The following is a 129,632-nucleotide window of genomic DNA, read 5'->3' as shown; positions in this document are numbered from 1 at the left end:
AATCCATTCCTTTCTTTGTATGATAGACTTACAGATCGATGTGAGAAATACCAGAGATTTACATTACAAAGCAGATAGAACTAAGTTCTGCTGAGTTTTAATGCAGGCATTCCCAAACATCAGTGAGCTCTGCAGTTTCTTCTCCTCTTTTTACAACTTTGACACTGACCTCAGCAGATGTTAATTTATCTAATTCTAATTTATGACTGTTGTTAAGACTTTTTTTTTCCTAGCTAGGCAGTGGTCTCTTCTGTTCCTTACTTAACTCTTTCCTGACTCATTTTCTGTGCTCCAGCTCCTAAAATCTATGAGACTGCAGGATAAAAAATGCTGTTTTCTTCCCTTTCATTGCTAAATTGTCATTTTAAATGACACCTGAGCAGTGGTGCTCATCCAATATTTGGGTATCCGAACTACCCAGATAATCTGAACTTTTTCCACTATCCGAACTTTGAATAGCAATTTGGATATTTTTTAAATCTGAATAGCACTATCTGAGCAAACTCGAATTTCCCATCTGAGAGAGAAAGGGGATTTTAAGTCCCCACATCATTAAAAAAACATGATGCTACATGCCTCATTTACCCTGAAAAACGTTTTAAAAGGCAATTTAAATAAGCCTTCTTCAGACTTTGTTCCCGTATACTGCCAATATGTTAGAGCACACCACCATATGTACATTCAGCATTCAAAAGAGATGCATAGATTTTTCAGCAATTATAAATAAATGTCATTCAGATGCTTTAAAGTGAAGCTGAACTCTTGCACAGGACAGAAGGAAAACAGAGAACTGTACCCTGTATGTATTTAGAGAGCCTGTCTAATTCCCCCTCCTCTGTGTCACAAGTTGTAATTTAATCTCTACACTGTGTCACCTGACTGCCAAAACAGCTAAGCTCATTTGAAAGCACAGGATGTTAAAAATATAAAAGCAGGAAGTAGACACACTGCAGATTTATTGCAGGATTTGTATCAGCTGTAACAAAGAAATGTTTTTATTTAAAGGTTATGTTGTTGCGTATCTTTTAGAGCAGAGAGGAAGTTCTGAGTTCAGGTCCACTCTAATTACAACAGAACAGCCAAAGTGGGTCCTGACAGGATGTTTGCTACTTACCTGTTCTCTGTTTTGGATGGGCTTCTCTCCATCGCACTGCCCTGCCACCTGTTTGTGGCTCTGACTGCAGCCAGTCGCACAGAGGACAAAGAAGCAGCGCATGCTCTGGTCACTCGCGCTCCCTGTCACCTGTCTGTGGCTCCAACTGCAGCCAGTTGCACAGAGGACAAAGAAGCAGCGCATGCTCTGGCCACTCGTGCTCCCTGTCACCTGTGTGTGGCTCTGACTGCAGCCAGTCGCACAGAGGACAAAGAAGCAGCGCATGCTCTGGTCACTCGCACTCCCTGTCACCTGTTTGTGGCTCTGACTGCAGCCAGTTGCACAGAGGACAAAGAAGCAGCGCATGCTCTGGCCACTCGTGCTCCCGGTCACCTGTCTGTGGCTCTGACTGCAGCCAGTTGCACAGAGGACAAAGAAGCAGCGCATGCTCTGGTCACTCGCGCTCCCTGTCACCTGTCTGTGGCTCCAACTGCAGCCAGTTGCACAGAGGACAAAGAAGCAGCGCATGCTCTGGCCACTCGTGCTCCCTGTCACCTGTGTGTGGCTCTGACTGCAGCCAGTCGCACAGAGGACAAAGAAGCAGCGCATGCTCTGGTCACTCGCACTCCCTGTCACCTGTTTGTGGCTCTGACTGCAGCCAGTTGCACAGAGGACAAAGAAGCAGCGCATGCTCTGGCCACTCGTGCTCCCTGTCACCTGTCTGTGGCTCTGACTGCAGCCAGTTGCACAGAGGACAAAGAAGCAGCGCATGCTCTGGCCACTCGTGCTCCCTGTCACCTGTGTGTGGCTCTGACTGCAGCCAGTCGCACAGAGGACAAAGAAGCAGCGCATGCTCTGGCCACTCGCACTCCTGTAATTTCTCGCTCCTGCCCAGATGTGCACAGCAACCGAGGCCGGTACAGTGTTATAATAATCTGAACATTTGCTATAGCGCTTTTCTCCTGTCGGACTCAAAGCGCTCATATGTATTCTTGACAAGTACCAGTCATACATCAGCGTCATTTCTCAAGTATGCATGTCCTGAACACTATCGGCTGCTGTGCACATTCGGACAGGAGCGCAAATTACAGGAATTATTTGTTGAATGGGGGGCAGAGCAGCACAACTGAAATGAGTCCATTGAAACCAATGACCGCTAGTCAGTGTTGGACAATTGTTTTGTAATTTTTTTTCGGGGGGGGGGGGGGGGGGGGGTTCGGGCGCTTGGTGACTGCAGGCCTAGGGCACTGGAAAGTACAAATCCGGCCCTGACCAGGAGCCATATGCAAATCACTTTTATCCTGAGTTTTCCCCTAGTGATATTTTCACACCTCATCAATAAAATGCCACTAATCGTGATGTCATGTGCAGAGTGCTCCAGGGTCAGTGCAGGCACAGTGAAGCCCGGCTCTGGCTACCGGAGGGACTTGGGTAAGAAAGGAGGGGGGAGAGGTGAACGGGGGGAGCGGTGGCCATCAGGACAGCTTCCCAGACATGCCTGCTCCCCTGTTTCTCATGTTTTTGCCTCTAGTGTCCTTTAAAGTGGACCTGAACTCTTGCACAGGACCGAAGAAAAAATATAGAGTAATACACCCTGTATGTATTCAGAGAGTTTAACCTGTCTAATTCTCCTTCCTCTGTGTCTAATCACAAGTTATAATCTGATCTCTCTTGTATCACCTGACTGCCACGGCAGATAAGCAGATAAGCTTATTTGAAAGCACAGGATGTTAACAATATGTCTGATTGTTCGCGTGCCAAAGCTTCCCCTCTGACTGGCCATGGTGATCTCTCGCTGTTGTTGAGGTTTTTTGCCTCGATAAAGTGCATATACCGACACCTCACCTGCTTATGATGTCAGGAAAGGCGGGCAGGTGCCACCGGTCGACTGTGGATGGGGATTCGGGAATGTGTGGATGACGAGGGTAGTGTGTGTGCCAGGAAGGTGGGCGGTAGGATGGAGAGGAGGCAGGCGCGAGGTGGCCTAAAACTGTTTGTCCAAACACCTCCCCCAGTGTTTGCTGACTGGATCATGTGATTCAGGTGGGCTTCATGGTAGGTCAGCCCCTGCTGTGCTGAGAGACAAATCAGTAAATCATTATACAGTAAAGTCCCGATAAATCCGGCACCAACGGGGATGGGCTGATGCTGGCATTGCTGGATAGGTGTGCTTCTTGTTTGCTTGAGACTGAATGTTAGAAGTAGGCATAGCTAATACAGTACTATACCCCGCTCTATATACAGTGGTGTGAAAAAACTATTTGCCCCCTTCCTGATTTCTTATTCTTTTGCATGTTTGTCACACTTAAATGTTTCTGCTCATCAAAAACCGTTAACTATTAGTCAAGGATAACATAATTGAACACAAAATGCAGTTTTAAATGATGGTTTTTATTATTTAGTGAGAAAAAAAACTCAAAACCTACATGGCCCTGTGTGAAAAAGAAATTGCCCCCTGAACCTAATAACTGGTTGGGCCACCCATAGCAGCAATAACTGCAATCAAGCGTTTGCGATAACTTGCAACGAGTCTTTTACAGTGCTCTGGAGGAATTTTGGCCCACCCATCTTTTGCAGAATTGTTGTAATTCAGCTTAATTTGAGAGTTTTCTAGCATGAACCACCTTTTTAAGGTCATGCCACAACATCTCAATAGGATTCAGGTCAGGACTTTGACTAGGCCACTCCAAAGTCTTCATTTTGTTTTTCTTCCACCATTCAGAGGTGGGATTTGCTGGTGTGTTTTGGTTATTGTCCTGCTGCAGCACCCAAGATCGCTTCAGCTTGAGTGAACAAACAGATGGCCGGACATTCTCCTTCAGGATTTTTTTGGTAGACAGTAGAATTCATGGGTCCATCTATCACAGCAAGCCTTCAGGTCCTGAAGCAGCAAAACAACCCCAGACCATCACACTACCGCCACCATATTTTACTGTTGGTATGATGTTCTTTTGCTGAAATGCTGTGTTACTTCTACGCCAGATGTAACGGCACACGCACCTTCCAAAAAGTTCAACTTTTGTCTCGTCGGTCCACAAGGTATTTTCTCAAAAGTCTTGGCAATCATTGAGATGTTTTTTAGCAAAATTGAGACAAGCCTTAATGTTCATTTTGCTTAAAAGTGGTTTGTGCCTTGGATATCTGCCATGCAGGCCGATTTTGCCCAGTCTCTTTCTTATGGTGGAGTCGTGAACACTGACCTTAATTGAGGCAAGTGAGGCCTGCAGTTCTTTAGATGTTGTCCTGGGGTCTTTTGTGGCCTCTCGGATGAGTTTTCTCTGCGCTCTTGGGGTAATTTTGGTCGGCCGGCCACTCCTGGGAAGGTTCATCACTGTTCCATGTTTTTGCCATTTCTGGATAATGGCTCTCACTGTGGTTTTCTGGAGTCCCAAAGCTTTAGAAATGGCTTTATAACCTTTACCAGACTGATAGATCTCAATTACAGTACTTTTGTTCTCATTTGTTCCTGAATTTCTTTGGATCATGGCATGATGTCTAGCGTTTGAGGTGCTTTTGGTCTACTTCTCTGTGTCAGATAGCTCCTATTTAAGTGATTTCTTTATTGAAACAGGTGTGGCAGTAATCAGGCCTGGGGGTAACTACAGAAATTGATCTCAGGTGTGATAAACCACAGTTAAGTACATTTTTTAACAAGGGGGCAATCACTTTTTCACACAGTGCCATGTAGATTTTGAGTTTTTTTTCTCACTAAATAATAAAAACCATAATTTGAAACTGCATTTTGTGTTCAACGATGTTATCTTTGACTAATAGTTAACGGTTTTTGATGAGCAGAAACATTTAAGTGTGACAAACATGCAAAAGAATAAGAAATCAGGAAGGGGGCAAATAGTTTTTCACACCACTGTACATACTGTGAACTCTGTGTTAAATGTTAACATACAGTAATTGAAAGTATACTAAACTTGAGAGAACCATGGAACTCAATCTTTCAGCACAGAAGAGCCTACAAAAAGCCTGTGAAGTCGGCCTTCAACACTGAATGCTGTCGATGATGGGTGATTGAGACTTCTGGTTAGTTAAGTTCCGGATAACTGAGACTCTACTGTGGTTACATTATTGACTAAATATCATTTTAGGACTGATATAATGCATTTATGTTTTGAATATACTCATCCTTTAAAATTCCCAGCATTCCTAGCAGGTAATACTAGATACTCATGAAGAAGATCATACTTCTGGTTCAGTTTAGTGTTATTAGAGATCAAATTCCCACCACTGATAACACCTGGAATCCAGTTAGCAATACTTACAGAGCCTTGGCGGGTTTCTGTGTGAAGATACGCAAGCAGAAGTCTCCATTTACATTAGGGTCATAAGTGGACGGGATGATGAGATAATCCCCAACTGGTAGTTTCATGCGCTTCGTGACCTCTCTTTTTCTGGGAAAGTCGTCTGTGTGGTCCATAGGGTCAGTGTTCTGGAAAAAGTCCTTGCCGAATTGAACATCTGTTTTGTCACGAAGCTGAAAGAGAAGATGACAAAGTCAGGGGCATCACTACAAACTATAGGACCCCCTGCAAAAATGTAATGGGAATCCCTCCCTAGGTTGTCACCCCCCATGTGAACAAGTGCAGTCCCCCACCAAATATGTGGTCATCACAAGCTCCTCCTCCCTTTACCCCAACACAGGGCCGGGCCGAGGCATAGGCTGGAGAGGCTCCAGCCTCAGGGCGCAGTGTAGGAGGGGGCGCACAATTCATTCAGCTGTCATTCCTAATTGTGTTTGAAGCAGAAAGAAATAAGAAAAGGGGATATATAGCAGTGACTGCAAGCCAGATAACTAGATATTAAGGTGTTGGGGAGGTTGTGGACCCTGTGGTGCCTCTTAGTCTAATAGCAATCAGTGTGTGACGGCTGGGGTGGGAGGGATGGAGGGGCGCACTTTGGTGTCTCAGCCTTGGGTGCTGGAGGACCTTGTCCCGCCTCTGCCCCAACAACACATGTGCTGCCAACATTTTTCTCCTTTCTCTATAACAGATGTGGCCAATATAACTCCTTCACCCACAAAACAAGTGTGGACTGTATAGCTTACTCCCCCCCCCCCCTCCCCTGTGGTCAGCATAAATAAACCGCTCCATGCTCCCTCCCCATTAGCACTTGTGACCTGTGTACCAAACTCCCTCTGCTACCATTCCCCCTGACCCCTCCCACAGCACTCCCTATCCATACTAGCCACACCTCTCCCCTCCATGCCCACCTTCCCCCTGATTTAGCAGAGTAGTACAGCGGAGCTGTACCTTCTCCCGCACTGGGTCACTCTGCTGCTCACTGTGCTGTACAGCATATCTCTGCTTGGCTCCCAATGCATGTCATGTGTAGAGGAGAAATGGGGAGAGAGGAGCAAGCCCCACCACTCAAAACAGTTGGGACTAAACTACTTTGCCCATGCCAGGTGAAGAAAAGATACATATACCTTAAAGAGAAAAAATAACTATTCTAAAGCTGGCCATACACTTACAAATTGCCACATTTATTTCTACTGATTATTCAGCATTGGTAAGGGTGAGGTCTTTTTCTACTGATTGTTCAGCACTGGTCAGGATGAGGTCTTTTTCTAAAGATTATTCAGCACTAGTCAAGGTGGGGTCTTTTTCTACTGATTGTTCAGCACTGGTCAGGGTGAGGTCTTTTTCTAATGATTATTTGGCACTGGTCAGGGTGAGGTCTTTTTCTAATGATTATTTGGCACTGGTCAGGGTGAGGTCTTTTTCTAATGATTATTTGGCACTGCTCAGGGTGAGGTATTTTTCTACTATTTGGCCCTAGTCACCAGATATTGCATGTAAGGAATAAAATTTGAGTTTCTAAATGTAATTGGCCCGGAGTAAATGCAGGTTAAATGGGATAAATAAAGGTAATGCCCAGTTTATCCATGGATTATATCTGTCTTCCACATGAAATCGGGAAAGACTTTTTTTGTCCTAAAAGTGTACCTAAACTATAAATGACAGTTTTCTTAAATGTAAGTTACCAAGATCTATTAAATCACACATAATAAAGTATGATTTCCTCAACCCCCCCCCCCCCCCCCCCCCCCCCCAGGTATATTCCACATATGGTCTTGAAATCCCTGCCCCCTGTCTGGAATCGGGTCAGGGCAATTATTTTTCTTTACTAGCCATGGTATATCCACTTTAAAAACCGGCACTACACTGTGTAATTATAGCTCAATGTTCTTTTACTTTTTTACTTTTACTTTTACTAGCCATGGGTGCAAAGGATGCTGGGGGATTGAAGTCATGAGTTCCCCCTCCCCATGTTCTGCTCCCAGCCAACATCCACTGGGAAAAGAGATGTAATCTAATTCAGGCAGACAGACATTTTATAGCAAACATAAGACTGTCTGCAGCTGTTCTGCTGTGTCCCCTCTCTCCTACACACTGTGAAAAGTGATGTAATTTGATTCAGGCAGGCAGAGAGCAGGGGAGGTAAGGGGCAGGGGAGGGCACCAGGCTGGAGGGGAGGACACAATGCTGAGAGTGTACTTGCAAGGTGTCAGCATAGGGGGAAAGAGGAGGTGTTACTACAGATATAAATGTGTGTCTTTTCTATCCTCTACGCTGTACCAGATGTAAGCTTTATATGTTCATCTAACTGTGTGCATAGACTACATATATGTATTGCCGTTCAAACTTCTTTGGGGCCGGAGGTAGTCTTTAAAGGGACACTTAAGTCAAACAAAAAAAATGAGTTTTACTCACCTGGGGCTACCAATAGCCCCCTGCAGCTGTCCGGTGCGCTCGCCGTCTCCCTCCGATCCTCCTGGCTCCGCCGGCAGCCACTTCCTGTTTCGGTGACAGGAGCTGACAGGCTGGGGACGCGAGTGATTCTTCGTGTTCCTGGCCACAATAGCGCCATATCATATACCATATAGCAGCATAGAGGGTGCTAATGTGTCTGGGAACACGAAGAATCACTCGCGTCCCCAGCCTGTCAGCTCCTGTCACCGAAACAGGAAGTGGCTGCCAGCGGGGCCAGGAGGATCGGAGGGAGACGGCGAGGGCACCGGACAGCTGCAGGGGGCTATTGGAAGCCCCAGGTGAGTAAAACTCATTTTTTTTGTTTGACTTAAGTGTCCCTTTAAAAGGACCCTGAGCAGTAGAAAAAATAGAAATCGTGACATACCTGGGGCTTCCTCCATTCCCTTGTAGCCCGCGAGGTCCCCCGACATCCTCTTGCTTCTTCTCCTAGTCCCTTTGGCAGCTCTGGTATTTTGGCGACTTCGGGTGTAGTCGCCCGTGCGCGCTTCTGCAGCTGTAAGAGTCCTGCGCATGCATGGTTCCCTAAGGCTGAACCGCACATTTGCAGGACTCTCACTAATGTTTGCTTATTGTTTTATTTTGTTATTATTCTGGTTGGACTTTACCAAAAAAAGTATGTAACTGTCAGGGAATGACTGAGCTTGCTAAAATTACTGTAAATGTGAACATAGATTTCCCATTTAAAAGATACCTCCTGTCACCAACCCCAATAAAAAAGTTAGATACTCACCCAAGAGGAGGGAAGAAAAACAAAAGTTTGCTTTCCTAAAACAGAAAGAATTTGCGATAATTCAGGTTGGAGTGAGCTCGAGATGTCTCCAAGGCACCACTGCTGAATATATGCAAATTAACCATTGTACCCTTAGAAGCTAAACACACCTCCAGAACCGCTGGAATGCAATAATGTGTCAGCTTGTTAATATGTACAGAGCCATAATAATCCAACAAGGCATACAGACTGTTTCTGATTGTTTGATCCTCATCAGTGCATGGCATGGATTAATTTGGCTCTATGGAGTAGGGCTTGTAAATCCGAGAGGCACAGACCAACCAGCACGCTCATGGTGACCCAGAACTCATTGGGGTGTGTAAGGGACTACAATAGTCCTAAAAGCCCCCTTACTAAGATGTTAAGAAAAACAAAAGTTTGCTTTCCTAAAACAGAAAGAATTTGCGATAATTCAGGTTGGAGTGAGCTCGAGATGTCTCCCAGGCACCACTGCTGAATATATGCAAATTAACCATTGTACCCTTAGAAGCTAAACACACCTCCAGAACCGCTGGAATGCAATGATGTGTCAGCTTGGAGGGAAGACTCTGTACCCTTTAAAACTCTCCCAGTCCTTTCTGCATCCCCTCGTTCCACTGCTGGGCCATCCCCCTTCCAGCCTCCGAATGTCGAAGAAGTACCCTGAGTAGTTCTGAAGATGTAGAGATGAGCGTAATGACCTAATTACGATTTTGCGAAATTTCGCGTAATTAGTGTAATTACGATTATGGCCGTAAGTACATAATCGTAATGAAGAAGGATTTCGCGAAATTTCGCGTAAGCGTAATTTTCGCGTAATTTTCGCATTACAGTCGTATCATGCCGTAATTTCGCATTAAACGCTACCGTAATTTCGCGTTAAACTTAAACCGTAACGCTCCGTATAATATAAAAAAGCCGCCGACTTTAAGGGTTAATAGCAAAGCCCCCTTAAATGCTAAGAGCCTCAAATTTGGAGAATATATTAAGGAGATCAGGAGGAATAAGAGGAAAAAAATTTTTTTCAAAAAGACCTTATAGTTTTTGAGAAAATCGATGTTAAAGTTTCAAAGGAAAAATGTAAACATTTAAAAACCCGCCGACTTTAACGGTTAATAGCAAAGCCTGCTTAAAGTTTAGGAACACCAAATTCCCAGGGTATATTAAGGGGATCAGTGGGAATAAGAGGAAAATTTTTTTTTTCAAAAAGACCTTATAGTTTTTGAGAAAATCGATTTTTAAGTTTCAAGGGCGAAAATGTCTTTTAAATGCGGAAAATGTCAGTTTTTTTTGCACAGGTAACAATAGTGTTTTATTTTCATAGATTCCCCCAAGTGGGAAGAGTTTTACTTACTTCGTTCTGAGTGTGGGAAATATAAAAAAAAAACGACGTGGGGTCCCCCCTCCCAAACCTCTTTAACCCCTTGTCCCCCATGCAGGCTGGGATAGCCAGAATGCGGAGCACCGGCCGCGTGGGGCTCCGCACCCTGACTATACCAGCCCGCATGGTCCATGGATTGGGGGGTCTCGGAAGGGGAGGGACAGCCAAGCTTTCCCCTCCCCCTCCGAGCCCTTGTCCAATCCAAGGACAAGGGGCTCTTCTCCACCTCCGATGGGCGGTGGAGGTGGAGGCCGCGATTTCCTGGGGGGGAGGTTCATAGTGGAATCTGGGAGTCCCCTTTAAAAAGGGGTCCCCCAGATGCCCACCCCCCCTCCCAGGAGAAATGAGTATAGAGGTACTTGTACCCCATACCCATTTCCTTTAAGAGTTAAAGTAAATAAACACACAGACACTTAGAAAAAGTATTTTAATTGAACAAAAAACATAACCACGAAAAAAGTCCTTTAATATTCTTAATTAACCATTAATACTTACCTGTCCCTTTAAATAAATGATCCCTCGCAATATCCTCGGAAATGTTCTATCAGTTACAATGTAACAAAGTTATTGCAATGTAACAACTTTGTTACATTGTAACTACGCCGCACCCGACGTCACTCACCACCGCCGCCGCCACCGCGTCTGCGCTGCAGGACCCGACAGAGCTCTGAGCTATAGCTCAGAGCTCTCGAAAGCATCTTTGTATTTGGGCTCCAAGGGCTCCAAGGAGCCCCATTGGTCCTTAGCAGACCAATGGGGTTCCTTCTGATTTGAAGGAACCCCATTGGTCTGCTAAGGACCAATGGGGCTCCTTGGAGCCCAAATACAAAGATGCTTTCGAGAGCTCTGAGCTATAGCTCAGAGCTCTGTCGGGTCCTGCAGCGCAGACGCGGTGGCGGCGGCGGCGGTGAGTGACGTCGGGTGCGGCATAGTTACAATGTAACAAAGTTGTTACATTGCAATAACTTTGTTACATTGTAACTGATAGAACATTTCCGAGGATATTGCGTGGGATCATTTATTTAAAGGGACAGGTAAGTATTAATGGTTAATTAAGAATATTAAAGGACTTTTTTCGTGGTTATGTTTTTTGTTCAATTAAAATACTTTTTCTATGTGTTTGTGTGTTTATTTACTTTTAACTCTTAAAGGAAATGGGTAAGGGGTACAAGTACCTCTATACTCATTTCTCCTGGGAGGGGGGGTGGGCATCTGGGGGACCCCTTTTTAAAGGGGACTCCCAGATTCCACCATGAACCCCCCACCCAGGAAATCGCGGCCTCCACCTCCACCGCCCATCGGAGGTGGAGAAGAGCCCCTTGTCCTTGGATTGGACAAGGGCTCGGAGGGGGAGGGGAAAGCTTGGCTGTCCCTCCCCTTCCGAGACCCCCCAATCCATGGACCATGCGGGCTGGTATAGTCAGGGTGCGGAGCCCCACGCGGCCGGTGCTCCGCATTCTGGCTATCCCAGCCTGCATGGGGGACAAGGGGTTAAAGAGGTCTGGGAGGGGGGACCCCACGTCGTTTTTTTTTTATATTTCCCACACTCAGAACGAAGTAAGTAAAACTCTTCCCACTTGGGGGAATCTATGAAAATAATACACTATTGTTACTTGTGCAAAAAAAACTGACATTTTCCGCATTTAAAAGACATTTTTGCCCTTGAAACTTAAAAATCGATTTTCTCAAAAACTATAAGGTCTTTTTGAAAAAAAATTTTTTCCTCTTATTCCCACTGATCCCCTTAATATACCCTAGGAATTTGGTGTTCCTAAACTTTAAGCAGGCTTTGCTATTAACCGTTAAAGTCGGCGGGTTTTTAAATGTATACATTTTTACTTTGAAACTTTAACATCGATTTTCTCCAAAACTATAAGGTCTTTTTTAAAAAAAAAATTTTTCCTCTTATTCCTCCTGATCTCCTTAATATATTCTCCAAATTTGAGGCTCTTAGCATTTAAGGGGGCTTTGCTATTAACCCTTAAAGTCGGCGGCTTTTTTATATTATACGGAGCTGTTACGGTTTAACGCGAAATTACGGTAGCGTTTAATGCGAAATTACGGCATGACCGAAACGCGAAATTTCGCGTTGAAAATTACGCTTACGGTATTTTCAATTACGATTTTAATGGCAATTTCGCTACGCTAATTTCGCATCGTAATCGCAAATTTCGCATGCGTAATTATAGTAATGCGAAATTACGAAAATTTCAGCTCAACTCTATAGAAGATGAGTCGGTCCGTAATGCGCACCCAAGTATTTCTAAAGAGATGTGAAGATGCAGCTATCGGGTATTTAAACGGGGAGCAGCAGTGGAATTAGGGAACGCAGGGAGTACTGGGAAGGCATTATGGTATCCAGAGTCTTACCTCTTCTTATGTGAGTTTCTAATTTTTGTTTTCTTGTAGAGGACTTGCAGCTGTCCTTTAAAGTGAACCTTAACGCTGCGGGGGAGTTTCACTTACCTGGGGCTTCCTGCAGCTGTCCTGTGCCCTCGCAGGTCGCAGCTCCTCGAGTGTCCTCTCAAGGAAGACAAGTGTACCGGAGGACACACGAGGAGCTGCGAGGGCACAGGATGGCTGCAGGGGCGAAGCCCAAGGTAAGTGAAACTTTTTTTTACCCCAGGGATAAGGTTCACTTTAAACAACACTAGCAGCCATTGTGTGTGTTTCAGTTTTCAGAGGATTAATGTGAATATGTATCATTTTTAACTGAACCCGTCCATGTAGCTGTTCTCGGAATTCAGCCTATTGACCACCCCTGGGCAATAAGAGCAGATCTGTTTGTCTCACCTGAAATGAACACAAACCATTGATTTGGGTGGTAGAAGTCACAGGCTGCCATGTAATGAGGATAACAGACTAAGCAGAAATGGAAGAATTATAACACAAGCCACCATCACCAACACATCTCTATGGCACACAAACACTGGGTCTGGCAGCGTCCCTGGCATAGAGTATAATCCAGCATACCTCTTGTGGAATCTGCAGAAAGAAAGTATACAGTTTAGTGAGATTCATCATGTACATCAGGAAATAAGTTATTAAAACTTCCACATCTATTGTCACAAAAGAAAATCCTTGTCTCACTGTTGTGGGAATCCGTTCTTCTAATATCTTCCCAGTTACTGACCCAGAACCAGAAATGGAACAAGATTAAATGGGATCCAGGACAAAGTACTAGCCTTCACTTCCTGGTAGGGTTGCCAGGTCGGCTGATGGAGAAAACCGGACAGGGGGTGGAGTTAGGGGTGGAGTTAGGGGCGGAGTCAGAAGCACACTTTTATGTAGAGTGGGGCTAAGCAATGGGCTTTTTTAAAAAAAAAATGTATAGTATTTATATCGCACTGACATCTTCTGCAGCACATTACAGAGTACATAGCCATGTCACTAACTGTCCTCACCAGTAGTACTCGTCCAGTGCACATAAGAGACAGTTTTTCACCAGTAACTGCACATAAGAGACAGCTTTTCACCAGTAAATGCACATTATAAGAGACACCTTTTCGCCAGTAAATGCACATAATAAGAGACAGCTTTTCCCCAGTAAATGCACAAGAGACAGCTTTTCACCAGTAAATGCACATAATAAGACACAGCTTTTCACCAGTAAATGCACATAATAAGAGACAGCTTTTCACCAGTAAATGCACAAAAGAGACAGCTTTTCACCACTAAATGCACATAATGACAAACAGCCAGTGTTCCCAGTATATGTAGCCAGGGATATATGTGCCCAGTATATGTAGCCAGGGGGTATATATGTCCCAGTATATGTAGGCAGGGGTGTAAATGTCCCAGTATACGTAGGCAGGGGTATATATGTCCCAGTATATGTAGCCAGGGGGTATATGTGCCCAGAATAGGTAGCCAGGGGGTATATGTGCCCAGAATAGGTAGCCAGGAGCTATATGTGCCCAGAATAGGTAGCCAGGGGCTATATGTGCCCAGAATAGGTAGCCAGGGGCTATATGTGCCCAGAATAGGGAGCCAGGGGCTATATGTGCCCGGAATAGGTAGCCAGGGGCTATATGTGCCCGGAATAGGTAGCCAGGGGCTATATGTGCCCGGAATAGGTAGCCAGGGGGTATATGTGCCCAGAATAGGTAGCCAGGGGCTATATGTGCCCAGAATAGGTAGCCAGGGGGTATATGTGCCCGGAATAGGTAGCCAGGGGCTATATGTGCCCAGAATAGGTAGCCAGGTGAGTCGAATCTCAGCGGCTGCGGGACCCTAACTTCCGGCGCTGGAGCGACACAGGTAAGTTCCGCCTGCAGCCACTCGCCAGCCTGCACATCATCCTGGAGGAGACAGCGGGGGAGAGAGAGCACCCTAAGGTGAGGGAAGGGGGGGGGGAGATTGCCCCCCTTCTCCACCGCTGCTCCCAGCTCTCTCTCTGCTGCGCTGTTCTCCTCCTGCGCTGCGGGGGGGGGGGGGGGGGCTCTAAACCGGACAACTTAATTGTCCGGTTTAGCATGCCTTTTTGCACCGGACACAGTGCACAAAAACCGGACTGTCCGGTGTAAAACCGGACACCTGGCAACCCTACTTCCTGGGTCGTTATAATAAGCTTAGGTGGTAGAAGGTGGCAGCTGGGCCCCTTGATGCCTAATAGGCCCCAGGCAGTTGCCTAGGTTGCCTTATGGATAATCCCTTTCTGCTCAGAACAAGCAAGGCCAATGAATATGACAATTTCTGATATTATAAACCTCTGATATAGTAAATGAATTGGCCCGGTATATAGTTTACGGTCAGAACCCGAATTCTGGGCATTTGGGGATCTGGCCGGCCAATATGCGAAGTGGATGGCTATTGTGGCGAATATGCAAAGAAACTGTGTGCAACTTAAATTTTTGGACTTGGGTCAGCCAGACTGTGCAATTGCAGGACTCGCCTGGCCACGTTCCGAAGAAAGCTTTCCTACAGTGGTGCAGAGGCGGTGTTCCAACATTTTAGCATACCCGACAGAATAGCATACAAATGCTACTGAGCATGTGCAAAGCCATGGGGGGGGCAAGTGGGGCAATCGCCCCAGGCCCCGCACCTGAAAAGGCCCCGCACCCTCTGCCAGACCTTATCCATCCGCGTCTGCCCTGCTTGAGATTGCTGCACAGCTGTATCTGGCAGCCGGGGATATAAGGAGGCAGAGGGAGGTGATGACGCTACAGGCTGTTTACAGACAGGGACGTCTATGCCTGCAACCTGTAGCTTCGAGTCCTCCCCCTCCTCTCCCCCTGTAACGAAGCTGTGTCCTGCAGCCACGCCCCCTTCCTCTCCAGGCTGCTCCTCAGGTCCTCACACACAGCTTCTGCCGGGAGATTCAAGAGAGCTCAGCTGCTATCAGTGGTACATATTGGAAGAAGCTTGCCTGTCACAGGCAAGTAATACACAAGATAAGCGTCAGATAGCTGCAATAAATATATGTCCACTAATGGGAGGGAAGGTGAATGGGGGTTCTGCTGATTGTTCACTTGTGTGTCCTTCCCTGCATGTCAGAGCACTTGCTCAGGCTGCAATCCTGGTAAGGATTAAGGAATGTCCCTTTCCCTCCTCTGTTTCCACTATCCTCACCATCACATTCTCTGTCAGGGGCGTAGCAATAGGCCCTGCAGCGCCTGCGCCCGCGGGGGGCCCGCTCGGGGCCGTTTTTTGGGGGCTGGAGGGGTGGCAGCATGAGGGGAAAGCCTTGCCCACAGTCGGCGGGGAGAGGGGAAGTTCCCCCCTCTCCCTCACCTCGGGGCTCTCCCCTCTGCGCTCCCCTCCAGCTAGTGAATGTGTGTGGGCAGCGGGCAGCGGCGGCAGGATACATACCTTCTTCCTTGCGTACCATCGCCGCCTTCTCGCTCTAGCGGCTGACGTCACTTCCGGAAGCGGAAGTGACGTCAGCAGCTAGAGCGAGAAGGCGGCGATGGAACGCAAGGAAGAAGGTATGTATCCCGCTGCTGCCCGCTGCCCGCTGCCCACACACATTGAAATTCTGCAGGGGGATTTTCAGGTGTCTGCTGCCCACATTATGATTTTCAGGTGTCTGCTGCCCACATTACGATTTTCAGGTGTCTGCTGCCCACATTACGATTTTCAGGTGTCTGCTGCCCACATTACGATTTTCAGGTGTCTGCTGCCCACATTACGATTTTCAGGTGTCTGCTGCCCACATTGCGATTTTCTGGTGTCTGCTGCCCACATTACGATTTTCTGGTGTATGCTGCCCACATTAGGATTTTCTGGTGACTGCTGCCCACATTGCGATTTTCTGGTGACTGTTGCCCACATTGCGATTTTCTGGTGACTGCTGCCCACATTGCGATTTTCTGGTGACTGCTGCCCACATAAGGATTTTCTGGTGACTGCTGCCCACATTAGGATTTTCTGGTGTGTGCTGCCCACATTATGATATTCTGGTGACTGACTGCTGCCCACATTAGGATTTTCAGGTGCCTGCTGCCCACATTACGATTTTCAGGTGTCTGCTGCCCACATTACGATTTTCTGGTTACTGCTGCCCACATTGCGATTTTCTGGTCACTGCTGCCCACATTACGATTTTCAGGTGTCTGCTGCCCACATTGCGATTTTCAGGTGCCTGCTGCCCACATTACGATTTTCAGGTGTCTGCTGCCCACATTACGATTTTCAGGTGCCTGCTGCCCACATTACGATTTTCAGGTGTCTGCTGCCCACAATACGATTTTCTGGTCACTGCTGCCCACATTGCGATTTTCTGGTCACTGCTGCCCACATTGCGATTTTCAGGTGTCTGCTGCCCACATTACGATTTTCAGGTGTCTGCTGCCCACATTACGATTTTCAGGTGTCTGCTGCCCACATTGCGATTTTCAGGTGTCTGCTGCCCACATTACGATTTTCAGGTGCCTGCTGCCCACATTACGATTTTCAGGTGTCTGCTGCCCACATTACGATTTTCAGGTGTCTGCTGCCCACATTACGATTTTCTGGTGTCTGCTGCCCACATTACGATTTTCAGGTGTCTGCTGCCCACATTGCGATTTTCTGGTGTCTGCTGCCCACATTACGATTTTCTGGTGTATGCTGCCCACATTAGGATTTTCTGGTGACTGCTGCCCACATTGCGATTTTCTGGTGACTGTTGCCCACATTGCGATTTTCTGGTGACTGCTGCCCACATTGCGATTTTCTGGTGACTGCTGCCCACATAAGGATTTTCTGGTGACTGCTGCCCACATTAGGATTTTCTGGTGTGTGCTGCCCACATTATGATATTCTGGTGACTGACTGCTGCCCACATTAGGATTTTCTGGTGACTGCTGCCCACATTACGATATTCTGGTGACTGCTGCCCACATTAGGATTTTCTGGTGACTGATGCCCACATTGCGATTTTCTGGTGACTGCTGCCCACATGGCGATTTTCTGGTGACTGCTGCCCACATTGCGATTTTCTGGTGAACTCTGCCCACATTACGATTTTCTGTCCCACATTACGATATTCTGGTGAACGCTGCCCACATTACGATTGTCTGGTGAATGCTGTCCACGTTACAATTTTCTGGTGACTGCTGCTCACGTTACGATTTTCTGGTGAACTCTGCCCACATTATGATTTTCTGGTGAACGCTGCCCACATTACGATTGTCTGGTGAATGCTGTCCACGTTACAATTTTCTGGTGACTGGTGCCCACATTACGATTTTCTGGTGAACTCTGCCCACATTATGATTTTTTAAAGGCCCACATTACGATTTTCTGGTGAACTCTGCCCACATTACGATTTTCTGGCCCACATTACGATTGTCTGGTAAAATGCTGCCCACTTTACAATTAATTTACAGTGAAACGCTGCCCCATTACGATTATTTGGCACCTATGGGGGGGGGGGGGGGCCCATCCAAATATTCGCAGGGGGGCCCAGTGATTTCTAGTTACGCCCCTGTTCTCTGTATTTTCCTCTCTTTATCTAGTGCTCTCTTTTCTATCCTATCTTACATCCTGTACCCCCCTCTCTCACACATGTTCTGCAGCACATTACAGAGTCAATCATGGCTGTCTTCCGAGGTCTCGCAATCTAATCCCACCATAGTCATAGTCTAATGTCCTACCATATTATTCTTATGTGTTTATATAGCACTGACATCTTCTGTAGCACATTACAGAGCACATAGTCATGTCGCTGACTGTCCCTAGAGAAACTCACAATCCAATCCTTCCATAGTCATAGTCTAATGTCCTACCATATTATTATTATTATTATTATTATTATGCATTTATATAGCACTGACATCTTCTGCAGCACTTTACAGAGCCATGTTACTGACTGTCCTCAGAGGAGCTCACACTCTAATCATACCAAAAAGTCAGCCTAATGTCCTACCATATTATTATTATGTATTTATATAGTACTGACATCTTCTGCAGCGCTTTACAGAGTACATAATCATGTCACGGACTGTCCTCTGAGGAGCTCACAATCTAATCCTACCATAGCCATAGTCTAATGTCCTACCATATTATTATTATTATGTATTTATATAGCACTGGCATCTTCTGCAGCACAGTACAGAGTACATAGTCATGTCACTGACTGTCCTCAGAGGAGCTCACAATCTAATCCTACCATAGTAATAGTATAATGTCTCTACCATATTATTATTATGTATTTATATAGCACTGGCATCTTCTGCAGCACAGTACAGAGTACATAGTCAAGTCACTGACTGTCCTTAGAGGAGATCACATTCTAACCCTATCATTCATAACCGTAGTGCCTGGAGGAAACCCACACAGACACGGGGAGAACATACAAACTCCTTGCTGATGTTGACCTGGCTGGGCTTCAAACTGGGGACCCAGCGCTGCAAGACGAGAGTGTTAACCACTAGGCGTCTATCTATCTATCTGTCTGTCTGTCTGTCTGTCTGTCTGTCTGTCTGTCTGTCTGTCTGTCTATCTATCTATCTATCTATCTATCTATCTATCTATCTATCTATCTATCCAGTGTGTGTGTGTGTGTGTCTGTCTGTCTACAGTATCTAGTGTCTGTGTGTCTGTCTGTCTGTCTGTCTAGAGAGTGTGTGTGTGCGTGTGCGTGTAACATATCTGTGTCTCTAGGCCCTGCATATGACACTCGCCCCAGGCCCCGCATACTTTAAGGCCACCTCTGAGTGGTGGCAAAAGGAGCCAGGTGAAAAATACCTGAAGACCAAGTCCAGAAGGAGCGTTGTGGTAAACGGACAGAGTTGAAATCCAGAGCATTTAGAGCAGGAGGGGACATCAGGCCCAGTTTGGACCAAACCGAACAGAGTGCAAGTGGGTAACAGAGGACATGGAGCAAAGGAGGTGAAGACTGGAAGGGAACAGAGATGAAAAGAACACAGAGAGTGCAGAGGGGAGGACAGAGGTACATGAATCCCAACATTGTCTCCCAGCAACATGGCTTCTGCATCCTGTCACCAGCTCGCTGAACCAAGCTTGCTGCTACCTCTGCAGAAAAGCTTCTTCAGGACTTGGCTGGCCGGGTCCTGGCATTTTGTGTTCTGGCCGGCCAAAGTCCAAAATGTAGCCATAAGTTCGTTTGCACATTGGCCGCAGAAACTGGCAATTTTGCATATGGGCCAGTCAGATTCCAAGTTGGCCAACTTCAGGATCTGGAACATTTACAGTAATCAAGGTGTAGGATTCAACCTTAACAATGATCCCAATAAACAGCCATGAACTATGAATTCTGGGTACCGGAACAATGAATTGACAACTAACCTTATACAATGTAAAGCCAATACTCAGCAAATACTGTCCAAGCTTCCGCTTATTCCTACGATTCTTCTGCATGAGACCCACCACGATGGTGCAGTAGGGATCATCGGGGGGTGCATCTTCATCTGGCTTCTCCAGATTTACGTAGTATTGAGGGTTTGTCCAGAATGTTTCTGTCAGTGACAGAAAAGATAATTTTTTAAGGAGATGAAAAGTTCGTTAAAGGGTACTTTGCATAAGTCATGTCACTAACTGTCCCTTACTCAAGCTAGATTTCGGTACACATCACTGTAATATAAGTATATATAACTAGTAATCAATTTTTTTTTGCCTTGATGAAGGGGTATACTGTAATTCTGAAACAAGGTATAAACGGATGAGCCAAACATTGCTTTAAAGGAGGGCTGGTGCTTAAATCCATCCCTGATCTGCATATTTGATAGTGGCACCATCTACAATTTCAGACATGCACCTGCTATTATTTGCAGGCGGCCCTAAACTTAAGTGACCTGAGTAATTGGTTGCTTTGGGTGTCGGTAAAAATGGGAAAGCCTTTGCCATGGTGATATGTGTGGCAGCAGGAATTTCCCTTCACTTCCTGTCAAGGACAGAGACACAACAGGAAGTGAGAAAGGATCTCCCTTTATAAACGCAAAGCCACATATCTGAGGGCTGGAGTATAAATATAGGCAACTGGGCTTTTGGCCATGGACTTAGATCATTCAAGGCTCCCCAAGTATTCCAAGACAAACAAAGGCTACCCTAACTCTGTTATGGGTGGTAGTGGTGGTAGTGGTGGTGGTGGTGGGGTGGGGGTAAAAGGCTACCCTAATACTGCTATATGGGGGGGAGGGGGGGCGGGCAACTATAATACTACTTTATGAGGGGTGGAGTAAGCAAGGCTACCCTAATTCTGGTATGCGGGTGAGTGGGGACAAAGCTGCACCCACTGCTGCAATTTGGGAGGAGTCAAAGGTCATTTAATGCTGCTATGGGATGGGGACAAAGGCCACCTAATACTGGTGTATTCTACTTAAAAATGGCCCTGTACACAAATAGGGAGGAGGCGCTCCAAAGGTTGTATGCAATCATTTCTGACTGGATAATGAAACAGACTTATCCAGAAAGGACAATGTGTTTCCTGGGACCTGCCCGCTTCTTCAGGTCCATAATACAGTGTCTTAATGCACATTGGAGTTGGAAATCAATTCAGTTTTAAAATAATCATTATGTGTATTTATAATATTTAAGAAAAATTTCGTGTAAACGAAATTTGCCCATTACCAAAAAGTTTCCATGGTCTTGATCGTTTGTGGTGAGGCACATAATTATGTAGCCTGCCCCCTCCAAGATATCATAAGGAAGTCGCCTGGGGAGCTCCACCCCAAATACAAGAGTTAAATACCATGGTGCTCCCCCCTCGAAATCCCCCCCCACCAAGATGTTAGAATAAAGTAGCTTGGTGTGCCCAAAAATATAAGAATTACATTTTCTCCCCAAGACTACCAAGAAATCAAAATTTAGTGGCCAAGTTTTTCTCTTCCTTCAATACCTCCACTCCACAGACATCAGAATTTAGTGGTCCGGGAAGCCCCCTCTCCCCCAGGTATTACAATAATTTGTTCAGGTGTCCCCCGCCACCCGTCACTGCTTCCCTCCCACATATGACATTGACATGACATGTTGGCAGGTCACAGTAGTCACTGGCCATGAAGATAGAGAGGATGGAGGAGCATGCTATTGGACAGGGTAGTTAACCCTTTCTGCTGCACTGTGCACTCTACATTCAGTGGAAGGGGTTGCTTCTTCCCCCCTTTTCCCTACCCTGGGCAGTCACCAGCAGTGCCTGATTATTCACGAGACAAACCTAGGCAGTTGCCTAGTGGATTCTAGCCTCCAACAAATCTTACTAAAAAAAAAGCCAGGTGACCATCAACTGTGGGCAAAAACTGCTATCTTGTCTAGGGCCCCATTTCATCTTAATTCTTTTCTGGTCAACAGTAGGGATAAGCAGGTGAAATTGCCAAACATAATTTCTCAGGGAATTGGGCTCATGTTTGCTTAGAAAATTTTTTGCAAAATTACAGCAGAAAATTTGCATTATTCGCTTAATTTTTGCAATTCCATACAAATCAGGAGACTGAGCTATGCATATTACCCCGTCAGTGCACTCTGACGCAGGGTAATTTGCACAGAGGAATGGTGTGGTGCACTTGTCCTGCCCCTGGCTCTCCTGCTGCTGGACAATCGCACCGTGCCAAGCATGAAACTAGCATCAGGTGTTCTTTCGGTTAGCCTTGATATACAGACCAAATAGGTAGCAAAAGGTGTCGACATCATGTATTGGGGATTTCTAATCAACTGCAAAAATCTGCGACATAGACTTAAAAATTTCCCGAAATTGATATAATTTAGTGGAAAAAAAAATCAGAAAATGGTTTGGACAATTTCGCTCATCCCTAGTCACCAGCCCTCATAAAAACAAACCTGTGCTGGGCACATCTTCTGTTTGTAATGCTACAGCAGACCTTCCTGGATGGGCGCCCCTATTGACACCATGACACCCATGACCACTGAATACCAGTGAGGTGCCACAGCCCTGGTTGGGGAGGAATACTTGCTAGTGATGTGAAGAGGAACCCTAACCCAGCAAACTACAGAAACAGCATACCACAGAGCAAGGGTAGGGAACCTATGGCTCGGGAGCCAGATGTGGCTCTTTTGAGGGCTACATCTGCCTCACAGTTAGGGGTTGATTCACTAAGTTACATTGCTCAAGCAGCGCAGCTTAGTTCGGCAGCGCAAGTAAAATTTTCAAAGTAGACGCGCTACTGCTGTACCATGCACTACTAACTTACTCGCGCTACCCCAAAACTAAGGCTGCTACATTTGTCCCATCCTGGATCCAGTCAGGTCCAGTGACTTTGTAGGACAAGATCCCTGAACTTTGACTAGCCCAATAAGCTGCCGGTCAATTGACAGGCAGCCGATTTTGCCAAAGTGCAGGGATCTTGTCCTACAAAGTGAATCATCCCCCAAGTCAGCTATCTAATTGTACAAGCTGTTAGTCGGTATTTCTCCTTTCTGACTCTCGGGGAAATTGCTAATGTTGCTTAAACCCAAGAGAAGCTGAAGACGTGTCTGACACTTCTGCTGCCCGGAGGATGAACTGTATACACATTACCACATTACATTATACATATTACAGCGCTGCGTAATATGTTGGTGCTTTATAAATACAATAAATAAACAAATAAAAAATAAATACCATGGCAACAGGGATATGAGCCCTCTGCTGCGCATGCACACTGTCCCAGTTTGAGACATATTGTATGGCTCTCACAGAATTACATTTTAAAATCTGTGGCGTTTATGGCTCTCTCAGCCAAAGAGGTTCCTGACCCCTGCAACAGAGGGCCATCATCATCCTATGTGGGTGTTTTTTACCTTTATAGGAGCTTTAAAGTATTAGTTTCAAAATGAGTTTACTAACACTTCAGCAAAGAAAGTACGCTGAACTACTGATCAGTGCCACATTATCGATCCCTTTAAATAAATTTACTTTAGTGCAATGGCATAACCACATAGGAACACACCATGCAGCCACTGGGGAACCCAGAATCCAAAGAAGTGGGGGGAAATGACATTTGTTATGGTTGAAGAAGGTGCCACCCCTGTTTTAGGAGCAATGGTGGCAGCATTTGTTATAAGGAAAGAAGGTTAATAAAATAAGGCCTATGAGGCCCGTATGTTACCGAAGTAGTCCTTGTTGCCTCCTGCAGTGGATCCTCCCACCCAGCTCCCGCTGAACACGGCAGTACACCATTTGCTCTTTTCATTAATGGTGGTGGCATCCGGAGTCAAATTACAGATCTCCACTCCACCAAATTCACGAGTGAAGTCTGAAAACGGCATCCTGCAGACAGGGAGACATAACGTTGATCACAGGAATTCCTAATAGGCCCCCCCCTTTACACGTCAAAAAAGCAATGCTGTTTTACAAATGTGGTCTCCATAGGGAACATGTAAAAAAAAAGATTGCTGCATACTCAATTATTACAAAATTACACTGAGGCAAAGAAATATTTGATCCCTTGCTGATTTTGCTTGTTTCCCCTCCGACCAAGAAATGACTAGTCTATAATTGTAATAGGTAAATTATATATGATCAGCGCAGAGTCCAAAAACAAAAGACGAGTCTTCAACAAAGAATAAGAGCAGGCAAATCTCCACCACAATAAATATTGGGTTCACAGCACAGCTCTGCAATCATGGATACCCAAAAAAGGGAAAGAGGCTTCCCAACTGGTGACAACCCACATTATAAGGTTGTATCAACGCTTTGGTAGGACATCAGGAAGCAATAGTCTGTTCAGGATCCACCAAATCAGCAATGATTCATCTCACGAATGGATATCAGTAAACATCATAAAAAACAAACAAACGGCAACTCTAAGTGTAAACCGTTTAATAAGAGTTTTCATAGTAAAAACAGCTTAAAAATAGCATAAAAACAAAACTTACATACGGGCCCATGCAATGATAACCCCGAGAAAGTTGCACGCGTGTATGGGTCAGCAGTAATGGACAGTATAAAGGTGCCGCCTGTCTCCTGGGAAGGGTATCCATGGGTATCCATGATTGCAGAGCTGTGCCGTGAACCCAATATTTATTGTGGTGGAGATTTACCTGACCTTATTCTTTGTTGAAGACTCGTCTTTTGTTTTTGGACTCTGCGCTGATTATATATATTTTACCTGTTTGTGAACTCTGGACATTGTTCTTCTCTGAGCAGCGGCCACTTTGTTTCCTTGGTGCTGAAATGCTGATACACATATGCAAACTTATAATTGTAATAGAAGGTTTATTGCAGTTGTGAGAGACAGAACAACAACAAAAGAATGCACAAAAATCCAGTGCCCCAAAGTCAGAGCTTAATGGGCATTGTAATGGGTGAAAATGTTTTTTGCCCTTTTGTTTGAAAGGACCTTTCCAGGGCCGGGCCGAGGCATAGGTAGTGTTGGGCGAACAGTGTCCGCCACTGTTCGGGTTCTGCAGAACATCACCCTGTTCGGGTGATGTTCGAGTTCGGCCGAACACCTGATGGTGTTCGGCCAAACTGTTCGGCCATATGGCCGAACTAAGAGCGCATGGCCGAACGTTACCCGAACGTTCGGCTAGCGCTGTGATTGGCCGAACGGGTCACGTGTAGTGTTGGGCGAACATCTAGATGTTCGGGTTCGGGCCGAACATGGCCGCGATGTTCGGGTGCTTGAGCCGAACTCCGAACATAATGGAAGTCAATGGGGACCCGAACTTTCAGAGTGGGTACAAGAGGAAAAAAAATTTAGCAAAAAGAGCTTATAGTTTTTGAGAAAATCGATTTTAAAGTTTCAAAGGGAAAACTGTCTTTTAAATGCGGGAAATGTCTGTTTTCTTTGCACAGGTAACATGCTTTTTGTCGGCATGCAGTCATAAATGTAATACATATAAGAGGTTCCAGGAAAAGGGACCGGTAACGCTAACCCAGCAGCAGCACACGTGATGGAACAGGAGGAGGGTGGCGCAGGAGGAGAAGGCCACGCTTTGAGACACAACAACCCAGGCCTTGCATGAGGACAAGAAGCGTGCGGATAGCAATTTGTGTTTTGTCGCCATGCAGTCATAAATTTAATACAGATGAGAGGTTCAATAAACAGGGACCGGAAATGCTAACCCATCACAGATGTTCATTGTTTATGTTACTTGGTTGGGGTCCGGGAGTGTCGCAGCGATGTTCGGCGAACGTTCGCGAACCCGAACATCTAGGTGTTCGCCCAACACTAGGCATAGGCTGGAGAGGCTCCAGCCTCAGGGCGCAGTGTAGGAGGGGGCGCAGAATTCATTCAGCTGTCATTCCTAATTGTGTTTGAAGCAGAAAGAAATAAGAAAAGGGGATACATAGCAGTGACTGCAAGCCAGATAACTAGATATTAAGGTGTTGGGGAGGTTGTGGGCCCTGTGGCCCTCTTAGTCTAATAGCAATCGGTGAGTGACGGCTGGGATGGGAGGGGTGGAGGGGCGCACTTTGGTGTCTCAGCCTTGGGTGCTGGAGGACCTTGTCCCTGCTCTGGACCTTTCCAATGTATGTATGTATGTATATATATGTATATAATTTATTTAAGCCTGTAAGGGGGAGGCCTCAACTGTGTGATCAAAAAGTAGGTGTAGCCAATATTGGGCCATACCACATATAACATATTTGGTGTGCCAAAATTTCAGTACTCCATTTGTGTGGTTAATCTTTCCCGTGCTACATTTTTAGTGCCCTGCAAAGTACCTCTTAACTTCCCAGTACTCCTATAGTAATCCAATCCCAACAACCTCAAAACCTCTGCCATCATTCTAGCCTCAACCTCCCATCCATGTTCATTGGGCCTCCCATAGTGTGTTCTCAGCTTTGAACTGGCTAATAACCATAGACAGAGTCCTAGAGCCCCTGTGACTACACGGAAGAATTCATTGTAACATCTGAGTGATCAGGAAAAATAGCTTGGTGGAATGACCATCAAAAAGGGGCTGGGAAGATCCCTGGGGTAAATCAGTACCCCTTACCTATTTGCACAAAAAGTTTAAGTGTTTCACTGCACTACTGTCCCAATAGTAAAGTGCAGGAAGCTCTGGCAAAAGCCTCTTTAGACCTCACATTTGAGTCCCTATATTGGTCTATTGATCATTCTGAACCAATTAACCACTTCACCACTGAGGGGTTTTACCCCCTGAGCACCAGAGCAATTTTCACCTTTCAGCGCTCCTTCCATTCATTCGTCTATAACTTTATTATTACTTATCGCAATGAAATGAACTATATCTTGTTTTTTTCGCCACCAATTAGGCTTTCTTTAGGTGGGACATTATGCCAAGAATTATTTTTTTCTAAATGTGTTTTAATGGGAAAATAGGAAAAATGTGGGGAAAAAAATAATTATTTTTCAGTTTTCGGCCATTATAGTTTTTAAATAATGCATGCTACTGTAATTAAAACCCATGAAACGTATTTGCCCTTTTGTCCCGGTTATAAAACCATTTAAATTATGTCCCTATCACAATGTTTGGCGCCAATATTTTATTTGGAAATAAAGGTGCATTTTTTTCAGTTTTGCGTCCATCCCTAATTACAAGCCCATAGTTTATAAAGTAACAGTGTTATACCCTCTTGGCATAAATATTTAAAAAGTTCAGTCCCTAAGGTAACTATTTATGTATTTTTTTTAATTGTAAATTTTTTATTTTTTTTTTAATTACAAAAAAAAAAAAAATGGGGAGTGTGGGAGGTAATGAGTTAATTTTATGTGAAAAAGTCATTTATTTGTATGTGAAAAATGTGTAGGGTGTAGTTCACTATTTGGCCACAAGATGGCCACAGTAACTTTTTGTTTTAATGCGACCTCCAAGCTTCTTTCCGGAAGCTTGGAGGAAGAATAAGGAGGCTGGACACGTGAGTTTTTTCTCACAATGATCGCGCTGCCCATAGGAGAGCAGCTGATCATTGCGGGGCTTAGATCAACGAACGGGAATGGATTTTCCCGTTCATTGATCTCTGGGCGAGCGGGCGGCGGCGTGTTTACTAGCGGCGGGCGGCGTGTTTACGAGCGGGAGCGCGGGCAGCGTCGGGAACGCGGAAAGTACGTGTTTCTCCGTCCCTGGTTTTTAAAGGATGGAAAAAGGGGCGGAGAAATACGTACGCGCGGGGGTAAAGTGGTTAAAGTCCATCCTCAAACATATTCTAATTGGTTAGATCTGAAGACCAATGAAAAGTCCTCCTGACAGCAAATTGAAATATGCTTTCTGTTGAGGCTCCTTCTGCACACAACCACTATACTAAATTGCATGGAAACTGAGGCAAAAGCATATTTTATTTTCCCACTAGGATTCCCTATTGGTCCATTGAACTGACAATCCACAGCACAGCAGGAAGGAGTCTCACTGGTCTGAACATCAGCTGTCAACTAATCAATAGTGAAGAGCACAAAATTTGCATAATCATAATTTCACATCGTAATTTGCAATTACTATGCAAAATCAAAATGCAAAATTTTGCGAAAAATCTTAATTTCGTAAACGTAATTAGGAACCATAATTTTGTGTTCCCAGTGGCACTTACAGCAGATCCACTGGAGAAGGGGGTTGTGTGTTCCACGAGCCAACCAAAGCCCCTGTGAATTAATTAACATCACAACGCATGTTGATTCATAAAACTGAAAGCTAAATCATAGTAAAAAAAAATAAAAAAATAAAGCACTTCCTGGTTACTACCAGGATAGTGTATAGCACCATCTAGTAAACAAAAAAGTAAAATTAAAGTAAAAAAATGCAAAATAAATATATTTAATATTTAATAAAACCTTATTAACCCCCTCCCCTCCCCTTAGCTACCAAAAATAAACACATGTTAAAAAAAAAAGTAAATCGTTTCCTTAGAGTCTGAGCTTTTTTAATATGTATGTAATCAGGGTATATTACTGTTATTTTAGCAAATAAGGGGCTTGTATTTATTGATAGTAGAAACAGAAAAAATACACCTTTATTTTCAAATACTTTTTTGTCGCCATACACTGTACTAGGAACATAATTTAAGTGTTGTGATAGCCAACTGGGCAAATAAAATGTGTAGGCTCTATCTTTAGTAGCATTGTTTATTTGAAAACTATAGAGGATGTAAAAATTGTAAAAATTGTGTATTTTTTCATTTTTTTCAAAATAATTTTTTTTTCAAAATAAATAAAGCTAATAATTAATAATAAATAAATAAATAAACTGAAAGGAAGTATCATATCAAACCCCCAAAACCTTATTTATGGCAAAAAAAAAAAAGATCATTAGGTGTGAAGAGTATTAATAAAGTTATTGGTGAATGAATAGGAGGAGTGCTACAGGGGAAAATTGCCTCCATCCTTAAGGTGAAAGAGCAGGCTGAAGTGGTTAAAAATGCAAACGAACAATGTTTTTTTAACCACTTTACCCCCGCGCGTACGGATTTCTCCGCCCCTTTTTCCATCCTTTCACCCCCAGGGACGGAGAAATCCGTACTCTGCGCACTCCCGCCGCTGTCCGCGCTCTCGCTCGTAAACACGCCGCCCGCCGCTAGTAAACACGCCGCCGCCCGCTCGCCCGGAGATCAATGAACGGGAAAATCCATTCCCGTTCGTTGATCTCAGCCCCGCAATGATCTGCTGCCGCTCGGCTGAGCAGCCCGATCATTGTGAAAAAATAACAAAGTCCCAGCCTCTTTCTACTTCCTGCAAGAGTCCAGAAGGACGCTTGCAGGTCGTATGAAACAAATTGGTAATGGTGCCATCTTGTGGCCAAATAGTAAAACTACATCCTAACCATTTTTTACACACAAATAAACTTGTTTTACACAAAAAATTAACTCCTTACCTCCCACACTCCCCAATTTTTTTTTTTTGTAATTAAAAAAAAAAAAAAAAATTTACAATTTAAAAAAAATACATAAATAGTTACCTTAGGGACTGAACTTTTTAAATATTTATGTCAAGAGGGTATAACACTGTTACTTTATAAACTATGGGCTTGTAATTAGGGATGGACGCAAAACTGAAAAAAATGCACCTTTATTTCCAACTAAAATATTGGCGGCAAACATTGTGATAGGGACATAATTTAAACGGTTTTATAACCGGGATAAATAGGCATATACATTTAATGGGTTTTAATTACAGTAGCATGCATTATTTAAAAACTATAAAGGCCGAAAACTGAAAAATAATAATTTTTTTCCCACATTTTTTCCTATTTTCCCATTAAAACACATTTAGAATAAAATTATTCTTGGCATAATGTCCCACCTAAAGAAAGCCTAATTGGTGGCGAAAAAAACAAGATATAGTTCATTTCATTGCGATAAGTAATGATAAAATTATAGACGAATGAATGGAAGGAGCGCTGAAAGGTGAAAATTGCTCTGGTGGTCAGGGGGTAAAACCCCTCAGTTGGGAAGTGGTTAAATTGTCCTTTTTCAAAGTTAAAAACAAAATGTTTCAGATTTTCTCAAAAAGTACAAGGTCTTTTTGAAAAACTTTTTTTTTTTTACTTGCTCCCTGTGACGAATCAACGTTTATTCGTCCTAAAAAAGTAGTTAGAGCCTTATAAAATATTCCCTGTCGCCACTATTAAAAGTGACAGCAGAGGGAAAGGCTTGGTTTATAAGAAGATCAGGGGAGCCAGGGGTTAATACAGTTCCTCTCCCTGGTCAAATGCTAACAAACCCTGCCTCTTTGGTAGCTTCTAATTACAGCTTTTCTCACCTCAGTGTGAAAGTGTTTCTCCAGCATCCCTGGAAGGTTATAGCTCATCCTTAAGAGATTAGATGGACAGAAGCTAATAAACCGCCCCTTCCTCCAGACTGCTAGGAACCGATCACAGCAGGGGGTTCTCCCAGGATTACCTCAGCTGAAGGATCAAGGAGATTCCATCTCCCAGCTGACCTTTCTGTGATCTCACAAATATGAAATCCATCTTTTGCCATAAAGATGGCTTTCCAAATAGGCAACGGCCTTAAGAACCCGCTCATTCTGAAATTCGGAACCAACCACATGATTGGATGTTTCTGAATTCAAGGTAAGCCCTGCCAAAGCAGAGATATGCATTTTGGGGTCACCGTTCACTCTAAACCCCCCAAGTTTGGTATCAACGTTCTTGATAAATTCTGACAAACCTAAAAATGTTATTAGATTTAACATAACTTGTACGGTTTGCAGATGAGCACACTTATCATGATTCAGGTAAATTCTTGCCTCTATAAGAGGGGCAGAGACCTCCTGCTGCAAAGAGGTGTGTGATCCACGCCCCCTAACCCCTCCTTGCTGGAGTAGGGGCTATAACCAGACAGAGCCCAGAAAGCTCTGCGTCCTTTACCTTCAATCTGATGCCTAGTAACATCCTGGCAGCCCGCAAGGACGCGGGCAAACCCTCCCTCTGGGAACTTCCTAACAAAGGCCTGTTGGCCGCATGGCAACCGCCATTTTGGGACTTTCGCCAAAGACTTGCGATTGCCGCATGGACTACCAATAACGGTATTTGAACTGTATATTAAGACATTCTGTTCTCTTTTCCTCTCTTCTCTCTGTCAATCAATCTGTTCTAAAATAAGCTGTGTGTATGTAGTTTAGAAATAAAGTAACGATTTTATCGTTCAGTCTTGTGCCTGTTCTGGTCATCTGATTGCTGCTATAACGAATCTGCCCTCTGAAGAGTCAGTCATACTACCGCATTGTTTTATGATTTGCTTATAAATTGTTGATTTGCTAGCTAGGTTGTAAATAACCGTTTCTTCCTTCTAGGATTAGCTAGTACCAGATTTCCTGTGCGAAATCGATAACTTCGTTTCTCGATTATAAATACAATTCGAGATTGCATCATATAGGGACCCAGTAACCTTTCTTTAACGTCACATTGCTCACAGTCTTTAAGCCGTCGGAAGTGATTATTCCCCGAACGGTGACTTGAGCGTGTTGAACGTGATTGGGGCTGGCTACCGTCTTATGATAGCGTTGGGGTCTCTTCGCCCTAGTTGGAGACTGTCTGCTCCATTCATCCAATCAGACAGTGGTGGCAGTGTATTTATCTGATTTCCAGCGCGAAATCGATATTTTTAGTTTACAGATTGTATATACAATCAAAATTGTACATGTATGGGCACCTCCAACCAATCTTAACCGTTTACTACGCACACAGTGAATTTGCCTCCAGCAGCCTCTAGTGCATGAGACCTGCATGGCAACAGTGGCCTAGTAATACGGGATTGGGGATGTTTGTCCCATTACATATTGTCGGCAGCTGCGCGACCAATCTTTATTGTCAGTCTGTTCACCGTACTTCCTGCGTATGCTAACGGGAGCAGATTAGACGGGATTGGCACGCTCTGTCGCCCTTTTCTTCTTACCTCTGACGATCCAGCAACCGGTCTCGTGGTCCGTCTGCGCCCATACTTCCTGCGTACGCTAACGGGAGCAGATCTCGACGGGATCGCGGGGGCTGGATTGTCACACTCCCACTCTTCACCTTAACATTTGTAGCATTTTTGTGTCAATGGCATGTATCAGGGCTTTGCTATTAACTGGCACACAATTACGTGAAATTGTGAAATTACAAATGGATTACACAAAATTAATTGAATGTCCAAATTGTAATTGTACTTGTGGCCATAATTGAAAAAATTGTAGCAAAATTTTGTATAATCGTAATTAGCAGATAATAGAGATGGCCCGAAATGTTCGCATGCAAACTTATTCACGCGAACATCGGTGGTTCGCATTAGCATCGAAACGCAAACTTTATGCGAGTTCAACCCGCCCCCTATACTACATCATTGGGCTAAACTTTGACCCTCTACATCACAGTCAGCAGACACGTGGTAGCCAATCAGGCTACACTCCCTCCTGGAGCCCCCCCCCCCCCTTTGTAAAGGCGCCAGCCATGATATCACTATGTGTGCTGCGTAGTTAGTGAGAGAAGGGAGAGAGTTGCTGCAGAGATTAGGGAAAACTTAATCCGGCTCTTGTTAGGCTTGTTAGCTTGCTCCTTGCTTATCCTTATTGCTAAAAAGCACCCCACAGCAGCTCTTTTGAGAGCTAATGTTCTTGTGATCTGTTTTTTTTTGTGTGGCCCACTGACACTTGCATATACAGCCCTGTCAATCGCAGCTGGCCCTTGCTAATTCCTACTGTGCGACTGTCAGGCCTAGCACCTTCAGTGCCTACCTTTTCACTGCACTTGTGTGTGACAGCTGCACATTTGTAATACCAGTCACTGCATACCTGTTCACGGTACCTGTGTGTGTGACAGCTGCACACTGTATTGATACCAGTCACTGCATACCTTTTCACTGCACCTGTGTGTGACAGCTGCACATTTGTAATACCAATCACTACATACCTGTTCACGGTACCTGTGTGTGTGACAGCTGCACATTGTATTGATGCCAGTCCGTGCATACCTGTTCAGTGCACCTGCGTGACAGCACGCAGTGTTATATACCAGTCACTGCATAACTGTTTACTGCACCTGTGTGTGTGAGACAGCTGCACATTTGTAATACCAGTCCGTGCAGACCTGTTCATGTTCACTGCACCTGCGTGACAGCACGCATTGTTATATACTGCTTACCTGTTCACTGCACCTCATATATACGGAATATGTTGCTGCTTTACAAACCAATGATAATAATATTTTGAGTTAAAAATTCAAATATACACTATGCACAAAAATGTAAACAACGTTTTTTGAAAATATCTACTTTTTAGTGCAGAAAATTATAAATAAAACTAGTATTCAAGAACGCTACATATTTCCATGGATGCAATGAGTGTACTCACCAAAATTCTCCATCATCCTTCTTTATGAGCAGAGCTTCTTTCACCTTTGGATCTACATCATTCCACTCTGGGGCGCTGCATAGACAGAAACATTATGTAAATATATAATGCATAAAATGGGGTATTGGGATGATGAAGGCTGGATCCTGGGTGTTAACTCTGGACCCCATACACATAAATAGCTAATACCCCATACACATTACTGACCCTCCTCTGAGTAGTCACTCTTTAAAACTGAAAGAGTGGAGGGAAGGAGCGGAGGGCTGGAAGGAGGTGGAGAGTGGGTGGCGAGCAGGAGGGAGCAGGAGAAAAGATCTCCCCCTTCTTGCTTCTATAAATTTGACAATTGTGTCAATTTGTTTTAGATGGACACATGCCTGGATTTACTTTACAGGAGCCTATAGGCACAGATGTCCTTGCACCGTAGAGTTCGCACTCCTTGGACCTACAAACCCCTACCAAAGTGCACCGCAAGTGTGCTGGCTGTTCCCTTGCCCATCATAGGTAGCTACAGGTGCACCTTAGTATTAGGTAGCCAAAAGTACCCACGGTATTAAGTTTCCCTTGACTGAAGGGAGCTTTAGTCAAGACAAGACAAATAACATTTATATTTTGCGATTTTCTCCTGGTGGACTCAAAGCACCAGAGCTGCAGCCACTAGAACGCGCTCTATAGGCAGTAGCAGTGTTAGGGTACTTGCCTAAGGTCTCCTACTGAATAGTTGCTGGCTTACTAAGCCAAGAGCAGCGTGAGTAACCTCTCATTTACACTCTGCTCAGGACTCTGCATAGGGAAGAAGGGGCTCGAAGAGGGCAGTGAGCCGCCGTTCCATCATCAGGCGCCTGTAGGCATGTGCCTACAGTGCCTTCTGGTAAATCCAGCCCTGGATAGACACCATGGAACTGGGAGGCAGCAGAGGGGAGGACAGCACAGATGCAGCAACAAGTATGTGTGTCATAAAGGCCCATACTTCACGAGGGGGGCAGGCGGCACGAAAACTGAGTTTGTCTTCAGGTGCCAAAAACCCTAGCTACGTCAATGATAAACACTTTTTGCTGCATGCTACAAAGCACTTGTATATTCTGGAAAACAATCTAGAGCAGTGGTTTTTAACCTTGTTGGAGGTTAGGAAACCCTGCAAGTTTCATGCGTGCATTCACCAAACCATTTGTAGTCCGAACCCTTTGTATTTGGAAAAGGTTTCAAATCACACATGATATTATATATGTTACGGCCAGAACCCGAAGTTTGGCCACTTCTAGTTCTGGCCGGCCACTTCGGGTTCTGGCCGGCCAATGTGCAAGAAGATACATTAATGTTACAGGATGCGGCCAGAAGATACATTAACGTTACAGGAATTATTCCATTTCTCACATTGGCCACAGCGCGGCGGCCACTTCGCACATTGGCCGGCCAGAACCCGAAGTGGCCAGCCAGAACTAGAAGTGGCCAAACTTCGGGTTCTGGCCGTAACATATATACCATATACTTGAGCAGCACGGAAGCGTAGTGGTTAGCGCTCTCGCCTTGCAACCCTGAGTCCCCGGTTCAATTCACAGCCAGGTCAACATCTGCAAGGAGTTTGTATGTTCACCCTGTGTCTGGGTGGGTTTCCTCCAGGCACTCTGGTTTCCTCCCATATCCCAAAAACATACAGATAAGTTAATTGGCTTCCCCCTAAATTGGCCCTAGATTATCATACATGCACTACACGACATATGACTATGGTAGGGATTAGATTGTGAGCACCTCTGAGGGACAGTTAGTGACAAGACAATATACTCTGTACAGTGCTGCATAATAGGTCAGCGCTATATAAATAAAACCATATATGCATGTCCGCTTCCATTTGTTACAGAGAAAGTAATACTCACTTGTCACTCCAGGCTGCGTTCCATTCCGTGCTTCCCCAGGGGTTCATCACTCGGACCAGCAGCACTTTTTTACCTTTGTAGTCAACCTGGAAACCAAACAAGGACATAAGAGTCTTGTGGAACTCCCCTTACCAGGAAGTGGCTGTAGGCAGTAGAGTAGGTTTGCACTGGGGGTCTCCCATGTTTTCCATTATAGTTCCCTCACCTGCTGGTTACACTGTATATTAACTGCACATCAGAAATAGTGATACGAAATCTATATAATAAACCATGAATGCCTGTAATGACTAAATATGATACGCGAAGAACATGTGTGATGGAGAAATGTAAAGGGATAACACATGCTAAAAACTAAAAAGCAACTAAACCAAATTGGGGTGTATATGCCAAATTACAAAATCCATCCAAACCTCCTTGGTTTACTTGGATCTTCCAACGCCAATTCACCAGCTATCACATGGTTTAAACTTACCCAGCAGCCTTCTTCTTTAACCCGTCCCATGCTGCGTACCAAGCTGCGTCACGTGACTACTACGCTTCCTCCTTCAACCCGGAAGAAGGAAGTGTTTGCAGTCACGTGACTGCGGCTTGGAACGCAGCGTGGGACGGGTTAAAGAAGAAGGCTGCTGGGAAATTTTAACCCCCGCCACCAGCACACACCTGCTCAGCTGCATTAATTAGAAGGATGAAATACGCATGAAATTCATTGGATTTCATCCAAATTTGATCCGGAGCTCATCCCTGACCAGAAGACTCGGAAGACCACAGAAAACAACTGTGGTGGATGACTGAAGTGACTGACTTTTTTAAGGTACAGGTGAGTATTAATGGTTAATTAAGAACATTAAAGGACTTTTTTCATGGTTATGTTTTTATTTTATTTAACTCTTTGTGGAAGTGGGGAAGGGGTCACCTTTGTACCCCTATTTACCTTTTCATAATATTCTAATTTTCAGAGATTTTGATTTTGGGGTTTTTAAAAGCTGTAAGCCATAATCTTCAAAATAACAACAAACAAAGGCTTGCAATATCTCGCTTTGCATGTAATGAGTTTATTTTATATATTAGTTTCATCTTTTAAAGGGATACTGTAGGGGGGTCGGGGGAAAATGAGTTGAAGTTACCCGGGGCTTCTAATGGTCCCCCACAGACATCCTGTGCCTGCGCAGCCACTCGCCGATGCTCCAGCCCCGCCTCTGGTTCACTTCTGGAATTTCAGACTTTAAAGTCTGAAAACCACTGCGCCTGCGTTGCTGTGTCCTCGCTTTCTCTGATGTCACCAGGAGCGCACGGCGCAGGCACAGACCATACTGGGCCTGCGCAGTACGCTCCTGGTGCCATCAGTGGGAGTGAGGACACAGCAATGCTGGCGCAGTGGTTTTCAGACTTTAACCACTTCAGCCTACAGGGTTGAAATTTTTTTGCATCTGAGCAACTTTCACCTCCCATTCATTTGCTAATAACTTTATCACTACTCTGCACAATTAATGGATCTATATCTTGTTTTTTTCGCCACCAATTAGGCTTTCTGTGGGTGATGCATTTTGCTGAGAATTAATTTATTGTAAATCCATTTTAACAGGAATATTAAGAAAGAAATGGAAAAAAATCATTATTCCTCAGCTTTTAGCCATTATAGTTTGAAATTAATACATGCTACCATAATTAAAACCTATGTACTTTATTTACTAATTTGTCCCGCTTATTACACCATTTAAATTATGTCCCTATCACAATGTATGGCGCCGATATTCAATTTGGAAATAAAGGTGCATTTTTGTCAATTTGCGTCCATCACTATTTAGAAGCCCATAATTTAATAAATCATATTGATATACTCCTTTGACATGCATATTTAAAAAGTTCAGACCCTTAGGTAACTATTTATGTATTTTTTTTTTTTTTTTTATTATTGTAATTTTTTTTTTTTTTTATTTAAACTTGTATGTGGGTATTTTTTGGTGTGGGAGGTAAACAGGGGTTTTTTAATGTATTCAAATGTATTTATTTAACACAAAGGCTATCATTCATAAAGCATTTCCGTATGCGGAAATGCTAAAAACAGCTGACTTTACCGACCACTCGGCAAAGTCAGCATTCATAGAGGCTCTTTCCGCATGAAAAAATGACACTACCGAGCAGAGTGATAAATCACCGCCTTGTGCGGTGATTATCGGAACAAATGTAGCAAAATGTTAATTCATAAAGAATACCGCCAGCGGTGTGAGGTCGGGAAGTACCGCTCCCTCTGATGTGGCGATACCAATGTAAGTGAATGGAGACACACAGACCTCCCAGGCAGCTGCAGCAGAGCGGAACACGGAGAAATGTATCAACTCGGCAGCTTCCGTGTCTCCGCAAGCCTACCGCCTGCCTACCGCCAGCCTAGTTCGGGGAATCTCCGCACTGCTTCCGCACATGGATACTTCTTTATGAATGCCCACCCAGAAGTCTAAAACACCGCCAGCGGTGTTTTTCCGCATCGATTCCCCTTACCGACAGCCTCTTTATGAATGATACCCAAAGTGTGTTTTTGGTGTAATTTGCTATTTGGCCACAAGATGGCCACAGTCAAAAAGTCCTGGGAGCGATTGATCTAGCTCCCAGGCAGAAGAAAGGAGACCAGAGCTCAGAAAAGCCGCAGTGTCTGAAGAGACGCTGTCGGCTTTTCTCCTGGGGGGTCCGATCAGCGAAAGGGATTTATAATCCCTTTCACTGATCGGTGGGGTAACGGCCAGCAGCGGGGGCGCGCACGGGGGGGCCCGCGGGAGCGCGCGCGACCCGCTGGAGTGCGCGCAGCCTAACTGGACGAAAATTTTCGGCCAGTTAGGCTGAAGTGGTTAAAGTCTGAAATTCCAGAAGTGAACCAAAGGTGGGGCTGGAGCATTGGGGAGTGGCTGCGCGGGCACAGGATGTCTGTGGGGGACCATTAGAAGCCCCCGGTAACTTCAACTAATTTTCCCCTGACCCCCCCTACAGTGTCCCTTTAAGGTAAATTACTAAAATAAACTTTTGCACGATAACTTTATATAACCTGTTAGACAAGTCACCTCTCCGGACTCCATTGCATGTCCATGTACGCACTCAGTATCTATATAATTTATGAATTTCATTTTTTAAATTGATTTACTAAAAAAAAAATACTTTTCATTAATATTCTATCTCTTTGAGATGCACCTGTATTTTGCATTTGCTCTGACTACAGACTTCAGCAGATTTATTGGTGGTTTTTTATGGACTGCAAATACATTTTGGTATCCTCATGAATTTAAAGCAAACCTAAAGCGAAAATGAACTTATGGGATAGTGAATTGTATGTGTAGTAAAGCTAATGCTGGTGACACACGATACGTTTTTCCATTCGATAGATGGATCTGATAGATAATTCCCATCATGCCCGATATTCCTTCTTATGATTTCTCATAGAAGTGAATGGAAAAAGATAAGAAAAACGAGAGGAAGCTAAGAGAATCGAGCGCAGAATCAAGTGCAGAATCGGAAAAAACGATCGGATGGAAAATCGAGCATAAAAATGTATCGTGTGTTTACATGCAGACTGTTAACATGCAGACTGTCACTCTCCGCCGCTCCCCTGCCTCCTCTATAGCGCCGCTCCCTGCCTGCGTCCCTTCCCTCCCCTGCCTCTGTAAGCTGATTGGAGGGAAGGGACACAGGCGGGGAGCGGCGCTATAAAGGAGGAGGGGGAGCGGTGGAGAGTAACAATCTGCATGTAAACAGCCTGCTAGCGACACGCTACTTGTCACTAGCACGGCAGTTTCTTGGGGGGGGGGGGGGGCAGCAGAGCGCAGGGGGGCCCTGGGGGGAAACAGTATAGTAACAGAGGCTGGTGATTATATGCAGAACCAGCCTCTGTGTGCTAATAGGATTCTTAAAACCCACCTCGGGTTCTCTTTGAAGCGGGAGTGTCACCATAAAAATCAAATTTCAACAGCAACTGGTCTGGGTGTATTACGTGATAAAGATGCTAATCCTGCATTCAAAACGTTTTCTGCTGTTATGATTTGGAGTTATTACATACTTAAGGAGCACTGGCCCTTTAATAGTCAGTGCCAAACAGTTGAATGCTGGGGGTTCTTTGTATCTATAATATATTCCTCCTCTACCATTTATTTCCCTGCTTAGCTACTTATCTGAAACATGATCCCCTGCTAACTTGTGTTTACAAGCAAGGCTGAGGTGACTCGGCGACTGGAATAGAAAAGAAAAAAAGTAAAAGGCAGAAATGACATCAGGATTTAGCCTAAACTGTGGGCAAAAGACATGGTTCCCACCAGGAACATAATTCTCTTAACCTCCCTGGCGGTAAGCCCGAGCTGAGCTCGGGCTATGCCGCGCCGGAGGATTTCTCAGGGCCTGCTGGGGCGATTCGCCCCATTCAAAGTGCTGTGCGCGCAGCCAGCACTTTGCTAGCCGCGCGCACAGCTCGATCGCCGCCGCTCTGCGGCGATCGCCCGCACGCAGCGGCGAAAGAGGGCCCCCCCCCGCCAGAGCCCTGCGCTGCCCGGACCAATGAGTTCCGGGCAGCGCTATGGGCTGGATCGAGTGCGCATGACGTCAGGACGTCGGCTGACGTTCATGACGTCATGCCGATCATCGCCATGGCGACAGGAGAAGCCAAACAGGGGAACGCGTTATATACGCGCTCCCCTGTTTGCTATTGATGCCGGCGACGATCACACTAGAGGGCCACATGCGCCCTCTAGTGGTGTTTCATGTAGTTACCACTCTGGTAGCTTTACATGAAACAAAAAAAAAATACAAAAAAAAGGATTTTTGCCCATTTTTTAAAAAAAAATTAACCGCCAAGGAGGTTAATTTACTATATAAAATTCACTGAAATCAAAACGTGATCAGTATAATACATGTGTTATGCAAGTAGCTCAAGTATTTATCTACTTATATATGTGTTTTTTTCCCTGGCATAGTATGGCTAATCCTACTGCTTTAAAAGGCAGAGGGCTTGATTAACTAAGACAAATAGCATGCTTTATCCGAGTTAACACGCCTTATCAGAGATAACACTCCTTATCCAAGTTAACTTGGATAAGGCGTGTTATCTCTGATAAGGCGTGTTAACTCGGATAAGGCATGCTATTTGTCTAGTGAATCAAGCCCAGAGTGTGGTTTCTGAACTGCAACTGTGACGGTATGATGCAATGTTATTAAAAAAAAAACCTCTTTTCTTTGCTACTAATGTCCTATTCATTATCTGTACTACACATACAATTCATTATATCACAAGTTTTTGTGTTTTTTTTTTTTCACTCCAGGTTTGTAGCCCTGGGCATTGTTCTTGTTGTTTGTATACTGTATGTTATTGATAGCTGGCTGCTATGTGCTGGGCTGGTTGGTACATTTATAGCAAACAAAGTTCTACTGATGAAAGTTTTGAAGGGGAGATGTGGATCTCTGCCTTACCTCCTCTGCGCCAGTCAGCGAATATGCATGGAGCGCCACCAGTTTGTGGGCGTTGATGTATTCTAAGCCACCGGGGCTTGCCTGTTTGAGAAATGAAATATCATCAAAGCAAAGACTGAAAAGTCAGCTCAACATTTTCCACATTTATTAGAACTCTTTTCTGCGTCTCGATGCTCCATTGTAGTAAGGGACCTATGGAAAGACATTTCTGACAAAGGAGGGTTTAGGGGACACCGGCTTATCTATTCACTAAGCTTATCTCCTGTCTTTAAAAACGTTTCTAGAGTTGTCACCATGGTGATGAGGCATGTAGTATTCAGGAAACAATTTTCCTCAGGAAAACCTAAAGTTAACTCTTCTGTCTAAAGTAAGTTAGAGTGAGATCTCTAAAGTTAACTCTTCAATCCTTAAAATATCTCCAGCATTCTAAAGTTAAAGACAGGTTGTTAATTAACTGCATATGAAAATAACTACAGAGGAGGTAACTTAAAGAGGAACTCCAGCCTAAACAAACATACTGTCATTAAGTTACATTAGTTATGTTAATAAAATAGATAGGTAATATAATCTCTTACCCACACTGTTTTAAAAGAACAGGCAAATGTTTGATTTCATGATGGCAGCCATCTTTTTGGTTGAAAGGAGGTGACAGGGAGCATGGGACACAGTTCCAACTGTCCTGTGTCCTGAGCACCTCTCCCAGTTGCTAGGCAACGTCAATAACAACATAGGAAATCCCATCATGCTCTGCACAGCATCAGGGAAAAAAAGCCTGGGCTTTTTTTCTTTGATGGGTGGAGCTTAGCTAAAAATGCAGCTAAAAATTATGCTTTGGTAAGAAAAACAAAGTTCTGATGCTGTGAAACTGTTAAAGGGGCAAACAAGAAGGTAGATGGAGGCTGGCACTTCCAAAAATAAGCTCTTTTAGTGAAAGATTAAAAGCATGTGGCTATACGGCGACAGCCCGCTGTTTCAGGACTCAGCCCTTCTTCAAGCCGAAGTATCCACAAGTTAAAACATCATACATCACACTTATATAGTATAACACCCACCTGGCAACCAATCAATTCAAAATACGTGCAGCCAATCATCTCCACCGGTGTCCTGGCGGACCTGAGAGAGAACTGATGGTCTAACATGCAAATCAGCAACATCACACGTAATGGGGGGTAGAGCGGCGAAACCGCAGCATAACCACACCTCCCTAATCAATATTCACTGCAGCAATCAGAGGAGACCAATAGGAACAAGAGCAAATGTCAACAGTTCAGGCCCCTCCCATAAGCGTACATGCGTCACACGTCGCGTACAAGGCTGACGTGTGCCATGTTGCTGAAGCTTCCCAAAGTCCTCCCCACTGGGCGGGCAGTGTGCAGTCAGCTGCTACGCAACTGAGCGGCCATGCGTCACCGTCCCTCACACTGGGGGCGGCACGCAATATGTTGCTAAGCAACATATCAATCAACAGGCTCCTCTCATAAGCGTATAAGCGTCACACGTCGCGTGCATAGCGAACGCGCGGGATGCAGCCAAAACTCCCCAAAGCACCCCCCAGTGGGCGGGCAATGTGCAGCCAACAGCCACGTAACAGTAAATTTGAGTGAGGCGGCCACTCGCCGCCATCTCTCGCATAAGGGGCGGCCCAAAATCTGTTGCATAGCAACATGTAAATAAACATAACTGTATCCAGTATCTCCTACCAGTGTTGCAGCGATCATAGTTAGCACACACCTCCTCCCTCTACCTTCTTGTTTGCTGCAGTTGGATCCCATAGTGCGGGGAACCTTTGAGGCTTGGGCACCCTATCCCTCTCGTCAGTGAGTGCCACTCTTTTTATCTTTACATTTGAAACTGTTAAAGGGGAACTGAAGTAAGAGGTATACGGAGGCTGCCATATTTATTTCCTTTTAATCAATACCAGTTGCCTGGCAGCCCTGCTGGTCTATTTCTCTGCAGTAGTATCTGAATAACACCAGAAACAAGCATGCAGCTAGTCTTGTCAGATCTGACTTTAAAGTCTGAAACACCTGATCTGCTGCATGCTTGTTCAGGGGCTATGGCTAATAGTATTAGAGGCAGAGGATCAGCAGGACAGCCAGGCAACTGATATTGCTTACAAGGAAATAAACATGGCAGCCTCCATATACCTCTCTCTTTAGTTCCCCTTTAAAGAAACAGCAAGGCTTTTCCGTTCCGCTGAGTAGATTTTTAGTCCGGAGGTTCACTTTAAAGACTGAAGAGTTAAGATAGCTCTCTGACTGTGAAAACGTATCTCTACACTTTAATAAGGCAAGATCGATGTGTGGAGGTAAGTTTTCTCTTGCCTTATTATCTCCAGCACGATCTTAGTGAATTGAGGCCACTGTCTTATTATGTAGTGAGCACTATTAGAGATGGTCAGTGAGACACTAAGGGCTTGTTCACACCGCTATTTTTTAAGTGCCGGCAATTTCGAAAAAAGCTCTTGTGCAATGAGTACTTATGGGACATATTTGTGTGTTTCGTCAGCCTTCCGCTAACCAAATCGCTGCCTGCATCATTTTTTGGGCGATTTTGCTACAATGGAAGGTATAAAAAAAATCGCAAAATGCTCCCAAAATCACTCTCTTTCAAGTGTAATAGTTCCAATAGATTGCCGTAAAACCACGTTTTACCATTATTTAAGAAGGTCAAAAAATCAGATCCAGGAAATTATAGGCCTGTAAGCTTAACCTCAGTTGTGTGCAAACTATTTGAGGGGTTCCTAAGAGATGCTATACCAGATTTCATAGCATAGAATAATCTAATGTCTCAGCATCAGCATGGGTTTACTAAGGAGAGGTCCTGTTTGACTAACAAGCTCAGTTTTTATGAGGTGGTGAATGCTAATATGGATATTGGGAATGCTGTAGGTGTGATATACTTGACAGAGAGGGAAGAAGAGAGATATTTCTGCCAAGGCAGAGGTGAGAGAGGCTCCAGCCTCAGGGCGCAGTGTAGGAGGGGCGCACAAATCACTCAGCTATCATTCTTCTATTGTGTTTGAAGCAGAGAGAAATAAGAAAACGGGATACATGGCAGTGACTGCAAGACAGATAACTAAAGATTAGGGTGTTGGGGTGCTCTTAGTCTAATAGCAATAAGTGTGTGGTGGCTGGGGTGGGAGCTGGGGGTAGGGGGACACACTTTGGTTTCTCAGGCTTAGGTGCTGGAGGACCTCGTCCCAGCTCTGCTGACCAAGAATCCAAGATCTCTTTTGGACTTTCATATACCAATAGTGGGTCTAAGCTGGCTTGGAGCCACCCCCCTGATAGCAGACGTTTCGGGTCCATGGAGTTGTACTTTGACCTAAATTACCCCCAAGATTTCAGAAATCGCATCTTACTTTGGTATAGCATCCGATGAGAGAGTCTTCCTTCAGAGCATTTTGGATGGTCTGGAAAAGATCAGCAGGTGGATGGTCCAACATATATGACTCAGATATGCCTCCTGTGAAATCTTCTAGTGCCTCTTTTGGATATCCATTGTTCAGTGCCTCATAGGATCCATTGAGCCTGTCAGTAACGTAAAAATAAACACATTCGTATATGAAATGTAGTATCTGCTTTCCGCTACAAGTCTCTTTGTTACACACCTCATCTATTGTCCAGAAAGCAGGTCCTAAAAGACTCTTTAACCTCCTTGGCGGTAATCCTGAGCATAGCTTGGGCTAAGGTTTAGATGCTAGGAGCGGTAAGCCCGAACTAGCTAAAATGGCAGCTCCTGCTGCTTACCCGAGTCCCGCATGCAATCGACGCTGCCCAGCGGCTCTCCTGCCGGCCACTGGGATCCCCATCTTCTCTGTTCTTCCTGGATCCCAGTGGCCAATCAGAGGCGGTGCGGCGGTATGCGAGTGGCCTGACATCATCAGGGGGCAGTGCAAAATTTAAAGTGCACAGGACAGAAGACAATTGGGGAAATGCAGGCTGTATGTATGGAGAAAGTTTAGCCTGCCTAACCCCATCTCTGGACCCCGATCTCTTGCACAGGACAGAAGGTAAAAACAGAGAAATGCAGCCTGTATGCATGCAGAGAGTTTAGCCTGCCTAATCCCCCTGTGGACCAGATCCCTTGCACAGGACAGAAGGTAAACAGAGAGAAATGCATTCTGTATGTATGTAGAGAGATTAGCCTGTCTAATTCCCCCTCATTTGTCTCTAATCACAAGTTGTAATTTGATCTCTCCCATGTCACATGACTGCCACGGCAGAGATAGCAAATAAGCTCATTTGAAAGCACAGGACGTTAACAATATAGACATTTGGTTCCCAACTGCTTCTGCGCTAAGTGCTTCTGCTGATCTGCCTATACTGTTGCCGATTTTTGCCTGGATTTTGACTATTCTCTGTCTGCCACCTGCACTGACCTCTGCCTGGATTTTGACGACTCTCTGACTGCCACCTGCACTGACCTCTGCCTGGATTTTGACTACACTCTGTCTGCCGCCTAAGACTGATAGCAAAGGACAAAAATTCGAAAAGGAATCATGCTTCATCTGCTCCGATTATGTTGTAGCCCTCTGTGCCATTCCGTTGCCCTCTGTGCCAATATACCCCAAGCGTGAGGTGTATTAGGTATATACAGGGCCGGTTCTAGACTTTTTGCTGCCTGAGGCAAACTTGTGAGGATGTGGACCCCAACCGATTTGGAATGATCGCACAGCACTCGACAATTTGCTTTGCTTCATTTAATGTTCTCTCATGACATGCTGCAGCTCAACACAATAGCACTCTGGCTGGCTGTGAGTCTGTGAGTCTTGTTTTCTTCCTACTGTAATCTCTGCCACCTGATGCAAATGTTGCACCTTGCCTTAAGGGAGAGAATCGGCATTGGGTATATATGTACATACTGCATAGTCTGGTGCCTTATTTGTACGGTTCCTCTAATTTTTAAGTTTATTCATAAATGAATTATTTCAACAATTTTGTGTCTGACATATTTCGGTGAGTTATGACTTAACCACTTGAGGACCCACGCTTTACCCCCCCCCCCCCTTAAGGACCAGCGCTGTATTCTGTGATCTGTGCTGGGTGGGCTCTGCAGCCCCCAGCACAGATCAGGTAGCAGGCAGAGCGACCAGATCGCCCCCCTTTTTTACCCCCTATGGGGATGATGTGCAGGGGGGGTCTGATCGCTCCTGCCTGCCTGAGGTTTGCGGGGGGGGCACCTCAAAGCCCCCCTCCGCGGCGACATTCCCCCCTCCCTCTCCTACCTCCCTTCCCCGAAGATCAGAGGCTGCACCGGAACGGATCTGTCCTGTGCAGCCTCTAACAGGCTCCTGCCTGTCATGTGACAGCGATCCCCGGCCGCTGATTGGCCGGGGATCGCTGATCTGGTACAACGCTGCTACTGTTAGCAGCGCCGTACAATGTAAACAAAGCGGATTATTTCCGCTTGTGTTTACATTTAGCCTGCGAGCCGCGATCGGCGGCCCGAAGGCTATTCATGGAGCCCCCCGCCGTGAATTGACAGGAAACAGCCGCTCGTGCGAGCGGCTGCTTCCTGATTAATTAGCCTGCAGCCGGCGACGCAGGTTCTGCAGCTGCCACTTTGCCGACGCGCGTTATGAGTGCGCGGTCGGCAAGTGGTTAAGAATGGGAGGCCTACAATTCTTGAAAAAATTTACCACTTTTAGACCCATAAATCCAGAAAGAAATGAACCGCCAGGGAGGTTAAAGAGAACCCAAGGTGAAAATAAACTGATGAGATAAACAATTGTATTTCTGCTCCTACTCCTAAAAATGGCATTATTTTAGATGTCCCACGGTTTTCTTTTATATTTAAACATTTACAAACTAGATTCAATGTTTTGTTGCCTCTGCTCAGTGCCAGCCTATTAAGTGTCCCAGAGTTAGAAAAAAAATAAAATAGTTCATGTATTTTATCTCCATCTGCTCTCAGAAGTTGTACAGCAGACAAGGTCACGGGGTTGCGGTCCATGCCGTGCTTCACGTGACTCCGACGCTTCTTCCTTTTAAGCCAGAAAGAGGAAGCACTAGAGCATGCCCGCCTTTAGGGGTGGGCATAACGGGACTTCGCCCAGAGTGCTGCTACGGTGGGAGCAGGGGAGGGGGCGCAACAGCTGTGGGTGAGAAGGGTGAGGAGGGAACTTGCAGAGTGGAGAGCATAACTCACTTTTCTGAGACGTACACATGCTGCCCGCATCTCCGTTCCTGCTCATCGGGTTCTTGTCTCACTGGTAACAGCATGACTACAGTGGGCGCTGTTAACAGTGATACGGGAAGCTGAGAAGCAGGAAAGAAGATGCGGACAGCACTTGTGGGTCTCGGACAAGTGAGTAATGCTCCCGATGCCACTCTGCAAGCTCTCTCCTCACTCTCCTGCAATCTGGCTACCTACAGGTGTCCACTGCTGCTGCCCCCCTCCCCCTCTGCTCTAGCTAAAGGGGGGCTCTGGCTGAAGGTGGGAGCTCTCAGGCTAAACAGATCCTCTCCTTGGCTACCTAAAAGGGCACTCTAGCTAAATGGGGGGCTCTTTGACTACATGGGGGCTATCTCTCCCTACCTTAACAAGGGGGGGGGGGGGGCTCTGGCTACCTAAATGGGGGTAGGCTATCTGGTTATCTAAGTGGGGGCTCCATAGCTAAACGGATGGCTCTCTGGTTATACTTGGGCCTTTCTGGCTACCTAAATGGGGTGGCGGGGGCCTCTTGCTAAATAGGGGGCTATATGGGGGCTCTCTGGCTACCTAAATGGAGGGCTTGCTGGCTAAAAAGGGTCTCTGGCTATACAGGGGTCTCTGACTACATGGGGGGCTCTTTAGCTACCTAAATGGAGGCTCTCTGTCATACGGAGGGCTCTCTGGCTAAACAGGGGGGGGGGGCTTTCTGGCTACCTATATGCTGGGCGCCCTGACTACCTACACGGGAGGGGCTCCCTGGCTACCTATACTGGGGGCATCTTGTAATGGAGACTGCATCTGGCTACCCATACAGGATTAGGGGCTACGTATTAAGGGCCACCTCTGGCTAGCTATATTGTGACTAATACTAGGGGGCACCTCTGGCTACCACATTGCAATCAGTGTGCCCAGTCTATGGTGGGCACACTGCTCTGGTCTGGAAGCTCTGTAGCCTAGACACTGCCCTGCACTGAATCTAGCTTAGCACATTGTGAACCACACGTGAGTGACCTCCCTGTGACCCTGTCCACTGGGTAAAATGCCATAATCTGGGTTTCCAAAGTAGGAAACCTGTATTTAAACACCACTTCTCTGCATATAACTCAAGAGAATAGGATGTTGAAGGAGCTTACTTGGCGTAGGCCTTCTCCAGCAGTGCGCTCCAGAATTCACTCCCATCTGCAGACTGTACGAACATCAGCCTTTTATTCTTGGTGGGAAGATGGTCGTCCACAACAACATCCACCCACTCTCCATACTGCCACATCTGAGAGAGGGAGAGTAGACATTTGGTATAGCATAATGATTGTCAGGAGTGCTAAGATGACACATGAGATGACTCACTGTCTAGGAATTAAGGCCCTAATTTATAGAGCAGGGCCGGAGCTACCATAGGAAAAAATGGGGAATTGCCCCAGAGCCTGTAGGGGCCCCCAAGGTGTCCCTCCCTATCTTAGCTGTTGCTCCCCAGGGACTCTGCAGAGTCTGTTAAGTTGGGAGGTGATTGGGGGAGGGTCAGCAGCCAGCTCAGGGGCCCAGGAGGGAAATTTGGCTGCAACAAAGGGACTCTAATGATGCTTTTTGGTTGTGGGTGTCTGATGGGGGCCCCCCAGGCTAATTTTGCCATAGGGCCCAATTGTTACTTGAACCTGCCCTGTTATAGACGTCAGGGAGAACTTAAAGGATCCATAAAGTGAGCTGTAAAAGAAAAGCTTTACTCACTTGGGACTTCTTATAGCCCCTAGAAGTCTTTCAGGTACCACGCAAAAGTTCTGCTCCATAAGATTATGACGCTCGGGCGAGTTGTGTTCTTATGTAGACTCTGTGATTGTGCTACCATGGCCGGGAGCGTGATCGTGAGAGGCATGCTGCACACTCACGCATGCGCAGAAGACCACGTCCCTCAAATCTGCTACCTTTGTGTCACCCTTGACTCACCACTCTCATTCAACCCCCCACATCTAGAACATCTCCAGGCAGGGGCGTAGCAATAGGGGGTGCAGCGGTAGCGACCGCATCGGGGCCCTTGGGCCAGAGGGGCCCCGAAGGGCCCTCCCTCAACTACAGTATTAGCTCTCTATTGGTCCTGTGCTCATAATAATCACTTCTATATATACATTGAGTAGTGGTAAACATTAACAAGCTCTTCCCCATCCCCTTCTTGCACCTCTGACACTGTAGTTGCCATTGTCAGATTTTGGTGCGCCGTATCAATTGTTATGTATAGAGTGCCTGGGGGGCCCCATTGTAAAACTTGCATCGGGGCCCACAGCTCCTTAGCTACGCCACTGTCTCCAGGTTCTCTGCTGCGTTCATGAAGGATTGAAGGAAATCGGGCGGGAGGTGGGCAATGCGATTCAGAGGGAGGCCTTACAGGAGGGGGTTCCAGTAGTCCAGGCGGAAGATGATGAGGGCATAGACAAGGAGTTTGGCAGCATCTGGGGTCAGGAAGGCAAGGATTTTGGAGAAGTTGCGTAAAACAAAATGAATGAGACTATAGTCTTACCCGGAAGTGGAAGATTCCAGCATAGTCCTTCTTAAAGCTCTGATCTTGAGGAACCACCTGGGCCAGCAAATCCTTCTCCAGTGTCAGAGAGGAGATGCCAGCTAGAACCCAGCAGTCACCTATGTAATGAGGACAGGACTTTAAAAAACATATTGTTAAGTTTTTTAATATCTTATACAATAAGAGCAATTTTTTTTTACAAAAGTTAGCGTTCATAGGATTAAGAAAACCTTGAAGCTTTTAGGGGCGTGTATCTACTGTATGTCCTCAGCTGTGGGGCTGTCTCTGTGCACCATTATTTCATTAGTTTGTGTAGTTTATTGCATTGTTACATGTGCTTTATTTCTGTTTCGATGTCAGTTATTGTACAAATCCTACAATATCTGTTTTTGCAGTATTTTAGTAATTGATAGTATTTGTACAGGACTCAAGGGATGGGTCCTGGATGGAAGATATGTGGCCCCTTGTTTTGTACAAGGGTCCTTTCTGGAAGCAGGTGTGGACTGGGGAAGGAGCACGGGGTAGTTTTGGCAACCATCGGTTGCCCTGTTGTGTTCGGGTTGCAGGGTCCCGATGCTCTGGAACAGGAGGGAAGGAATTGGGTGGGCCTTCCTGTTCCACCCCAGTCCATTCCTGGTTTTGGGAGCAGTCAGGCCAGGATAAGAGTGCTCTGTGAAGGGGGCGTGGTGTCTTATGTATGGAGCAGGTGAGCTGCTAGCTGGAGAGAAGCTTGGTGAACACCAGGACTGCTACTGTTTGTGTGTTTTGCGTAAAGACCTGTTTTCCCAAAGTTGGATTATTTAAAAACAGTGGACTTTGTCATGGACTGTGGACTCTTCCAACAGGCGGATGTAAGCCTAAACCTTATTTAAAGTTTTTGTTTGCTGAGAAAGCATATTTGTTCATTTGTTTGCTGCTGAGTCCTTAATAAACTGGACTTTCATTTACGTTTCTGTCTCCTGCGTGCTAGCTGTGATCCCAGAGCTACCCCCCAACTGTCACAACTGGTGCTCGGATGCGGGCAAGCAGCACGGCAGAAAATTTTTTTTTTTTTTTTTTTGAAAACTGACATTTAAAGAGACAGTGCTTGTTCAAAGATGGAGGGACTGTTGAATCAGCTGGCCCAGGCCACAGTCCAATTACAGCAAAGCATGGTGGTGCAGCAACAGACCACAGAGGCCCATCTGACAGCCCTAAGAGAGGCCGCTCAAGTTCAGCAGGAAACCATGCAGGCGCAGCTGACAGCCATGGCGACTCAGCAAAACTCCACAGGTGCCCAGCTGGTGGCGTTACAAGAATCTGCTGCCGTACAGGCAAAGGTATTAGCCGAGGCAGTGCAGCAGCTTGCTTCAGGAAGGGAGTCAGCTGCGGTTGCCCATAGCAACCAGGCAACCACTCGAGCCAGCCATTTCCTCCAGAAGATGACCCCCACTGATGATGTGGAAGCGTTTCTTACTACCTTTGAGAGGACTGCCGAGCGGGAGGGGTGGCCGAAAGATAAGTGGGCAGGCCTGATAGCCCCCTTTCTGTCTGGAGAACCCCAGAAGGCGTATTATGATCTGGCTCCAGCTGATTCTGTGAACTATGACAAGCTAAAGGCCGAAATCCTCGCACGCCTCGGGGTCACTACAGCTGTCCGTGCTCAGCGGGTACACCGTTGGACCTACCAGACCACCTTGCCTCCCAGGTCCCAGATGTTTGATCTAATTCAACTAGTGACAAAGTGGCTACAACCTGAAGCCTTAACGGGACCGCAGATGGTCGAGCGGGTGGTGGTGGATCGGTATCTACGCTCCTTACCTGTTGACCTACAACGATGGGTGAGTCATGGCGATCCAAAAACGGCAGAACAGTTGGTGGAAATGGTTGAGAGGTACACCGCTACAGAGGAACTGCTTAACCCCGCCAGAGGGAAAACCGGGGTTGTCCGACCAAAGGAAAATTTGTCTTTATCACGGAGTCTCACTTTCCCCAGGGAGAAGCTGACTGGTCCATCTACATCCCGCCAAGTCGGACCGTGTTGGAGGTGTAATGCTTGGGGACACACTAGGGCCCAATGCCCTGTGCAAGAGGAACCTATGCAATGTGGAGCACTCCGGAAACTTTCTTTCTTTGCTCATCAAGTTTGCACTGTGCGCCCTATTCCTGGACAGGGGCAGTTTGAGTGCATGGTGTCAGTTAACCAAGTACCAATCAGGGCACTGTTGGACTCAGGAAGTATGGTGACCCTGGTACGAGCCAGTGTACTTGGTGAGGTTGGTTTTGCTGCCAAAGTCCTCCAGGTTGTGTGTATCCATGGGGACACCAGGACCTATCCAGTGGTGGCTGTGACTTTCACCACTGTCAGTGGCACCATCAAGCATGAGGTTGGAGTGGTAAGCAATCTGCTGCATCCTGTAATTGTGGGACGGGACTTTCCCCTATTTTGGGAACTGTGGGAGTCTGTTTCTCGCCCAGAGTTTCGGGGACAGTCTGATGTTTTCCCCCTGTCTCCAGTCGATGGTGGCAGTGTGAAAAACATACAACATAATAATGATGATGTTATTATTGAAATGCCAGAGGATGATTGTGACCAGCTTAATTGTAATAATGCTGATAATGTACTTGATGATCAAAAGAATGGGGAACATGCCAGTACAGAGGTCGAGTTGCACTCTGAGGGGGGGGATTTCTCTCCTTTACAGGTTATGATAGGGGAGGAAGATGAGAATAACTCCTCTCAGCCGGTACAGCCTGATTTAGAGGTGTCACGGGAACAGTTTGGCACTGCACAGATGAGGGATCCCACTCTAACTCGTGCCCGAGAACAAATTACTGTTGTTAATGGGGTTCCTCAAGAGCCTGGGGCTGATGAGCGGTGGCCCTATTTTGCCCTTAATAATGATCTGCTGTATAGAGTCGCCAAGGTTCAAGAGGAGGTGACTGAGCAGTTATTGGTTCCTCAGCCTTACAGGCGCATGGTGTTGGACATGGCACATAATGATGTGTTGGGAGGCCACCTGGGGGCTGAGAAAACTGAGGCCCGAGTAATGGATCGTTTTTACTGGCCAGGTTTGAAGTCCGAGGTAAAAACATATTGTGTAACCTGTCCTACTTGCCAGTTGACTGCTCCGGCCCCACATTTTCGTAGCCCTTTGGTGCCCCTGCCCATCATTGAGGTGCCATTTCAACGTATAGCTATGGATTTAGTAGGCCCTTTGGTAAAGTCTGCTCGAGGTCATCAGTACATACTGGTAATCCTTGATTATGCCACCCGTTACCCGGAAGCTATTCCCTTGAGAAAGGCTACGTCCAAGGCGATTGCTCGAGAACTTTTTCAGATGTTCTCAAGGACTGGGTTTCCCAAGGAAATTCTCACCGATCAGGGCACACCGTTTATGTCGAGGGTGATGGCGGACGTTTGTAGGTTGTTCCAAATAAAACAACTGCATACGTCCGTCTATCATCCACAGACAGATGGCCTTGTAGAGCGTTTTAATAAGACCCTAAAACAAATGTTGAAACGGGTGGTGGAAAAAGATGGAAAGAACTGGGATTATTTACTTCCTGCATTATTATTTGCAATTAGGGAGGTTCCACAGGCATCTACAGGGTTTTCCCCGTTTGAGCTGGTGTACGGTCGCAGACCTCGGGGATTGTTGGATGTGGTAAAAGAGGCCTGGGAGAGTGAAGTTAGTCCACACAAAAGTGTGTTGGAACATGTGTCCCAAATGCAGGAGAGAATTTCAGGGGTTCTGCCATTGGTTAAAGAACATTTGTTAAACGCTCAAGACGCACAGCGCAGAGTGTACAATCGATCTGCGAAGCTAAGACACTTTCAGGTGGGTGACAGAGTCGCTGTACTCATTCCCACCGTGGAAAGTAAGTTTTTGGCTCGATGGCAAGGCCCTTTTGAAATTGTTGAAAAAATTGGAGAAGTTAATTATAAGGTACACCAGCCCGGGAAAAGAAAACCCTACCAGGTTTATCATATAAATCTATTGAAACCCTGGAAAGATCGGGAGCCTGTGGCTGTTTTGGCAGGTGCACGAGTTGATTCTCAAGGGAGCACTAGCAGCATCCAGGTAGCTACCACTTTGACTAAAGCTCAGACCCAACAAGTGAGAGAATTCCTGCAGAGAAATAAGGATCTGTTTTCAGACTTACCTGGACTCACTAATGTCATCAAACATGACATTTTTACAGAGCCAGGAGTAAGGGTCTGTGTGCGACCCTATCGCATACCTGAGGCCCGAAGGAAGGCAGTCTCAGAGGAAATTAAGAAAATGCTACATTTGGGAATCATTGAGGAATCGCAGAGTGAGTGGTCAAGCCCAATCGTGTTGGTACCTAAGCCCAATGGTACTCTCAGATTCTGCAATGATTTCAGAAAACTTAATGAAGTCTCCAAATTTGATGCCTACCCAATGCCGCGGGTAGATGAATTAATTGAAAGATTAGGCCCTGCTCGCTATATTACTACCCTTGATCTTACAAAAGGGTATTGGCAGATTCCGTTGGCTGAGTCTGCCAAAGAAAAAACGGCTTTCTCCACCCCCGATGGCCATTTCCAGTACTGCAGGATGCCTTTTGGGTTACAAACTGCTCCAGCCACGTTCCAAAGGGCAATGGACAAGTTGCTCAGACCCCACCAGAGGTACACCTCAGTGTACCTGGATGATATTGTCATCTTCAGTAGGGACTGGGAGTCCCACTTGCCAAAAGTGCAGGCGGTGTTAGACTCGCTGAGGGAAGGTGGGTTCACGGTGAACCCTGAAAAGTGTGCAATAGGGATGGAAGAGGCACGATATCTGGGATATGTGGTAGGAAAGGGGATGGTAAAGCCACAGTTAAAAAAAATAGAAGCCATTCAAAATTGGCCCCGGCCCTTGTCAAAAAAACAAGTGCGTGCATTTCTGGGCATAGTCGGGTATTACAGAAGATTCATACCAAATTTTTCCTCACTTGCAGCCCCTTTGACTGATCTAACAAAAGGCAGGAAGTCAGTCATGATAAAGTGGAACTCTGAGGCTGAAAAGGCTTTCAGGGAACTCAAGTCTGCACTTTGCCAACATCCCATTCTGGTAGCTCCTGATTTTTCCAGGGAATTCGTAGTTCAGACGGATGCTTCAGATGTGGGTCTAGGGGCTGTTTTGTCACAAGTCGTCAATGGAGAGGAGCATCCAGTGATTTTTCTCAGCCGGAAACTCAACCCAGCTGAAAAAAAATATGCAGTAGTGGAGCGAGAGTGTTTGGCCATTAAGTGGGCTTTGGACTCTCTTCGCTACTATCTGCTGGGTAGGAGATTCCGGTTGGTGTCTGATCATGCCCCTCTCACATGGATGAAACAGAACAAGGGGTCAAATGCCAGGGTGACCCGATGGTTTCTTGCATTACAAGAGTTCAAATATATAGTGGAGCATAGGCCTGGGAGACTGCATCAGAATGCTGATGCCCTCTCCCGAGTCCATTGTTTGGGCTCCTCTAATGCCTCTACCTCCCTGGAGTTGAGGCAGAGGGGGGGGGATATGTACAGGACTCAAGGGATGGGTCCTGGATGGAAGATATGTGGCCCCTTGTTTTGTACAAGGGTCCTTTCTGGAAGCAGGTGTGGACTGGGGAAGGAGCACGGGGTAGTTTTGGCAACCATCGGTTGCCCTGTTGTGTTCGGGTTGCAGGGTCCCGATGCTCTGGAACAGGAGGGAAGGAATTGGGTGGGCCTTCCTGTTCCACCCCAGTCCATTCCTGGTTTTGGGAGCAGTCAGGCCAGGATAAGAGTGCTCTGTGAAGGGGGCGTGGTGTCTTATGTATGGAGCAGGTGAGCTGCTAGCTGGAGAGAAGCTTGGTGAACACCAGGACTGCTACTGTTTGTGTGTTTTGCGTAAAGACCTGTTTTCCCAAAGTTGGATTATTTAAAAACAGTGGACTTTGTCATGGACTGTGGACTCTTCCAACAGGCGGATGTAAGCCTAAACCTTATTTAAAGTTTTTGTTTGCTGAGAAAGCATATTTGTTCATTTGTTTGCTGCTGAGTCCTTAATAAACTGGACTTTCATTTACGTTTCTGTCTCCTGCGTGCTAGCTGTGATCCCAGAGCTACCCCCCAACTGTCACATATTGTTAAGGGGTTTGTGCTGCCGGACTGTTTCTCTTCATTGCAGTGGCCAGAGCACTCCAAACCCTCCTCTGCCTAACAAGCCTGCATGTATTGTTTGCTAGCAGGGGAGTGTGATATCACTTTGTGGTGCAGTAGACAAGTCCCCAGACTTGGTGATTATTAATTAGGCCCAGCTGTCCTCCATGGAGCTTTACCTCTTTATCTTTATCGATCTGACTCTAAGGGCCGGTTCTAGCTACAATGGGCTCTGGGGCAATAGTAACCGGGGGGGCAGGGGGCTGACACCCCTTCCAACCAAATCCCCCTCAGGGCCCCTGAGCTGGCTGCTAGGCCCAATCCAATATCCCCCTTCCCCATCACACAATATCATTAGGTGTCCATCATATGTCTAAGTCTTTATAAGGTTCCCATTATTCAATATTCACCTCTTCCTTTTCCTATACAGAGTAAACACACAGCATCCCCACTCTCATGGGTCACCATAGCTGGCGGGGACAAGTGGCACCTTGGGGGCCCTCACAGGCTCTGGAGCCCTTGGGCAATTGCCCCTCTATGGAAGCACTGGCTCTGCTGACTCTGTCACGAAGCTAGGTCTTTTCAGAACCTTTGAAGCTTGCCAATCACACTAGCAGTTTTAGGTGGGTCATACCACTTTGGTACAGTTACAGGTAGAGCATACTTCACTGATTTCTCCCAGTGTGTTACTTACTCAGAGCCCCCTGAGCGACATCCCCACGTGTAGCCCCACCCACAATGAAGTGAGGGTCATTATGGATCTCCTGCAAACAAATAAAACAAGGTATCAGTTTACTTCAGAAAACAGAAATCGGACATTCCTGGGCTACTCCCAGAGACGATAGTGACTGGGGCTGCTCGGTGGATGTTGGTGCCTTGTTATCACTATCAAGGATTCCATGGTCATGTTATTCCCTTTTTGGCCATAATGCCTGCATGTGGCAGGTTTTAGTTTCATCACTGCAGGTATCAGAGCACTCTGTAAGCAAAGAGTATATACAATGGATCACAATGAAAATGGAGTTTGCTGTGTATGAAGCAGAAAGAAATAATAAAAGGGGATACATGGCAGTGCCTGCAAGCCAGATATTAAGGTGTTGGGGAGGTTGTGGACCCTGTGGCCTTCTTAGTTTAATAGCAATCAGTGAGTGACAGCTAGGGTGGGAGGGGTGGAGGGGCGCACTTTGGTGTCTCAGCCTTGGGTGCTGAAGGACCTTGTCCCTGCTCTGGAGCCCCATACTATGCTATATTAAGCACACTTAATGATCTATGCCCTTTAGAAAACTGCGGTATGTTTAATACGTTTCCCCCAGCATTAGGCTGAAATCCTGCACTATATAATGATCCAGTAGTAATATTAAAATAGGAAAGTGACTGTAGTAAGGGCTAAACTAGATGGCAAATGCCAGAGTTTTTCAAAAGGGCAGGTGTTGTGGGATATTCCTGGTGAACAGTGGTTAGAAAACATAAAAGAAAGGAACCAGCAACAGAGTCATGGGTTTCTAAGCTCATTGATAACTATGGGGAGTGAGATATACGGTAGTTCTGCAGGAACACTCATGCAGCACAAACTGCTAAAACACTTCACACCTTTTCCCACTACCTTTTCTTTCACCAAGCGATTTTCCATGTGTTGCAGTGCAATTTTCATGTGATCAGTTGGATTTCACATTACAATTGCGTTTTTGATTTTCCGTTCATTGGTGGCATACCAAGAAAATCACACAGCACCATGTTTGCTATGTAATTTTCTTCTACTCTCTTAAGTGGTGTTTAACTCTAAAAAAAAAGAAAATATAAAAACCGCTGCATTGTGTTAATTAAAATAATATCTAGACCCTACCTTACAATCACTTTTTTGAATTTTTCAATTGTAAAAAACATTTTACATTTTACACTTTGTTACCGTATTTTTGGACTATAAGACCCTCTGGAGTATAAGTGGCACCTAGGTTTAGAGGGCAAAAACCAGGGAAATAATATACTAAACCTGATGTGTCTATGTCTAGGGGCATTTTGTAGATGTTCTTCACCCCCCAATTATTGTGTCCTGTCCCCCCTGGTGTCCTCCTCCTGTCCCCTTTGGTGTCCTCCTCTTGGCCTCCTTTGTGTGCTCCTAATGTCCTCCTAATGTCCCCCTTTGTGTCCTCCTAATGTCCCCCTTTGTGTCCTCCTAATGTCCCCCTAATGTCCTCCTCTGTGGCCTCCTAATGTCCCCCCTTATGTTCTTCTAATGTCCCCTGTTGTGTCCTCCTAATGCCCCCTTTGTGTCCTCCTAATGTCCTACTTTGTAGCCTCCTAATGTCCCCATTGGTGGCCTCCTAATGCCCCACTTGGTGGCCACCTAATGTCGCCCTCCATGTCCCCTGTGGCCACCTGCATTGTCCCTATATAAATGTAATTAGCGGCAGCCTCTATCTTACCTCATCCTGGGAGTCAGTGGCAATCAGCTGCTGTCCCCTACGTGTCCTCTGTGTCATCCTCCGTGTCCCCGGTGTCATGCTCCACTCCTCCTCTGTGAATGTAAGTAGCAGCAGCAGCCACGGGCATCACACACCTGACCCTTGGAGCCCACGTGATCAGCCGCTTGTCTCTCTCACTCCTTCCCCCGAGTGCCGGTCCAGGAAGTGCTAATGTAACCCTGTGTGTGTGTGTCATTGCAACAGACACACACACCAAGGGTTAAATATGCATTTAATTTTTGTGGAAAGCACTGCTGTAAAGAGAGCCTGCAGATGCCACCAGGGGGAGCCCATTAGCAGAAAAGAGGAGAGAGAAGTTAGGCATGTGCAGAGGGGAAGTAACAGTTGGGTTTTGGCAGTTGAAGGGTAGTGAGGGGGAGGATCCTGGAAAGCGGTTGAGACTGGGTTGATGCAGCAAGAAATGAGTGTGATGTGGAGAATATAGAGCAGAGGCACAAAACAAGAGACCAGGCATTGGTGAGACAGTCTGAGCAAGACAGAGGCACAGACAAGAGAGCGCTACTGAAAATGAAAGTAAGGAAGAAAAAGAGAGCTGCAGACATTCAGGAGAGGAGAGAGACCACTCACAACTACAGGCCAGTAAAGAGCAGCAATACTGGAGAGATAAGCCAGGAGAGTCAGGAATAAGAAGGGAAGACCAGTTAAGTAAACAATACCTGTAACAGAAAGAGAAGTAACGGAAAACAGCAGAGACACAACAGTGACACAGAGACAGCAGCACAGCAATGCATACAAGAGTGAGACAGAGAAACAAGTGACAGGACTAAAGAAAAAGAAAGAGTGAAGACTGCAGTAAAGTGTCTGGAGAGACTGTGTGACAACTAGGGTTGCCAGGTCGGCTGATGGAGAAAACCGGACAGGGGGTGGAGTTAGGGGCGGAGTCAGAAGCGCACTTTTATGTAGAGTGGGGCTAAGCAATGGGCTTTTTAAAAAAATGTTTTTTACAGTATTTATATCGCACTGACATCTTCTGCAGCACATTACAGAGTACATAGCCATGTCACTAACTGTCCTCACCAGTACATGCACATAAGAGACCACTTTTCACCAGTAAATGCACATAATAAGAGACCGCTTTTCACCAGTAAATGCACATAATAAGAGACAGAGCAGAAAACTATTACAAAACTGGAAAACTATGCAAATAATGCAATGCATTTATGGCGTTTTTGCACAGTGAAGTGGTCGATTTCTTGCGGGAAGTTTTAAAATTTATTTTTTTTTTCCCACCAAAATTTTTTATTGAGAACAATAAAGTGGACATACATAGGCATAAAGTTAAAATATAAATCTGCGCATACATGTATGTACACATTTTGAGCAAATATAACAAATATAACAGTATAACAGTATAAATTGCGTTGTACAATAGTATGAATTCAAGTGTAAAGTATAGTAAGCAGCGGGCTCAGGCGAGATTGAATGAGATTGAAAGTCACGCCTGGACTATACGGAGGGGAGATAGAGCGGAGCCAATGCACACAAAGAGCGGAAATACAACCAGAGAATTATGGGTCACTCACTCACCATATCTCCAGACTCCTGACCTTACCTTGCTTCCTTCGCAGATGCAGAATCGCATTGCAAATGACGTGAGTGACGCACGTCATGCGTGCGTTGGCAACGCAGCGTTGGCGTTGCCGTAGCAACGTCGGGAAGCGCGGGCTCGGGGGCGGTACTTAAGCTGGCGTAACTTACGCCGCGTAAGCTGGCTGGCTGTGCCTTTGACTGACAGCCAGGCAGCGAATCAGCGGTCGCGCAGCGCTGGCGGACGGGTGGCGGCAAGTGGCAAAAGGCATAAAACCGGACATCTTAATTGTCCGGTTTAACATGCCTTTTTGGACAGGACACAGCGGCCAAAAACCGGACTGTCCGGTCTAAAACCGGACACCTGGCAACCCTAGTGACAACAGCTGGCAGACAAGATACTGAGGAGACAGTGGTGAAGAAAGTTTAAAAGACAGCGGTGAAGAGCTGGCAGACAGCAGAGTGCTGTGTGAGGAAGATTCTTGCAAGTTAATACTAATAAACTGTACCACATAGATGTTTCTTGAACTAGGCCTGATCCTAGCAGGCTGAAGATATGTAAGAGGCTTACCGATACTCTTTCAGCTTAAAGGGAACCTGAACTGAGTAAAATTATTTAAAATAAACACATTAGATAACTTCAAATGAACATTACTCCGTTACCTCGCCGTCAGTTCCCCTCAGAGTCTTACCATTTTCTTCTTACAGTGATCCCTTCCAGTTCTGACAACATTTTGTCAGAACTGAAATATATCAGCTGCTGTCAGTTATATTTCAGTTGCTGTCAGTTATAGCTGAGAGGACAACTGATAAGCCATAGGGAAACATGGACATAACCCGGCACAAGTGTGCGATGTTACAGTAACAGTGTGCTGACCAGAAAGCCGTTATGGGGTAGTGGTCATTTTCAAAATGGAGGACAGAGAATTCCCTCGATCACAGTGGACAAACAGGATGCAGGAGAGGAGAAAGATTGTTGAGTAAACTACACGGGAGGTAAGTATGACTTGAGTGAATATGGTTATTTTTAATTTTAATTTTCAGTTCAGGTTTTCTTTAAAAGGAAGCTTACAAATGTGTTTTGTCACTGAATGTTTTATCCTTGAGATTAAATACAAATATTTCTTAAAAAAAAAAACTTGATTGGTGTCTGGAGGATTTCTTTACAGTTCAAGCATTATAGAGGTGTTACACTGGCACTAGGGAGAAGGAGTGAGAGAGACAAGTGGCTGATTGCGCAGGCTCCAAGGATCAGGTGAGCGATGCCTGCGGGTGCCAGGCTACTTACATTTACTGATGGGGGGGGGGGGAGCGGCGGAGCAGGGCAATGGTCCCCATTGTAAATGGACATGGAGGACAACACCAAGGACACAAAAGAGGCAGCAGCTGAATGCTGCTGGCTCTTAGGATGAGGTAAATGATAGCGGCTGCCGCTAATTACATTTATACATGGGGACAGTGCAGGAGGACACTGGGACATGGAGGGGGACATTAGGAGGCAACCAAGGGGGGATATGGAGGCTGACATATTTATTTCCTTTTAAACAATGCAGATTCCCTGACTATCCTACTGATCCTCTGCCTCTAATACTTTTAGCCATAGACCCTGAACAAGCATGCACATCAGATGTTTCTGATGGAAGCCTGACTGAATTACCCATATGCTTATTTCAGGTGTACTGGTATTGTTTAAAAAGAAGAAAGTATGGCAGCCTCCATGGTGTAAGTCTCTCACTTCTGGTTGCCTTTAACCTCAAACACAACACACAGGTAAAATGCAGTATGCAGTACATTTGCATTTTGGTAAATATTGAATTACATCAGCGCTGAGATTTCTCAAAATTGGACCCTACTGGTTCACCAACAACATGCTGGAATATTGGTGGGTTAATTGACTAACCTAATATTTTAGTTCTACAGTTTATCTGGGACTGGGATGAACGGGCTCATTCACACTCTGTCCAGTGCGCTGCATTAAAAAACTGCAGACAACTGGTGCACTGTAGGCATGCAGAAGGTGCTACTGCTGCTCTAGGTGTCCTATCACACATGTCCTCTTTTCGGGATAGTATGCCCTACATTACAGCATGGCAGTGCACATTTCTACATACCATATGTGCACAACATACACAGCATTGGTGCTCGGATACCCCCCCCCCCCATCGCGGATTTGAGTACATCCGATCACGGCAGTATCGAAATCCGGATATGCCGTGATCACGGCTGTGATCACGATTAGAGATGTAGTGAACGGTTCACCGGCGAACGGTTCCAGGCGAACTTCGGTGGTTCGCGTTCGCCAAGAGAAGGCGAACTTTTGCGGAAGTTCAATTCGCCCCATAATGCACTATGAGGGTCAACTTTGACCCTCTGCATCACAGTCAGCAGGCACATTGTAGCCAATCAGGCTACACTCAGCCCTGGAGCCCCACCCCCCTTATATAAGGCAGGCTCGCTGGCCATGACACTTACTCGTGTGCCTGCTGCAAATAGACAGACTAGCGAGAGCTGCTGCAGATTTTTTCTCCTAGGGAAATATTAGTTAGGCTCTTGGCTTGCTCCTGGCTGATTGTTATTGCTAAAACAGCACCCCTCAACAGCTGTTTTGAGAGCTAATGTTTTCCTGATGTGTTGTTTTTTTGTGTGTGTTGCTCACTGACACTGACATTATACAGCCCTATCTGTTGCAGCTGGACCTTGGTAATTGCTATTACTGTGCCAGCCAGGCCCTGCCTAACTATCTATACTGGGACACCTACCTATGCCTACCTAACTACTGGGGCACTTACTTACCTATATGGGGACACCTACCTACCTACCTACCTATACTAGAGGACCTACCTATGCCTACCTACCTATACTGGGACTCCTACCTATGCCTAGCTAACTACTGGGACACCTACCTATGCCTACCTACCTATACTGGGTCTCCTACCTATGCCTAGCTAACTACTGGGACACCTACCTATGCCTACCTACCTATACTGGGTCTCCTACCTATGCCTAGCTAACTACTGAGGCACCTACCTATGCCTACCTACCTATACTGGGACTCCTACCTATGCCTACCTACATACAAGAAGATAATAAGGTCGTTGCTTCATTGTGGACAGACCAAATTTGATCAGCTGGACAGTCATTGTTGTTCTATCATTGAGCTACCACAGTCCGGCAACCATATGGGCTGGAAAACCGCCATGGCCTGCACTCTGGCCATGTTGCGCACCAGTCCAGCACGGCCGTCACTACACAAACAGCTGTTTGCGGTGCGTTACACAGTGAGTTTGGTGTGTCAGTGTGAAGCAGAACTCTAATTACACTCCCTGATTGATGTATACACATGCAAGATGTTTGAAAGCACTTTAGGCCTGCAATTTAGCATTCAATGTGATTTATGCCCTTAAAATGCTGCTTTGCGTCAAATCCAGATTTTTCCCCGGGACTTTTGGTGTCTATCCCACTCCGCCACCTGGGGGTCCAGGTGTTAGACCCCTTGAAACATGTTTTCCATCACTTTTCTGGCCAGCATAATTTTTTCTATTTTTCAAAGTTCGCGTCCCCATTGAAGTCTATTGTGGTTTGCGAACTTTTAAGCAAACCGAACCTTCCGCGGAAGTTCACGAACAGGGTTCGCGAATCGAAAATCGGAGATTTGCGACATCACTAATCACGATTTGACTTTAACGGTTAATAGCAAACATGCTAGAAACACCAAATTTGTCAAGTATGTTAAGAAGAACCGTGGGAATAAGAACAAGATTTTTTTCAAAAAGACCTTATATCGATTTTAAAGTTTTAAAGGAAAAAAGTATTTGTACCGCCGACTTTAGCGGTTAATAGCAAAGCCCCCTTACTTGGTATAAACACCAAATTTGCCAGATATGTTAAGAAACAGTGGGAACAAGAGGAAAATAATCATTTTTAAAGAGACCTTATAGTTTTTGAGAAAATTGATTTTAAGGTTTCAAAGCAAAAAAGTACACACTTAAATGCGGTAAATACATTAACTGTCATTTACTGCATTTAAATGTATACTTTTTTCCTTTGAAATTTTAAAATCGATTTTCTCAAAAACTATAAGGTCTTTTTGAAAAAAAAAGTCTTCTTGTTCCAACTGTTCTTCTTAACATATCTGGCAGATTTGGTGTTTCTAGCATGTAAGGGGGTTTTGCTATTAACCACTTGAGGACCGCAGTCTTTTCGCCCCTTAAAGAGACACTGAAGTGAAAAAAAAATATGATATAGTGAATTGGTTGTGTACTATGAATATTTACTAGAAGATTAGCAGCAAAGAAAATATTCTCATACTTTTATTTTCAGGTATATAGGTCTCGATTCATCAACACTTAGCAAATTTGTTAACAACAGTTTGGTAAAATACCGAATTTGTTAACTTCATTTCAGGATTCATCAAAGTTATCTACAGCTGTTAGCGAACATTCGGTAACGATTCGGTAACGATTCGCTAAAACGGAAGAAAGTGCAATTCATGAAAAAGAAAGTGGGCGTGGTTTAGCGTTACATTTAGGATTAGTTATCTCCTTCACTGCTCTGTCGTTATTCCTGTCAGATCATTGCTGACAGAGAAGATGGAGCCATTGGAAGTGGTTATGTATCAGCTGAGAGTGATTCAAAGGTGCAGAAGGGCAAGAATAAGGTCTGCAACCATATAAATTTGTAAGAGAATAGATTTATTTGCTATAACACGACATCTGCATTTCTCTTGAATCATCTTGTAAGAGAACACAGGCAGTGTCAGGGTTAACTATTTTTGCTAGCTGCACTATAATTTTTTAGAAAAGGCTCCTATCAAATTGTGGGATTGTCCCAACCACTTCCAGAATCCTGGTCCAGGTGTTAAGCCCTATTCAGAATGTTGCTACGTAGTGCTCAAAGGACTGCCTTTTACCCACAATTCCATGGGAATCTTATGGCCTTGTGTTAAATTACCGCTGTAAAATGGAAATATCGACACGTTACCGAATGTTTACCGAATTGTTATCGAATTCACACCGAATGCCGAAAAACCTTGATGAATACAACTAGAAATCGCTAAACTTCGAATTCGGTAATTTAACAAACTGGAAAAAGTTATCTCAAAGACAATGATGAATCGAGGCCATAGTGTTTTTTCTAACATTGCATCATTCTATAATATGTGCACATTACACAACACTCAGCATTCAAAATGAGTCTTTCAGAGCAGTCTGTGAAGTAATGACATCTCCTCTAGCAGAGGAAAAGTAAATAGTCCAGGAACAGTTGAGATAATAAAAGTCAGATAACAGCCCTCTCCAGACTAAAGGTGGCCATACACTGGCCCGATTCGCGGCCGTTTCGACAGCAGATTCGATCCTGGGATCGAATCTGCTGCCAATCGTTCGCGCTAAACGCACCCGCCGATCCGATTTCCTCCCGAAATCGGATCGGTCCGTCGATCGCGCCGTGCGGGAAATTACCCTCGATCGCCCGCGGGTAGGGTGCGCGTCGCTAGCGGCGGCCGATCCGATCAGGTATACATTACCGGACGCTGGCTCCCTGGCGTCTTCTCAGCGCTGCACCGCTCTGTTCCGGCTCCATCCCGGCGCTTCCTGTGTCACTGCAGTGACCAGGAAGTTCAAATAGAGGGCGCTCTATTTTAACTTCCTGGTCACGGAGTGACACAGGAAGCGCCGGGATGGAGCAAGAACAGAGCGGTGCAGCGCGGAGAAGACGCCCGGGAGCCAGCGTCAGGTAATGTATAGGGGAGGGGGCACAGGCGGCAGGAGCAGCTCAACAGATTGTGATCGGTTTCAGGCTGAAATCGATTCACAATCTGTTTGCAGTAAAGGCAGCCATACAATCCCTCTCTGATCAGATTCAATCAGATAGGGATCTGTCAGCTGGTCGATCTAATGGCAAATCAACCAGTGTATGGCTACCTTAACTTAGTCGGAGAGCTTAATGGCTTGTTTGCATAGAGATAACAACTGGAGTTTCTCAACTCTTCCTGTACTGGAAACAATTACACTGATGTATCTGATCTTAATGTTTTATTTCTTAGCTGTGCTACACATACAAATCATAATATCATCATTTTTTTTCGCTTCAGTGTCTCTTTAAGGACCAGACACTTTTTTCCATTCAGACCACTGCAGCTTTAACGGTTTATTACTCGGTCATACAACCTACCACCTAAATCAATTTTCCCTCCTTTTCTTGTCCACAATACAGTTTTCTTTTGGTGCTATTTGATTGCTGCTGTGATTTTTAGACATGGATTTTGTCAAAAAAATGATTTTTTTTTTACTTTCTGTGCTGACATTTTTCAAATAAAGTAACATTTCTATATACATTTTTGTCCAAATTTATTGTGCTACATATCTTTGATAAAAAAAAATAATTCAGTAAGTGTATATTTATTGGTTTGGGTAAAAGTTATAGAATTTACAAACTATGGTGCCAAAAGTGAATTTTCCCATTTTGAAGCATCTTTGACTTTTCTGAACACCTGTCAGGTTTCATGAGGTGCTAAAATTCCAGGATAGTATAAATACCCCCCAAATGACTCCATTTTGGAAAAAAAAAAAAACGTTTCCATTTCTGCTAACTTGTGACAAAAAAAAAAAATGAATCTGCCACGGACTCACCATGCCCCTCTCTGAATACTTTGGGGTGTCTACTTAATTTGTGTGGTGTGTTTACTGTCCTGGCATTTTGGGGGGTTCTAAATTGTAAGCACCCCTGTAAAGCCTAAAGGTGCTCATAGGACATTGGGCCTCTTAGCGCACCTAGGCTGCAAAAAGGGGTCACACATGGGGTATCGCCGTACTCAGGAGAAGTAGTATAATGTGTTTTGGGGTGTATTTTTTCAAATACCCATGCTGGGTGGGGGAAATACCTCTGTAAATGAGTATGGCGATACCACATGTGTAACACTTTTTTGCAGCCTAGGTGCACTAAGGGGCCCAACGTCCTATGAGTACCTTTTGGCCTTGTTTCCACTTAGTGCGCTTCTATCCGCTTTTTATCAGCACATCAATGTTACAGATTGATACATGTTGCTGAAAAGCGGACAGAAGCGCATAGATGGAAACGAGGCCTTAGGATTTCACAGGTCATTTCGAGGCATTTGGTTTCTAGACTACTCCTCACGCTTTAGCCCCCCTAAAATGCCAGGGCATGCATAGTGCAATAGGATAGGGTGTAAGGAACTTGCTGGGCGATAATATCGGCCAAGCGAGTTTTTTTAACACCCTGCCTAGGCAGGGACGGATCTAAGGGGGGGCAAGTGGGTCTCTTGCCCCAGGCGCAGTTTGTTGATTTCTTAAAAAGGCGGCAAAATGTGGATGGGGAATGGCAGTTTAGGCGCCAAAACCTGACCTTGCCCCAGGCGCAACTTGGGGCAACATGGTCTAGATCCGTCCCTGTGCCTAGGGCTAAATGCAATTGGATCAGGCGACTTTATTGTCGCCTGATTATCGGACTCACCAGTGTTTAACGTTGGCGAGTCTGACAATTGCATCAGGCCCATTGTCTCATAGCACTTAATTTGTGTTATTGTTATAAAATTCAGGGAAAATAATGAAAGTATCAAATGTAGGAGAGTGTTTTGTTTATGATCTGTATAATCGTAGGCATGCTGAGGAGTGAGGCACGTGATGAGGAGTGAGGACGTGTCCTTTTTTCTAAATATTCCTGCACTTGAAAGTGTTCCACTTTCTCATCTCTAGTTGGGAAAGTTTGGAGATATATAATATTAAATTATAAAATCAGTACACTCAGAAACGTAAGCCTGTTCTTCTTACCTTTGGTCTTTTCCACTCGACGCCCTTGGCTGCCTTAGAGTTTGGTCCTAGCGAACTGTACCCCAGAGCAGCAGCGCCAGCAGGGAACTGGTCATCTTCAAAGAGAGTCTTGGATGCCAGGTGCTTCGCTCGCAGCTCATCAAAGTCTTGGTTTTGGTATTTTTTTGGGTTGTCGTGGGTTCCTACAGCAGCAACTGGAGCCATCATGTCTTGCCTGTAGCTTGGATGGGTAGTGTGAGTAGAGTGATTGCTCTTCACCAGACCAAGTGGTATAAATAGGGAGCCAGGAGGACTTCATGCTTGTTGCTGGGGTTGTGCTGGGCGGGGACAGAATCTGACAGATGAATCATATTAGTGTAAATATGTGCACAAGAGAAGATGGCTGTTTAGGGGAAGCAGCTGCCTGAGGATGGATCTGCAGCATAGATGGGAGCAATGTACAAAGACAGACAGTAATTACTTTTTTTCAGGAATCAATTTCTCAAGGTTTTGCCTTTTTGCTGTTGTATGCGGCATGTGTACACAGGTAATTGAAAGCAGAGCTTGTAAGGGAAGCAGAATAACATATAGTAAACTCATAGCAATGTGATATTTTCACATTATAAATAACATTACTTTTAAGCCACCAGGAAGTAAGAAAATACTATGAATAATTTTGACAGTACTTTTTCTCCTACATTATGGTACTTTTTCATTTGCAGAGTGCTGAAAAGTCAGCATGCCAGTTCTACCAGCCTTACTTAGAATATCAGCCCTATCAGTATGCAAGTCCTCTGTGGCAGCTGTGTCAGTACACCAGCTCTATCAGTTAGCTCTCTAGTCCAGTTTGTACTTCGCTTCCATCAGCACACTACTCTTGCCCCTTCTGCCGTCCCTACTCTATGGGGTTCCACCTACTTTTCTTTCCCTCACCAGTGGAGCAATCTCTGTGACCCGGTGGCTACCAGGCAGCAAAGCAGTCCACCACCAGCTAGGGGTGGCAGAACATAATCCCTTGCAGGGTACTCTGGTGAAGACCCATAGCTACGCTGGGATCAACATGATCTGGACCCGTTATTAATATCATTGATTTATAAAGTGCCAACAAGTTATGTTCATAATCAGCTAATTACAATGATACAAAATGTAACGTACATTTTTGCAATTATTATCCCCATACGTAACAGCAATTTGTAAATTGGATTGATTTTGTATAATCATTCATAATTTTGCATAATTCTCACGTAATTTAGTGCCGACTTTAAAGGGGAACTGAAGAGAGCGGTATATGGAGGCTGCCATGTTTATTTCCTTTTAAGCAATACCAGTTGCCTGGCAGCCCTGCTGATCCTCTGCCTCTAATACTATTAGCCGTAGACCCTGAACAAGCATGCAGCAGATCAGGTGTTTCAGACTTTAAAGTCAGATCTGACAAGACTACCTGCATGCTTGTTTCTGGTGTTATTCAGATACTACTGCAGAGAAATAGACCAGCAGGGCTGCCAGGCAACTGGTATTGATTAAAAGGAAATAAATATGGCAGCCTCCGTATACCTCTTACTTCAGCTCCCCTTTAATGGTGAATAGGGATTAATGAAGAAAAGATGCATGCACCTTCTGTCCTTTAGTAATCCAATGCAACAAGTGGTTACAAATCATTCCAAGATGTACTCACAACAACGTTGGTGTGTGGTGAACGGGCTGCTGGTGAAGAGGTGGGAGGTGAGGGACTGAGGAGGGCTAAGCGACGGCTGTTTCGCGGCCTGATAAACGCTTGGTCACGCTGCGTTCCACGACGTTCCACGATTTAATGAATAGCAAAGCCCCATACATTCTATTGTCACTAAGATTGCTACATAGGATAAGGAGAATAGTGGGTATAAGTAAAAAACAATATTAAAAATAAAATACCTTGTCCAAAGGCTTCCCGGATCCTTGTAAAGCCGACCATTCCAGAGCAGAGACCCTCTTCATCTTCTGGCCCTGCTCCCGATTGTGGGTGAGGTAATCCAGACTGGGCATAAGTGAGTAAGGTCCACGCAAGTGCAATAGTACCTGCCGGCCACAGAGTTATTTCACTTGTTGTGGGGAGTCCAGTGCGGTAAGAGGTCCATCAAACCCCTCATGAAAGTTCCAATCAATCGTGCAATCCACATAGGACTCGACCCTCCATAGATGATGATTAAACTGATGTTTATTGCATTCATTAGCGGTGATATAGCACACTGAAGGCACAACGTTTCGGGCAGAGGCCCTTTCTCAAGTGCTCGAGCACTTGAGAAAGGGCCTCTGCCCGAAACGTTGTGCCTTCAGTGTGCTATATCACCGCTAATGAATGCAATAAACATCAGTTTAATCATCATCTATGGAGGGTCGAGTCCTATGTGGATTGCACGATTGTAAGGTCCACGCAAGCTCAGTAGAATGAGGCCACTTTTGCATGACTTTTTTCCTTTGCGCATGAGCACTTTGCTCTACTGGACAGGCACTCACCTTACTTGCACATGCTCTTTCAATAGTGATGAGCACGAATTTTGTATGATCGCAATTTAGTATCGTAATTCGCACAGATGATGCAAAAAAATTGTAATGCTAAATTTTTGTGAAAATTGCAATTCATTTAGTATGTAAGCATAATCAAGATCCACAATTTTGACATTTTGTGTAATTTTCATGTCATGTTGTGCTAACTTTAGCTGTAAATAGCAAAGCCCTCATACATGCTATCATCACCAAAACATGTGTTAAGGGAAACTGTGGGAACAAGACAAAAAAATAAAGGAATTTTTCAAAAAGACCTTGTAGTTTTTGAGATAATCGATTTTTAAAATGCAAAGGAAAAATGTTTTTTATAACACTGAAAAATGACAGTTTAAAAATCATTTTTCCTTTTAGTTTTCGATTCACTTAGAAACTACAAGATATTTTTAAAAAATTGTTTTTTCGACTTGCACCCACTATTCTATTATATATTATATACAAAATATACTATATATATATATATATATATATATATATATATATATATATATATATATATATATATATATATATATATATATATATATATATATATATATATATATATATATATATATATATATATATATATATATATTATACATAGGAAATGATTTATGATTTTTCATGAAATTTTGCATTACAATTCTGCATCATAATTGCAGATTTTGATGCAAAATTACGTCTATGTGAAATTTGTGCTCATCATCACTGGCGCCAACATATTCCGCTGCGCTGTACAATGTAAGAAACAAACATGAGGTACAAAATAATACAGACAATAGTATACACCAATATACAAAATACAGTATATATAAATAGTAATTACAGTGACAAAATTAACATGAATATAATATGTAACAAATACCAAGACACAAAAGGGTGAGCGAGCCCTGCCCTTGCAAGTCTACAATATAATTATAATAGGAATAGGGGGTAACGAGATGGGGTAATATACAATATTCATACATAGAGGCAGTGTAGTTTTAGGTTATATAGTAGGAGTACAACTTGGCCAGAGGTCAAAGGGGGAATTGTGTAAGTTAGAGCGTATGCTTGTCGGAAAAAGTGAGCTTCAAGGGCGTGTTTAAAGATATCAAAGGTTGGAGAGTGATGGATGTGTTGTGGCAGGGAATTCCAGAGGAGGGGTGAACCACGTGGGAAATCTTGTATACGTGAATACAAGGTGATTCTAGAGTCGGACAAACTAAGGTCGTGTGCAGATCTGAGATTGCGGTTGGGTTGGTATCTGCAATCTAGTGAGGAGGAGATGTAAGGGGAGAGAGATTGTGGATAGCTGTGTAGGATAGGGTTAAGAGTTTGAACTGGATGCTCTGGTTAATTAGTAGCCAATAAAGAGCCATGAAGTATAAGATTTAAAGAGGAACTCCAGTGAAAATAATGTAGTAAAAAAAGTGCTTTATTTTTTACCATAATTATGTATAAATGATTTAGTCAGTGTTTGCTCATTGTAAAATCTTTCCTCTCCCAGATTCACATTCTGACATGTATTACATGGTGACATTGTTACTGTGGGCAGGTTATGTAGCTGTTTCTAGCTGTTCTGGCTTTACAGACAGTTGTAAACAGCCATTTCCTGTTTGTGAACATTGTTACATTGTGGCAGTTTGCCCAGAGTACCGCGGTACCCAGAGCTTCTTGTGGGAGGGGTTTCAGCACAAAATCAGTCATACAGTGCCCCCTGATGGTCTGTTTGTGAAAATCATTATATTTCTCATGTAAAAGGGGGTATCAGCTACTGATTGGGATAAAGTTCAATTCTAGGTTGGAGTTTCTCTTTAACATTTTAACTGAGGTGTAGGGTGTCTGAGATGTTATGCATCAGTTGAGTTTTGTTCCAATTCCCTGACTGTTGCACCTTCTGAGTTTGGAGTACATTTGCTGAGTTATGCATTCCTGGGATGATTGGCAGGTGTCTTGAATATGTTTCGCTGGGGAATAATCTTTCTCACTCTACAATGATGGACTTCAAATTGTTTGCAAATGGTTAGGCCCCGTTCACACTGCACGCGTTTCCACCCGCGTTTTGGAAACGCGTGCAGGTGGCCGACACGCACGACATCAGACATTGCATAGAGTGCAATGTCTGATGTTCACACTGCATGCGTTCCGGACCTGTGCGGTCCGGGAACGCATGCTGCATGCATTTTTTGTAAAAACGCATGGCTGTCCCATTCACTTTTCAGTGATGGGATCAGCCACGCAACGCACACAAACGCGGATGGCGTGCGTTCGTACGCGTTGCGGTCCGCACGCGTTCCGCACGCATGGCCATCCGCGTTTGTGATGTGAACGGGGCCTTAGATTAATGGGCAGCAACAGCTGTTTTCCTAAGATCACCGCTGATGTCTTTCTCCCTTGGCATTGTGGTAACACATACCTGAATGCTGCAGTGCAGACTGCAAAAACTTCTGTTTTTATGGAAGTGGTCACAACTAGCTCATCACCATTTAATCACTCAATTAGTGGCACCTGGCTGCTACTTTCCCACTTAATTCCTGTGTATTTCATTTTCCACACATTGCTTGTGCATTTTAGATTGTTAGACAAATAATAGTACTGTGTTATATGTCATATGTTCTTGTTAATCTAAAGTTGTATTTACTTTATTTGAAGACCTGCTGAGGATCAGATGACTTAACTCTTCCACAGTATTAAATTCGTATAGAAAAAATGACATAAGTATTTTAAGGACATCTGAAGTGAGAGAAATATGGAGGCTGCCATATTTTTTTCCTGTTAAACAATACCAGTTGCCTGCCATCCTAGTGATTTTTCATGCATCAGTGGTGTCTGAATCACACATCACCTGAAACAAGAATGGAGCTAAGGATTAGCAGGACAGCCATAGCGCCAACATCTTCCGTAGCGCTGTAGATGATACAAAACATATATACATGAGATGTTCAAGACGCTGTACAATCATGACATCCGATAATGCAAGTACAAATACATACATAGTTAATGGCTATCATTCATAAAGCATCTCCGCATGCGGAAATGCTTAAAACAGCTGACTTTACCGACCACTTAGCAAAGTCAGCATTCATAAAGCCTCTTTCCGCATGGAAAAATGACAGAGTGATAAATCACCGCCTTGTGCAGTGATTATCGGAACAAATATAGCAAAATGTTCATTCACAAAGATCACCGCAAGCGGTGTGAGGTCGGGAAGTACCGCTCCCTCTGATGTGGCGATACCAATGTAAGTGAATGGAGGCACACAGACCTCCCAGGCAGCTGCAGCAGAGCGGAACACGGAGAAATGTATCAACTCGGCAGCTTCCGTGTCTCCGCAAGCCTACCGCCAGCCTACCGCCAGCCTAGTTCGGGGAATCTCCGCACTGCTACCGCACCTGGATACTTTTTTATGAATGCCACTCAGAAGTCTAAAATACCGGCAGCGGTGTTTTCCCGCACTGATTCTCATTACCGACAGCCTGTTCATGAATGATAGCCAATGTGTTCATATAGATATCACTAAAATTGGTACACGCTCATATGGTAAATTACAACAAAATAAGACACGATAGGAGGAGGTCCTTGCTCTTGAGAGCTTACAATATAGAGGGCAGTGGAGTGGAAACAATAGGGAAAGTAATATAGGGGATGAGGCAGTGAACTTCCAATGCTTATTCAGGGCTGGTGCACACCAGAGCGGTTCTGCAGCGTTTTTTTTAAAAAGCTTGCAGGGGGAAAACCGTTTGGCTAATGAAAGTGAATGGGCTGGTGCACACCAGAGCGGGTCGTTTTTTCCACAAACGCAAACTCCCAGGCTGCAGCATTTTTTGGATTTCTGAGGCGTTTCTGCCTTCAATGTTAAGTATAGGAAAAATGCAAAATGCTCTGAAAAACGCCAGATCAGAGCGGTTCTCCAGGTGTTTTTGTTACAGAAGCTGTTCAGTAACAGCTTTACTGTAACAATATATGAAATCTGCTACACAAAAAAACGCTCCAAAAACCTCTCTAACCATGCCTAGAATCGCTCTGAAATCTGCTTCAAAAACCTCTAGCGTTTTGCAGATCTGCTCGAGGTTTTTGGTGTGCACTGGGCCTCATACTGATTCATGAAAGATCAGTAGGACACCAGGCAACTGGTATTGGTTAAAAGGAAATTAATATTGCAGCCTTCATATATCTCTCACGCCTCTTTCACAGTGCGATGTTAAAGTCGCACGTTAAAACAACATTTAACGCAGAATAACTCACTGCAATGAAAAATCAATGCCCTGTTCACAGTGCACACGTTGTGTTGGTGTCTAACACTGCACATTAAGTGAAAGTACTGCATGCTGTGCGTTACAAACGTTATAAGCTGCGTTAGACTGTTTGCACATGCTCAGTAATGACTTGGAAGCATACTTTTCATTGCCTGTATGCTCTACTGTATGCGACGATAACAGGGCATTAAGTTGAGTTGCGTTATAATTTGCGTTGCGACTTTGACGTCGCATCAAAACGCAAAGTCCTACTGTGAAAGAGGCCTTACTTCAGATGTCTTTAATATCCTTCAGTCATTTTTTCTATGTAAAAACTTAACATGGAAACTAGAGGTGGGGCGACTCCACATTTCTTCGAATCCGAATCTAAAAAGGTTCTCGAATATTTGGAACCTTTCGAATCTCAAATATTACCACTCCTGTGGTATAGTCTAGGTAGACAGGCATAGGTGCCCCCAGCATAGGTAGCCAGACATAGGTAGCCAGGTATGGTTGCCCCCAGTATAGGTAGTCAGGAACAGGAAGCCAGGTATTGTTGCCCCCCATACAGGTAGCTAGGTATAGGTTTCCCCAGTATATCTAGCCAAGTATACAGGGCCGGCCCTAGACTTTTTGCCGCCTGAGGCAAAATTAGAAAAAATCGCCCCCCGGGGGGTGCCGAGCTGGAGGGGTAGCTGGCAGAAAGGGGGTATTGGGTCGGACCCACCCTCCCTCGCCTGGGTCCCCCGATCTGCGCTCCTCCTCCAGCGTAAAGTACCAGCCAGCGCGCATATGTTGAAGAGGCAACGGGCGGAGGAATCACTCACCTTTTCCGCGTTCCATCGTGCGCTCCACTGACGTCACTTCCTGCAAGGCCGCCCACTTACAATACAGTGGGCGGCGTTGCCGGAAGTGACGTCAGTGGAGCACACGATGGAACGCGGAAGAGGTGAGTGATTCCTCCGCCCGTCGCCTCTTCGTCAGGAGGAGGAGCGCAGATCGGGGGACCCAGGCGAGGGAGGGGGGGGGGGGTCCAGCCCCCCTCCCCGCCGCTAGGCCCTATACCCCCTTTCTGTTCGCTACCCCTCCAGCTCGGCGGGCGGCCCCAGCGTCCATGGAGAGGCGGGTGCCGCCCCCCCAGATTTGCCGCCTGAGGCAAATGTTTCACCCCGCCTCATGAGCGGGCCGGCCCTGTAAGTATAGTTGCCCACCCTACATATAGCAAGGTAAAGATGCCCCCAGTATAGGTAGCCAACTATAGGTGTCTTCAGTATAGGTAGCTAGGTAAAGGTGTCTTCAGTATAGGTAGCTAGGTAAAGGTGTCTTTAGTATAGGTAGCTAGGTATAGGTGCCTTCAGTATAGGTGGCTAGGTATAGGTGCCCCCAGTATATCTAGCCAAGTATAGTTGCCCCTCATACAGATATTTAGGTAAAGGTGCCTCCAGTATAGGTAGCAAGCTATAGGTGCCAACAGTATAGGTAGCTAGGTAAAGGTGTCTTCAGTATAGGTAGCTAGGTATAGGTGCCTTCAGTATAGGCAGCTAGGTATAGGTGCCTTCAATATAGGTAGCTAGGTATAGGTGCCTTCAGTATAGGTAGCTAGGTATAGGTGCCTTCATTATAGGTAGCTAGGTATAGGTGCCTTCAGTATAGGGTATAGGTGCCTTCTGTACAGGTAGCTAGGTATAAGTACCTTCAGTATAGGTAGCTATGTATAGGTGCCTTCAGTATAGGTAGCTAGGTATAGGTGCCTTCAGTATAGCTAGCTAGGTATAGATGCCTTCAGTATAGCTAGCTAGGTATAGGTGCCTTCAGTATAGGTAGCTAGGTATAGGTGCCTTCAGTATAGGTAGCTAGGTATAGGTGCCTTCAGTATAGCTAGTTAGGTATAGGTGCCTTCAGTATAGGTAGCTAGGTATAGGTGCCTTCAGTATAGGTAGCTAGGTATAGGTGCCTTCAGTATAGGTAGCTAGGTATAGGTGCCTTCAGTATAGGTAGCTAGGTATAGGTGCCTTCAGTATAGCTAGCTAGGTATAGGTGCCTTCAGTATAGGTAGCTAGGTATAGGTGCCTTCAGTATAGGTAGCTAGGTATAGGTGCCCCCAGTATTGGTAGCGGTAGCCCCCTTCCTTTTCCGCTCCACCCGCGTCTCCTCCACTCACTCCCCACACAAGCAGTGGCTTACCTTGTACATGCGTTCCAGCGAGGAGCGCAGACCTCTCTCTCCTTCCTCCTCTCTGTTACCGTAATGACCGACTTCTGCTGATGACACTGATTGCGTCATAAACTGAAGCCGAGCACTAGAGCAACAGCAAGGAGTAGAGGACATGATCTGCGCATGGAGGAAAAATGTTTTAGCCATTTATTTAGGAAAGGGTTCTTTACAGTAAGAGTGATTAAGATGTGGAATGCATTGCCACAGGAAGTCGTTATGGCAAACTCTATACCTGCATTTAAAGGGGGCTTAGATGCTTTCCTTGCGTTGAAAGACATCCATGGCTACAATTACTAGGTAATGCCTAATGATGTTGATCCAGGGAATTTATCTGATTGCCATCTGGAGTCGGGAAGGAATTTTTCCCTTTAGGGGCTAATTGGACCATGCCTTGTAAGGGTTTTTTCGCCTTCCTCTGGATCAACAGGGATATGTGAGGGAGCAGGCTGGTGTTGTACTTTATACTGGTTGAACTCGATGGACGTATGTCTTTTTTCAACCAAAATAACTATGTAACTATGTAACTATGTAACAAGGAGGAAGGAAACGATTGGTGGAAATTGGTATCGGGATTCGAATGTTTATTTTTAGGTATATAGCTTTTTTTTTTTTAATAACATTACATCATTCTCTAATAATTGCACTTTCCACAATACACTCAGCATTTTAAATGATTTCACAGAGCAGGCTATTGACCCTTTGAACTTTTCTCTTCAGAAAAACTATAAACAAAGAAGAAACAATGAGAGACAGTTGAGATGAGTGCTTCAAAAGACAGTGCTGTCCGGGACTTTATAAAGTCGCAGAGCTCACAGAAGCTCTTTTGCATAGCTAACACCTGAAGTGTCTCAACTCTTCTTGTACTAGAAACAATATGAGACTCATATCTGTACTAAGAATGTTTTATTTCTTAGCAGTGCTACACATACAAATCATTATATCATGAGTTTATTTTCACGTCAGATTCCCTTTAACCCCCTTCACCTCTGCTGCGGCCAGCAAGACCTAATCAAAATTACGATTACAAACGGCGGGGCTATTCGGAAGCCCATCACTGCTGACCACATGCTTGTTTCATGCGTGTGATTCAGACACTTTACTTGGGAACAACATATCTTTTCAATGTTTGAGCTGCATGTGATGTGACTTGTTTTCCAAGTTCCCATATTCAGCCATGAGCAATCATGAGATGAGGAAGGTACATACTAATTCAAATCTAAAGAATTGTATGAGGACATAAGAACAAAATCATCTGATCCTCAGCAGGTCTTATAATAACATACAACCTTGAATAGAAGACAACACATGATGTATTTACACGGTTTATTTTTACAGCAGTATCAGGCACCGGCGGGGATTTCATGTGCTTGCCAGTTGCTTGAGCAACCAGCTAAAAAAGCACAAATATCCTCCTGCAAATACTCACTGCACCTCCAGCGATGTCTGGCAGTCTCCCCGTACCTCTTCCCGGGCTCCTAACAGCTTTCTGGTGTCCTCCATGCATGGCAAGTCACATGACCCGCATTGGGTCAGGAGACAAGCCGGCTTCCTTGCACTGCGTCGGAAAGCCGCTAGGAGCCCGCTGAGAAGAACGGGGAGACTTCCAGACATCGCTGGAGGCGTGATAAGTATTTAAAATGCCTCTAAAACCCCCCAAACGCTGCAACACTAAAGTCCCCGTTATCTGAATTCCATATAACGAGAACTCTGCTGTATTAAACAAAGACTAAGTTCACACTGTATGTTGCGCTGCACATGTGGCACATCGTAACGGATCGCAAAACTGGTGACTCATCATGGCAGAGCCAGGACAAGGTCCTCCAGCACCCAAGGCTGAGACACCAAAATGCGCCCCTCCATCCCTCCCACCCCAGCCGTCACACACTGATTGCTATTAGACTAATGCTTCATACACACTTGAGATCAAAGTCTTTGGAAAAGGCAAGATCACAGACCAATCTTACCACCCTTCATGTAGTATGAGAGCCATACTCTACACAGTCTATTCTATGGAGCTGAACTCCCCATCAGATAAAATCTTTGCAAGATGCTGCACACAAAGATGCCCGTACACACTCAAAAGATCATTATCTGCAAAAGATCTGTTCCTGCAAAATATCCATTCCTGCAAAATGCATTCATAGTCTATGAGATCTGCAGATCCTCATACACACTTGGTTTAACAGACTTCATCTGCATATCTGGCAATCATCTGCAGATCTGAAAATCCATCCTGGTGGATCTGATCTGCAGATGATCTGCAGATGATTGTCTGTTAAACCAAGTGTGTATGAGGATCTGCAGATCTCATAGACTATGAATGCATTTTGCAGGAATGGATATTTTGCAGGAACAGATCTTTTGCAGATAATGATCTTTTGAGTGTGTACGGGCATCTTTGTGTGCAGCATGTTGCAAAAATTTTATCTGATGGGGAGTTCAGCTCCATAGAATAGACTGTGTCAGTGATGCTCGGATACCCCTTTTTATTATTCGAGTTTGGTCGAATTCGAATAGTAAATTATTCGAATTCAGTCGAATATTCGAGTCGAATATTTTTTACTATTCGATTCGACCTCGGACTTCGAGCTCACTATTCGAGTCGGTATTCGAGCTCATTATTCGAGCTGACTATTCGAATTGGCCTTAAATAGCTTCCAACACTTGTTTTGAGGGTGAATGATGCAAGAAACATCTTTTTTTACAAGTAACAACAGCAAGTGATTATGTGGGGATGTTCCTTTAAAAAAAAAAAAAGGTGGAAAGAGAAGAGAAGTTGTGTCCAAAATTCTGTTCAGTAGTGTATATACTTCTTCTTCTTCTTCTTCTTTATCTTCTATATCTTCTTCTTCTTCTTCTATATCTTCTTCTTCTTCTTCTTCTATATCTTCTTCTTCTATATCTTCTTCTTCTTCTATATCTTCTTCTTCTATATCTTCTTCTTCTTCTTCTTCTTCTATATCTTCTTCTTCTTCTTCTTCTTCTATATCTTCTTCTTCTTCTATATCTTCTTCTTCTATATCTTCTTCTTCTTCTTCTTCTTCATCTTCTTTTTCTTCTTCTTCTTCATCTTCTTCATCTTCTTCTTCTTCATCTTCTTCTTCTTCTTCTTCTTCATCATCTTCTTCTTCTTCATCTTCTTCTTCTTCTTCTTCTTCTTCATCTTCTTCTTCTTCATCTTCATCTTCTTCATCATCTTCTTCTTCTTCTTCATCTTCTTCTTCTTCATCTTCTTCTTCTTCATCTTCATCTTCTTCATCATCTTCTTCTTCTTCTTCATTTTCATCTTCTTCATCATCTTCTTCTTCATCATCTTCTTCTTCTTCTTCATCTTCTTCATCTTCATCTTCTTCATCATCTTCTTCTTCATCATCTTCTTCTTCTTCTTCTTCTTCTTCTTCTTCATCTTCATCTTCTTCATCTTCTTTTTCATCTTCTTTTTCTTCATCTTCTTCTTCTTCATCTTCTTTTTCTATATCTTCTTTTTCTATATCCTCTTCTTATTATTATTTTTCTATTTCGTCTTCTTTTTTTTCTATATCTTCTTCTTCTTCTCCTCCTTCTTCTTCTTCTTTTTCTATATCTTCTTCTTCTTCTATATCGACTTCTTCTTCTTCACTTATTTCTCTTTTATATAATTTTTTTTAAAGAAATGCAGCTATTTTTGAGCGTAATAAATAGCTGGTGGCACACGCATGTTGGAAGCGCCATTGTATGTGCTCCCTGGCAGTGGAAACACACAGACAGCAGGAGGTAAATTCAGCAGCAGCAGCAGGAGGAGGAGGATGATTGTGTGGCAGCAGGCAGTCAATAAGGCAGGCAGCGAGACATAATAGGCTGTGTGGTACCTAGCGGTGGTACCAGGCTGTAAATACACAGCATGAGGTTCCAGACAGCGGTCGTGAAGCCCACATCATGTCCAATACACAACTGGGACAACACAGTTTTCAACCCGGACACCTCTAAAAATAATATCACAAAGTATTAATAAAAAGTATATATATTTTTTGTTTTTTTAAAGAAATGCAGCTATTTGTGAGCGTAACAAATAGCTGGTGGCGCATGGTGGAAGCGCCATTGTATGTGCTCCCTGGCAGTGGAAACACACAGACAGCAGGAGGTAAATTCAGCAGCAGGAGGAGGAGGATGAGTGTGTGGCAGCAGGCAGTCAATGAGGCAGGCAGCGTGACATAATAGCCCTGGTACCTAGCGGTGATACCAGGGCTGTAAATAAACACAACAGGAGGTCCCAGACAGCGGTCGTGCAGCCCACATCGTGTCCAATACACAACTGGGACAACACAGTTTTCAACCCGGGCACCTCAGAAAAATTAAACCTTTTTTTTTTTTAATGGTTTACTTTTTTTTTTTTTTTACAGCAAATTACACAGATATAGCTATTGTTTGACATAATAGCTGGTGGCAGAGTGGCAGCAGAAGGTAAAATCTGTGTACCCTTGGCAGTGGGAAACACAGACAGGCAGCAGCAGCAGGAGGAATGGAGGAGTAGTGTGAGTGTGGCAGCAGGTAGGTAGGCAGCGTGACATAATAGCCCTGGTACCTAGCGTTGATACCAGGGCTGTAAATAAACACAACAGGAGGTCCCAGACAGCGGTCGTGCAGCCCACATCGTGTCCAATACACAACTGGGACAACACAGTTTTCAACCCGGGCACCTCAGAAAAATTAAACTTTTTTTTTTTTTTTTTTTTAAGGTAAATACAGGCAGCAGGGGCAGCTATTGTTTGACGTAATAGCTGGTGGCAGAGCGGCAGTAGAAGGTAAATCTGTGTACCCTGGCAGTGGGAAACACAGACAGACAGACAGCAGAAGGGCAGTACACAGCAGCCCACTGTAGATGTAAAATGTGTGGTTGCAGGCGACGTAATAGTCAAAGTGAACCAGGCTGGCTTAGTGAGCAGGAGCCAGGAGGTGGAAAAGGGTGGTAAGGCACATTAACGATGGTTCTTCCGGCAGCCAGTTCATGTCCCCCTCTCGCCGACAACAGGGGCCAGGAACTCGCCTTCCACCCACGCCTGGTTCATCTTGAGAAACGTCAGTCTGTCCACAGACTTGTGAGACAGACGTGAGCGTTTCTCGGTGACCACGCCACCAGCTGCACTGAAGCAGCGCTCGGACAGCACGCTGGAAGGGGGGCAGGACAGCACTTCCAGGGCGTACTGCGCCAGCTCGCTCCAGATCTCCAGGCGCTTGACCCAATACTCCATGGGATCAACAGGGGCATCGCTGTCAAGCCCGCTGTAGGACCCCATGTAGTCAGCCACCATGCGGGTCAGTCGCTGGCTGTGACCGGAGGAGGATGCTGCTGCATGCACCTCCTCTCTAGTCACTGCTGCTGGAGCCTCTACAGTCCTGTAGAGCTCGTTGCTGAGAGACAGCAGGTCTGTGGGGCGCTTGCTGCTGGATGCAGGCACCTGCTGCTGCCTCTGTGCTGGCTGGACAGTGGGGGTGGAAGGCTGGGGGAAGGCTTCCTCCAAGCGCTCAACAAGGGCCTGCTGCAAGCTCCTTATTTGTTGCGCTGGGTCTCCTCCTGCAGGCGGCAGGAACTGGCTCAACTTCCCCTTGAGGCGTGGGTCCAACATCATGCTGATCCAGATGTCCTCCCTCTGCTTCATCTGGATCACCCTGGGGTCCTTGCGCAGGCACGTCAGCATGTGCGCTGCCATTGGGAAGAGGCGGGCCACGTGTGCTGGCACATCGATGGCAGTGCTGTCCTCATCCTCCTCCTCTGCCGCCTCATCCTCTCTCCACCCCCGCACCAACTCAGCTGCGCTGTGCTGATCCCCCTCATCAGCAGCAAGGTCAGGGACCTCCACCAAGTCCTCCTCCTCCTCCCCCTCAGAGGTGGACTGTGCAGCTGCTTGCCGCTCCTGCTGGGCCAAGGCTGCCGCTCCCTGTTCCAGCAAAGCATCGAGGGTCCTGTTCAGCAGACAAACTAGGGGCACCCACTCGCAGACCATAGCATGGTCCCTGCTCACCATGTTAGTGGCCTGCAGAAAGGGAGCCAGCACTAAGCACACCTGCTGCATGTGCCTCCAGTCATCATCGGGGACGATGGACGGGATGTTGCTGGTCTTGTCCCTTCTCTGAGCGGCGGAAACAGTGGCCAGGGCAAGGTACTGGTTGACAGCGTGCTTCTGTTCAACCAGACGCTCCAACATCGCCAGGGTGGAGTTCCAGCGAGTTGGAACGTCAAGGATCAGCCGATGGCGTGGCAGCTCCAGCTCCTTTTGCACGTCTTCCAGGCTCGCACAGGCTGCAGTCGAGCGCCGGAAGTGACGCACAACATTCCTTGCCGTTTCCAGCAGTTCGCCCATCCCCTGGTAGGTGCGCAAGAACTTCTGCACCACCAGGTTCAGCACGTGGGCAAGACAGGGGATGTGGGTCAGGTTTCCCCTGTCAATTGCGGCAACCAGATTGGCCCCATTGTCGGCCACCACCTCTCCGACTCTGAGGCCTCTGGGGGTCAGCCAAATCCTCTCCTGCTCCTGGAGTTTGGCCAACACATGGGTTGCCATCAGTTTGGTCTTCCCAAGGCTGACCAACTGCAGCAGCGCTTGGTAGTGGCGGGCCTTCACGCTGCTGCTGAGGCGGGGGGTTTGGCCAGGTGTGCCGGAGGATGGCAGAGGATTGGAGGAACCTGCTGCAGTTCCCCTGACCCTGCGGGGTGGCACCACCCACTGTGTTGCTGCTGTGCCCGCTGCTGCTCTCCCATCCTCACCCCCTTCCACCAAGCTGACCCAGTGGACAGTGAAGGACAGGTAGCGGCCTGTCCCGAAGCGGCTGCTCCAGGAGTCCATGGTGACGTGGACCCTTTCACCAACCGCGTGCTCCAGCCTTCGCTCCACATTGGCCATCACAAAGCGGTGCAGTGCAGGAATGGCCTTGCGGGTGAAAACGTGTCTGCTGGGGAGCTGCCAGTCTGGGGCTGCACAAGCAAGCAGCGCACGCATGTCGCTCCCCTCCTGCACGAGCGTGTACGGCAGGAGTTGGGAGCACATGGCCCGTGCCAGCAAGCCGTTCAGCTGACGCACGCGACGGCTGCTGGGAGGCAGAGCCCTAACCACCCCCTGGAAGGACTCGCTCAAAAGGCTCTGGCGTGGCCTTTTGCTGGCACGGGAATCAGCGGAGACAGCAGAGGAGGCCACTGAGGACTGGCTGCCAGAACAGGCCTCAGTGTCGGCGGCAGGAGTTGCAGAGGGGGGAGGAGCAGTGCGTTTCCGCACTCCTGCTGGTGCTGCTGGAGTAGCAGGAGGGCGGGTGGCTGCTGTTGCTGCTGCTGCTGCTGAAGGCTGTGCAGTGATGGTTGTGGTGCCACTGCCAGCACCAGATGCCTTCAGCCTCTGGAACTCCTCATGCTGGTGGAAATGTTTCGCAGCAAGGTGGTTGATGAGCGAGCTGGTGCTGAACTTTAAGGGGTCTGCACCTCTGCTCAACTTCCGCTGACAGTGGTTGCAAGTGGCGTACTTGCTGTACACTGTGGGCATGGTGAAAAATCGCCAGATTGGTGACTAAAACAACCCCCTACGGCCTGGAGCCGCTGCTGCCTGTCTCCCTGTGGTGGTTGGGGTGGGGGCTTGGGTGTGGCTGGTGGTGGTATTGGCAGATGCTGCTGCTGCTGCTGCTGAGCCTGAGACACCAGCAGGCTGTGGGACCTGCCTACTGCTGCCAATGCTTGCAATGATGCGCCTCCTTGCAAGGCCCACAAGCGCATCCTCCTCCTCCTCCGAGCTGCTGATGACGACATCCCCTGGAGCTGGTGGCACCCAGTCTTTGTCTGTCACCGTGTCATCATCATCATCCCCCTCCTGAAACATGTCCTGCTGGGATGATGACCCCCAAACTCCTCTCCTGATGCATGGATGGGCTGCTTGACTGTCGCCACAGTCTTGCTGTCCAATCCCTCCTCCCCCAAAGTGCCCATCAGCATCTCCTCCTCAAGATCGCCAACAACAGCAGACAATTGACTCATGATGCCTGGGGTAAAAAGACTGCTGAATGACAGGTCGGCGACTGACGGTGAACTGGCCTCCTCCCCAGGCCCTGCTGGGCGGCTGCTGCGAACAGGGGTGGTGGTGGTGGTGGTGAGGGTGGAGGCCTCGGATGCAGAGCTGATGGCGGGCTGCTCATCCTCCGTCATCAGTTGCACCACAGTGACTGCATCCTTTTCCTCAATGAGACGTTTCCGACCCGGCTGGAGGAAAATAGGAGCAGGTACTACATGCTGCTGCTGCTGCTGTGTCTCTGCAGCGTGAGTTGCAGATGCTCCTGCTGGGCGGCGCCCAAGGCGTCCACGGCCAGTGGCTAGAGGCGGAATGTTAGCCACTGACGCAGCTGCTGCTGCTGCGGAACTGTGCATGGTGGCGCGGCCGCGGCTTGCCACAATGCTGCTCCCTCTCCTCCTGATTCCCTTGCTGCCCTTCCCCTTGCCCAAACCGCGCTGGCTGCCACTTCCAGACATCTTTGATGTTTTGGGCGTAAACAAAAAAGTTTTTTAAAAGGGCGGGTGAAAAAGTGGGGTACTTTAATGGAGTGGGTTGGTGGGTGAGGTGACACTAATCACTAAGTGATTAGATCGCTAAGTGATTACTAGTACAGTACTAATACAAAATACAATAATTCAGTAATCAGTATAAGTGTGAACAGTGAACAGTGAGTGTGTCCCCTAGTACACTAACTAGAAAATACAATAATCAGTAGTAATCAGATTAAGTAGAAGGAAATAGAGTGTGTGTACTGACAGTGCACGCACACACACACACACACACACACACACACACACACACACACACACACACACACACACACACACACACACACACACACACACACACACACACACACACACACACACACACACACACACACACACACACACACACACACACACACACACACACACACACACACACACACACACACACACACACACACACACACACACACACACACACGCAGGAGCTAGCCTATGAACAGTGACTGAGTGTCCCTAGTAGTAAGTAGTTAGTAAGTACAACTAGAAATTACAATAATCAATAGTAATCAGAAGGAAATAGAGTCTGTGTACTGCACGCACACACGCAGGAGCTATGAACAAACAGTGACAGTGAGTGTCCTAGTACAGTTACTACAAAATACAATCACTCAGTAGTAAAGGACAGCAGAAACACTGGTATAATAAACTAACAGAGGACAAGAGGACAGCTGCCCACACAGGCAAGGCCCTGAGGCCTAAAGCAGTGTAAGCTTGCCTGCAGCAGCTGCCTGTCTCTATGTAACACACAAGCTACTAATTAAAATACAATGTCTATCTAACTAACAACAATATAGGTGTATATAGGAGGTGTATGTGAGCAAAAACGCTAGGTAGTTGACCACATTAAAGCTCTTGCTAAGCCAAAGCACAAAGGAGCAGATCTCTCTCTGTACAAAGTCAGGCAAGGACGGAAAAACGGAACATGGCGGCCGCTATTTATAGGGTAGGGGCTGGCCAGGGTCCCCCTCTGTGATTGGCTGCCGTCAGAGGGCCTGGGAGCCCTCTGATTGGCTCTAAGGACATCAATCTGGGCTATGACGCTATTCGAGCTCGGTATTCGAGCTCGAATAGCGCTGTTTGCTCGAATAGCGCGAATAGTGAGTGGGCTATTCGAATTAACTCGAATAGCCCATTCGAATAGCTGCAGCTATTCGAACTCGGTATTCGAGCTCGCATAGCTGAAAAAGAGCTCGAATATTCGAGCTACTTGAATATTCGAGCTCTGCTGAGCACCACTGGACTGTGTAGAGTATGGCTCTCATACTACATGAAGGGTGGTAAGATTGGTCTGTGATCTTGCCTTATCCAAAGACTTTTATCTCAAGTGTGTATGAAGCATAAGGCCACATACACACACCAGACCATAGTCTTTCTTAAAATGAAAGATCACAGACCAATTTTACCACCCTTCATGTAGTATGAGAGCCATACCTTCACTGTCTATTCTATGGAGCTGAACTCCCCATCAGACAGAAATCTTTGCAAGATGCTGCACACAAAGATGCTGTAGACATTCAAAAGATCATTATCTGCAAAAGATCTGTTTCTGCAAAAGATCCATTCCTGCAAAATGCATTCATAGTCTATGAGCTCTGCAGATCATCATACACACCTTGTTTAATGCTGGATACACACCATGCGTTTCCGTGTTTGATGCGTCCGTCGATACGCGTCGATTCGATTATTTCCGACATGTCCGATTCAAGCTTCGATGGATCGTTAGGTCGATTTGCTATACTTTACATGGCAATCGACCTAAAAATCATCGAAATTCGTTCGGAAATGCTCGGAAATAATCGAATCGACGCGTATCGACGGACACATTCGACGCGGAAACGCATGGTGTGTATCCAGCATAACAGACAATAATCTGCAGATCATCTGCAGATCAGATCCACCAGGATGGATTTTCAGATCTGCAGATGATTGCCAGATATGCAGATGAAGTCTGTTAAACAAGGTGTGTATGAGGATCTGCAGATATCATAGGCCACATACACACATCAGACTATAGTCTTTTGAAAATGAAAGATCACAGACCAATCTTACCACCCTTCATGTAGTATGAGAGCCATGCCTACACAGTCTATTCTATGGAGCTGAACTCCCCATTAGAAAAAAACTCTTTGCAAGATGCTGCACACACGGATCTGTACAGACACAAAAGATCAGTATCTGCAAAAGATCTGTTCCTGCCAAGAATCCATTCCTGCAAATTGCAATGATAGTCTATGAGATTTGCAGATCATCATACACACATGATTTAACTGACATTCATCTGCAGATCAGATCCACCAGGATGGATTTTCAGATCTGCGGATGATTGCTTGATCTGCAGATGAATGTCAGTTAAATCATGTGTGTATGATGATCTGCAGATCTCATAGACTATCATTGCAATTTGCACGAATGTTTTTTTGTCAGGAACAGATCTTTTGCAGATACTGATCTTTTGTGTCTGTACAGCATCTGTGTGTGCAGCATCTTGCAAAGATTTCTGTTTGATGGGGAGTTCAGCTGCATAGAATAGACTGTGTAGGTATGGCTCTCATACTACATGGAAGGGGGTAAAATTGGTCTGTGATCTTTCATTTTCCAAAGACTATAGTCTGATGTGTGTATGAGCCTTAAGAGGCCCCCCAGGGCCCTCAACACCTTAATCTCTAGTTATCTGGCTGCAGTCACTGCCATGTATCCACTTTTCTTATTTCTCTCTGCTTCAAACACAATAGGGGAGTGATAGCGGAGTGAGTTGTGCGCCCCTCCTACACTGCGCCCTGAGGCTGGAGCCTCTCTCGCCTCTGCCTTGGCCTGGCCGTGACTCATTGTGATACATGCGCCGCAGCACAGGGTACCTCCTCTACAGCCATTTAAAAAGTAGCCACAAAATGCATGGTGTCTAGTACCACACAGCTCAGTGCGCATTACAACAATGGAAGGGGGCGCACCTTGGAGTCTGCACGACAATGTGAACACGTCTACTATGGAATCATTGCAGCGTACTAAACATTCCTTTATACCACACCACAACCCCAGAATGTGAAGGTAGACTAAAGCCTAGTACACACCTTCAATTGACCAATCACTGACCAATTTTACCACCTCCATGTCGAATGAGTTTACCGTTTACCTACACACTCTGCTCATAATATTCAATATCTGTTGACACTCATGGAGTTGTAAAATTGATCAGTGATTGGCCAATTGAAAGTGTGTGCCAGGCTTAACTACTTTGGCCTCCTGGACGTACTAGCTACGCCCAGGAGGCCATGTGCATGTTCGCTCGCTCCCGCGGCCGATCGCGCGCTCCCGCAGCCGATCGCGCACTCCCGGCCGCGGTTCGTTAGCCTGGCAATCAGTGAATCAGGCTATGGTGCCCGATCACTGATTCCTCTCCCCCGCTGAAAAAGCGACAGCTTCGCTTTTTCTGGCTGTTGCGTCCCCCATGCGTCTCTCTAAGCGTATGTTACGCTTAGAAAGATGTCATGTAAACAAACTCATGGCCGCCATCTTGTGGCCAAAAAGTAATACTACAACTAAAACTAAAAAAAAAAAAAAAAAAAAAAATCAACACACATTTACATTATAAACCTATTGTTTACATCCCACCCTCCCAAAACTACCCAAATAAAATGTTTAATACAAAAAATAAAAAAAATTAGAATAAAAAAAAAAATGTAAATATTTACCTAAGGGTCTAAACTTTTTAAATATCAATGTGAAGATGAAATATTTCTATATTTTTTTTATTTTAAACTTGTAAATAGTGATAGATGCAAAATGGAAAAAATGCACCTTTATTTCCAAATAAAATATTGTCGCCATACATTGTGATAGGGACATAATTTTAACTGTAATAACTGGGACATATGGGCAAATATAATATGTGAGTTTTAATTATGGAGGCATGTATTATTTTAAAACTATAATGGCTGAAAACTGAGAAATAATGATTTTTTTTCTTATTCTTCCTGTTAAAATGCATTTACAGTAAAGTGGCTCTTAGCAAAATGTACCCCCCAAAGAAAGCCTAATTGGTGGCGGAAAAAGCAAGATATAGATCAGTTCATTGTGATAAGTAGTGATAAAGTTATAGGCTAATGAATGGGGGGTGAAAATTGCTCGGATGCATAAAGTGAAAACGACTGAAGGCTGAAGTGGTTAAAGGATACCAGAGCCAAAGTAAATAGGAGAAACAGGGGGAGCAGGCATGTATGGGGAGCTGTCCTGATGCTATTCGCTCCCCCCGTTCTCCTTTCTGCCCCTCCGATCCTCCTAATTGCCTTCCAGCACCTTCTTCCGGGTCACCAAAGTATGACATCGCTACGCCTACAGCACCTGACCATGGCCATCAGTGCCCTGCGCATGCACATGATGTAATCGGGATGTCATACACATTCGCAGAACGCTCCCTGCCGCGCACCATGCAGAAACTATGTATGAAAAATGAAATCTATAGATTAGAATGGACAATGAGATGCAATTAAAGGTGCATACTCGCCTTTCATTTTGATGGGTCAATTATTGACCAATTTTATCACTTCCATGTAGTATCAACAGATTTGGAATTCTATGAACAGATTGCGTACTGTAGATATGTTCTCATACATGGAAGTGGAAAAATTGGCCAATTATTGGGCAATCAAAATTGGATGTGGGTTCCAGACTTTAAAGTGAACCAGAGACGAAGCACCCTAATGTATTTTACCATATATATCAGTGGGAACATTACAGAAAATACCTACCTTGCTTTCTTTCATTCTTCACTGCACAGCCTGCTTGTTATCAGCCCTGATAAAATGCCCGACTGAGCATTCAGTCTGGCTTTGCTCAGGAATCATTATAGCTGAGGCTTGATTCACAGTGGGACGTTGCGTTTTGATGCCACGTTAAAGTCGCACCGCAAGCTTACAACGCAACGCGCCCAAAAAGTGGCAACGCACCGTTACCGTCGCATACAGCAGATACAGTAAAAAATACAGGCAATGAAAAGTATGCTTCCAAGTTATTACTGAGCATGTGCAAACAGTCCAACGCAGCTAATAACGTGTATAACGCACTGCATGCAGTACTTTTACTTAACGTGCAGCGTTAGGCACCAACGCAACGTGTGCACTGTGAACAGGGCATTGATTTTTCATAGCAGTGAGTTATTCTGCGTTAAATGCTGTTTTAACGCGCGACTTTAACGTCCCACTGTGAACTTAGCCTGAGTCTTTGTTCTCTGATGTCTTTTCAAGCCCAAGGTTGCCCCCTTCGGGCTCTGCTCAGGAATCATTTTAGCAGCATGAATCATTTTAGTCATTATAGCAAAGCCAGACTGAGTGCTCAGTCTAGGATTTTATCAGGGCTGATAAAAAGCAAGCTGAACGGTGAAGAATGAAGGAGAGAGCATTGTAGGTGTTTTCTCTAATGTTCCCACTGATATATATGGAAAAATACATGAGGGTGCATCGTCTCTGGTTCACTTTAAGCCTGGTACACACTTTCAATTATGATTGGCCAATCACTGACCAATTTTACCACCTCGATGTAGTGTGAGGGTTTACCTACACAATTTGCTCATTGTATTCTGTTGACCCTCACTCTACATAGAGGTGGTAAAATAGGTCAGTGATTGGCCAATCATAATTGAAACTGTGTACCAGGCTTTAGTGTGAGCTGATGCTGAATTATGCAAATTCTGTATGTAAATTTATGCAGGTTGAAAATGGACCAATCTTATGCCACCTTAGCAGAAACTGATTTTCAAGCTGCATACATTTGCATATATAATTTGCGTGATTTGGAATTATTTGCATCTCATTGACCAACCTTAATCCTTACTAGGCCTATTTTCCACGGACTGTTGAACTGTGTGCTCGCCAAGCAGTTACCAGGCAGCAGTGAGCAGTTACCAGGCAGCAGTGAGCAGTTACCAGGCAGCAGTGACCAGGCAGCAGTGAGCAGTTACCAGGCAGCAGTGAGCAGGTACCAGGCAGCAGTGAGCAGGTACCAGGCAGCAGTGAGCAGTTACCAGGCAGCAACAAGCAGTTACCAGGCAGCAGTGAGCAGATACCAGGCAGCAACAAGCAGTTACCAGGCAGCAACAAGCAGTTACCAGGCAGCAGTGAGCAGTTGCCAGGCAGCAGTGAGCAGATACCAGGCAGCAACAAGCAGTTACCAGGCAGCAGCAAGTAGTTGTGAGAGTTTGAGAGGAATTTCACTGCCTATCAACAGTCTGTGGAAAAGAGGCCTAAAGCCCCATTCACACGCTCAACAGCGGTCTTTTATGCAGCACAATTATCAAACAAATTTTGTTGTGGAACAAGTTGAAACAACCCAAAAAACTTGCTTGCTATTGTTTACACAACTGATAAGACTCCAACAGTTGGATTGACGTCTTATCAGTTGTGTGAACAATAGCAATGAAGTTTGTTTTGATTGTTTCAACTTGTTTCACAACAAAAGTTGTTTGATAATTGTGCTGCATAAAAGACCGCTGTTGAGCGTGTGTATGGGGTTTAAAGGGAACCTGAAGTGAGTACTGTACAATTATTTAAAATAAACACATGACGTAGCTGCAAATGAATATTACATGCTAACCTCACCGTCAGTTCCTCTCAGAAGCTCACCATTTTCTTCTTACAGTGATCCTTTCCAGTTCTGACAATATTTTGTCAGAACTAATATATATCAGTTGCTGTCAGTTATATATCAGCAGCTGTCAGTTACAACGCGTACATTTGAAATCGGTGCCGGTAGACTTGGGCGCAGGATACAGCGGTATATAGCTGATCCTGCTTCTGCACAAGTCTGGGCCGATTTAATTACTATTCCCCCTCCAGGCCGACATGGATAGTGGGGGAATGAAATTATTCGGCTTCCAGCGATTGCTGGAGGCCGAATTAGGTACTTATCCGTTAGCTGGGCGCATCCTCTAGGTGGCGACAAAACTCCACCAGAGTTACATCTTTCCCTACTATCCATGTCGGCCTGGAGGGGGAATAGTAATTAGCGCCACCTGCCGGATGCGCCCGGCTAACGGATAAGTACCCCGAATTATTATGTTTTTAAGCAACTTCGGCTCTGTCTTCTGACGGAGCTGACGTTACTCACTGAGCGCTTCAATAGGAATGTATGCTATTGAAGTCTATGGAGGCGCCGGCTGCGCCCAAATCTAGCAGCGCTGAAAAGCACTGCTCCGGTTACAGCTGAATGTGTAAGGTAATGTCCATGTTTCCCTATGGCTCAAGTGGGCGATATTACAGTTTAACAGTGTGCTAACCAGCAAGCTGTTTTTTTTTAAAATGGAGGACAGAGAAATCCATTGATCACAGTGGACAAATGGGACACAGGAGAGGAGAAAGAGATTGAGTAGTAGACTACATAGGAGGTAAGTATGACCTGTGTATGGTTATTTTGAGTTTTTATTTTCAGTTCAGGTTCTCTTTAAGGCTTCTTTTCCACTGAATTGTGTGCTCAGCAAACAGCTACTATGCTGCAATGAGCAGTTACCAGGCAGCAACAAACAGTTACCAGGCAGCAGTGAGCAGTTGTCAGAGTTTGAGAGGCATTTCAATGTCTATAAACAGTTTGTGGAAAAGAGGTCTAACTGATAGGAATTTAGTAGCAGACAGGTGCTGCCAACTAAATGCACTTGATTAACTGATCATTAGCAAGTGTGACCACAGTTTGCTGGTTTGGAGCATTCAGGTATTAATACAATGCCAAGGAGGAATGACATGAGCAATGATCTAAGGCCTCTTTTCCATGGACTGTTGATAGGCAGTGAAATGCCTCTCTAACTCTCACAACTGCTCATTGCTGCCTGGTAACTGCTTGCTTGAGTACACAGTTCATCAGTCCGTAGAAAAGAGGTCTTAAAGAGACACTGAAGCGGAAAAAAAATTATGATATTATGATTTGTATGTGTAGTACAGCTAAGAAATAAAACATTAAGATCAGATACATCAGTCTAATTGGTCCAGTACAGGAAGAGTTGAGAAACTCCAGTTGTTATCTCTATGCAAACAAGCCATTAAGCTCTCCGACTAAGTTAGGCTGGAGAGGGCTGTTATCTGACTTTTATTATCTCAACTGTAAGTGAACTGTTTACTTGTTCTCTGCTAGAGGAGACGTAGTGGGATGTGGGTGTCAAAAACACCCTCTAGTGAAAAGATACAGGAGACAAAAGTGGGAGCCCAATGGTGTAGTATGTCAAAAACAATGGAACATAATAAAAGTAAGACACTACTAAGGTGGGTTGCAGAGGGGCAACCGACCGCAGGAAGCAGGTGGAGACAACAAACCCGACTCCACTCGGGGTGGTCCCTAGGGACCTGGATGCGGTCGCTCTCCTTGGTAAAAGAAAGGGGACAGATATCTGCCGTGGTCGAAGCCACGTGTGGTCTGTACCCACCCCTCAGACGGGTGAGGTAAGGGGGTATAATTGCACAATAAGGGTATAAGAGGCGCCCTGGTGTAATAAAAGCATCTAAAAGCAGTTTAAAAACGGGAAATAAATTTGAGGTAGCTTACCTCAGTGACGAAAAAATCTTTGTATTTTACAAAGGTTTTTATTAGTAGCACAGGCAACGCGTTTCGCGGGTCAGAGCCCGCTTCCTCAGGCCAATAACAGTGCCAAACTGAATGACAGATTCAGCAAAGAGGCTCCCTTTGCTGAATCTGTCATTTAGTTTGGCACTGTTATTGGCCTGAGGAAGCGGGCTCTGACCCGCGAAACGCGTTGCCTGTGCTACTAATAAAAACCTTTGTAAAATACAAAGATTTTTTCGTCACTGAGGTAAGCTACCTTAAATTTATTTCCCGTTTTTAAACTGCTTTTAGATGCTTTTATTACACCAGGGCGCCTCTTATACCCTTATTCTGCTAGAGGAGAGGTCATTACTTCACAGACTGCTCTGAAAGAATCATTTTGAATGCTAAGTGTTGTGTAATCTGCACATATTATAGAATAATGCAATGTTAGAAAAAACACTATATACCTGAAAATAAAAGTATGAGAATATTTTCTTTGCTGCTAATCTTCTAGAAATTATTCATAGTACACAACCAATTCATTATATCATTTTTTTTTTTTCGCTTCAGTGTCTCTTTAAAGAAGCCATTTTTTCAGCTTATCGATCTGGGAAGGGTTTATAACCATTTCAAGCTTTCATCATTGTAAAGTGTGATCGATTATTCACAGGTAGAAAATATTCAGGTGAGTGGTGAATCCTCTGAGGAATGGACATCCCAGAAAATTCACTCCAAGCTCAGACCATACAGTGCTCAGAAAAACTGCATAAAAACCAATCCGGTATTTATACCTCACACTTACAGACCTTAGTTTACATGTTAAATGTTAAAGATGTCATAATAATAGTTCATAATAGAATTAGAAAAAACTGAACAGGTATGCCTTATTGGGAATAAATGGGATAAATAGCCAAATGAAATGAAACCTGAAGTGACAGGAGTTTGGAGGCTGTCATATTTATTTCCTTTTAAACAATGCACATTGCCTGGCTGCCCTGCTTATCCTCTGCCTCTCAGGGCCCGTTTCCACTATCGCGGTTTCCGCCGCGATTCTGCAGAGTTTCCCCGCACATGAATCGCACGGGGAAACTCTGCCATAGGGGATAACGGCGCCGCGGCCGAATCGCTTGCGGGAGCGATTCGGCCGAAACCCCAAGCAGAATTCGCGGCGGAGGCTGTGAATCCCATAGCCGTGCATGGCACGGCTCATGGGATTCGCCTGCGATCCCGCCCACCCGCTCAGTGCCGGCGTGCGTCTGCGAGACGCACGCCGCACTAGTGGAAACGAGCCCTTGTACTTTTAGCCGTAGACCCTGAACAAGCATGCAGCAGATCAGATGTTTCTGCCTAAAGTTTGACTGGATTAGCTGCATGCTTGTTTCAGGTGTGTGATCCAGATACTACTGACCAGAAAGATCAGCAGGACAACCAGGCAACTAATATTGCTTACAATGAAAAAATGATGGCATCCTCCATATCTTTCTCATTTCATGTGTCCTTTAAATTGGTGGTGTTCAGCTTTTATTTGAAAACTATAATGGGTAAAAATCAGATCGCTATAGGATCGCAAAATACTAGGTAATCACTTAAAGGGAACCAGAGACGAAGCACCCTCATGTATTTTACCGAAGGGCCTGTTTCCACTACACGCAGATTCTGCATGCAGAAAACTGACTCCAATGAATGTCTATGGGCCTGTTTCCATTGAACGCGATTTTTCTGATGCAGATTTCCCATAGGCATTAATTGGAGTCAGTTTTCTGCATGCAGAATCTGCGTGTAGTGGGAACAGGCCCTATATCAATGGGAACATGACAGTAAACACCTATCCTGCTCTCTGTTTCATTCTTCTCTGCTAAATCTGCCTGTTATCAGCCCTGATAAGAATCCCCGACTGAGCATTCAGTCTAGCTTTCACTGGAATGATTATAGCTGAGTCATGTCTTCTGTGATGCCTTTTCAAGCCCAAGCCTGCCCCCTTGTGGCTCTGCTTTGCTGTTTCGAGGATAAATAGCAGGAACAGGCCCTATATCAATGGGAACATGACAGTAAACACCTATCCTGCTCTCTGTTTCATTCTTCTCTGCTAAATCTGCCTGTTATCAGCCCTGATAAGAATCCCCGACTGAGCATTCAGTCTAGCTTTCACTGGAATGATTATAGCTGAGTCATGTCTTCTGTGATGCCTTTTCAAGCCCAAGCCTGCCCCCTTGTGGCTCTGCTTTGCTGTTTCGAGGATAAATAGCAGAAAGAAGAGCAACAAGGGGGCAGACTTGGGCTTGAAAAGACATCACAGAAGACAGACTCAGCTATAATCATTCTGGGCAAAGCTAGACTGAATGATCAATCAGGGATTCTTATCAGGGCTGATAACAGGCAGATTTAGCAGAGAAGAATGAAACAGAGAGCAGGATAGGTGTTTACTGTCATGTTCCCATTGATATAGGGCCTGTTCCCACTACACGCAGATTCAGATTTAGCAGAGACGAATTAATCCAAGAGCAGAGTAGGTGTTTACTGTAATGTTCCCTTTGATATATATGGTAAAATACATGAGGGTGCTTCATCTCTGATTCTCTTTAACTAGTGAAAACCACCCATTGTGGGGTTCATTTGTGGTGGGATTTTCCCCATCAAAATCAGCATGCCTGCTGCATTTGTCGTGCACTTTAGCAGGAAAATAGCATAGCAATTGTGCCGCTATGTGATTTTTTTTCTTTTTGTCAATTCAAAATATTTTACTGCCTTTTTTCACCTCCTGTCGGAAATCGCAAATGTTCCGTAATCGTACTGTGGTGTAAAAGGAGACAAACACGATTGAATTGCAGCACGATCAAAAATGCATTTCTCAGTAAAACATCTATCCTCTTAGAGCCGGGACAAGGTCCTCCAGCACCCAAGACTGAGACACCAAAATGCGCCCCTCCATCCCTCCCACCCCGGCCGTCACACACTGATTGCTATTAGACTAAGAGGCACCCCAGGGCCCCCAACACCTTAATCTCTAGTTATCTGGCTTGCAGCCACTGCCATGTATCCCCTTTTCTTATTTCTCTCTGCTTCAAACACAACAGGGGAATGATAGCTGAGTGAGTTGTGCGCCCCCCTTATACACTGCGCCCTGAGGCTGGAGCCTCTCTCGCCTCTACCTCGGCCCGGACCTGTATCCTCTACTTCCTTTCAAAACTTGCCCATGCTCACGTTTGTTTCTTCTATCTCACGCTCTGCTGTCACCTCCTCGTTTCTCCCTCGATATTTCCCAGCATCAGGTCTTCTCCAATGAATCCTGTCTTCTCATTGAATGTCGAAAGTGTTTCAGCTGCAGCATTGCTCCTTCCAGTGAACAGTTAAGGCAATCATACATCTAGGGATGATGAGCAGATTGACCAACAGACAAATCTCTCTCTGATTTAATCTGATTAGAGAGAGATCTGTTGGCTGCCCATACACTGCAGACCGATTCCCAAATCCCAATCAATTTCATGCTGAAGTTGATCAGGAATCAGCCTTGTGATGCCCCATCCAGCTGCCTCACTGACCCAACGCTATCCCCCTAATGCTAAATTACATGTCCCCCCCGTGCCCCGTGCAAGTGATACATTACCTGTCCAAGGCCTCCGCTTGTCCTCCGCTGGCTCTGGGATTCCTCCGTTCTCCATACCACGTGGTTGCCTAGTAACATGCCATGATCTTAGTATTTGTAATGTTTAGCCTTACAGCGGATCCAAGGTGAAAAACTAACTATAACAAGTAACTTGTCTATGTATTTTCTCTAAAGTTTAGATAGTTTACACAGCATATCTAGCTGCAAACAGCTTCAACAGAATATGATTATTTATTCCTGTGATAGACTGAAGGCAGCCATGTTCTGTTTGTCACATTGTCACAGGCTGAGGGCTGGAGATGCTATCAGCTTGCCTGTGTGTAAATTCAGTCCCCTCTCCTCCTCCCTCCTCCCCTCTGCCTCTGAAATCAATGGCTAGTAACCTCCTCCTCCCCCTGCCCAGACTGAGCTCCCATAAGCCCTTGCTACAGTGCCAAGGCACAAAAGGAACTGTGGGCGTGGCTTGTTTAGTTTATAGGGAATTAGAGTACTAAAACAAGACAAAAAAAGTATTTGGCTTGAGGAATGCCCTATAAACAATACGAAAGGAACACAATTATGCAATGAATAAGGGCTCGTTTCCACTAGGGCGAATCCGCATGCGGGCACTGCATGCGGATTCGCATAGCTAATGTTAGTGGATGGGGCTGTTTCCACCTGTGCGGCGTGCGGGAGCGATTTGGCAGCGGGCCAAATCTGCACGGCGGGACCCACAGTTTTCGCCTGCGTCGGGAATCCGTGCGAATCGCCGCTAATGTATTTAATAGTAAAAACGCATGCGTTTGGTACATGCGTTTTTACCCGCGATTTCGCGTGCGATTTCGCACCCTTCCCAATGTTATTTTGTCCTGGCAGTGTCATGGTTAATTTCGCATGGCACCCTGCCATGCGAAATCGCACGCGAAATCGCGGGTAAAACGCATGCGGAAACGCACCCGCATGCGTTTTTACAAGCGTCGGAATGCCGGCGAAATCGCGTCGCACTAGTGGAAGCGGGCCCTTAACTTTTATCTCGGATTCACTTTAAGCCCACCTTTGCACCTCTTTCACCCTCATCAAGAGGCTTTTTAATTCTTTTTCACTTTCTGCTAAAAGAGTTGTATCATCTGCATAACTGAGAATACAAACCTAGCCAACTATTAATAAATATAATATTTATTAAGGTAATACTTATCTTTATTATGGTAAACATGAATGTGGGAAGTGTGCCAGATACAGTCCTTGGGTACATACAATCATACACCATCTGGCCAATAATGGTGTTGAACTTTAGGCATGATTTCTTCTCATGGCAAACATGCTAAAAGGTTGCCAGGAAGTTTGGGCGGAGGGTGAAGCTGAAAAAAGGCTCACCCTGCAATTGAAAATCTCCCAGTGGAGTTAATTACTATTCCCCCTCAAAGCCCCCAAGGTCTCAAGGGTAAGATGCAATTTGGCTGCTGGTGGCTTTTTTTTCATAATTTGGGCTCAATCTTTTGCCGGCACCCAAATTACCCTCTGAGTGCCGCTGTAGCCGTAATTCACATTACAGCCTATGGTGGCGCCCAGATGTCTGGCGCCCTATTTGCCTGCCACACCCCTAGAAAAACTACCACAAATGTTTTTACAACTCACTCAGATGTCTAACATGTATAACAATGACACTGGTAATTGAATAAGGGATAATTAAACAAATCCATCAGCCTATATCCAGTGTTCCAGAGCTTTATAAGTGGTTAAAGGAAACCTGTAATATAATGAACATAAGCATTTATACTTACCTGGTTCTTCCCCCAGCCACCTGTAGGTCATGGATTCCTACACCGTCTTTCCGAGCCTCTCTGTTTGTCTGCTGTCAGAGACTATTGTGCATGCACGCCTGTTGGGCATGTGCGGCATGCTGGGAACATTCTCTGCCTGTGAAGAGTTAAGACTTGTAACTGCGCAGGCACAGAACAGTAGTTGTCATCGAAGCGCAATCAAGAAGGTGCGCACCCAGAACTGTGCATGCGCCAATTCTGGGAATTTACAGGATGGGACAGTGGAGGAATGGAGTGGCCCAAGAGGAAGGAGAAGGAGCCCACAGTCTACATGAGACTGGAGTAAGCCCCAGGTAAGTATAAATGCTTATGTTCATCATATGAAAAGGAAGATGTATATGTCACAGGAGCCCTAGTGGTCAGACCGCAAATTGCCTTCCAATCGGTTTCAGCACACAGACCATGCAAGCTGTGGGCGTGATCTTTGAGCAGAAACCGACTGAAATTTGGGCAGCAGCCCGACCAGAAGGGAGCCTGTGAGGTACGGTAATTACAACTTACACACTATCTCAGGGTATCTGCCACCACCACTGGTATGGGCCAGTGGACCCGACTGACTGACTAGTACTGCAAATAAAAATGGTTAAACACACTCTATTCTGTCTGGCTAGTAACAACAGTAGCGTCTCTTCAGAAGTCTGGTTCAGTTTGTGCGGCTGAGAAGCAGGGTAGCGGAACAGTGAATGACTTTGATAAAGTTTTTATTCACAGGCAATATAAATAATGAATATATACAGACAATTATTAAAATCAACAATTATTGAAACATTAATAGCCAGTATGAAAAAATAAAAAAGGGAGAAAAAATACTTAGTTTCATTGAAAAATGTCCTTTTGTGGGAAGAATCATAAAGTCCAAGCAAAATGGTTTCAAGTTCCGCAAAGTTCTTTGTTTCAGAGCAAAATTCAAAGTTCAGCAAGATGGCCGCCAACCATGTGTCCTCTGGCTGGCAGCAGACCGTTCTCATACAGATGGAATTTCTAGGACTGAGGGAAGAGCCCCTCGCAGATACTTTTGATGAAGCTGGTTTGGGGGTGTGGCAATGCCGGCCCCCTCTGAATTACCCACCAATGACAGTTCATTCCCACTGAGAGATTTTAGGTTTAAACTTATAAAATGCTGTAACTCACAAACTGGAACAATTTTTTTTCTCTTACAAGAACCTAGTAACTCACAAACGATACAAGTCATTTTTAGGGGGATAATAGATTCATACTTGTTGGAAAATACAGATTAATATGACATCAGACATGGCTAATGCAGCGGGTCAGGTTCCTGAGAAGATTCATACCGCAATAACCGGACAGGCTATTACGATGAATTTCATATCAGCACGTTGGCCAGATTTTACCGAATAAGACTATATGAATTTCATAGCTGTGCGATATACGTTTTTTGTATACCGACAGTAAATCATACCACCCATGCTTTCAGATCTGCCGTTCATCGGTGCCATGAAGTCTGGGGTGAAAGTAGGTTTTGAATTGCCCCCTGCTGGGAGGGAAGCCTTCTCTGAATAGAGTCCCCATCTGGTAACTAGAGAGGTCATGAAAGATAAACATTCTCCAGGATAAAGGCCCAAGCTAATTAACACATCAAAAGACATCCTGCATCTAAGTACTGCTAGCCCAGATTGACTGCAGAGGCGCCTACACAACCAACCTAGATATAGCACGTCACTGGCAATCGTTGCAATAAACCGACTGCGATTGCGTTCTCGTTTCTCACGGCTGTTCCGTGACAGTATACACTTTCAAATTCAGGGAATTGTGTATTAGGACATCAGGACATAAGAAGATCATCTGATCCTCAGCAGGTCTTAAAATAATGTTAATTCAACCCTTAAATAAAAAACAACACATGATTTGTTACACTGTTCCTTTTTATTTAACAAAGACTAAGGCAAAATATACACGCTGTGTGTGGAAGACAAAATATACCTCTACTACTTTCATAAGAATTAAGTAGTAGGCAGGTGGTCAAAAGCACTTGATAAACTGATGATCATCTGCATGTTTGACCACCTCTATAAATGTAGACAATTTTGTGGTGGTTCACGGCTCTTATATCATAAGCACATGATGGTGGTTACAGGGTTTCTTTGTCACTACTCTTACTTCAGGGTGGATACCCTGTCTACTCTTTATGGATTTCACATCCACTCTTTTCATCCTTCCCTTCCCATCCTTTCCCCTCCTGTTCATTTCCCTCAACTCCCCCCCCCCCTTCTTCCCCTCCCTCAACTTTCCCTCTTCACTTCTTCTTCCCCTCACTTTCCCCTTCCCCTTCCCTTCTTTCCTTTCCCTCCCTCCCAAGCCTGCCAGTCTTTGGAGGCCATTGTTGGTCATGTAACACATGCTTTTCTTACACCCTGTAGGTTAATGTCTGCTTCTTACTCAAGAGCCTACTAACTCCTGAAGAAGTGAAACCTCTTTCATAAAATGCGTTAAGCTTATGCATGACCTTGAGAGAACAAATCTTATATAATGACATAGATATGTACTGTCTAAGGAGATACCGAATACAATAAGCTGGATTTTTTATTGACTCAAGTATAAGTCTACCCAGCAAAGTTAATGGCTGCACTTGAGGACCAGGAGGGGTTAACGACTGCACTGCATAGATTGCAGTCATTAACTCCTCCAGGCCCCCAAGTGCAACAACTATTATCCCCCTTCCTGCAGCCCAGTATTCCCCCCCGGCCCTTTCATTGTTAATTGTTGTGGTCAGGCCTTTCAGACCAGTGCTTTCTTGGCATTTCCTTTATCAAGAAAGTGTCGCTTACCACTAGGTAAATTGCTGCAAATGGGAATGTCACTAATAGTACCCACATTACTCAGTGTACTCAGTGTTACATGCGACTCGTGTATAAGTCGACTCCTATACTTTTACTTAATGAGTCAGACCTAAATTCCTACACTTATAGTCGAATATATACTGTATTAGAGATGATCTGCTCTTAATTATTTAGATGAAGTGTATATCCCATACATGGTTGTAGGTGTGGTAAATGATCAATGTTATTGATGTGTAATAGTGAATCTAGTTGTAGGTTCACTCTGTGAATATACATGGTTTTATTAGAAAGAAACATATTTTAATGTTTATAAATAAAATGTGAATGTTTTAGTTAAATTGTAGCATGTGACCTTTCTTCTTTAAATACAAATTCATAACCTTCCCAGGTTAACTCCCGATGACCAAAACCCAATTAAACTAAGCATAATTCAGGAGGAGAAGCCCTGCAATTGGTCCTTATCGAAATGTAGGCATTTTGCCAGTTTGCTGGTCTGAAGAGTTCAGGTGTGTGTTAATTCAATATCAAGAAGGAAAGATGCCAGCAATGAACTTAGAGAAGCAATTATTGCTGACTTTCAATCTGTGAAGGGTTAGAAGGCCATTTTCTAACAATTTGAAGTCCATCATTGTGCAGTGAGAAAGATTATTCACAAGTCTAAAGGTAGCCATACACTGGCTCGATTCCCGGCCGTTTCGACAGCAGATTCGATCCTGGGATCGAATCTGCTGCCAATCGTTCGCGGTAAACGCAGTCGCCGATTCCCTCCCGGAATCGGATCGGTCCGTCGATCGCGCCGTGCGGGAAATTATCCTCGATCGCCCGCCGGTAAAGTGCGCGTCGCTAGCGGCGGCCGATCCGATCAGGTATACATTACCTGAGGCTGGCTCCCGGGTGTCTTCTCCGTGCTGCACGGCTCTGTTCCGGCTCCATCCATCCCGGCGCTTCCTGTGTCACTGCAGTGACCAGGAAGTTCTAATAGAGGGCGCTCTATTTGAACTTCCTGGTCACGGAGTAACACAGGAAGCGCCGTAATGGATCCGTAACAGAGCCGTGCAATGCGGAGAAGATGCCCGGGAGCCAGCATCAGGTAATGTATACGGGGGGGGGGGGGGACAGGCGGCAGGAGCAGCTCAGCAGATGGTGAATCGGTTTCAGGCTGAAATCGATTCACAATCTGTTTGCAGTAAAGGCAGCCATACGATCCCTCTCTGATCAGATTCGATCAGATAGGGATCTGTCAGCTGGTCTAATGGCACATCGACCAGTGTATGGCTACCTTTAAACATTTAAAGACAACCTGTAACAAGTGCCCTTGGGGTACTTACCTTGGGAGGGGGAAGCCTCTGGTTCCTATCGAGGCTTCCCCCATCCTCTTCTGTCCCACAGTGGTCTCGCTGGGCCCCTCTGAAGCTACATCTGACAATTTGTCAAGCTGTGGCGCAGGTGCAGTAGCGAGGTAAGTACACCCGAGGTAAGTATACCCCAGGGGCACTTGTCTTTTTAAGACAGTTGGCAATCTTCTCAGGAGTGGATTTCACAGCAAGTTTTCCCCAAGCTCAGACTGTGCAATGCTCAGAGAAACTGTAAAGTTTTCTGCACTCATGTGACTCAAGAAACCTGAACGGATTAGTGGTGAAACATCTTGTAGGATACTCAAGACATACAACACAATTAGTCTAATTTTAATCAGATAAAATCTGTTCTAGATAAACTACAATCTTCATAGAAGTCGGTAAATCCTGGTAGTGTTGTTTTTGGTGCATATATTAGCTTGAACTGTTATGGAGGGTGGTGTTGGGCCGATGTGCTGTGCATGATGGAGGAGACAGGACAAGGGTGAGAATAACGGCATCAGGCTGCATTCTGGTCTCTCACCAACACACTCCGATCTCTCACCAACACACTGCTGCCTGGGGGGAGGGGGGGGGGGAGGGTAGAGCCACTTGACCCTCCCTAGGCTAGAACATGTTGCAGCGTATCAGAGGGAGTAGCAGGAGAGGGAGGCTCTTGCTATTGGCTCTCTGCTCCTAGCAGCCTTGGGCTATCATGGGACATCGCACTCTGAAGGCATGCGTTAGCTGGTTTTCGACACAAAAGAGCTGCTGGTAAATACCGGGCTTTACCACATCTTCTAATCTTTATGTATTGACATTTTACTGACATGTCTTGAGGCATATATTGCAAAAGTCGGTAATTTATCTCACTGGTCGGAAATTTCAACTTGCCACGCAGTAACAGCCTTGATGAATTGACATTTATCTAGAAGCTTGGCAAAATCAGTTGTTTTGTGCATTACAGAATGCGGTAATGGTTTGTGAACTGTAACCAATAGTGTCGGATATAATTACGTTTGATAGCTTATCTGCTGCCCTCTAGTGGTTGTTTTTTGTAAGCAGTCTTGTGCATTATTTATTTATTTAATTTATAAAACGCCAACATATTACGCAGCGCTGGACATTAGTTTAGGTTACAGACAATATTTAGGAGTGACATACAGCAATATGACAATACAGGAATACAAGAAAGACCAGATCACGCAGCACAGTATGAGTACAAGGTTATGCTTAGTCAGTCACTGGAGGGGAGCATGGAAATTAGGCAAGTTAGGTTCACTCAGATGCATAGCATGGGTGCACAGTAATGAAGGTACATGATCAGGTAGGACACAAAAGGAGGAGGACCCTGCCCAAAGGCTTACAATCTAGAGGGAGAGGTAAGGACACGAAAGGTAGGGGACCAGAGTTCATCTATGGGTTTAGAGCACTTGTGAGGGGTAGTAGGCCAGAGTGAAAAGGTGAGCTTTGAGGGCTTTCTTAGAGTTGAGCCGAAATGTTCGTAATCGCATTACTATAATTACGCATGCGAAATTTGCGATTACGATGCGAAATTACGGTAGCGTAATTGCCATTAAAATCGTAATTGAAAATACCGTAAGCGTAATTTTCAATGCGTAATTTCGCGTTTCGTTCATGCCGTAATTTCGCATTAAACGCTAGTGTTGGGCGAACAGTGTTCGCCACTGTTCGGGTTCTGCAGAACATCACCCTGTTCGGGTGATGTTCGAGTTCGGCCGAACACCTGATGGTGCTCGGCCAAACCGTTCGGCCGCATGTCCGAACTAAGAGCGCATGGCCGAACGTTCCCCGAACGTTCGGCTAGCGCTGTGATTGGCCGAACGGGTCACGTGGTTCGGACCCGAACGCGCTCTGATTGGCCGAACGGTCACGTGGTTCGGGTAAATAAATACCCGAACCACGTCATATCTCCGCCATTTCTCTGTGGGTTTAGCTTTGGGTAGGCAGGCAGGGTAGTTCGCTCTCCAGCCACGCTAGCCAGGGTCCCCCCCAGTCATTGTGTGTCGCTGCTGGGAACAGTAGTACACCGCTCGCTCAGCCACACTATATATAGCATTGTTTACTGCCACTGTGTACCTCGCTCAGCCACACTATATATAGCATTGTTTACTGCCACTCTGTGTACACGGCTCAGCCAGACTATATAGCATTGTGTGTACTGCCACTCTGTGTACACTGCTCAGCCAGACTATATAGCATTGTGTGTACTGCCACTCTGTGTACACGGCTCAGCCAGACTATATAGCATTGTGTGTACTGCCACTGTGTACCTCGCTCAGCCAGACTATATAGCATTGTTTACTGCCACTCTGTGTACACGGCTCACCCAGACTATATAGCATTATGTGTACTGCCACTCTGTGTACACCGCTCAGCCAGACTATATAGCATTGTGTGTACTGCCACTCTGTGTACACCGCTCAGCCAGACTATATAGCATTGTTTACTGCCACTCTGTGTACACCGCTCAGCCAGACTATATAGCATTGTGTGTACTGCCACTCTGTGTACACCGCTCAGCCAGACTATATAGCATTGTGTGTACTGCCACTCTGTGTACCCGGCTCAGCCAGACTATATAGCATTGTGTGTACTGCCACTCTGTGTACACCGCTCAGCCAGACTATATAGCATTGTTTACTGCCACTCTGTGTACACGGCTCACCCAGACTATATAGCATTATGTGTACTGCCACTCTGTGTACACCGCTCAGCCAGACTATATAGCATTGTGTGTACTGCCACTCTGTGTACACCGCTCAGCCAGACTATATAGCATTGTGTGTACTGCCACTCTGTGTACACCGCTCAGCCAGACTATATAGCATTGTGTGTACTGCCACTCTGTGTACACCGCTCAGCCAGACTATATAGCATTGCGTGTACTGCCACTCTGTGTACACCGCTCAGCCAGACTATATAGCATTGTTTACTGCCACTCTGTGTACACGGCTCAGCCACACTATATAGCATTGTTTACTGCCACTCTGTGTACACCGCTCAGCCAGACTCTATAGCATTGTGTGTACTGCCACTCTGTGTACACGGCTCAGCCACACTATATAGCATTGTGTGTACTGCCACTCTGTGTACACGGCTCAGCCACACTATATAGCATTGTGTGTACTGCCACTCTGTGTACACCGCTCAGCCAGACTAAATAGCATTGTGTGTACTGCCACTCTGTGTACACCGCTCAGCCAGACTATATAGCATTGTTTACTGCCACTCTGTGTCTGCTGGGAACAGTAGTACACCGCTCACCCGCCACTGTATAGCATTGTGCTCTGTATCGCTGCTGGCAATAGTGGTACACCGCTCACCCACCACTGTATAGCATTTCTGTACTGCCACTGTACTGCTGCCAGTCAGCGTGTACTTTAAGGATAAGTGAAATGAGGAAGAAATCCGGTGAAAGAGGGAGGGGCAAGGGAAGAGGTGTTTCCCCTGACGGTTCACGTACAGGTCACAGGGGAGCACCCAAGAAAACCCACTCAATACCGCCCATGTTGTCCAGGACAACAACCCTCACAGATCCAAAAGAACAGGACCAGATAATTACTTGGATGACCTCTCAAGCGTCCAGCAGTGGGTTAAGCAGCACCAGCACATCACGCACGAGGTCCGAGTCCTCAGCCAGTTACAAGGAGCCAGTGGGCACAAAGCTGACACAACCGGCAGCGACACCACGCACACAACTGCCAGATAACCAGTCCGATGAATTACCTCAGGATACAATGGGGTATTCGCAGGAGCTATTCCCAGCCCAACAAACTTCCACCTCTGAAAGGTCAATGGAGGAACAGCCAGAAATGTTGTGCCCGGATTCACAACCATTAACTGTGGGAAATGCACCGGGCACTGAAATACAAGGCGAGTCCGAGGACTTTGAAACCCAAATCCCAGAGCAAGTTGGGCAGGAGGGGTTGCAATTGCAGGAGGTCGGCCGAGAAGCTCTGGAAGACGACGTTGGAGTGAGCTGCGCAGAGGTTGTTCTGGGGAGCTCTACTTCACGGCGGCGGCCCCCCACAATGACATATGACGAGTTTGAGGAGATGGAAGAGGAGGGTATGGACAATGTGGACATAGACCCAGATTTTGTTTGTGAACGAGAACATCGCCGTCGTAACAGCAGCACAGATGAGTCTGTTGAAGAACCCACTGCTGCACGAGTTCGCCTTGTGCCACAAGGTAGGCGGCGCGCAATTTCAGGCACCACAAGCGTGGAAGTTCAAGTGAGAGGCAAAAGAGGAGCAAACAGAAATCGCCAGCAAGGCAGGTGCTCCAAAGTCTGGGCTTTCTTTGAAGACTGCACTGAGGATGTTACCATGGCGATTTGCAAGGTGTGCAAGACCCGCCTGAGCAGGGGGAAAAGTATTAACAACCTCTCCACCACCAGCATGAGCCGCCACATGCTATCCAAACATCCCACTCTGTGGGCAAACGCGGCAGGACAGGGTACCAGCAACACTGCCTCCCTTGGGTTCACCAGACTCACCACCAGACCCGCCTCAGCAGCAGTAGCAGTAGCCCAGCCATTGCGTGGTTCACAACATTCACAAACATCAGACGACGCTGACACTGTCACTTTCCGGAGTAGTGCTCTTGAGGTCTCCCAGTGTTCATCAAACACAACAACCAACAGCCCTTCCGTGTGCAGCGCTACGGTTCAGTTGTCTGTGTCGGAGATGTTTGAGCGCAAGAGGAAATTGCCAGCAAATGACCCCCGGGCCGTGGCAGTAACAGCCAGCATAGCCAAGCTTCTGGCCTGCGAAATGCTGCCATATCGAGTGGTGGAGACAAACAGCTTCAAGGGCATGATGTCAGTGGCCATCCCACGTTACGTGGTTCCCAGCCGCTACCACTTTGCGCGCTCTGCAGTGCCTGAGTTGCATGAGCACGTGGTCAGCTAAATAACCCGAAGCTTGAAGAATGCCGTTGCCTGCAAGGTTCACCTCACCACTGACACCTGGACGAGTGCGTTCGGCCAGGGTCGATACATCTCCCTTACCGCGCACTGGGTGAACCTTGTGGAGCCTGGCAGCGATTCCTCACCTGCTACGGCGCGGGTGTTGCCCACGCCGCAAACAGCTGCACCGCCGTCCCTCCCACTGGATAACAACAGCAGCACCTACCTCTCTGACTCCTTCTCCTCCAACGCATCTCAAAGCTGTACCTCATCCGGAAACGCTAACCCAGCACCAGCAGCAGTAGGATCGTGGAAGCAGTGCAGCACAGCTGTTGGCATGCGTCAGCAAGCGTTGCTGAAGCTGATCTGCCTTGGGGATAAGCAGCACACAGGGGAGGAAATTTGGAGGGGAATAAAGGAACAGACGGATTTGTGGCTGGCACCGCTGGACCTGAAACCGGGCATGGTTGTGTGTGATAATGGGAGTAATCTCATTCGCGCTTTAAGGTTGGCTAAGCTGACACACATCCCTTGCCTGGCGCACGTGATGAACCTAGTAGTTCAGCGGTTCCTGAGGACATACCCAGGCGTGGCCGATCTTCTGTTGAAGGTGCGTCGAGTGGCCAAACATTGTAGAAATTCCAGTACTGCTTCGGGGGCACTCGCCAAGATGCAGGAGCGCTTCAATCTCCCCCACCATCGCTTGCTGTGTGATGTCCCTACGCGCTGGAATTCTACGCTGCACATGCTAGCCCGCTTTTGTGAGCAGAAGAGTGCAGTGGTCCAGTACATGACGGCGCAGTACCGAGGCGCATCCAGACAGCTGCCAAGCTTCTGTGGATCCGATTGGGCCAACATGTTGGACCTCTGCCAAGTCCTCCAAAATTTTGAGCAATCCACGTTGCTTGTGAGCAGTGACAACTCTTCAGTCAGCATTACCATACCACTGCGGTGTTTACTGAAGAGGTCAATGTTGAAAATCAAGGAAACAGCTGTCATGATGCAACTGGGGGAATCTGAAGGAGAAAACGATCAGCGTGATGGTACCAACATCAGGCCATCCGCCTCAGGAAACGCTGGCCCCAGCAGCTATGACGAAGAAGAGGAGGAGGAACAGCTGGAGTTGGAGCAGGAATTTCATGCCACCACTGACGAGGGCCAGAGCGGTGCACGTTGGACTTCCACAATTCAGCGCGAATGGTCATCAGAAGCAGACCAGGAGGAAGGTGACGACTATGATGCATCACAACAACTATCCCAACGCTCACAAGAGGATGATGAGGATTCTGGTAGGACTCTGGCACATATGGCTCAATTCATGCTAGACTGCATTGAATGCGACCCACGCATTGTGCGCATTCTGGACAACACCAATTACTGGGTTTATACCCTTCTGGATCCACGGTACAAACACAATGTTCCAGAACTGCTTGAAGAAAGAGTCAGACAGGTCAAAATGGAAGAATACCAGCAGGCCTTTGTGGAGACTTTAGAGAGGAGATTGACATCCTCCCCCTCCTCTAGCCAGTTGTACGCCGACAGACTGACTTCCACAAACCCAGGACGACCAGGAGGGCAGCAAACAACACAAGCCGCAGCTAGTGCCCAAAAGGGAATGGTATCGGCAGTGTCCTTGGAGTGGGAACATTTTCTGACACCCATGCAGCAGCAGCCCACTGAACAGCAAGCGTGCAGATCCACCTCCAACACCGATCGCCTGGAGAAGATGGTCAAGGACTACATGTCAGATGACGTAGCTGTGTCGAACAATCCATCTGCACCCTTCAACTATTGGGTATCGAAGCTAGACACCTGGCACGAACTGGCAATGTACGCAATAGAGGTGCTGGCTTGCCCAGCAGCCAGCGTTATGTCGGAACGCTGTTTCAGTGCTGCCGGAGGCATCGTCACAGATCGGCGTATCCGCCTCTCCACAGAAAATGCAGACCGTCTGACTCAAATTAAAATGAATCAATCCTGGATTGGAAACGACTACGCAACACTCCAGGACCCCAACCAAGTAACATGACCAATGAACATCTGGGATGGTTTAGCGTTTCCGGTCCCTGTTTATTGAACCTCTCATCTGTATTACATTTATGACTGCATGGCGGCAAAAAGCATTGCTGCTATATCCGCACGCTTTTTGTCCTCATGCAAGGCCTGGGTTGTTGTGTCTCAAAAAGCATGGCCTTCTCCTGCGCCTGCTCCTGTTCCATCACGTGTGCTGCTGCTGCTGCTGGGTTAGCGTTGCCGGTCCCTGTTTATGGAACCTCTTATCTTTATTACATTTATGACTGCATGGCGGTACAAAGCATGCTATCTGCACGCTTTTTGTCCTCATGCAAGGCCTGGGTTGTTGTGTCTCAAAAAGCATGGCCTTCTCCTCCTGCGCCTGCTCCAGTTCCATCACGTCTGCTGCTGCTGGGTTAGCGTTGCCGCGTGGTCCCTGTTTATTGAACCACTTATCTTTATTACATTTATGACTGCATGGCGGTACAAAGCATGCTATCCGCACGCTTCTTGTCCTCATGCAAGGCCTGGGTTGTTGTGTCTCACAAAGCGTGGCCTTCTCCTCCTGCGCCTTCTCCTGTTCCATCACGTGTGCTGCTGCTGCTGGGTTAGCGTTGCCGGTCCCTGTTTATGGAACCTCTTATCTTTATTACATTTATGACTGCATGGCGGTACAAAGCATGCTATCCGCACGCTTCTTGTCCTCATGCAAGGCCTGGGTTGTTGTGTCTCACAAAGCGTGGCCTTCTCCTCCTGCGCCTCCTCCTGTTCCATCACGTCTGCTGCTGCTGGGTTAGCGTTGCCGTGTGGTCCCTGTTTATTGAACCACTTATCTTTATTACATTTGTGACTGCATGGCGGTACAAAGCATGCTATGCGCACGCTTCTTGTCCTCATGCAAGGCCTGGGTTGTTGTGTCTCAAAGCGTGGCCTTCTCCTCCTGCGCCTCCTCCTGTTCCATCACGTGTGCTGCTGCTGGTGCTGGGTTAGCGTTACTGGTCCCTTTTCCTGGAACCTCTTCTCTGTATTACATTTATGACTGCATGGCAAAAAAAAGCATGTTACCTGTGCAAAGAAACATGACATTTTCCACATTTAAAAGACAGTTTTTCCTTTGAAACTTTACAATCAATTTTCTCAAAAACTATAAGCTCTTTTTCAAATATTTTTTTTCCTCTTGTACCCACTCCCAAGGTGCACATACCCTGCTAATTTGGGGTATGTAGCATGTAAGGAAGCTTTACAAAGCACGAAAGTTCGGGTCCCCTATGACTTCCATTATGTTCGGAGTTCGGCGCGAACACCCGAACATCGCGGCGATGTTCGGCGAACGTTCGCGAACCCAAACATCTAGGTGTTCGCCCAACACTATTAAACGCTACCGTAATTTCGCGTTAAACCGTAACGCTCCGTATAATATAAAAAAGCCGCCGACTTTAAGGGTTAATAGCAAAGCCCCCTTAAATGCTAAGAGCCTCAAATTTGGAGAATATATTAAGGAGATCAGGAGGAATAAGAGGAAATTTTTTTTTTCAAAAAGACCTTATAGTTTTTGAGAAAATCGATTTTTAAGTTTCAAGGGCAAAAATGTCTTTTAAATGCGGAAAATGTCAGGTTTTTTTGCACAGGTAACAATAGTGTATTATTTTCATAGATTCCCCCAAGTGGGAAGAGTTTTACTTACTTCGTTCTGAGTGTGGGAAATATAAAAAAAAACAACGTGGGGTCCCCCCTCCCAGACCTCTTTAACCCCTTGTCCCCCATGCAGGCTGGGATAGCCAGAATGCGGAGCACCGGCCGCGTGGGGCTTCGCACCCTGACTATACCAGCCCGCATGGTCCATGGATTGGGGGGTCTCGGAAGGGGAGGGGCAGCCAAGCTTTCCCCTCCCCCTCCGAGCCCTTGTCCAATCCAAGGACAAGGGGCTCTTCTCCACCTCCGATGGGCGGTGGAGGTGGAGGCCACGATTTCCTGGGGGGGGGGTTCATGGTGGAATCTGGGAGTCCCCTTTAAAAAGGGGTCCTCCAGATGCCCACCCCCCCTCCCAGGAGAAATGAGTATAGAGGTACTTGTACCCCTTACCCATTTCCTTTAAGAGTTAAAAGTAAATAAACACACAAACACTTAGAAAAAGTATTTTAATTGAACAAAAAACATAACCACGAAAAAAGTCCTTTAATATTCTTAATTAACCATTAATACTTACCTGTCCCTTTAAATAAATGATCCCTCGCAATAGCCTCGGAAATGTTCTATCAGTTACAATGTAACAAAGTTATTACAATGTAACAACTTTGTTACATTGTAACTACGCCGCACCCGACGTCACTCGCCGCTCAGCCGCCGCACGGACCCGACAGAGCTCTGAGCTATATAGCTCAGAGCTCTCTAAGTATCTTTGTATTTGGGCTCCAAGGAGCCCCATTGGTCCTTAGCAGACCAATGGGGTTCCTTCTGATTTGAAGGAATCCCATTGGTCTGCTAAGGACCAATGGGGCTCCTTGGAGCCCAAATACAAAGATGCTTTAGAGAGCTCTGAGCTATATAGCTCAGAGCTCTGTCGGGTGTGCAGGACGCTAAGTCCCGCCGGCTCCGCTGCCCTTCCCGTCCCCGCCTCTCCCACATGTCACCTATATACATGCTGGCACCCATGGGTGCCAGCATATATATGGGTGACAGGTGTGGGCGGAGTGGACGGCGGGAGCCGGCGGGGACTTAGCGTGTATGCGGCGGCCGGCGGGTGAGCGGCGAGAGACGTCGGGTGCGGTGGAGTTACAAAGTAACAAAGTTGTTACATTGTAACAACTTTGTTACATTGTAACTGATTAGTATATTTCCGAGGATATTGCGTGGGAACTGGCTTTTAAAGGGACAGGTAAGTATTAATGGTTAATTAAGAATATTAAAGGACTTTTTTCGTGGTTACGTTTTTTGTTCAATTAAAATACTTTTTCTAAGTGTTTGTGTGTTTATTTACTTTTAACTCTTAAAGGAAATGGGTAAGGGGTACAAGTACCTCTATACTCATTTCTCCTGGGAGGGGGGGTGGGCATCTGGGGGACCCCTTTTTAAAGGGGACTCCCAGATTCCACCATGAACCCCCCCCAGGAAATCGCGGCCTCCACCTCCACCACCCATCGGAGGTGGAGAAGAGCCCCTTGTCCTTGGATTGGACAAGGGCTCGGAGGGGGAGGGGAAAGCTTGGCTGCCCCTCCCCTTCCAAGACCCCCCAATCCATGGACCATGCGGGCTGGTATAGTCAGGGTGCGGAGCCCCACGCGGCCGGTGCTCCGCATTCTGGCTATCCCAGCCTGCATGGGGGACAAGGGGTTAAAGAGGTCTGGGAGGGGGGACCCCACGTTGTTTTTTTTTATATTTCCCACACTCAGAACGAAGTAAGTAAAACTCTTCCCACTTGGGGGAATCTATGAAAATAATACACTATTGTTACCTGTGCAAAAAAAACTGACATTTTCCGCATTTAAAAGACATTTTTGCCCTTGAAACTTAAAAATCGATTTTCTCAAAAACTATAAGGTCTTTTTGAAAAAAAAAATTCCTCTTATTCCCACTGATCCCCTTAACCACTTGAGGACCCACCCTTTACCCCCCCTTAAGGACCAGCGCTGTGCTGAGTGATCTGTGCTGGGTGGGCTCTGCAGCCCCCAGCACAGATCATGTAGCAGGCAGAGAGATCAGATCACCCCCCTTTTTTCCCCACTAGGGGGATGATGTGCTGGGGGGGTCCGATCTCTCATGCCTGCATGTGGCTGGCGGGGGGGGCAGCTCAAAGCCCCCCTCCGCGGCGAAATTCCCCCCTCCCTCTCCTACCTGCTCCCCCCCCCCCGGAGATCAGGGCTGCACAGGACGCTATCCGTCCTGTGCAGCCAGTGACGGGACGTCCCCTGTCACATGGCGGCGATCCCCGGCCGCTGATTGGCCGGGGATCGCCGATCTGCCTTACGGCGCTGCTGTGCAGCAGCGCCGTACAAATGTAAACAAAGCGGATTATTTCCGCTTGTGTTTACATTTAGCCTGCGAGCCGCCATCGGCGGCCCGCAGGCTATTCACGGAGCCCCCCGCCGTGAATTGACAGGAAGCAGCCGCTCGCCCGAGCGGCTGCTTCCTGATTAATCAGCCTGCAGCTGGCGACGCAATACTGCGTCGCTGGTCCTGCAGCTGCCACTTTGCCGACGCGCGGTATGAGTGCGCGGTCGGCAAGTGGTTAATATACCCTAGGAATTTGGTGTTCCTAAACTTTAAGCAGGCTTTGCTATTAATCGTTAAAGTCAGCAGGTTTTTTTTTGTATACATTGTTACTTTGAAACTTTGACATCGATTTTCTCAAAAACTATAATGTCTTTTTAATATATTCTCCAAATTTGAGTCTCTTAGCATTTAAGGGGGCTTTGCTATTAACCCTTAAAGTCGGCGGCTACCTAACATTGATCCATGCGTCAACTTTTCCGCTTGGGAGCATGGCCATACACATTAATTTCGTAATACCCACTGTAATGCGAAAATTACGCAAAAATTACGCTTACGCGAAATTTCGCGAAATCTTTCTTCATTACGATTATGTACTTACGGCCATAATTGTAATTACACTAATTACGCAAAATTTCGCGAAATCGTAATTACGTCATTACGCTCATCTCTACCTACAAAATCCTAGATAACACTGTTTATCTCTAAGCTGATAATGCTACACAGTTGTAAAGGAATGACAGCAAACCCCTCTCCTCCTCCCAGGGAATTCAATGGCAGGAATAAAGTGTAAATAAACATTCCAGGAGCAGACAGATATAACAAGAGAGTAGGGTATATACAATGTGTTACTAATACATATTAAAACAAATCAACTGTTTAACTGCCTAACGTCTGCTCCACGACGATTGGCGTGAGCGGCAGCCCCAGGACCACTCCACACCCATTGGCATGAAGTCCTGGGGGGGATTGCAGGAGATTGCGCTCACCGATGAACGCACATCCCCGCTTCATCAGTCTCCCTGCGGTGATCGCCGCTAGGAGACTGTTAGATGGCGAAACCGCTGTCTATTTACTGTGTACATCGCTGCGATCTACGGCAACGCTGTACTGGAGACAGCCGTGTGACACAGCTGTCCCCTCTGGAGGCAGGGAAGCGATCCGCTGTCATAATAAGCTGAAGCCTATGACAGCTGATCATGCTGATTGGCTGGCAGGCAGAGGGAGGGAGGGTGGAATAAAAAAATAATTAAAAAATACAGAAATTTATTGTAAAAATAAATAATTATTGTAAAAATAAAGAAAGCAGGGAGTCAATTCCATCACATAAGAAAGAAAACGTGGGCACCAGTAAAATGCACACCTCTGCGTTTAATGTTGCATCAGCAAACTCTTCCAACAGATGTAACAATAAAGGCAATACTTCACCCCATCCAGGTGCAACCCGCATAGAGACCCCTCGGTCAACAATTGTTTCGCATCAAGAATGCATCTTCACAGACCAGTAGTGATCTTGGCAGTGAGGAAAGAGGCTCCACGCCGACAAGACAGCGCTTCCTTATATGTCACTTCCGGGTGCACTCATGTGATCCCGCCGGCCAATCCAAAACTCCCGTATGCATGACGCGCCCGCATGCGGAGAAAAGTACGCATGCGCTCATGGCGTCTGCGGGCCAGCTGCGTCCCACGGCTGAACCATGCGTACAATACGTAAGTTCATACGCGTGGGACAAATTATGCTGCTGGACCCTCGACAACTAAATGTTGTCATTGCCTACAAGATTAGAGATCCACCGGGGGGAGCAAATGACCAGGCAGCCAGTCCTATACCTGGAGATGATATCCCAGGAAAGAGGTTGCAGTATTTGACAACTTGATAAAGAGCTATGTTGCTCGAAACAGCGGTCTGTCATTGTATCTCCTGCACAGTCTGATGTGACCAATAAAGAAGCTTTAATTATACCGGTGGTGCCTGCAAGATCCATTCTCTGCATTTGACGGCTCTGGTGGTGTGGAGGGCCGACTGCTTGGGCACACCATCTCTTATACATGGGTGCTGTCTCAAACTTCAATTCTGCCCAGGAAAGAGGTTTAATATAATCAGTATATACTTTTCAACATATCTTATCTGGAATAGCAGGAAAAGACAGGGAAAATGGAGTGAACAGATCACAGTGACTGAAGATAAGATAAATAGCCCAAGATTAATCCCAAAGAAAGGTCAATTAAGAGATATTTGTTATCTACATACCAATACATATATAAACATTCATCCCGTACAAAAGATGCCCCACTCTAATTAGTAACGAGGTCCCACCCAGGAAAACCCTCCCCCATCAATTCAGTTTCAACACATGTTCTGTATTTACATTTAGGAAAATAACCTTATATTTATCTCTCGAGGAACACACCAAGGTCGTTTTTATCATTGAAACCTAACGGACCCATGGCCTCAGTTTTATAAATAAGGTATGCTTCACGCTGCAGCCACCCTAGTCTGCACCCAAGCACACTGATTCCCCCCCCTGCCCCCTGATCGCCCACAGCACCCCTCAGACCCCCCCCCCCCCTGCCCACCCCCCAGACCACTGTTTGCACCCAATCACCCCCCTAATCACCCATTAATCACTCCCTGTCACTATCTGTCAACGCTATTTTTTTTAATGCCCTAAACTGCCCCCTGCTCCCTCCTGATCACCCCCACCCCTCACATTCTCCCCAGACCTCCCCCCCCCCTGTGTACTGTATGCATCTATCCCCCTGATCACCTGTCAATCACCTGTCAATCACCTGTCCATCACCCATCAATCACCCATCAATCCCCCCTGTCACTGCCACCCATCAATCAGCCCCTAACCTGCCCCTTGCGGGCAATCTGATCACCCACCCACACCAATAGATCGCCCGCAGATCCGACGTCAGATCACCTCCCAAGTGCAGTGTTTACATCTGTTCTCTACCCTAAACACCCACTAATTACCCATCAATCACCCATCAATCACCCCCTATCACCACCTGTCACTGTTACCCATCAGATCAGACCCTAATCTGCCCCTTGCGGACACCCAATCACCCGCCTACACGCTCAGATTGCCCTCAGACCCCCCTTATCAATTCACCAGTGCAATATTTACATCTGTTCTTCCCTGTAATAACCCACTGATCACCTGTCGATCACCTGTCAATCACCTGTCAATCACCCATCAATCACCCCCTGTCACTGCCACCCATCAATCACCCCCTGTCACTGCCACCCATCAATCAGCCCCTAACCTGACCCTTGCGGGCAATCTGATCACCCACCCACACCAATAGATCGCCCGCAGATCCGACGTCAGATCACCTCCCAAGTGCAGAGTTTACATCTGTTCTCTACCCTAAACACCCACTAATTACCCATTAATCACCCCCTGTCACTGCTACCTATCAGATTAGACCCCTATCTGCCCCTTGCGGGCACCCAATCACCCGCCCACACCCTCAGAACGCCCTCAGACCCCTGCCCTGATCACCTCGCCAGTGCATTGCTTGCATCTATTCCCCCCCTCTAATCACACCTTGAGACACCCATCAATCACCTCCTGTCATCCCTAGCACACCTACCCATCAGATCAGGCCCTAATTTGCCCCCTGTGGGCTCCTGATCACTCGGCCAAACCCTAAGATCCCCCTCAGACCCCCTTCTGATCACCTCCCCAGTGCATTGATTGCATCTATTTTCCCCTCTATCCACCCCCTGAGACACCCATCAATCACCTCCTGTCACCCCCCCTAGCAATCCTAACCATCAGATCAGGCCCAATACAACCTGTCATCTAAAAGGCCACCCTGCTTATGACCGGTTCCACAAAATTTGCCCCCTCATAGACCACCTGTCATCAAAATTTGCAGATGCTTATACCCCTGAACAGTCATTTTGAGACATTTTTTGGTTTCCAGACTACTTAAGTTTTGGGCCCGTAAAATGCCAGGGCGGTATATGAACCCCACAAGTGACCCCATTTTAGAAAAAAGACACCCCAAGATATTCTGTTAGGTGTATGACGAGTTCATAGAAGATTTTATTTTTTGTCAAAAGTTAGCGGAAATTGATTTTTATTGTTTGTTTTTTCACAAAGTGTCATTTTTCACTAACTTGTGACAAAAAATAAAATCTTCTATGAACTCGCTATACACCTAACGGAATACCTTGGGGTGTCTTCTTTCTAAAATGGGGTCACTTGTGGAGTTCCTATACTGCCCTGGCATTTTAGGGCCCTAAACCGTGAGGAGTAGTCTAGAAAACAAATGCCTCAAAATGACCTGTGAATAGGACGTTGGGCCCCTTAGCGCACCTAGGCTGCAAAAAAGTGTCACACATGTGGTACCGCCGTACTCAGGAAAAGTAGTATAATGTGTTTTGGGGTGTATTTTTACACATACCCATGCTGGGTGGGAAAAAATCAAACAATTGTCATTTACAGAGATATTTCTCCCACCCAGCATGGGTATGTGTAAAAATACACCCCAAAACACATTATACTACTTCTCCTGAGTACAGCGGTACCACATGTGTGGCACTTTTTTACACCCTAAGTACGCTAAGGGGCCCAAAGTCCAATGAGTACCTTTAGGATTTCACAGGTCATTTTGCGACATTTGGTTTCAAGACTACTCCTCACGGTTTAGGGCCCCTAAAATGCCAGGGCAGTATAGGAACCCCACAAATGACCCCATTCTAGAAAGAAGACACCCAAAGGTATTCCGTTAGGAGTATTGTGAGTTCATAGAAGATTTTATTTTTTGTCACAAGTTAGCGGAAAATGAAACTTTGTGAAAGAAAACAATTAAAATCAATTTCCGCTAACTTGTGACAAAAAATCTTCTATGAACTCACCATACTCCTAACGGAATACCTTGGGGTGTCTTCTTTCTAAAATGGGTCATTAGTGGGGTTCCTATACTGCCCTGGCATTTTAGGGGCCCTAAACCGTGAGGAGTAGTCTTGAAACAAAAATGACCTGTGAAATCCTAAAGGTACTCATCGGACTTTGGGCCCCTTAGCGCAGTTAGGGTGCAAAAAAGTGCCACACATGTGGTATCGCCATACTCAGGAGAAGTAGTATAATGTGTTTTGGGGTGTATTTTTACACATACCCATGCTGAGTGGGAGAAATCTCTCTGTAAATGGACAATTGTGTGTAAAAAAAAAATCAAACAATTGTCATTTACAGAGATATTTCTCCCACCCAGCATTGGTATGTGTAAAAATACACCCCAAAACACAATATACTACTTCTCCTGAGTACGGCAATACCACATGTGTGGCACTTTTTTGCAGCCTAACTGCGCTAAGGGGTCCAAAGTCCAATGAGCACCTTTAGGCTTTACAGGGGTGCTTACAATTAGGCACCCCCCAAAATGCAAGGACAGTAAACACACCCCACAAATGACCCCATTTGGAAAGTAGACACTTCAAGGTATTTAGAGAGGAGCATAGTGAGTCCGTGTCACATTTCATTTTTTTTTGTCGCAAGTTAGAAGAAATGGAAACTTATTTTTTTTTTCTTTTTTGTCACAAAGTGTCATTTTCCGCTAACTTGTGACAAAAAATAAAATCTTCTATGAACTCACCATGCCTCTCAGTGAATACTTTGGGATGTCTTATTTCCAAAATGGGGTCATTTGGGGGGTATTTATACTATCCTGGAATTCTAGCCCCTCATGAAACATGACAGGTGGTCAGAAAAGTCATAGATGCTTGAAAATGGGAAAAATCACTTTTTGCACCATAGTTTGTAAACGCTATAACTTTTACCCAATCCAATCAATATAGACTGAATGGGGTTTTTTTTTTTATTAAACATGTTTGTCCACATTTTTCGTGCTGCATGTATACAGAAATTTTACTTTAGTTGAAAAATGTCAGCACAGAAAATTAAAAAAATCATTTTTTTGACAAAATATGTCTTTTTTGATGAATATAATAAAAAGTAAAAATCGCAGCAGCAATCAAATAGCACCAAAAGAAAGCTTTATTAGTGACAAGAAAAGGAGCCAAAATTCATTTAGGTGGTAGGTTGTATGAGCGAGCAATAAACCGTGAAAACTGCAGTGGTCTGAATGGGAAAAAAGGGTCTGGTCCTTAAGGGGGGTAAAGCCCACGGTCCTCAAGTGGTTAAGCACCTTGTCTCCTAGCCCCGTATCTCGCTCCAAAATTTACCAATTTTTAGAAATAATTTCTTTAATCTTTCCTGACATAGGTGTATAATCAAACACAAAGACAAAATTGTCCCTATCCTTTGCTCTCTTATCTGTGTTTTCCCCACCCCCAGCCCGTCCCAACAACTGGTCCCTTTCTTGCTCTCTCACCCTCTCCAGAGCCCTATCGAGAGTCCCAGCTTCATAGTCCCATTCAATAAATCTCTGGTACATTTCTCTTGACTGTGTTTCAAAATTTTCTTTGTTTGCATTATTTCTTTTTAGCCTCAGAAACTGACCATATAAGGGATAGCCGATTTTACATGTGGGGGATGATAACTGTTACTATGTATCCATGTGGTTCTTGTAGGTACTGCCGTCTAGTAGATAAGACCAAAACTTTTGAGAACGCAAAAGGTAATAGAGAGTTTGAGATTAGAAGTTTTGTGAACTGCAATACAGAGGGAGTGGTGTACATGATCACATGTCCGTGCAATTTGAAGTACATTGGCAAAACAAAGAGAATATTAAAAGAGCGCATCGGCGAACATGTTACCAACATTAATACAGCTGATGAGAAGAGCCCATTGGGAATGCATTTTGCCTTGTTTCACAACAGTGACCCTGAATGTTTACGTTTTAAGGGTGTAATTAAGCCCAGGAGAAGTAATAGAGGAGGACATTATGAGAAATTATTGTATAAGGTGGAGAATAGGTGGATTTATAACCTGGGCACTGGCGCACGGAAGGGGGTATTTCGGGTGTCTGGAACACCCCCCCCCCGCGACCGGAAGGATGTGTGTGCGGCGCTGCGGGGGGCCTCGCTTGCTGCTGGCGGCGGGTGCGTAAGGCAGAGCTGCGGGGAGAGAAGACTTTCCACTTACGGTGCCTGGATCCTGCGCGGCTTCCATCTACTTCCTGTCCCGGCATCTGTCGCTATGGTAACAGCGCCCCCTGTGATGACGTACCGCATGTCATCACAGGGGGAGTTTTTACCGATGCGACGCGCGCCGGGACAAGCAGAAGATAGAAGCTGCGTGCAGGATGAAGGCAGGTAAGTGGAAACTCCTCTCTCCCCGCTCCCCCCGCCTACCTATCTAACCTATACTGGGGCATATACCTATCTAACCTATACTGGGGCATATACCTAGCTAATCTATACTGGGGCATATACCTATCTAACCTATACTGGGGCATATACCTAGCTAATCTATACTGGGGCATATACCTATCTAACCTATACTGGGGGACATATACCTATCTAATCTATACCGGGGGGCATATACCTATCTAATCTATAATGGTGGGCATATACCTATCTAATCTATACTGGGGGACATATACCTATCTAACCTATACTGGGGGGCATATACCTATCCAATCTATACTGGGGGGCATATACCTATCTAATCTATACTGGGGGACACATACCTATCTAATCTATACTGGGGGACATATACCTATCTAATCTATACTGGGGGGCATATACCTATCTAATCTATACTGGGGGGCATATGCCTATCTAATCTATACTGGGGCATATACCTATCTAATCTATACTGTGGCATATACCTATCTAATCTATACTGGGGCATATACCTATCTAATCTATACTGGGGCATATACCTATCTAATCTATACTGTGGCATATACCTATCTAATCTATACTGGGGCATATACCTATGTAATCTATACTGGTTGACATATACCTATCTAACCTATACTGGGGAACATACCTATATAACCTATACTGCGGACATATACCTATCTAATCTATACTGGGGGGCATATGCCTATCTAATCTATACTGTGGCATATACCTATCTAATCTATACTGGGGGACATATACCTATCTAATCTATACTGGGGCATATACCTATATAACCTATACTGCGGACATATACCTATCTAACCTATACTGGGGGCAACTATATGGGCTACCTATACTGGGCTGGCTACCTATACTGTGGGCACATATACCTGTCTCCACATTGGGGCGCATTTTACGCCCTCGCCCTGGGTGCAATTTAGCTTAGAAACTGCTAGTATTTGGCTCCACGCACATCATTTTTTGGCCACGCCCACATGCCGCTTTCAGGAATCCCCCCCTTGAAAATCCTGGATTTGCTAGTGCTTGGTACACTTGTACCCAAGGGGTTAAATACTGAATTACATTTGATTCATCATCTGAAAGAATACTGAGGTGTTTATTATTTTGGCTATATTTTGGGGCAAAGCACACTGAATAGGGCATGATTAAAGTGAACCTAAAGCCGATTAAAAAAAACGAGATTACCGTATATACTCGCAAGCAAGCCGACCCGCATGTAAGCCGACCCCCCCACTTTTACCCCAAAAAACAGGAAAAAATGATTGACCCTCATGTAAGCCGGGGTAGGAAACGCTGGCCGCGTGATCCCCCCAGTATGTCCCAGTATAGCTAGTATAGTGCCCAGTATAGGTAGGTAGTGCTCAGTATAGCAAGTAAAATGCCCCAGTATAGCTAGTATAGTGCTCATTATAGCTAGTATAGTGCTCAGTATAGCTAGTATAGTGCTCATTATAGCTAGTGAAGTGCCCCAGTTTAGCTAGTATAGTGCTCAGTATAGGTAGGTAGTACTCAGTATAGCTAGTAAAATGCCCCAGTATAGCTAGTATAGTGCTCAGTATAGCTAGTATAGTGCTCAGTATAGCTAGTGAAGTGCCCCAGTTTAGCTAGTATAGTGCTCAGTATAGTTAGTATAGTGCCCCCAGTATAGCTAGTATAGTGCCCCCAGTATAGCTAGTATAGTGCCCCCAGTATAGCTAGTATAGTGCCCCCAGTATAGCTAGTATAGTGCCCCCAGTATAGCTAGTATAGTGCCCCATTATAGCTAGTATAGTGCCCCATTATAGCTAGTATAGTGCCCCCAGTATAGCTAGTATAGTGCCCCCAGTATAGCTAGTATAGTGCCCCCAGTATAGCTAGTATAGTGCCCCCAGTATAGCTAGTATAGTGCCCCCAGTATAGCTAGTATAGTGCCCCATTATAGCTAGTATAGTGCCCCATATAGCTAGCATAATGCCCCAGTATGGGTGGGTAGGTGCTGTCCCTCCCCGCTCCCCCTGCGGCCGCCGCTGCTGCTATTACCTCAGGCGGCGCCGCTTCCTCTATCCCCGTCCTCCTCCGGTAGTAACTCATTCACAGCAGCGCGCCTCTCGCTGCTGTGATGACGAGGAAACCATAGAGAGCGGCTTCCTGTAGCGTGATGCCGTTACTATGGGAACCGCTCTCTATGGTTTCCTGCGTCATCACAGCAGCGGGGGGCGCGCTGCTGTGAATGAGTTACCGGAGGAGGACGGGGATAGAGGCAGCGGCGCCGCCTAAGGTAATAGCAGCGGTGGCCGCGGGGGGAGCGGGGAGGGACAGCACCTATCCACCCACCCACCCACACATGACTCGCAAGCAAGCCGACCCCCCAACTTTTGGCCCACTTTTGGGGGGTCAAAAATTCGGCTTGCTTGCGAGTATATACGGTAACTCACCTGGGGCCTCCCTCAGCCCCCTGCAGCCGATCGGTGCCCTCGCAGCTCCGCTCCGATGTCCCAGGACCCGCCGGTGAGCACTTCCGGTTTCGCCGTCACCGGCCGACAGGCCAGGAGGCCGCAATAGCAGCATAGGGGACGATATACAGGCTGGGAACGCGAACAATCACTCGCGTTTCCATGCCTGTCGGCCGGTGACGGCGAGTGACGGCGAAACCGGAAGTGCTCGCCGGCGGGTCCTGGGACATCGGAGCGGAGCTGCGAGGGCACCGATCGGCTGCAGGGGGCTGAGGGAGGCCCCAGGTGAGTTAATCTCATTTTTTTTTATCGGCTTTAGGTTCACTTTAAATGTATCTATTGGGAGTGAATGAGGGTATGTATGAGGTATGATGTTATGCATATTCAAATGCGTGATATGTCTTCTAGTTTTCATTGCTCAATCAATAGAGTCTGCGGGTGCTTGTGATCATGTGCATACACATATATGAAGGTTTGAACTCGAAAGTGCAATGCAGAGGTGAATGCTGGATTGAGACAGCTTGGTTCACTTCTGCTGAAGAAAACTTGCAAGTAAGGAAAGAGTTAACCCTGGAACTGATGAGATGCAGAGCCTCTGAGGGAGGCCAGAATGAGGCTTGGCTCCCCATTAGTGATGGGAATTCCGGCTCTTCTCAGAGAATCGGCTCTTCTGAATCGGCTCCCATTAAAGAGCCGGCTCTTACGGCTCTCAATCGGCTCTTCATTAAATATCACTACACACCACTCAGAATCGGAGTAAAAGCCCCGCCCCCATCTCCATGACAACTCCAGGCTGCTTCTGAGTAGGGCAATCCCTCCTGTTACTGCTCTGCTGCGCCCCATACACTCCTACAAGCTGAAAGAGGAGGACTACATCTCCCAGCATACCTCAGCGCCCTTTATTACAGAGCAAAGCAGAGCTCTGTGGGGCGGCTGAGGCATCGGCTCTTTTTAAAACTGAGAACCGACTCTTCTCGTTCGCAGCAAAGAGCCGGCTCGTTCGCGAACGACTCTTCACTACAGCATATGAGAGGGAGGATCTGTCCAAAGAACAGCAGAGCGTATAATCACACTGATGAAGGCCACGTGTTAGTGGACCGGAACGCGTGTGTGGGCGTGTGTGAGGACGCCGGGTTGGAGTGACTCCTGGAGTTGCTGACACGCTGATGACCCCGAACAGCAAATTGTAAGCTGATTGCCCTGACTGGGAGCTGCAGACACATCCATCCCTTCGCAGGTACCTGTGACCTGCGGGACGCCGTGGTGAGTTGATTCCTGGAGAGGAGTTCTTTTCCAAGAGGAGAAGGTAACCTGACCTTTCAATGATCTGAGGGGGCAGTAGCCCGGAGAGATCTAGTTACATTGGAATGATTTATGCACTCAGTGCTGTCTGCGGAGCTACTTGTTGCCAGAGGGCTTGTATGGAGCAAGGACTGTTCTTATGCACATGAATTCATCTGGGACTGTGGATATGCTTTAGAGCAGAAATATATCTGTCAATATCTGGACTGTCCTAAGTTTGATGTGGAAAGAGATTCATGTTCCAATTCAGCAAATCACAGGCACATGCAGTATAACAGATCGTTTGATCTAAATCTGAAGTGTATGTGGATTGAGTGTCAGATTGTGTGTACCAGGAGTACTCCTGTAAATGGATGCCCGTGTCCTTTTTGTTTTTAGGGGTTAGGGTGTATCAGAGGGGTGTTTGTTACATATTTTTCTACCAATAAACTATTTTTGACATAAAGTTCTGAAGAGTGGCGGTTGTTCCTAAATTTAATGTTTTGTATTTTTCAACCTGCCTTCCCTCGGGTTTCTTGAGGTGAACTAAGTCCTTCAGGGCTCTTTCACATCAGACAACGCGAACAGGAGCCGTTCTCCTGCACGCGTTGTCTGCCTGCGGCGTGTCGTCGGGTATCTGCGGTGCGACGCAATCAGCGGTGGTAGCTGGTAATTAAACCCGACAGAAAACGCCGGCTCGCGGGTGCGTTGGAGGAAAAACTGCGCCCGGGTGCGTCGGAACCGCAACGCATCGAAACGCAGCGTCGAGTGTGAAAGGTAAAATGAAAGTCTATGGACTTTCATCTTACCTTGGTTAACGCAAACGGCTTCCGTTTGCGTTAACGCACAAAGTCTGCCGTAATGTGAAAGAGCCCTCAGGGACTTGTGCACCAGATCAATTAATTTTTTTTTTATCCCCCTGTACCTCCACTGTGATATCAAGGAAAGCGACCCGATCACCTCCCCATTCACCTGTGAACTGCATATTCATGACATTGTCATCCAAATATTTCATAAAGCGTTCAAACCTGTCCCTGGTGGACGCCCAAATGACAAGCACATCGTCCACATCGCTTCCCATTTCGCCAAAAATAAATTTGCGAAAGTCGGGGCTGCCGCTGTGCCCATAGCTGTTCCTGCTATTTTTCTGTACCATCTCCCCTCAAATCTGAAGGCATTGTGTTCTAAAATAAACGAAAGACAATCACCCAAAAAACGTCTTTCTGCGTCAGTTTTCCAACCACAGTCTTGTAGGTGTTTGAGGACAGCCTCAACCCCCATTTTCTGCGGTATCCTGTTATACAGGTTCACCACATCAATGGTGGCGAAGCTGTCGCCCTTTCTCCACTTTAACTGTTGCACCATTTGTAGGACATGGTTGGTGTCCTTCAAAAATGATGGCACAAAAGCCAACAGAGGTCTAAGAACATGGTCGAGGTACTTAGAAAGGGGCTCAGTGATTGAACCCCTTCCGGAGACAATGGACCTGCCCGGGGAGTCCACCAGGGACTTGTGAACTTTGGGAAAAAATAGATCACTGGTTTCTTAGGACAGGGTAGGAATAAATCCTCACCCAGTTTTACATCTAAGAATCCCTCACTAACTCCCTTTCTCAAGAGGTTCCTAAATTGGTTTTGGTACTGATAGGTGGGATCCCTCTCTCTAACTTTAAGTAGGTATCGGTGTCCCCAAACTGTCTCATGGTCTCTTTGATGTAACTAACTGTAGACATTACGACAATATTCCCCCCTTTGTCCGCTTTTTTAACAGTCAAGTCTTTGCGGGACTTCAGCCATTTTACAGCCCGCCATTCTGTAGCAGATAGATTCTTCTTGTCATGGGGGTATATTAAAGCTTTAGCATCTCTCAAAACTTGCTTCTGGAAAATGTCCAGTGCAGAACCTGACATGGGCAGGAGGGGGGCGACAGACCTGCAGGCCCGATAAGATCGGGCCCCCAGCTCTGTCGCCACTCCCCCGTCCACGTCATCACTCTCCGACAGTAATGACTGCAGATCAGCCAAGGCCATCACATCTCTCGGGGTTGGGTTCGGAAAGAAACCCAAGTTTCTGACAGGCTGGGGGGCGGGCCCCACATCTCCAGAGCCATAGATACGATGAATGTTCATCTTCCTCACATTCTTATATAAATCAATTTCAAAGTGTGTATAATCAAAGTTCCTTGTGGTAACAAAGTTCAGACCTTTCGACAGCACATCAACACATGCCTTTGGTAGCTCTACTTCAGATAGGTTTATCACCTGCAGAGTGCCAGATCCAACACACTCAGATTGTACTACCGGGGCGGTAGCCCCTTCCACGACACTCATCTTGCACATTCTGCCCCTAGACTTTCTCCTTCCCCTCCTTGTTTTTCTAAAGGGATGTTTTTGGGTTTGGGCCCCATGCTCTCTGTGCATGTTTGCATTGTGGCCGGTGGTTATAGACATGGGCAGCATTGGAGATGGAGAGGAAAAGGAAGCTTCTGCACTGGAGACGAGCTTAGAAATGAGTGACACTAATGGCTGCTGCGGTGTAAAGACAAGCTGGCTATCTAACTGAAAGGGGAGAAGTGGGAAAAGGAGGGATTAAGGGAGTCATCTGGCTACCTATACTGGAGGGAAAGGGGGAAGAGTCATCTGGCTACTTTTACTAGAGAGAAAGGGGGAAGAGTCATCTGGCTACCTATACTGGAAGGGGGGATCATCAGATTACCTATACTAGAGGGAAGGGGGAGGGGTCATCTGGCTACCTATACTGAAGGGAGACGGCTGGTGACAGCAGCCTTGGGTGGTAAAGAGTACAAATCCGGCCCTGGTCATACGCTGAAGCCTATGACAGCTGATCGTGCTGATTGACTGGCAGGGAGAGGGAGGGTGGGATAAAAAAATAATTAAAAAATACAGAAATTTATTGTAAAAATAAATAAATAAATATTTGGCACAAAATAAATAAACATTGGGGGAGCTATCACAGCCACCATCAGAAATATCTGTTGGTGAGCAGAAAAGGGGAGGGGAATCACTTGTGCGCTGAGTTGTACGGATTTGCAGTGAGCCCTTAAAGCTGCACGGGCCTATTTTGTAGAAAATGGCCTGGTCGCTAGGGGGGGTTTAGGACCGCGGTCCTGAAGTGGTTAAATAAACAGGAGAGATAGACAAATAAAATGTGTGGGTTTAATGTACAATGGAAGCTATTTTCATTAAAGCTATAATGTATGAAAGTGGATAAATGGTGTATTTTTTTTCACTTTTTTTCCCTTATTTTCCTTTTAAAATGCATAGAAAATAAGGTCATTAATAAAAACAAATATCAGCCACAAAAAGCCTAATAATTTGTCCTGAATAAAACAATACATACATCATTTAGTTGTGATAATTATAAAGTTATTGCGAAAGTAATCAGAGCTGAGCTGAACTGTGAAAATGACCAGGGTAGGGAAGTGGTTAACCTGTCCCTCATGGATGCTTGTATATAACAATCTTCTTTTTGCCTCAAATTGCAAATGGCCCAGTGGTGTAACTACAATTCATAGATCAGCACAAAAGAATAGGGGGCCAAGGCAGGGAATCACCCAAACAAATAATAAATAACTAATATAATATATGAATAAGGAATTAATTTATATAGACCCTTGCATGCACCATGTCAGCAAAGTTGAATAGGTAAAGCACAAAAATCTGGCTGACTCTTTGGTGCATGCATATAAAGTGCTAGTCCTCCTGATTGAACCCAATCACAGAACAGGGAAATGTGGCACATTGTAGCAATTCAGTGGATGCTTCTGATCTATATGTACTTGGCTGTGGCTATATAGCTTTTGATGTGTACAGCCTTATTGGCTTATTGGACTGCGACTAGGTCCGTTTAGAGATGAGCGTAATGACTTAATTACGATTTCGCGAAATTTCGCGTAATTAGTGTAATTACGATTATGGCCGTAAGTACATAATCGTAATGAAGAAGGATTTCGCGAAATTCCGCGTAAGCGTAATTTTCGCATTACAGTGGGTATCGCGAAATTACGTTTGCCTTGCATGCAACCGTTTGTAAGCGTAGTTACATAACGTAATTTCGCGATAGTTCATATTACTGTAAGCATTAATTTTCGCGTCGTTTTCGCGTTACGGAATGCTATTTCGCATATAAAATTCGCCATGTAGTGATATTTTGCATCAAAATTCGCCATGCAGACGAAAATGCCTTTGACGAAAATTCACGAGCAACCCTGCTAACAAGTAATTACGAAATTCGCGAAATTACGAAGAAATGCGAAATTACTTTATGGTTTAACGCGAAATTATGTTATGCTTTAACGCAAAATTACATTATGAACGAAACGCGAAATTACGCGTTGAAAATTACGCTTACGGTATTTTCAATTACGATTTTAATGGCAATTACGCTACCATAATTTTGCATCGTAATAGCAAATATCGCATGCGTAATTTGTATAGTAACGCGAAATTTCGAAAATTTCGGCTCAACACTAGGTCCGTTGGATTTATATCTAAAGTGTTCAATTTATATCTGCAATGTGCCCCGTTTCCCATGTTCTGTGATTGGGTGCAGGACTAGCACTTTATATGCATCTACTCAAGCCTCAAGATACCATCTTTCTACATATAATTTGCAATCATGCACGCTAACAGCAGTACTGTACTCTGCACGTGCAGGTTAATGTATTATTAGAGGACTACAGCCTCTGAGTTTCTCTGGGCTATTTTTTCATGGCCTTTTAGAAATATATGTGTTATGTGCATGTGTGATTTTGTATATATATTTATGCAATTTGTGTTATTCCAAGTGATTTTTGCATGCACCCAAGAGTCAGCCAGATTTGTGTGCTTTACCTAACTACAATTCATCCCCCCCCTTCCCCCCAGCAAAACTTAGATGTCCCCCCAGTTAGTCACACCCTTTCCCTTGCCTCCCTTTGATGCCCTTCACGGCCCATCTCACAGGAGTCTTAAAACAAGTGTGGCCATCATAATCAGTGGTGTAACTTAGGAGCTGTGGGCCCCGATGCAAGTTTTACATTGGGGCCCCCCAAGCATTCTATACATAACAATTGATATGGCTAACCAAAACCTGCCAATGGCAAATATAGTGTCAGATGTGCAAGAAGGGGACAGGAAGTAGTTTGTTAATG

General features: G+C 45.7%; 1 protein-coding gene across 1 annotated transcript; it reads right to left on the bottom strand.

The window, feature by feature from the left end:
- Positions 1-12,891: 12,891 nt before the first annotated feature.
- LOC137504428 (calpain-8-like) lies at positions 12,892-67,240 on the bottom strand. The gene is made up of 11 exons (XM_068232839.1): positions 67,000-67,240; positions 55,897-55,966; positions 49,091-49,209; positions 47,718-47,851; positions 43,790-43,958; positions 40,426-40,506; positions 34,987-35,072; positions 33,113-33,187; positions 23,492-23,652; positions 19,740-19,909; positions 12,892-12,992 (listed from the first exon to the last, which is right to left on the bottom strand). Exons 1-11 carry the CDS (start codon positions 67,204-67,206, stop codon positions 12,921-12,923), a joined length of 1,344 nt encoding a protein of 447 aa, XP_068088940.1. The 5' UTR covers positions 67,207-67,240; the 3' UTR covers positions 12,892-12,920.
- Between the last annotated feature and the right edge of the window lie 62,392 nt (positions 67,241-129,632).

The sequence above is a fragment of the Hyperolius riggenbachi genome, chromosome 4 (assembly GCF_040937935.1).
Source record: "Hyperolius riggenbachi isolate aHypRig1 chromosome 4, aHypRig1.pri, whole genome shotgun sequence".
Classification (NCBI taxonomy): domain Eukaryota; kingdom Metazoa; phylum Chordata; class Amphibia; order Anura; family Hyperoliidae; genus Hyperolius; species Hyperolius riggenbachi.
Note: the sequence above shows the minus strand (reverse complement) of the source record. Positions and strands in the feature narration are given on the sequence as shown.

Bases quoted from the DNA above. Each gene is read 5' to 3' on its own strand.
- LOC137504428 (XM_068232839.1), bottom strand. From the start codon at position 67,206: ATGATGGCTCCAGTTGCTGCTGTAGGAACCCACGACAACCCAAAAAAA. The intron at 55,967-66,999 runs GTAAGAAGAACA...ATTTGTTTGCAG, and splicing joins TCGAGTGGAAAAGACCAAAG to GAGATCCATAATGACCCTCA. The intron at 49,210-55,896 runs GTAAGTAACACA...CTCATTACATAG, and splicing joins TGTCGCTCAGGGGGCTCTGA to GTGACTGCTGGGTTCTAGCT.